The sequence below is a fragment of the Nilaparvata lugens genome, chromosome Y (assembly GCF_014356525.2).
Source record: "Nilaparvata lugens isolate BPH chromosome Y, ASM1435652v1, whole genome shotgun sequence".
In the NCBI taxonomy this organism is placed as follows: Eukaryota; Metazoa; Arthropoda; class Insecta; order Hemiptera; family Delphacidae; genus Nilaparvata; species Nilaparvata lugens.
In genome coordinates this window covers 4,175,106-4,319,284 of record NC_052519.1, presented here as the reverse complement: position 1 = coordinate 4,319,284, position 144,179 = coordinate 4,175,106, and the positions used below count along the sequence as shown (strand labels likewise).

Here is a 144,179-nt window from a genome sequence, read left to right as displayed (position 1 = left end):
ACGAATCAAAGCAATGTAAGTATCCGACTTGTGATAAATACAAAATTGATCTCATGAGAAGAAAATGATATCGGCTGAAACTAAAGTTAGTATACAGTTGTGTCTACTAACGTTGGGCTGGAACCATATAAGGGCAATAAAATGAAGTTATTTGGTAAATATTCGTATATGACTCAAGCTTGAATTCAACTTATCAATTTATGGATGAGGAGTTGTAACATTCTCGAGTCCTTCCATTGAGGCTATAATAAATATATTCACCTAAAAATCAGCTTCACATCACAAGAGTTGTTATATTGATAAGTCACACAATTAATTTTGGAAGAGAAAAGTTTTGGGCTATGCTATGCCTGTTGTTCTATCCCCATCATATTCATATGATTTGTGATTGTATCAACAAATGAATAAATATTGATAATGCGATTTACAATGATATCCATTGATACTTTTTTGATTGATATTTCATCGAACTATTCTATGCATTTTTTTCTGTCGTTGATACATTCTAAATCATTTCGTATTATTGCGTCATTCGTATAACTTATTGCGTATAATTGAATCAATAAATGGATCAGTCAGGTTCCAATCTCATCTTTCAGTAATAAATCAATTTACGAGTTGCACATACTCATTGATTATAGTTTCGAAGAGAAACTGTTGATCTGTTAATTTGCCTGTTTTTGATAATTCTATTCGAGAGCCGTATAGAAGGATGAGCTTGCTGTTGCAATCATTGATGTTATGAATAGCATGTAGGAAAATGATAGACTTGTATTCAAGAGCAATGGTCAAACATTCCATTCATAGTTTCTTAGGATAAGACAAATCGATTATATTCATATTCCAGGATGTTTGAAATGAAGTGATCTATCTAATAGTTTCAAGGATTAATATCATCAAAGAAATTCAAATAATTCTTCCTTATGATTCCAAATAATCATTCGACTTTCTCACGTTCTTCTGACATTCTATTCAATAGGCTCATTATTAAAATGTTGTATGTAAACTAGAATATTATGTTCTTGTACGTTCGTTATGTTTGTACCTTCACCACAAGGAGTAGCTCCATTTCTTTGTGAGAATGAACATTCTCTAAAGAATCCAGTTCATTTTTTCAGAGATCAATCTTTCAACTCTCTCTTTATTCTGTGCTCCAATTGAAATTTGATACCATGTTCTAGTCTCTTTGTCTCAGAGCTTCACAATCATTGAGTGAGCCATTCGAGACAAAATTCTTTCTAATTAAAACTTGTCACGAGTTCAACTGAAACTGAAGAGCTGATGAGACTCGTCTCAGGAATATAATATTCAAATTTATGGTCTTTGTAACACGATTCGCAGCCATTATATATATAGGAACTTCACAGATAAAACAGACGAGAGCAATTGGGACCAGTCTCGAGTGTGGGGGGCTGCACGTAATTTATCTCTCTGCAGAAAAAACAAATGATGAAAAATAAAGACAGAGAACCAACCCTGTCACTGGGGTGGCGTTTCATTCAGGGGTCGGGGAAGGGGGTGAATACACTATATTCTATTCATTGATTGATACTCAGATTATTGAACCTGTGGGGAATGGTAATAAGGACAAAGTTATAAGGATACTAATAAGGATACTGAGTTATATCTGAAAGGATAATTTTTTGTTCTTTTTCACTGATGTAAACAATAAGGCTTGATTTGATTTTGAATTAGAGCTCCTCACAGATCATAATGTAACCCAATATTGAGTGAACAATGTCGATGGAATATCGGCATCGGCTACATTATTGCATACATTTGTTGAACATCTTCAGGGCCGGCGAATGGCTCGTTAAATCAGACTACTGGGTCTCTTTCCACCTGAGATCCATTAAAGGCACAAACTTGGCAATTGCCTTTATCGTTCACTAAATCCGTTTTATGGCGAGTAAAAGGAGCATTAGTCTTTGCCTGCTTTCAGCACCAGCTCCAGCACCGTTCAGCTTCCAACTCCGATGGACTCTCACTGATAGGCTAGCAAACAGATGAATCCCAATCGTAACTAGGCTATTCTAGGATCAACATTCATTCTGCAAATACACGTGGAATATAAGAATTTCTGTGCAATTAAACATCATAAATCTTCTGATTAAATGTGAATAGGCTATTCTAGGATGAGTATTCTATGAATACACGTAGATTTGTCAAATTTCTGTCTCATCGAAACCATTGCCTATGAAAAATCGATTCGATTGAACGTAACTAGGCTATTGTATGATAAACATTCTGCAGATTTAATGTTTCACTTCACACGTGAAATTTTCTTTCTTTCTGTGCAATTGAACATGATAAATCTTTTGTTTAAATGTAAATTATTCTAGGATGAGTATTATATGAATACACGTAGATTTGTCAAATTTCTGTCTCATCGAAACCATTGCCTATGATAAATAGATTTGATTGAACGTAACTAGGCTATTCTAGGATAAACATTCTGCAGATGGAATGTTTCACTTTACACGAGGAATTTTCAAATTCCTGTTCAAATGGAACCATTACCATTGTCGATGGAAAATCATTAGATTGATTGTTAGGCTATTATAAGATAAACAGTAGCTATGAATTGTGGGTTTGAGGAAGCTTTTTTGCGCAATTACCCCCCCTCCCCCCTCCCCCACCCCCTGAGTTTGTGCAAATTCCCCCTCCCCCTCTCCCTCTCCCTCCCCCTCTCCTTCTCCTCTCCCTCTCCTTCTCCCTCTCCTTCTCCCTCTCAGATAAGAGATAGAATGTTAACGGCCTGACGCTATTCATTTCGGCTCCTGTTAGTTTCTCGAGTTTTGCAAGTTTTTGTTATAGTTGAGTTCTGATTTTTGGCTGACCTGTGCAGTGTGTGCTCATCTTCAATCACTACAAATTTCAAATTCTCATCTTGAGTGGTTGCTGTTATTTCAACAATTTATTTTGATCATGCCTAATTCTTCGCCAGCAGTGCTAAGGAGCAAGCTAACCAAGGTCGCAACCGGCAGCGATAAGGGTTCGGCATCAAGCGATCGCCCGTCGTCCGCATCATCCTCGTCATCAACCAAGGGGGAGGGGTGGCCGGCTGATAAAGGTATGCTTAAACAATTTGTAGCCGAACTCTTGTCAGATAACAAGTTCCTTGACAGTCTCGTTGACCGTGTTGTGATAAAACTAAATGATACTCTCGATGAACTGATTAAAGCACGTATCCAGAGCGAGTACGAACCGCGTTTGTCAGCGATGGAGAAAAGAATCGACTCATTAGAGGCGGAAATACAGGACATCAATAAAAAGGCAGCATCTCGATCCGATTCGTATGAGCGCAAGTTAGACGCTCAAGAACAGTATCAACGGCGTAATAATGTTCGAATATTTGGCCTGCCGGAGACTAAAGGAGAAAATATCACCGAAATTGTCACAAAACTATGTGGTGAAAAATTAAAAATTGCGGTGGATGCAGCGCAGATCGACCGCTGCCACAGAGTGGGACGTCTTCCGGGAACTGGAGTGACTCAGACGAGACCACGAGCTGTTATCGTCAAATTCGTGAGCTACCAGACCCGGCGCTCGGTGTTATCGGCGAGGAGGCAGCTCAAGGGTTCTGATGTCACCATAAGAGAGGACCTCACTAGACGAAGACATGCTCACTTCTGCGAGGTTGCCGCCAGAGTGGGTATCCGGAATGCGTGGACGGTCGACGGCAGAGTGATGTGGCGCGAGGGTGACAGAATCCATTCCAGTGAGTCGTGAGCAACAATATTGTATCTATTCTGTTTGCATTTTAGCTTGGACTAAAACTCTGAATTGAGAATTACCTAAAAGAACAATTTTTTATATAGGCTACATATATTTTTTTCCATTTATTATACAGTACATTTAATCATTTCACCCAATTGACAGTTCAATATTATTATTGCAGTTAATAATATTCAGTAAATTATTGCTTATTTCAGCTGATTATTACGGTTAATTCAGATCACTTCTATAATTCAATTTAACTGATAAGATTCATTCATCCACTTAATTTCATTCAATTAGTCATTAATTATTTTTATTTCATAGTTCTTTTAACTCTTTTAATTTCTCTTCATTGTCAGTCAGCTGGTTGGATGAAATCTGAGTCGGTATAGCATTTCTTATCAGCAAAACCTTCCATTCAGTCAAATCCATAGTATATAATTATTGTCTGGACGCTACTTTTCATTATCTGTATTTCTGTGTGTGAATGAAGAGTAGAATCTCACGTGTTCTTGTGATTGTGATCTGGTTGTCTTTCTCATCCCTTTATCGTGACTACGCCTCACTTATATGTTGCCTCCGTTCTCTGTTCTAATTCTTCCTAATTCGGTAGGGTTTATCACTTAGTCAACATAAAGTTACAAGATAACATTATCTTCTTTCCTATAATTATCGACTATTTACTCCTTTTATTATTATTTTTACTTATATATATATATATTTTTTTTTTTAATAATCTTCTCATTTTTCTGTCTCACAATGTAAATAAGTTATCGCTCATACCTATATTTATCAGCATGCAGTTCATTGCCTTATATATATATTTTTTTTTCTCTCTAATTCTCTACCTAATTACAGTATCTTGATTGAGTTATCAGCCTTCTGCTTCTTTTTTCTTCTATCAATATTCGTTATTCTTGTAGTAGTTATATTATATGCATTAACTGTATTAGTATGTTATAATTATCAATGGAGCCGAACCGCCTAGGCCATTTAATATAGCGTTATCTTATCGTTTCATAGCGCTTGACTTCTTCACTTGATTATTTCTTCTTCTATCTCTTATGATTCCTATATTTCTTCTATTATTTCCTACTTTGTGTGTGTGTTTCAGTATGAATGTGATAAGTGTATCTTTTTTAGCTTCTCATTGTTTCGCCGATTCACCCATCTCTTCTGCCTTGCAGCTTCGTCACAGCCACCTTGTCTATGCAGCAGGATGACGATGCGGCCGCGCTGAGTGTCGGCGATTCCCTCAAGCGGGCATTCTCTCCTTTCCCGGATCGACTTAAGATCGCTCATGTTAATGCGCAATCCCTTCTCTGTCATATAGATGAATTTAGGCACACTTTCGAGGGCAAAGATTGTGACGTCATTCTTATATCCGAGACCTGGTTGAAACCGACAATCCCTAATCGACTTGTTGCACTCCAGGATTATGTGCTCATTCGGAATGACCGGTTACACAAGAATGGGGGAGGGGTTGCTGCATTTGTCAAGCGTTCTCTGCTGCCTGTTCATAAGTTTTCCTCTGATACCTCCCGTGCAGCTAGACCTGAATACATGTTTATTGAGGTTAAGTGTAACGGAGTTAAAATGTTAATAGCAGTTTGCTACAGGCCGCCTCATATTGGGTACATGTCAGAATTTGAGGAAGCACTACTTGAGCTGATGGTGCCCTATGAACATGTGGCTATCATGGGTGACTTCAATACTGACTTACTTGGACCTGATACTCATGACAAAATACAACTGACCACTATGTTTTTTGCGAATGGTATGACCTTGCTGCCTCTCCAAGCTACGCACCATACATCCACTTCGGACACATTGCTTGATCTTATTGCAGTTGCCGATGTGAGAGCAGCTGTGTGCCATGGGCAGATCCCCTTTCCAGGCCTTTCTGCACATGATATGATATTCCTAGTTTATAATATTAAGAGGCCTAAACCTAAACCAAAAATAATCACTTACAGAGATTATAAAAAAATCAACTATCACAATTTGTTCAATGATGCAATTAACCTTGACTGGTTACAGATATTCCAAACTAACAATGTTAATGTTATGTTGGACATTCTTAACCACAATATAGTTTCTCTTTTTGAAAAACACGATCCTTTAAAAAATCGCAGAGTAACCAGAGATCCTGCTCCATGGCTCACAGATGAGATACGCCAGCTAATGAGGGATCGAGATTATTGGTGCAAAATTGCAAGAGCGTCAAAAAGCCCCAATGATTTCAACCATTATAAGCGTTTGAGAAACTCTTGCAAGCAAACAATTAGAAATGCGAAATCTACATTCTATCGTAACTTGATCTCCTCAAAGCGATCATCAACTTCATCTCTTTGGCGTGCTCTGAGGGAGATTGGGGCTGGCAAGGAGAGGCAGGTACCGACTGTTGCTCACTCGCTGGATGATCTCAATGACTTCTTCACTGACATCCCTGTAAGTTTGGACCAAGCTCGTGCTCACTTTGACTCTCTGCCTGATTTTCATCCCAATGAGGACTTCTACTTCTCCAATGTCACGGAGCAAGAGGTCTTCTTGGCTGTTCATCGAGTGAAGAGTAATGCTGTTGGTGCAGACGGTATCCCAATCAAGTTCATCAAAATTATCCTTCCTTTTATTCTCCCATTTCTCACCCATTTGATCAATACCTCACTTTTAACGTCCGTTTTTCCTAATGACTGGAAGCTATCCATAGTGATTCCCTTGAACAAGATCCCTAACCCTCTCTCTCCATCTGATTACAGGCCTATAAGCTTATTGTCCGTTTTGTCCAAGGTTCTGGAAATTATCGTTCACTCCCAATTAAGCTCATTTATCCATGGTTCTGGATTGATTGGTGACTTTCAATCGGGGTTCCGTAGTGGTCATAGCACCACCTCTGCACTCCTGAGAGTCACTGACGACATTCGTAGGGCTATGGATGGTAGAGAGTTAACAGTTCTAGTCCTAATAGATTTTAGTAAGGCATTCGATAGCATTTTCCATCCTACTTTACTTTATAAACTCAGAAACTTAGGTTTTTCCAACTCCACTGTGGCATGGGTGAGGTCCTATCTCCAAGGTCGGTGTCAGTGTGTGAGAGTTGGGGATGCCTCTTCACGGTGGCGTGAAGTGAACAGAGGAGTTCCTCAGGGTTCGGTATTGGGTCCTCTGCTGTTCAGCATCTACATAAGTGACGTGACAAGCACTCTACTTACGACCAGACATCACCTGTATGCCGACGACTTGCAAATATACCGGCACTGCAAGAAAAATGACTTCGACATCGCAGTTGATGAAGTTAATGCTGACTTGACTCGTTTGGTACGATGGACTGAGAATAATGGACTAAAAATTAACGAGACTAAATCAAAATCAATAGTGATAGGTTATTCAAGACTTTTAAACACACTTGACATAACTAATGGACCATTTATAAAATTGAATAACATACAATTGCAATACAGTTCTGACGTGAAAAATCTAGGACTTACAATGACAAGGACTCTAGACTGGACCAGCCACGTGACTGAGACTTGTAACAGGGTAATTGGGGGGATCATGACATTGAAGAGGATCTCTGACTTCATTCCCTTTTCAACGAAGGTTATGTTGGTCAAGACTCTGATCTTCCCGATCTTCAACTACTGTGACATTGTGACTCTTGACATGACAGTTCAACTTCTGCAGAGGATGCAGCGTGCACATAATTACTGTGTTCGCTTTATCTTTAACCTGAGACGTGACGACCATGTAACTGAATATTTTAACAGACTTGAACTCATGAAGCTGCGTGAGAGTAGATCACATCATGCTTTGTGCTTCCTCTTTAAGATATTGAAAACTAGAACCCCTAAGTATCTGGCAGTAGAGTACCGTTACTTGGGTGATTTTGGTCGTGGAGGAACGCGGCATGGATCCCATCTGCTGGCTGTCCCAACACATAGGACTGTTATGTACAACAAGTCGTTCCTTGTGACAGCCTGTAGTTTGTGGAATTCTCTGCCTGCTGAGCTAAGGCTTGTTGAGGGACATCGTCGGTTCGGCGCGGCTGTCTTGCGGTGGATCAGAGCTGGTGGACTCGGCTGGAATGTTCACTGAACCTTAACGTGTGTGTTGTGTGTGTGTGTGTGTGTGTGTGTGTGTTGTGTGTGTGTGTGTGGTGTGTGTGTGTGTGTATGTGTGTCCTTTCTTCCTTCTTTAATTTATTCCTCTCTTTCCTCTTTTCTACTTCTATCGAAATGATCTATGGATTTTGAACTGACGTTTCTTCCGTTTTCACTTTCCACTTTCTTCTTTCTTCTTATTGTATTCTTTTCACTGATTCAAATTAGAAAGAAATTTTAATTTTGTTTTCTTTCTTTCATTCGCTATTTGGAAGTTTTTTATTATTTTGTAAAATTAGTTTTTTTTTTATCTTATAAGCTTTTTTGTACAGTGTTTTAGTTTTACTTAGAATTGTATTGGAGGGTTAAGTGTAAGAGAGGGCCGGCTGCGCCCTAACTTCGCCCTCCTAGGTTTTTTAATAAAGGCAGTCAATCAATCAATCAATCAATCAATCAATCAATCATCGGAGGAAAAATTCCCTCTCTCTATAGTGACAGATTAAAGTGAATCCATATTTCTACATCTAATGCTATACTGACAGATTAAAGTGAATGCTAAATGAGGGAAAAAATTCTCTACTGTCAAATTAAAGTGAATCTGTTACATCTTTATACTGACAGATTAAAGTGAATCCATATTTCTACATCTAATGCTATACTGTCAAATTAAAGTGAATGCTAGATGAGGGAAAAAATAATTTCCCTTTGAGGGAAAAATTCTCTACTGTCAAATTAAAGTGAATCCATATTTCTACTGAGTGAATCTGTTACATCTTTATACTGTAAAATTATAAAGTGATTGCAAATTAATACATCTAATAACTTATACTGTATCTACTGTCAAATTAAAGTGAATCTGTTACATCTTTATACTGAGTGAATCTGTTACATCTTTATACTGTAAAATTATAAAGTGATTGCAAATTGAATAATTCGGAGGGTACGAGAGAGAGAGAGTGATACACCCATCGTTTCTCTGTCTCTCGCATAAGCTTAAAGATTGTGCAAACTACTAGGTGGAAAAAAACAGATGGCCCAAAAACAGATGGCCCCATGCGTTATCTCCTATTCTCGCTTACTTGCACCATATCTACTGCTTTTTCCTCTATTACGAAAGCCATGTGAAAGAGAAATCAGTCGTGAGTTCCTTTTTAATCCATCATTCGTATACTGCCAGTTAAAGTGAATCCATATTTCTACATCTTTATACTGAGTGAATCTGTTACATCTTTATACTGTAAAATTAAATTGATTGCAAATTAATACATCTAATAACTTATACTGTATCTACTGACAGATTAAAGTGAATGCTAGATGAGGGAAAAAATAATTTCCCTTTGAGGGAAAAATTCTCTACTGTCAAATTAAAGTGAATCTGTTACATCTTTATACTGTAAAATTAAATTGATTGCAAATTAATACAATTGGTTTGCTTTCCACCCGACAGTTAAGAAAAATTTCACAAATTTATATTGAAATTTTCTATGTGCTGTACAAACCGCAGGCGTTACTTTTTTTTTTTTTGGTAAGTGTGTTCTCCGAGAATATCTATAGTAAATTTAGTATGAACAAGCATTCCAAAAATGGCTATAGATATCCTCAGACCTATATCACTTGGTGTGGACGAATCATCATCATCAATATCGGTACAGTTCTCTTAGGAAAATTCTATTTCCACTGACATTTAGTTCCCACGACCGAGAAAGAAAACTTTTAAGCTTATGCTTGTTTAGTACTAGAGAACACTCATTCGGCAATTTGATAATTCAAATAGGAAACATAATAGAAAACAATGCTCATTTAACAAAAGAACAATTAAATAAACTTATCTGGAATTTTTTACGAGATTCTTCAGATGAAACAGGCTTAGAACAAGATTGACAAAGAAAGATCAAAATCAAGTATGTGTGCAATATTGTAAATAAATGAAATGCATCAACTTTGCTACTGGTTGGTTAAATATTAAAATGCCATATTGATGATAGAAAACACTGACAAGATAAGATTCATGTTTGAAAAATGAGCTCCTCTTACTTCCATGTTGAAGGATCTAACATGGAGAACAATATTGTCCTCGGAGAAGAGGAAAATTTAAGTAAAAATGAACTTACATGTGTTGATTTGACGAAATGAAATAATCGGATATGCTTCTCTCAGCTCCTCGACTCAGTTCAGGTATTGTTCCAGCTTAGCTCCTCGGCTATGATTTTCTCGATGCAGGTAAGTTTCCCTCACGAGAGCACAACTGCTTCTGAGACCGAGTTGTGAGGTCTATACCGCTATCTGAGGATAGACCGCTATCTACACCTGTAGCATAGGCCGCTATCTACACCTCTACACTCGAGGAGATTCACGCAGCATCAACCAGTACATGTAAGTACATTTTTACTTCGATTTTATCCTCTGAGGAGGAAAATTATGCTCCGAGGACAGTTTTTTTCTCCTCCGAGCACAGTTTTTCTCCTCCGAGGACAGTTCTTGTCCTCAGAGGAGAAAAAACCTTCTACAATATACTGCATGCATGCGATTTTACTTCATCTTTACGATACGGTATACCCGGAACATCCAAGCCCCGCTCTTCTTTCTCACACTCTTCATATAAACAAAACGGTAAATGTATTACTTTTTCAAATGGATTTTCGATAATATATTTGCAATAGACACATTGCAAATAGAATGGATTTTTATGTAAGAAATAACCATTTCTCGCAAAATACTCTGCTCTATTGCATAATGATTTACAAAAGTCGCAATGTAGATGATGATGCTTTTCAAAATACTCTCCTTGAACGGATGAATCTTCTACACAATTAAAAGTTGAATATCTTTCTTCATATTCTCGTAGAATATTATTATCGTAATTCTCCTCTTCAATTGTTATATTTCCTTTCCTTCTACAGTTCGGGCTGTACCTTGCATGTTCTATTGCTGGTATGTCACTTTCTTCCCATTTTCCCAAATAGATTGAACAAAATACACATCGCACAATGTCTGGTGCAGATGAGAATATAAATCCCTCTTTCGCCATGTTTTCCGCGGACAAATGCGGAGAAGATTTCAACCATCTTTTATCGAATGTTAATAATCTCAATCTTTCATGCAACATTATCTGTCCTTGTGATAACATCGTGAATGCTAATTCACAACTGATTGTGAATTGTAGTTGTACTCCTTTACACACACACACACTATTGCCTATGCCATCCTGATCATTATTCTTTTGTTTTTTCAGCATCATGTCGAGGGAACGCAGACTTTATGGCATCAATTCAAGCGCAGTCCGCCATCACATCACCCTTGATGACGAGGATATTGACATTGAGAATGTGCTTGAGAGGTCGAAAACTCGAGTTTTCGAGATAATTAGGGAGCATGCGGCACGGTATGATGGAAATGTAAGGTGGTACATAGTTTTAAACGTTTTATTGTATAAATTAGTGGTGCTGGATGACAAGGTTGATGAGTCTGTTTCATCTCTAATAAATCTACATAGTTACTCCAACATAGCGCTAAACGTGCTTGAGAACTATGATGATTTTAATGAGCATTTTTTCTTGGCTGTGAGAAAAATCCTCTCATCTTTCGAAAATTTCGTAAGACATGGGTCTGGATGGGTGCTAAAGAAAATTGAATCACTGGATGTAAATGTGATTAAATTTAATCCTATATACACATCCAGTTTCATTCAAACACCCCAGTTTTTGAAAAACAAAAATTGTATTATAAATGTCAAAAATCTCTCTGACGAAAAATGTTTTTTATGGTCAGTGCTCGCGTATTTCCATCAGAAGCCAAAGCACTCACACTTGACTGTAAAGTATTTGAGCAAGTTTGCTCACAGACTCAATATGCGAGGTGTAAATTTCCCGGTGATGACACGCGATATTAAGAAATTCGAAATACTCAATCCGGACATTGCAATTCACGTCATCGCGTATGACAACAAAAAGTTTTTCCCCTTCCGTACAAGCATTTTCCGCACTCGTAAACACCAAATTAATCTTTTAAAGTTGAAAGGCGATGCAGGAAAAACTCATTATTGTTTAGTAAATACCGCGAACGGGAAAAACGGTTTATCGCGTCTTTTCTGTCACCTTTCAAAACACAAGGGTCAAGTACATGTATGCAATTTCTGTTTCCACCGGTTCACATCAGACAAAACTCGAAATGTAGACGGTAAAGCCAATTTGTTGAAACATGTGGAACTTTGTTCCAAGTTTGAATCTCAGCGCATTTCATATCCTAAACGCGGAGAGACAATTAAATTCAAAAAACTAGGTGCAACGTTAAAGAAAAAGTACACCATTTACGCGGATTTAGAAACATACGTTGTGAATATTGATAATGATGATGATGATGATTCCGATTCCGATGAAGTTACTCGTAGTTACACAAAGAAAACGGCGCGGCATATTCCTTGCGGGTATTGTTTCGTTGTTATAGATGTAAACGGAGAAATCGCCTACGGACCTGTACTCCATAGATCGAGTAGTTTAGACGAAAAAATCATGGAGAAATTTCTTCAGGAAATTACAGATCTTGTCGAAATTTTGTATGAGGATATGAAACGTGAAATTCCGATGCAACATTTGTCCGAAAGTGAAGAGCGCGAATTTCAAAATTCAGTAAACTGCGGGCTTTGTGCTGAACCGTTCTCAGAAACCGATATTAAATGTCGTCACCATGCACATGAAACCGGTAATTACCTATGTGCAGCACATGTTTCTTGCAATTTAACAGCTCGTACTCCGGATTACATTTTGTGTTATTTTCATAATTTCTCCGGTTTTGATTCGCATTTTATTCTGAAATCGCTCGGTAAATGTAAAAAAGAAATCTCCTGCATCGCAAATACGTCAGAGAGATTTTTGACACTTTCAGTAGGCAAAATTAAATTTTTAGATTCCTACAAGTTTATGTCTGAATCCTTGGAAGTATTGATGCGTAATTTGGTAGAAAGTACAGACATGGAAAAGAAGTTCGAGCGATTATTTTCGGTGTTTCATGATCAACCTCGCGAACACAGACAGCTCTTGTTGAAAAAAGGAGTATATCCCTACTCGTACATGAGCTGTCCCGAAAAATTCGCGGAAACATCGCTCCCTCCCATTGAATGTTTTCATAACGACTTAACTGATACACCTCTGTCTCGCGAAGAATATGAGCATGCGCAAAGAGTGTTCTCAACATTCAAGCTGAAAAATCTGGGTGAATATCACGATTTTTATTTATGTTTGGACGTAATGCTATTAGCGGTAGTTTTTGAATCCATGAGGTCTACGCTTTTTAGCTCATACGGTCTTGATGTGACCCATTTTCTTTCTCTCGCGCACTTCACCTGGAATTGCATGCTGAAACACACTAAAGTCGAACTGCAATTACTTACAGATCCGGACATGCATCTTATGTTTGAGGAGGGGATGAGGGGTGGGGTGTCATTTATCGGTAAACGTTATTGCGAAGCAAATAACAAACATCTACCCGAAACATACGATCCTTCAAAACCGTCTAATTATCTGCTTTATATCGATGCAAACAGTTTATACTCGGAAGCTATGAGCAGACCCCTCCTTTTTGGGAATTTCAAATTCCTCACAGAGGAAGAAATTTCCAAACTTGATTTCGCGAATTTGGACAGCAATTCAGGAACTGGTTACGTAATTGAATGTGATCTCGAGTACCCGAAAGATTTACACGATAAGCATGCCAGCTTCCCTCTCGCGCCGCTACACTTAACTCCACCGCGGGAATTGCTGTCCGAGTATCAGACAAATGAGAACGGTCAGGGAGTGACCAGAAAACTCATGAACACACTTTTTAACCGTGAAAAGTACATTGTACACTATGTCAATTTAAAACTCTACCTTCAGCTCGGTTTGAAATTATTGAAAGTGCATCGCGTCATTAGTTTTTCCCAATCTCCCTGGCTGAAAAGCTACATCGACTTCAATATCCGGAATAGACAGAACGCGAAAAATAAATTTGAAATATCCTTCTTTAAGGCATGTTGTAACTTGATATTTGGTAAGACTATACAATCAGTTCGGAAACATATGAATGTTAAAATTATTACAGACGAAAAACGATTAGACAAGTACATTTCAAATCCGTTATGCAAACGCTGGCAAATAATTAGTCCGGACGTGATCGCGGTTTTCTCTCGCAAGTTGGAACTTAAAATGAACAAACCTGTCTATTCCGGCTTTTCCGTACTGGAGTTGAGTAAATTCCATATGTACAATTTTTTCTATTGCAAATTACAAAAAATCGTACCCTGGAACCGCGTAGAACTCTGTATGACCGATACCGACAGTTTTCTTCTAAACCTAAAAGTCGAAGATGTGTATCAGTTGATTAGAGAAAATTTGACCCTTTTCGATACTTCTAACTATCCACCTGCCCACCCTTGCTTTTCCATGGAGAGAAATAAAGTTGTAGGTAAGTTTAAGGATGAAACGGGCTCAAGGCCGATCTCTAAATTTATAGGTCTTAGATCGAAACTTTACAGCTTTTTAGTTTGTAATGAGAATGATGACGAGGTTGTAAATAAATGCGTAGCAAAAGGAGTAAAGTCATCGGTTAAATGTAGAAAACTTAATTTTAATTTGTATAAGAAATCATTGTTTGAATGTAGTGTACATGTAGAAAAATTTAGTATGTTAAGATCCTATAACCATAGTATGTTTCAGGTCGAATGTGCTAAGGTCTGTTTGAGTCCTTATGACGATAAAAGATACATTGAAGAAAATGGTCTGAATACTCTGCCTTTCGGTCATTATACCCTCAACACTTCAACTGATTGATCAGTATGTATCGTGACAATCATCCAACACCACTAATTTGATTTGTCTGTTGTAAATATCATGAATATTATTAGATCTAAGCTAGCTTTAGAGCTTCATAGCATGCCGCGTGTGAACTATCCCACTCGCAAGTATGAACTGAAAAGTGAAAAAGATCTCCTTCAAGCAGACCTTATTGAAATGATAAGTTTATCACGTTTTAATAAGGGTTATAAATATATCTTAGTTGTTATTAATTGTTTTACAAAATTGCATATTGTGTACCATTAAAAGACAAGACAAGTCAATCTGTATTTAACGCTCTCCAACCAATTATTTCTAAAAATAAGGGCATTAAGCTGTTTCAAACAGATCAGGGAACAGAATTCTTCAATTCAAAAGTTAAAGCATTATTAGATAAATATAGTATTAAACATTATCATGTTTTTACTGATAAGAAAGCCTCCATAGTTGAAAGGTTTAATAGAACACTTAAAGCAAAAATTTATAGATATTTAACTGAACATGGAACCAAAAACTGGTCATCACAACTAGACAGTTTAGTTCGAGATTATAATGCAACAATGCATTCATCCATTAGAATGAAACCTGAAGATGTGAGGAAAAAAGATCGTAATCATGTTTTAATGTCATTGAATTCTGCATTCAATAGACGATATAAATTGAAAAATTCAAAACCAAAATTTAAGCTAGGCGATATCGTGCGAATCTCGAAGAAACGATTATTTTTCGATAAATCTTATAACATAAACTGGAGCGCAGAGTATTTTGTGATTCACTCCATTTTCCCTTCCAAACCTATAACCTACTCACTGAGAGATCTAAACGGTGAAGTAATTAGTGGCCGGTTTTATGCAGAAGAAATTAAAAAAACACAATTAAACGAAACGGAGAGACAAGTGTATTTGATTGAAAAAATATTAAAACGTGATAAAAAAGGATTGTTAGTGAAATGGATTGGATTTTCTAAACCTAGCTATATTAGTAAAGATCAATTATTAGATGAAAAATAATCTTTTGTACTCAATTGTAAATAACATGTACATTTATTGTAAATAATCTATTGAACATTTATTGTAAATATCATGATGTACATTTGTAGAAAATATATTAGAAGTATTATTTGTCATCATCAAACATTGGTTCTCATTTCATAATATAAGAATCTTTTGAACATCCATAATCTGTCTGATGATGAGGAGGAGAGGAGGTGGAGAGTGTTGGCCTGCATTCCAATCTCTGGGAAACGCCTCTCTATACATGTAGCGTCATCATGCCCTTGGTCATTGTTCTAAATACCAGTGGCTTTGTTCTAACTATTGTAAAAATTTTCAGTACCTTATCAGATCACGTTCTGTACGTTTGTAATCATGAGCCAATTACCAATTGTTAACTTTGATAAATTAATTACAAATAAAGAAAAGCCTGCATTTTGTAAAAATGGAGATCTACTACCTCACAATGCACGAATGTTAATTATATCTCCAGTGCTGGGGGAAAAACAAATCTCTTATTTAATTTAGTATTTGCTGAAAATGGTTTAAAATTTAAGCACATTTACTTATTTAGCAAAAGTTTATATCAACCAAAATATGTTTTTTTAAATAAGGTATTTGCAGGTTTGAGAAATATCGGATTTCACATGAAAGATGATGTGAGCCAAATTCCCCATCCAAACCGTATCCCTGAATATAGCTTGGTAATTTTTGATGACTTGCAACTGAGTAATGTGCCACAGATAAGAGAATATTTTACTATGGGACAACATCGAAATATTGACACTGCATATTTAATTCAGAGTTATGGAGCTACACATAAACATTTCACTAGAGATAACGCAAATATGATAATAATTTTTAAGATGGATTTATTGAGTCTGAAATTAATTCACAGAGATCATGTTGGAGGAGATATGTCTTATAAAGATTTCAGTAAACTTTGTCATACAGTTTGGAATCGTAAACCGCATAATTTTCTTACAATTTTAAAAGAATGTAATATAAAGGAAGGAAAATATCGGGATTCACTGGACACGATTCTTTCCGTTCAGTAGAGATTAATTCTTTGTACAGTCATGTTGTCTAAAACACATATGAGGAGGAGGAAGAGGAGAGGAAATAGCATAGTAAATAACAAGAAGGAGAGTTTAATAGAAAAGATTAAGAAATTGAGAAAGGTGATCAGTGACAAGCATAAAAGCTTAGTCAATTTTGAAAAACGAACGGAGGAATTCAATAGGAAAACTCTTTCGCCATTAATAGAACCTATAATTGAATTGGGAAAAACCAAATCTAGTTTGCACTCTAATCATGATTTTACACCTAAAAAGGAAGAAGTAAAAGAGGAACAAGAGAGTATGGATATTGATGATAATGAGGAGGGGGATGAAGAGAGTTATGAGAGTTCAACAGACAATTTTTTAAGCTCGACTAAATTTGAAAACAGTTTACTTGGTTCTAGCAGAAACGATGATGTGCTGTCACAATATCTAAAAACGTTTCATGCGGAAAAAGTGAATAATTCAATCAGTTATGGAATTTCATATAATTCTAAAGATGACGTGTATTATATTGGAAATCAGCAAGTAATATTCGATAACGGTTATATAGATATTGATAGTGAAAGATTCCGTTTAACACATGGTCTACTTGAGTTATTATTCAGTGCGAGACCAAACTCAAATCTTTATAATCAGAGAGATCTGGATAAGTATAAAAAAATCTTAACACTTACAAGCATACATTTAGATCGAAGAGGCTATGTTAAACGAAATCAGGGAATTAAATCGCAAATGATTCAAAAGTTATTTCCCAGTAAAAAACTTAGTAAAAAGAAGGGTTGGGGTTATTGAAATTTGCAAAAAATAATTCTCATGATAGAATTTATCAATACTTTGATAATTTTGACGAATTAGTGGAAAGATTAAATTACTCTATTCCTCAAAAGCTAGTGGCAACACCGGGCATGATGTGGAGATCGCGTCTATAATTGAAGAGCTAAAAGAAGCAAAATTAATTGTTTAGTGTTACGATGACTCTACATCGATTCGGACGAATTGATACGCCTAGTGCTAGCGGACCTGTTGCTAATCTTACGTGTGATATTGACTCGATAACACAGAAGATAATCGAATCGATAAATCAACAAGGAATCAGCGAAGCTGTGAAATTTTATTTAGATTCGCAAATAACCAAACTCGTTTCGGAAAATACAAAGAATATTGGAGTGAGCATAATTGAAAGAGAACATATTCTAAGTACATTACAAAATTTCAGTGCTAATATCGATAAAGCTATTGCAGAGAGAACTCTAAATTTAGAATCCGCTCTAGGAGAAGTGAAAACTTTAACAGACAGCTTTTCATCTCAGTTGCTCAGTATTAACAACGATAAAGTTGATAAAGCTTATTTAGATGAGAAATTAAAAGCCATATCGGATAAAATTAAGAATTTGGAGGTGCTGGACAGAAACTATCTCAATACTAAATTGAAACAACTTAGTACAGAAATTTTTACTAAAGTAAATGAAACACATCCATCGGGAATTGATAAGCAATATTTAGAATCTACTTTGCAGAAATTGACTAGTTCTTCATTAACAAAGGAAGAGTTTGAAAAACGATTATCTGAAATGGCGAGTGCAATAAAAGCTAATATTATGGAGGGTATTGAACAATTCATTACAAAAGATGCTATTGCTATTCTAATTGAGCAAATTGCGGAAAAGTATGCAACTAAAAATGATATAGGAGATTTTATTAAGAAAAACGAGATGGCAGTCGCTGTGAAAAGCGTTCGTGATGAAATAGCTGAGGCAATTAAAAATTCGGAAGAGGGTGCTGTCATGAGACTGCAATGTTCACCCGCTTTCATAGATTATCTTAAATTATTCATTCACAAAATGGCCTATGATATTGTAAGGAATTACGCAAAAGTTAGTTTTAATATGAATTGGATAGAGGCTAAACAACATAATTTGACTGAGGAGCAAGTCGGAGATCTTATTACATCTAAGATGGGTCTTGGGCAATATGCTGGCTTTGTATTAGCCCCGAAAACATAAAATCTTGTAAACAGTTGTGTGAGAGAGAGTGAACGATATGTTGTTTCAGTCTAGACATTTTTGACTATGATTGATTGTGGTGTGAATTCATTTCCAACTCGATTGAAAATTAAACCAATTCAATTCAAGTTGATGTATTGATTAATTAACCTCAGTTAATGTTCAACCATTGAGTTGAAAGGTAATGAAAAATGGTATGTAGGAGAAAAAAGCAGAGTTCGAGGAAACGGGGTAGAGGAATCTTGAGTTCAGCGGCAAGAGTTTTTAAAGGTGTGTCAGGTTTGGCAGGTAATGTGACATCAACTATTTTAAATAAGGTAATTGATAACCTGGGAGAAGAATATCATATTCCGGGATACGAGTATTGCGGGCCGGGCACCAAGGTTAATGAAAGGTTAAAGAGAGGTGATCAAGGTATAAATTCATTAGATAGAGCTTGCAAGATACATGATATAGCCTATACTCAAAATAGCGATAATAAAACTCGAGCGGTAGCTGACAGAGCTCTAGCAAACGCTGCATGGGACATTTTCAAAAATCCTCAAACACCCCTTGCCGAGAAAGCACTTAGCTATCTTGTTACAAACGTTATGAAAGCTAAAGCGGCGTTTGGTGGGTCTTTGAGAAAGAAGAAGAAGAAGAATGAGAGGAGAAGTTATAGTAATGATATTAGACGCAAAGCTATAGCTCAGTTGAAACAACATATTGCAGGAAAAGGATATTATTTGAAGCCTTACCCACCGCTTAGTGGTGGCAGACTTCTACCCCCAGCCCCACCACCATCATATGGAGTGAGTTTATTCCCTCAAGTTAAGAAACGTAGAACAACAAAGAAGAGTAGGAAGAAGAAGAAGAAGAAGGCATGAATATTGAAGGAGAATTGAGTAATTATGATTTGATTGATTGGTCAAAATTATTACAGATTCAGCTAAGAGGAATATATATGCTAGATGCATTACCCAAAAAAATTCTAAAAAACGAAAATGCCATTGTGAATTTAGCAAGGGAAAGCGAGGATGGCACACATTGGGTAGCATATAAGAAAGTTGGCTCTAATGTATGGTATTTTGATCCAATTGGAAATTTACAACCGCCATACGAATTGGACAAATATTGGAAAAAAGAAAATGGAGTAAATATATTTTATAATGTGGAGCATATGCAGCCATTAAATAGCGATTTTTGTGGCCATCTTACATTATTGTTTCTTGCAAATCAGTTGTAATTAAGTGTTTGTGGTGAACACACAAGATGGTCGTTATTACCTTAAGATCAAAGTCAAGTAACCTCTATGAACATTTACAAGAAATTATAGAATTGGACAAAAATTGTGAATGGGAAATTGGACTGATTAATTTTTCTAGTTACAATAGTATTGCAAACATAAACAAAGGAACAAATTCTAGCTTCAAATATGGCGATAAGTTAATCATGTTGGATACCGGCGCATATGAACTTGAAGATATTATAAAATCTTTAAAGAATAAATTGAATATTGATGGGAAGAAGAATAAACTTATTATACGTGCAAATGCAAATACTATGAAGATTGAAATTTATTCTGATAAGCCTATTGATTTAACACGTTCTGATTCGATTGCTAAGATACTCGGTTTTGATAATGTTGTTTTGCAAGCAAATAAATGGTATTATTCCAAACATTTGGTTAACATAGCAAGCATTGACAGTATTCTTGTTGAGTGTAATTTAGCATGTGGCAGTTACTTTAACAAGAAAAACATATAATCTACGAATTTTTGCCAAAGGTTCCTAGCGGTTATTTAATAAACGAAGTACCCTCTCCAATTATTTATGTACCTTTGAATACACGTCGAATTCAAACTATTAATGTAAAGGTGACAGACCAGAACGGATCGTTTATTGATTTCCGCGGAGATACAATTACAATTAGACTGCACATACGTGAAAAACAAAAGTAATGGGATATCTTGTTTTTAATCCGCGTTCGAATAAGACCAATCAAGTCATTAGAGAAAGGAACGTGATAGCGTCAACATCTACTAAAAGCAATAGGGCGTTATCGGCTAAAAGTGCGAGAATATTGGAAAAATTAGGTTTTATAGTTGATTGGCGAAATGTCAGGCGCAGCAATTAGTGATATTCTGGATGTGGAGACAGAGCTTCAGTTTTATAATGACATAACCAAATTCCAATTTCATACTCATACAGTTTATTCGGGACAAGAAATAAAAAACTCTGATGAAGCTCGGATAGGAATAAATTCATTGGATGTGTACACTTTACCTTGCAAATCATTTATATTGATTGAGGGAACGGTTAGCTGCACAAAACCGGCAGCGCCTGCGATTACAGTAGCAGGGGAGGCAACTCAACCGGCTGGTGCGCCCATTGCGGCAGACTATAAATTAAGCAGTAACATAGTGGGCAACCTTTTTGATGAAATACGATACGAATTAGCAGGTCAACAAATTTCCAAATCAAGATTAATTGGTTTAACTTCTACAATTAAAGCTATTCTTGTGAAGAACGCATCTGATAAAAACACATATCATTTAGCTGGTTTTGACAGAGCAGGATATGAGCTAACAGATAATAAATTCACTTTCTGTGTGCCGTTGAAATTAATCCTTCCATTTTTTGAAGATTTTCAAAGAATAATTTTAAACTTGAAACAAGAGCTTGTATTATTGAGGTCGCCCTCAGACCTCAATTGCGTCGAGTCTGCAACCGGTACAGAGGTTAGTGTAAAAATTACTAAGCTCCAATGGCGGATGCCCTACATTACTTTAGAAGATCATGTGCGATTGAAATTTTTGAGACTGCTCGATGCCGACACTCCACTGAAATAAGTTTCTGCCATTGGGAAATTTGTGAATTACCAAATTTGCAAAATTCACTTGTTCATTCTTGGTCAGTACGCACGACATCGAATTTTGATACTCCAAAATATATTATAATTGCATTTCAAACTGATCGAAAGAATAAAATTAAAAAATCAATATCTAATTTTGACAGCTGTAATATTTACAATGTTAAAGTATATTTGAATAGTGAGTATTATCCATACGAAAATCTGCTAGGTAAGAAGGAAGTTTTATACCGGATGTTCCTGGATTTCGCACCCTCGTATTATAATCATTCAATCAATAGCGAACTCGGAACAGAAATCGATTTTAAAACGTTTTGTGAATCAACACCGCTGATTGTTGTAGATTGTTCACACCAACCAAGTCATTTGAAATCATCGACAGATGTTCGTATTGAAATGGAATTTAATAGTGCAGTACCTGCAAATACTTCCGCGTATTGCGTTTTAATTAGCGATCGTGTGATGGAGTACACGCCTCTCACGAGCATGGTGAAAGAAGTTCAGTAATTTGTTGATAGAGTGCATCACTGCATGCAATATTATATATAAGGTGTGTACTGCGCCAAATGTAAGCCATTATCAGTTTTACCTTTGAACAGGAATCATGTCCTATTCTTTGTGTTCTGATATTTTGGACAAGCCACAAACTCGCTCTATTGGTATCCAGTGTGATCTTGATTCTGATATTTTGGACAAAGCTCAAACTCAGTCGTCGGTACTTTACGATATTGAATCAACAAGTTTCTATTATGAACCAAGGAGAAGCAGTACACCAATCCAGAAGTCGGGAGAGGAGGAGGAGGAGGAGGAGGGGGCACCAGAGGTGGAGGAACAGAAACGTGAAGAGGAACAGAAAGGAGTGGACGACAAGCAGACACCTACGAAAATTGCTACGGTTGATCTTCACTGGTTTAAACAAACTTGTAATCAAATTATTGTGAAAGAACTTGCTATCGTTGACGAGTGCAATAATTATGCTGTATTCCATTTCAAATCACCATTTGCAAAGATGGAATTGAGCGCAAAATTGTATAACGATGTAACATGGCTGGAACGTAACTATCATAAAATAAAATGGGAAGATGGAGATTTAGAATACAGTGACTCATTAATACGTGATTACCTTGCAGGTTATGAGAAAATTTTCACAAAAGGAACTGAGAAAGCAAAGTTTTTGAGAAGATTGCATTCTAACGTACAATGCATACCGGAGGACTTTGTCAAGCCTGATTTCAGCTTTTTATGATGCATGTAAGATACATAAGTATAGACCCGATGGAAGGTGTGCTTTATTCTCTGCCCAACATTATAATTCTTTGCTGTTTAAAAATATGTATCAAACAAATTATTTCTTGTGCGAAAACAATCGAAATCAAAGTATGAAATTGGTACCGATGTATACGAATGCGCAGAAAAGAAACTTTGCACGTTATGGATTCTTCTACAACGGAAAGGAATTACAGTGTGTTTATTGCTTGCATGCACTGAGATTGCATAAAGCTCGCACGTGTTGTCTGTCTACAATTATTAATGAAGAAAGACCGTTTAATTACTCTATAATAGTGCCCGCCTACACATAGTTTACTCCATTCGCTCGACAACTATGGATCCGACAAAGTGGTTAGCTGCTGACAACGAATTGGAAGTGAGGTTAAAAAACTGCATAGACTGGTATGATGAGTGTGAAAGTGCAATTAGGAAATCAACTCCTGAAAATTATAGTTTGGCGAAACAATTGAAAGACATTTTTCTAAGCACAGTTAATTTGAACGATATAAAAGACTATTTGTGCTATTACCGTCCACACAATTTGTCTATAGATAAATTAGTAAAATTGAAGATGAAGTTATGTATTGTTGTAGTGAAATGTTGTAAACAAATTTTTAATTCAGATATTTCCTCGAACATTTTGGTTTAGTATCAGTGTAGACTTGATTGAGTGAGGACGCGAGATACGCCCCCCTCAGACACAACTGTTACAGCTAAGTGCACATTCCTACCTTATCAAGAGATACGCCCCCTCAGACACAACTGTTACAGCTAAGTGCACATTCCTACCTTATCAATTATAGTTCATAGCAATCAAGGTCATGCAGTGTTTTAGCTTTGCAAAATTCAAAAAATTAACTCGCCTCTTGATGTCAATTTCATTCAATGAATTTGATTCTATTGCAAAAAATATTAAATTTTCAACAGGATTCCAAGGCGATGATGTTGATCTAGCGTTAACAAAAACAGAAAATGTACATTTTCCAATTTTATCTGAGATTTTCGAACTGCTCGATATACTAGATACAGGTCATCTACATTATTGTAGTGCAAATGATTTCTCAACTATTGTTACAAATTCCGATGAACTTTGGAAATGCTTGTATGACATTGCAGATAAAAAATGTAAAAGATCAACTTAGATCATTGACCTCTCTCTGTTAAGACATCAATAGAGCTGATACCCCAAGTGATATAGGTCTGAGGATATCTATAGCCATTTTTGGAATGCTTGTTCATACTAAATTTACTATAGATATTCTCGGAGAAACACTTAAAAAATAACGCCTGCGGTTTGTACAGCACATAGAAAATTTCAATATAAATTTGTGAAATTTTTCTTAACTGTCGGGTGGAAAGCAAACCAATTGTATTAATTTGCAATCACTTTATAATTTTACAGTATAAAGATGTAACAGATTCACTCAGTATAAAGATGTAACAGATTCACTTTAATTTGACAGTAGAGAATTTTTCCCTCAAAGGGAAATTATTTTTTCCCTCGCTGAGAAAGGGAAATTATACAGATTCAATCAGTATAAAGATGTAGAAATATGGATTCACTTTAATTTGACAGTATAGCATTAGATGTAGAAATATGGATTCACTTTAATTCGACAGTAGAGAATTTTTTCCCTCATCTAGCATTCACTTTAATTTGACAGTATAGCATTAGATGTAGAAATATGGATTCACTTTAATCTGTCAGTATAAAGAGGGAATTTTTCCTCCAAAAAGGGAAATTTTTTTTCCCTCACCTTGGCAAGGGGAAGGGGAGAGATATATCTCTCTCTCTTTTCAACCCCCTTGTCCTCACTGGGAGAGGGGCGATAAGATAAGGAGATGGAGAGGGAGAGGGAGAGGGAGAGGGAGAAGGAGAGGGAGAAGGAGAAGGAGAAGGAGAGGGAGAGGGAGAGGGAGAGGGAGAGGGAGAAGGAGAGGGAGAAGGAGAGGGAGAGGGAGTAAGAGAGGGTGAAGGAGAGGGAGAAGGAGAGGAGAGGGAGAAGGAGAGGGAGAGGGAGAAGGAGAGGGAGAGGGAGAAGGAGAGGGGGAGGGAGAGGGAGAGGGGGAGGGGGAATTTGCACAAACTCAGGGGGGTGGGGGAGGGGGGAGGGGGGTAATTGCGCAAAAAAGCTTCCTCAAACCCACAATTCATAGCTACTATAAACATACTTCAAAAACACGTGCAAGTTTCAAATTTCTGTTTCATTGGCTATGAAAAATATTCGATTGGATTGAACGTAACCAGGCTATTCTAAAGGTGCATACAGATATACGCGCCACGAACATGAGCAATTCACTTTTAATCAGCTGATGCCAAGCTTTTTAAATCTATATCTTACCGTTTCTGTAAAAATAAAGATATAGTCAGCTGATTAAAAGTGAATTGCTCATGTTCGCGGCGCGTATATCTGAACGCACCTTTAGAATAGCCTAGTTACGTTCAATCTGAAGTTTTTTCATAGCCAATGGCACAGAAATTTGAAACTGCCACGTGTTTTTGAAGTACGCACCTTAAGATGAACATTCTGTAGATGGAATGTTTCAAGTTACACATGGAATTATTATCAAATTTCTGTGTCATTAAAACCATTTGCTTTGAAAAGTCATTCGATTGAATCATGCTACTATCTATCATTATTCGGAGGTAACTTGTGTCAAAGAAAAAGTTTTTGAACGTGACTAGGATATTCTAGGATAAACATACTTCAAATACACGTGAGATTTTCAAATATCTGTGACATTGGAACCATTGGCTATGGAAAATCATTCGATTAAACTAGGCTATTCTAGGATAAACATTCAGTGGATAAACTTCCCTTCCCCTCCATTCCAGGTCCCTCGCAGGAAGGTTCCACCTTGCCTGCTAAGTACATAATTTGAGCCATCAATGAACTGTCATACTTATGCCGGGAACGACAATTCAACGTGCTCATCTGATAACACGGGGGTGACCTGGTTGTAGATTGTTGGTGATAAGTAGGTTTGAACCCACTGCTGCTATGCAAGCACTCCTTCCACTAGACCATGGATCTTCTTTTTCTTGATATTTACGTTTTCCCCACTCTTGTGTTTCATTTCTCGTTGGATATTCGTTTTCACAAATTCTTCTTGAATCAACTATTTTCCAAGTATATTTCCAGAATAAATACAGTAGATGGGGGATCTATAATTAAAACGATGATTAGGAAACAAGATATTCACTTTATCATCATTCAGTTATCGATTGGTAATTTGGCATGTTGTGGTACCGTTCTCCCAAAATTTAAATCGTGATTAATTTCACGAGAGCCAATCAGATAAGCCTTCTTTTCGAAAAAGCTTTCTTTGATTGGATCTCGTGGAATTAGTCACGATTAAAATTTAACAGGATTTTGTGCAACCGGGCCCTTATCTTCATCAAATAAATGCTCATTCTTCAATAGGCTTACTTCCCCAGTAACTCTTCTACTCTCTTCCAATCTTATCTTGTTCTTTGTAACATATTAAAATCTGATGGGCAAACAAAATCCCAATTTGGGAGAATTTTATAGGTCTGAAGTGAAATAGCTAGTCTAGTATCGCCAAATGTGATAACAACTATTAAAAGATTAGATAATAACAGGTACCATTGCTAAAATTAGAACAGCTGAATAGAAAAAGAAAGTTATTTGCTACTTATATTATATTATATAAAGTATTGGAAAATTTGAGGTTAGGCTTAAAATACCTACTGATTGGCGACATAATGATCGATCAAGTCACATAACGTAAAATCTAGCCAGACACCTTGGCAAAACTTTATTGTAAACAAATGGTATGCAACTGGAGGACTTTGGAAAGCACATGGCTAATTGTTGTAGAGGAAGAAACAACTTATAAACCCTAAAAAAATCTATTATATGTAATAAATATACTTAAATCACCAAATAAACATAAATTAGAATATTAAGGAAGTAGGATGTTCCTAGGCACATGTATACAGCAGTGAATTTGCATGAACCAAATTGTAGTAATCGATGGGCGGCAATAGAGAGCCGATTCAAATGTATTTATAAATATTTCTATAAATGATAAGATTTTATAAATTGTTATTACTCAGTTTATGTATCAGATATGGTCCGAGAAAATATAAGGTATCATACCTGGGATATAAGGAATGGTTTAGTGGATTGGCATGGACTATTTGAACCTTTAAATGGCGTAGTAGCGAATTATTTAAATTTATATAAATTTGTAAGTCGGAAATGAAAACTGTAGAAATAAAAGTAGAACCTGCCCACTTGCCTGCCAGTCACCACTATGGAACGACACTAAAATTTGTAGAGCAAAAGACCCTTTATTACATTGTACTTTTTAAAGACTTAAAGTTTAAATTCATCAATTAATTTATTTTCATAAGATTTAGTGATGCTGCATTAAAGCGAAAGTCATTTAAATATTTATTTAATCCCTTGGAGAAGGCGACTTTGGCCACCAAAAATCCAGGACTACCAGGAAATTCGGATCGCCGCCAACAGCTTATAAAAATTCAGCACATGAGTGATATATCATCATAATATATAAAGTTAGGGCGCCCTCAGTGCTTCGAGTGAAACAAATACAAAAGCTAGCTCGTCGGAAAGGTTATAAATATTGAAAATTATTACAAAACTTGCGCAAGTCTTAAGAAGGTATAAGAAATATATTTTATTGAATAAGAGTATGTCAATTTACATATCCAAAGGTACACAAATTAAAGGAATATTAAATTTTAATCTTGTAATACAAACGCTCACTCAATAATTGATTCTATTTAATAATTTGTAATGATATAATTTATCTACTTCCATTAGAGGCCGAACATTGTGCCCTGATATATATATATATATATATATATTATATATATATATATATTATTGAGAGATATACTGAAGCTTATAGGAATTAATATATTTATAATCTATGATTTATCAATTTATTATTTTTTGATTTTTTGGAAAGAAGATATAAAGTGAGATTTTCTAAATCGACAAGCAACAGCAAGTCGATACCTGAGCTGCATACAAATAAATACATATTTATTATCAATGAATTGAAAAAGCACATGGTAACGTTTCGTGCTAAAGAGTAAAAAGTAGTGTACCAGTCTGTGATATTTTATTTTGATATATTTCTGTTCCTGAATTTACAGGGCCTGACAAACAAGATTGATGATCTTGCTCTTTTAACGACTCAATATAGTGTGAAAATTATTGCAGTAGCTGAGCATTGGCTCAGAGATAACTGAGATGAATTGTATATCAATTCCGGGATTTAGTCTTGTATCTTATTTTTGTCGATCTGATAAGAGCAGGGGAGGAGCTGCTTTATTTGTAAAAGAAAATATTGTCATCAACGATCTTACAGATTGTAACATATTAAATCTGGGCAGATAAAAAGCCCTAACAGAAACAGTAATAGGTCTGAAAATAAAGTAACTGGCTAATATCGCCAAATAGATAATAACTAAGATTAGATAGCATCAGCTTGTTCTGGCTAAATGGTACAAGAACCTAAAAAGGATTTGAAGGAAGTTTATTGCTCATAAATAGATTATTATATAAAATATTTGAAGATTGAGGTTATGTACATGTATTCACGGATCGGTGACCTAGAGATCGATCAAACCGAGGAACGTAGAATCTGACCAAAACCCCTTGGCAGAGCTTTATTGCAATCAGATGGTGTGCAATGTGAAAAAACACCTGTCCACGTGGCTAATTATTAGGTAGCATGGAATTAATATTAATGTATAGAATATTAACTAGCATGTAAAGAGCATAAATAAAAAACCAAATAAAAATAATTTAATGTATTCAGGAAATAAGAGTTACCAGGCGCATGAATACCGAATAAAATTTGCATGCACCAATAGTAAAACGGCAGTTAATAGGCGGCAACTGTAGGCCAGTTCAAAAATATTTCTATATATTTATATAAATGTACTAGATTTTGTGTTAAAACTTTGTATAATCTATGTTATCGATATGGCTCGAATGCAAAGAAATTATTAATCATACAATCTAAGCAATATTTTGGCATTTTTTGTAAGATCTATTTGAACCTAATGGCGGAGGACTAAGATATTTAAATTTTATGCTAATTTGAAAGTCGGAAAGAGGATCTGTAAAACTTGAAAAAGAAGAACCAGCACTCGCCAGCCAAATGCCACCATAAGAGGACCCCAAATATTTTAGAGCGTAGTACCTTACTAATGATTTTGTAAAAGTTAAAGTTAAAGTAAATTATTAAATTTCTTAAAAGACTTCGTGATGCTATTGTGAAGCAGAAGTCATTTTTATTCTTTAATTAAATTTATAACCCCTTGGAGGAGACGATTCCGGCTACCATATTCCCGGACCGCATGGAGTTGGATCGACATCGGCGGCTTACAAGAAGATTTTCGACACGTGAGTGATTAAATTTGAATTTAGTGATGGGCGCCCTAGTGCTTCGAATTAATCTGATGATCAAAGCTAGCTCGCCGAAAGGGTTTTATTATAAATTGAGAAATTAATAAGAGTAATACTTGCGCAAGTAAAATTAGTATTAAAGGTATTTATTTGAAAGAAAAATATAGATCAATATTTTAGAAATTTCTATTAAATCAAAGAAGTACAAAATCTAGGCTATTAAAACATATGCATATAATATTTAATTTCTTGCAATACAATTTGCGATAATTTATTATAGTTCTAATTCACTAGATGAATGGCTCTACCTATTCCGTCAGGTGCCAAATCTTGCACCCTGAGATAAAAATATATATTCGATACAAATAAATCTACTAAATACTAGAGATTTTAATATATATATATATATTTGGATTATTAGTGGCTAATTTATCAAGCTGATCTTAGAGCACATATTTTTGATTGAATTATCCAAGTCGACAAGTATTAGCAAGCGCATATCGCAGCTACATGCAACAGAATGCATATGATTTTAAGATAAAGGCACATGGTAATGATTCGTGCCATAAATCTAGAATATAAAGTTAGCCTGTGATATTTTATTGATTTCAATTATTGTTCTATTTTTATATTATATTTTTTATCGCTCTATATATTTTTTTTGCCTCGATTGATCTTTGCATTATTTATGTAATATATGTATGAAACTTTCATGGTGTGCAATTTATTTTTTATTCCTCAACTCTATAGTATAAGTATCATCTACATATATATTTATTATTTATTGAATTACAAGAGTTATAGGAGAAGCCCATATCTAGGCCTATCAAGATTTTTTAAGACTGAATACTATTAGAAAACCACGCCCTAATTATATTAAATCTCATGCTTTACCGACTGATGCCAAGCAGGAGGCTAATCGTTATTTAAATATAAATAATAACGTGACATAAAGACATGTCGCCCAACGTGATAGGCCACGGATACGACACAAAGACATGCCGTACCAACGTGGGACTGATGATGAGAGCCAAGCTCATTGAATAATTATTTGAAATTAAGTCAATAACCATATTGAAAATTATAGATAACTTATGCGAGTTGTGAGGAAAACTGGCGAAGAGAAATTTGTATTACTTTTTGGGGAATCAATAGCTTTAAATAAAGAGAAATTATATGTTTTAAAGAAAATTTTATATTATTAGTACTGTAGAAAATAGATTTTATAGAGAGAGCTATTATATTTTATGGGCCTAAACTGCTAGTCAGAAATCAATGAATAGTATTATTATATTATAAGAGCTTAAGTAATAAATAGGTTACCTGGCTTGTAATGTCCATAGGCCTATCCTCATTTGTGTCCTTATTAATGCCTTGTTGGCCAAAACTTTCACTTTTTTAACAAACACTTGACACTTAATCCATTTTTAAAATATGAGTCTCTTTTCGTCCACGCAAAGTAAGGTAGCAGACACACTGCAGACGGCGATAGTAGCGGAGATCGACGCTGAGGGGGGCGCGATGGAGTCCAACGCCCAGATCTCTTCAATCACCGCCAAGAATCCTGTGAACAGTAATAAACCGTTAAATGTCTCCCAAGAAGCAATAAGAAGGGTTATAGTAGAGGGGATGATCAAGTCATTTTCTAATAGTTTAGAAAAAACAATGACCATGGTAATGAAGGACTTGAAGGCGGAAATGAAGGAATGCGGGAATCATTGGAGGATACATCGGTAAGAACGGGTAAGGAAACTGCGGACACAATATCAGCATCTACCGCTGAAAATCAAGAACTAATTACAACCGATTTAACAGCAAAAATAGATACTGTCACTTGTGAGTTAAACGAAAGAATAGATAACCTAACCACACAAATCACTACACCCGTTCAGGATATAACAAATAACATTAAGGCCGATTGCCACCAAGAAATCCACAAACAATTACCGTTGCCAATCAAACCTTAACAACTACAGTTGACAAAAATATCAACATTATAAAGAAATACAAAATAAACAGATTAATACGTCCACAAAAATGAACCAACTGCAAGGTAGCATCAACCAAAATACAGAAACCTGTAAAGCTTTAACGGAACTCTACTAATTCAAAAATCCACTCTGACTCAATTAAATCAAGAAATAAACGCAAATAAAATTACACATAATAGTCAATGGCAGATAACACAGGAAAAAATAACAGCATTAGAAAATCATATTCAACAACGACCTCAAGGGATTCAAACAGACAACCTCAACGTACATAGTATATTACAAGGACTGGGAAAATTTGATAATACTGATCGCCATTTGCAACCTCAACCATTCATTGATCAGATAAAATTAGTACAAACTCTTGCACCTACCTCTTGGAATTTTTGGCGTCTTCGTTTGACTAGTTTATTGATTGGCGAACCCCTGATGTTCTTTCGGAGTAGAGCCCATGAATTTACATCATTGGATGAGTTTGTAGCTGTCTTCCTGGAACAGTATTGGAGCAGAAGTAAACAGTTGGACGTGCTAGCGGACATTATATCATGCGATTTCAACCCTAACTTAGACGGTGCATGTACCACTTTCGTCACTGCCCTACAGTTTAAAAATTCTCAATTGAGCGAGCCCATTAATGAATCGGCATTAGCAAGTATTATTTTAAAGAAGCTACCGTATCAAGTTAGAATGGCACTCGCCACACAACCCATTACTGATTGTAAGCAGCTGATAAATCATTTATATGGCATACAGTCTGCAATGGCAATATCAAACCACCGTTCAGACCAGAGATACGCACAAAATCAACATAACTCAAAATTTAATCAGTATAACAGCCAAAATTATGAACCGGTATCATATGATCGCTACCGATCTGCTCCTCAATTTGAACGCCGCTATGAGCACAGGCAAAATGGTAACTGGAATAATGAAAAATTTCAAAATCGCACAACCAACCACTATGCCCAGCAGAGCAATCGTAAGAATCACTATGATGGCCATGATCGATTAAACTCAAATAATAATCACACACAGAACAATTACAACAGAAATTATAAACCGCCACCTCAACAAGTAAGCACAAATTATACATTAGCGCATGCAATAGGATTGAATCAACAAAAAACCCGGAACCCAGCACCCAACAACCCGCCACCAGATACACAGAAAGCTACAGCTAATAAACCAGGACTATATGATACCCCCGATATAACACCTACAAGCTCCAATGAAACAAACCAAGAAAAGCAGGATATTTCAACGTCATACACCACATTCAGAAGTGATTTACCGAAAACATTATCAGAAGAACCGAAAATATTAGAAAAACAGATGCCAATACAAGACAGCCTACCACTAAAAAACGCCGCCCACCATGCAATTGAAACCAGCCGCAAACATCAACCTATTCTAAGTATATTGTTCCCCAACGAAGAGCAGCCCGCCCCCGAAGAATCATTACCGGCCACAACCCTACAACAAGAACCGATACATTATAATAATGCTGAAATCCCACCACTGCCAAAAATAAATAGTTACCAGGAGGAGACCGCCACCAAGCACCCGCGCACAGAATCTATGCACCCATATCATTGTACCCCACTGAAGCGGACCAAGGACCCCATGGAAGAACGAGAGGACGGACTACCGGACAAGAGGGGCGACCATCGCAAGGCCCGGAGACGGAGGCGCCCGAGGACACCCGACCGGCATCAGGACGAGGAGGACGGCATTCGGGAGAACATGCATCGCAAGGCCCGGAGGCGGAAGAAGCGACGAAGGAGGAACCACGCGCGCGCATACCGGCCGCATGCACGATTTAAACGCCCGAGGAGGATACCGGACCGGGACCAGGTTGGAGAACAGACCACCGACGTCATGCATCCGCGGCACATACGTTTTAAAGGCTATGATCAGCGATGTGACCGAAAAAAGGAATCAAATAATTGGAACAAAACCGGAGCTGCTTACGAAACTATTATGGATTCATGTTGGAATAAGAATGGAACTGATAGGAATACTATGGATTCGTGCATGGGCAACAAGGAAATGGAAGATAGACTAATGAAGAATGGGAAGTGGTTAAGAAGAGTGATGGAAACAAGGAATTATATTAATAAAATGGAAGTACCTGACTATTATATGATGAGAGATTATGCTATTAAAGAGATAATAAATGTTTTGTTATGGTGTTTAATGTTTGTAATAATGGCTGTGATAATATTGAAAAGTGATGCTATAATTAAGGCCATGTTATTGTTGAAAGAATTTATTAGTGTTGATTGGAAGTGTTATATTATTGAATTGTTTATTATGATGATGAAGCCTAATAATGAATTTAAGTGGAAAGTATCGGATGAAGATGATTGGAAGCTTTATATTATAAAGTCGTTTATTGGTGTAACTAGAATTATAAACAATGCCACTAAAGTGAAAATATTGAGACTCAACGGAATAAATAGGAATAACAAGGAAGAAAACAGAACCAGAGCAAGTATTTGTTTAAAACGATACACGAGATACAAGGGCTTTAAATTCATGAAGATAAATTATCAATTAGGACAGCCTCACCAACAATCAACAGCAGATAACCTAACTAGCCTACAGCAGTATAGCTACAAGCCGAAAGCCAAAAGATACGGGAAATCCACAACAATTCTACATGAAATATCACAGAATTTGAAATAAATATGATAAGAAATCAAGGAAAACATTATTATCAAACCGATTACTAACCTTCCTTAATAAATTTAATCTTGGCATAGGACCGCGTGGCAACAATCCAATGTTTTAATTCCTTCCAGCCGTTAGAAGCCTGCAATAAGAAAAAGAATAATTTTTAAATGTGTAATTAAATTAGCTACATCCACTAAAAAAGGACACAATCGGGGATAGTATGTTTAAAAATTTGTAAATTACCTTTAAAGAGAAAAAAATGCAGCAGTTAGGTTAATAATTATGAAATTCGACAGCAAATTCTGTAGAACCAGTGACCAGCTGAGCAAAGCCACCTAAATCAAATATGTGACGTCTGTTGAACATATGTTTATAAAAAGAAGTACTGTACCCAAAAAGTTATTTATTATTGTTATTTATTATATTTATTAATGTCGGTATATTTATTTATATGTTTTATATTTATTACTTTTAATTATGCCACGTTTGTTACCGGAAAAGAGTTAAAGTGAATACAAGCTACCAAAAACCAAAGAGCCATTAGCAAAAGAAAAGTATTGTACCTGATGTATAGAAAATTATTTATATTAAGACCTAAGAATACTCTAAGACATAAGCCCAGAAGTTTGTGAATCGAATTATTGTCTAAAAGGAATCATTTGTGAGAATTATGAAATGTGTGTAGTTAGGTTGGCGGCCTGCAAGCGGCGAATTTAAAAATTACTATGTTTTAAGTGTTGTCAGAAGGAGTACGTTTAGAAGTTTATATTTATGATATTTTATGTGTGTTGAGGAGGAGAATTTGTTATTATGTTTGATAAAGGTATAAAGGAGATGCAGCAAATATGTCTGCGAACTGTGATAGAAGTATGAGAGTATAATTTATAAATAAGTATAGTGTATATCGATGTATTGAAGGGTGGGTTTTCATTAAAAACATTGTGATTCTCAAATATTTTGAATTCAAACCCAGGGGCGCGTGTAACATATTAAATCTGGGCAGATAAAAAGCCCTAACAGAAACAGTAATAGGTCTGAAAATAAAGTAACTGGCTAATATCGCCAAATAGATAATAACTAAGATTAGATAGCATCAGCTTGTTCTGGCTAAATGGTACAAGAACCTAAAAAGGATTTGAAGGAAGTTTATTGCTCATAAATAGATTATTATATAAAATATTTGAAGATTGAGGTTATGTACATGTATTCACGGATCGGTGACCTAGAGATCGATCAAACCGAGGAACGTAGAATCTGACCAAAACCCCTTGGCAGAGCTTTATTGCAATCAGATGGTGTGCAATGTGAAAAAACACCTGTCCACGTGGCTAATTATTAGGTAGCATGGAATTAATATTAATGTATAGAATATTAACTAGCATGTAAAGAGCATAAATAAAAAACCAAATAAAAATAATTTAATGTATTCAGGAAATAAGAGTTACCAGGCGCATGAATACCGAATAAAATTTGCATGCACCAATAGTAAAACGGCAGTTAATAGGCGGCAACTGTAGGCCAGTTCAAAAATATTTCTATATATTTATATAAATGTACTAGATTTTGTGTTAAAACTTTGTATAATCTATGTTATCGATATGGCTCGAATGCAAAGAAATTATTAATCATACAATCTAAGCAATATTTTGGCATTTTTTGTAAGATCTATTTGAACCTAATGGCGGAGGACTAAGATATTTAAATTTTATGCTAATTTGAAAGTCGGAAAGAGGATCTGTAAAACTTGAAAAAGAAGAACCAGCACTCGCCAGCCAAATGCCACCATAAGAGGACCCCAAATATTTTAGAGCGTAGTACCTTACTAATGATTTTGTAAAAGTTAAAGTTAAAGTAAATTATTAAATTTCTTAAAAGACTTCGTGATGCTATTGTGAAGCAGAAGTCATTTTATTCTTTAATTAAATTTATAACCCCTTGGAGGAGACGATTCCGGCTACCATATTCCCGGACCGCATGGAGTTGGATCGACATCGGCGGCTTACAAGAAGATTTTCGACACGTGAGTGATTAAATTTGAATTTAGTGATGGGCGCCCTAGTGCTTCGAATTAATCTGATGATCAAAGCTAGCTCGCCGAAAGGGTTTTATTATAAATTGAGAATTAATAAGAGTAATACTTGCGCAAGTAAAATTAGTATTAAAGGTATTTATTTGAAAGAAAAATATAGATCAATATTTTAGAAATTTCTATTAAATCAAAGAAGTACAAAATCTAGGCTATTAAAACATATGCATATAATATTTAATTTCTTGCAATACAATTTGCGATAATTTATTATAGTTCTAATTCACTAGATGAATGGCTCTACCTATTCCGTCAGGTGCCAAATCTTGCACCCTGAGATAAAAATATATATTCGATACAAATAATCTACTAAATACTAGAGATTTTAATATATATATATATATATTTGGATTATTAGTGGCTAATTTATCAAGCTGATCTTAGAGCACATATTTTTTGATTGAATTATCCAAGTCGACAAGTATTAGCAAGCGCATATCGCAGCTACATGCAACAGAATGCATATGATTTTAAGATAAAGGCACATGGTAATGATTCGTGCCATAAATCTAGAATATAAAGTTAGCCTGTGATATTTTATTGATTTCAATTATTGTTCTATTTTTTATATTATATTTTTTATCGCTCTATATATATATTTTTTGCCTCGATTGATCTTTGCATTATTTATGTAATATATGTATGAAACTTTCATGGTGTGCAATTTATTTTTTATTCCTCAACTCTATAGTATAAGTATCATTTACATATATATTTATTATTTATTGAATTACAAGAGTTATAGGAGAAGCCCATATCTAGGCCTATCAAGATTTTTTAAGACTGAATACTATTAGAAAACCACGCCCTAATTATATTAAATCTCATGCTTTACCGACTGATGCCAAGCAGGAGGCTAATCGTTATTTAAATATAAATAATAACGTGACAAGATGTAAACAAATTATCCACTGAAATGGTATGTGAAGCTTGTGTCATTGAGATCCCAGAAAAAAAAGTAATAGCTGTTTCAATTTACCGGCCTTATAACAATGATTATGCTGTTTTCACTGCCTTCCTAAATTGTTTGTATGAGATTCTTCTGTTGATTTTTAAACGAGGTTTTTCGATAATTATTGGTGGTGATTTTAATGTAAATTTTGATCGTGAGTATAAAGAAAAAACACAACTATGCAGTATGCTCGATAGTTTTGGTTTGAGTCCTACCATAAATAGTATCACGAGACCAGGGATAGTAAATCCAGGATCTTGTATAGATAATGTATTAACAAATATACACGGTAGTAGATACAATGTAGATGTCATTCATACAGCTCTTTCAGACCATAATGCCTTACTTTTTGAAGCTGACATAACAGTTAAGCCTGCTCCTTTTTCTATGGATCAAAGATTAGATAAAATTAGGCTAATAAATTATTGTAATATAGCTCATTTCTTGGAGATTATTGGATCTGTTGTGTGGTTTGATGTTTATAAATCAGATAGGGATAAAAAATTCAAAAATTTTCTGGACACATACTTAAAAGCTGTTAACACTGCTTTCCCTTTAATTTTTCCCAAGAGAAGAAATGCAAGACCTGACACTAAATGGTACACAGGTGAACTAAAAACTCTTAAAGATGAATGTGATGAGTTGTATTATCTCTATCAAGTTTACAGATCTCAACATTTAAAAAATCTGTACAACTCCTCTAAAAATAAATATAAGAAGTCAGTTAGGAATGCAAGAAAAAAGTACTTCAGTCACATGATTCTCAGTTCTCAGAATGTGAGTAAAACTACTTGGAACATAGTTAGATCACTGTCTAATGTTAACACAAAATCTACCAATGTAAGGTGCTCAATAACTGCAGAAAAGTTCAATAATTTTTTCACAGGACACATAGCAAACCTTAGCAGTAGGATTCCAAAGAGCAACCTGCTCTCTTCTGATTATTTGGAGAGGGTTGAGAAGCCAAATAGTAATTTTTCTTTTAAGTCTGTCACTGTGGAGAAGGTCTATGCAATGATTCATAATCTAAGTAATAGTAAATGTCTAGATATTTATGGTGTCAGATTTCGCACTATGCATTGTGTTCTTGTCCCAACTTGTCGCGTTAGTGCACAAGTCACTTTGTCATCGGTCCACTTTCACTGTGTTTTCTGCAGTTCACGGATTACATCAGTTTTTTGTCATGCTACATTTGTACATTAATTTTATTGTACATTTTGGTATTATTTAATATTATTTTGGAGTATTTCCTACCGTGTCTAGACGTTTTTTACGCATATCTTTTTCTTCGGCGTGGCTATACGTAGTTTCTTACAACGCAATTCGTGCATGCACTTTCCTGTTTCCTTCTTCATTCAGCAATGGCGTAACAGTTCACATCAGCTTTTTTCCGTTCTTCAATTTTCGTCGCTTTCAATTCAAATTTTCAATTCTCAAGTTTTAAATTCATGTTTATTCAATGTAGATTGTTAGTAGAGAAGGATTGATACTTTGGACGGACTTTTTTGCTCGAGATCCCCCTCCCCCCTCTCCCCCCTCGTCCATCCCTCCTCCCCTTCCCCCCGCCTGTAGGGCGGGGGGGTGTTCTAAAAATAGATTTCCCCTTCCCCCTGTCCAGTGGTGGTGAGGGGGATAGAGAGAGAGGGAGATATATCTTTCTCTCTCTTTCTAAAAATAGATTTCCCCTTCCCCCTGTCCAGTGGAGGTGAGGGGGGTAAGATATCTCTCTCTCTCTCTCTCCAGGTGAGGGAAAAAAAAATTTCCCTTTTAGGAGGAAAAATTCCCTCTCTCTACTGTCAAATTGAAGTGAATCCATATTTCTACATCTAATGCTATGCTGACAGATTGAGGTGAATGATAGATGTGGGGAAAAAATCTCTTTGAGAGGGAAAAATTCCTTTGGTGTCAAATTAAAGTGAATTCATATTTCTACATCTAATGCTATACTGACAAATTGAAGTGAATCCATTTCGCTCTACTACGATGACAGGTTCAAGAGATAGGGATCTCCTTCTTTTACTCGTGCCATCTCTTTCCCGCACCCTTTCCGAAAGGAAAGGAGATAAGAATCAATTCTTTCTACATCTAATGCTATACTAACAAATTGAAGTGCATCTATTTCGCTCTACTACGATGACGGGCTCAATTGATCCTTATCTCTTTCCCACACCCTTCTCTAAGCCGAGTAAAGGAAGAATGTTATGCTAATGTTATACGCTGCCTTTGCTTCTCACAAGCAGCATTTCTTCTTTTACTCGTCACATCTCTTTCCCGCACCCTTCTTTATTACGAAAGCGAGTAAAGGAGACAAGAAGTAACTATCTTCCATTTTGATCGATCGTTCCTATAGTGTAGTAGTGAAACGATTCTCACCAGCATTACGAAAGGAAGGAATCTAGTATAAGTTTTATAATGGAAACATATCACCTCTTTAGAGTAAAGTGACACGTGCATTCGCTCGCCCGTGCCTCACATCTGCTCTGCTCCCTGTGAGGTCCCTTGATAACCCCAATAACTCCTGCATCGAAAACCGTTACATGAAAAAATCGATTTATGTGACAAGTGTTTGGTCGTTAAAGTTACTTCACTCAACCTTCTTCAAGATTTATCGATATAGTCAAAAATGACTAGGGTGAAAACTATAGGTGTTGAAGTTCACTCGTACAACCTTTTTCAAGATTTATTGATATGCTCAAAAATGTCAATCATGGTGGTCTAGACTGTAATTTGAAACTATAGGTGTTGTCTCATTCAACCTTTAAAAGATTTATTGATATACTCAAAAATGTCTAGACTGAAACGTTCACTCTCTCACACATGTGTTTATACAATCAATCACACTCGTCTAGACTGAAACGTTCACTCTCTCACACTCAACTCAAGATTTTATGTTTTCGGGGCCAATATAAAGTCTTTATATTTGACCAAATCCATTTTTTCTGTAATAATTTGTACTACCTGATGTTCGTTAAGCCCATGATCCTTTGCTTCAATCCAATTCATATGGAAAGAAACTTCGGCATATTTTGATACAATATCTAATGCGATTCTGTGGATAAATAAGCTTAGGTAGTCAATGAAGGGCGCCGAACATTGCAGTCTCATGACAGCACCCTCTTCCGAATTTTTAATTGCCTCAGCTATTTCATCACGTACGCTTTTCACAGCATCTCCCATCTCGTTTTTCTTAATAAAATCTCCAATATCATTTTTAGTTGCATACTTTTCTGCAATTTGATTAATCAGAATAGCAATAGCATCTTTTGTAATAAACTGCTCAATACCCTCCATAATATTAGCTTTTATTGCACTCGCCATTTCAGATAATCGTTTTCCAAACTCTTCCTTTGTTAATGAAGAACTAATCAATTTCTGCAAAGTAGATTCTAAATATTGCTTATCAATTCCCGATGGGTGTGTTTCATTTACTTTAGTAAAAATTTCTGTACTAAGTTGTTTCAATTTAGTATTGAGATAGTTTCTGTCCAGCACCTCCAAATTCTTAATTTTATCTGATACGGCTTTTAATTTTTCATCTAAATAAGCCTTATCAACTTTATCGTTGTTAATACTGAGCAGCTGAGATGAAAAGCTGTCTGTTAAAGTTTTCACTTCTCCTAAAGCACTCTCTAGAGTTTGAGTTCTCTCTCCAATAGCTTTATCGATATTAGCACTGAAATTTTGTAAGGTGCTTAGAATATGTTCTCTTTCAATTATGCTCACTCCAATATTCTTTGTATTTTCCGAAACGAGTTTGGTTATTTGCGAATCTAAATAAAATTTCACAGCTTCGCTGATTCCTTGCTGATTTATCGATTCGATTATCTTCTGTGTTATCGAGTCAATATCACACGTAAGACTAGCTCCGCTAGGTGTATCAATTCGTCCAAATCGATGTAGAGTCATCGTGACACTAAACAATTAATTTTGCTTCTTTTAGCTCTTCAATTATACTCGCGATTTCCACATCATGCCCACTGTTCCCACTAGCTTTTGAGGAATAGAGTAAATTTAATCTTTCCACTAATTCGTCAATATTATCAAAGTATTGATAAATTCTATCATGAGAATTATTTTTTGCAAATTTCAATAAACCCCAACCTTTCTTTTTACTAATTTTTTTACTGGGAAATAACTTTTGAATCATTTGCGATTTAATTCCCTGATTTCGTTTAACATAGCCTCTTCGATCTAAATGTATACCTGTAAGTGTTAAGATTTTTTTATACTTATCCAGATCTCTTTGATTATAAAGATTTGAGTTTGGTCTCGCACTGAATAATAACTCAAGTAGACCGTGTGTTAATCGAAATCTTCCACTATCAATATCTATATAACCATCAACAAATATTACTTGCTGATTACCAATATAATACACGTCATCTTTAGAATTATATGAAATTCCATAACTGATTGAATTATTCTGTTTTTCCGCATGAAACGTTTTTAGATATTGTGACAGCACATCATCGTTTCTGCTAGAACCAAGTAAACTGTTTTCAAATTTAGTCGAGCTTAAAAAATTGTCTGCTGAACTCTCATAACTCTGTTCATCTCCCTCCTCATTATCATCAATTTCCATACTCTCCTCTTTTACTTGTTCCTTTTTTGGTTTTACATCAGAGTGTGAGAATTTGTTTTTTCCCAGTTCAATTATGGGCTCTATTAACAAGGAGAGCGTTTTCCTATTATATTCCTCCGATCGCTTTTCAAAATTGACTAAGCTTTTATGCTTCTCTCTAATTACTTTTCTCAATTTCTTAATCTTTTCGATTAAACCAACCTCCTTTCTATTCAGCTTCCTGCTGTATGACAACATGACTGCACAAAGAATTAATCTCTACTGAACGGTAAGAAACGTATCGAGCGAATCTTGGTACTTCCCGCTATTAATTCCACACTCGGTCATAATAGTTAGAAAATTATGAGGTTTACGATTCCAAACTGTATGACAAAGTTTAACGAAATCTTTATAAGGAATATCTGCTCCAACATGATCTCTGTGAATTAATTTCAGACTCAATAAATCTACCTTGAAGATTATAATCATATTTGCATTGTCCCTAGTGAAATGTTTCTGTGTCGCCCCATAACTCTGAATTAAATATGCAGTGTCAATATTACGATGTCGACCCATGGTAAAATATTCTCTTATTTGAGGTACATGATTAAGTTGGAAGTCATCGAAAATGACAAGAGAAAATTGTTGTATTTTGTTGGGGTGAGCTATAGATTCCGAATTGCTGTTTATATGAAATTCAATACCCTTCATTTTTGAAAAGACTTTTCTCAAAAACAAGTACTTATCTTGATACTCGCTCTTCGTGTGCAAGTATATAGTTTTAAATCTCAACCCATTCTTTGAAAAAATTAAATTAAATAGTAAATTGGTCTTGCCACAACCTGAAGAGCCTATTATAAGGATCCTTGCATTATGTGGTAATAACTTACCATTTTTACACCATGTTGGCATTTCTTTCTCTCTTATAACATTGTCGAAATTTACTATCGGAATCATGTTAGTCACGTGTACAGCATGCGATCTGATAAGGAACTGATAAGTTATCAAGGAGGAAGAGATTGTGGGGTAGACACCACACACCATAGCTTATCACATCAGGATGCAAGCGCTCTCCCCTTTCAATGCACTGATAGAAGTTTCTCACCCGCACCCTCTTCACGAGAACGCTTGAGCCTTAGCAAATAAAACTTCAGATTAAAATGAAACTGAGAAGCATTTTTTGATAGAGACGTATTATATTTACACCAAATCTTTGTCATATTTTTACACTGAATGGAATGTATTTGCAATAGATTAACAATAGATTATTTACAATAAATGTACGTGATATTTACAATAGATTATTTACAATAAATTTACATTGGAATCTCTCTCAATGATTCTCTTCAAATTATTCACTCTCTTCAATGAATATGATAGGCTATTTATCACCAAAGCTCATCATTTTATGCAGGTGGAAATACAGGTGGTATAGACCATGGCAATTACAGACTGTATTGTAATAGGTCTATAGTTTCTTACATCACCTCGATCTCCAGATTTGTATATAGGTACCAAGAAACTGTTTTTGAAATCTCTGGGGAAGACACCAAGCTCCAGCAAGGCAGAGCCAGTATGGCTAGGTGAATGGCCAGAACAGAAAAACCTAATTACAGGAAGGGATATTTCATCAGGCCCAGTTCCTCTGCCAACATTCAGAGCTTCCAATCTGCGTTGAATATTGATTGGAGTAATGCAGCAGGATGGAACTAACTGGTTTCAACGAAAATCAAATGTCGGGACATTAACCGTGTCCTGCACAAAAATAGATGAAAAATAATCAGCAAAGAGTTCACACTACTTATCAACAGGAGTTGCAGCACTTCTTGTGTCCAGTCTCATAAAAGTAGGTCTGGCTGAGCCTTTTCTCAAACCATCCACATAAGTCCAGAAAGATTTAGAATTTGTCTAAACAAATTCCTCCAATTCAAGTAAATAGTTATTGTATAACACATTGTCAAAACACGACATTGATCCCTCAAATTGCAAAAAACTTCATAGAGCTGAATACTACCAATTGCCTTATACTTTCTATGAGCAGTTTTCTTGGCTACAATCAATCTTCCTAATTCAATGGAACCACAAGAGACATGAACCTTTCTCATGAGTGTGAACCTCTTGATGGTCAAGCTCATATACCTACAGAAATTACTGAAATGCTCCTCAGATCTAATGATTATCATCAAAATTTGCAACTGGGTAATTCATATTCTGAAACTCCAAAAATATGGAAGCTAAATCACACTTGTGAAAATCAGGTATTTGTTTTACATAGCAGGGTTGTGTCCACCTCCTGTTCCAGGAGTATGTGATGAGTGCCTTTGAGGATGCCTGCCAGGTCGATTGTCTCTATTTAGACCTCTCAAAGGCCTTCGACAGAGTTAACCACTCTCTCCTGGTTGCCAAACTGGAGAGTTATGAGGTGCATGTGTCATGCTCAAGTGGTTGAACAGCCATCTGAGGGACAGAACTCTGATGTTCAGAACTCTGAGGGTCATATGTCATCTCCTTTCCTGGCTCCCTCTGGAGTCCCTTAGGGATCCCATTTAGGCCCCCTCCTCTTCAATTCATTTATGAACGACATTAAAAGCTTCATATCATCCATGTTTCTAATGTATGCTGATGATGTCAAGTTATTCGACAGGGTATTGCAAGACTTAGGACATGAATCTCTGCAGAATTCTCTCAACAACCTTGATTTGTGATGCCTTGATAATGGTATGGCTCTGAATGTAACCAAGTGTGTTGTAATGTATTTCAAGCATGGAACAAGTATACTTGATTCTCAATACTCCTTGAGAGGCATTCCTTTGAAAAGAGTATGCAGTTTCAAGGACCTTGGAGTGACTATGACTCAGTCTCTTAGCCCACTGGATCACATAAGTGTGATCACTGGAGAGGCTAGATCTCTCCTTGGCTCTATATTTTGGTTCACCAGGGATTTCAGTTCTCCCGAGAGTGTCTTGGTTTTGTTTAGGGCTCTTGTTCTTCCAGTGTTGGAATATGGCTCTATTATCTGGGCACCATTCCATCTGTACCAGATTAACCTGCTGCAAAGTGTGGAGAGACGTTTCGTGAGGATGCTGAGCTGCAGGATGGGTTTCAAGTACTTTGAAGCTCCTGTGGAGGAGATTAAGGGACAGTCCATCTCCTCCCTTTGGTTCTGAGGTGGGAACACTATGACCTGGTCCTTCTTTTCAAGACTGTCAATGGATATCTGGACTGCCCTGAACTTCTGGCTAGTATTAACATCTGTGTTCCAAGAGGAATGTGCTCAAGGTTCCATTTTCCGCAGATGCTCTCACCTAACAGCCTATGCCTATAATAGTGGGCTTTCTAGAATACTTCGCTCTGGTTGTGAGGCTGCTGCAGCTGATGTTGATTTCTTTGGGGTGTCCTTGGGCTTTCTCAGGAGAACTATGAAGAGATACCTGCATGGTGTGATTTTGGTGTTCCCTTCCTTGTTTATGCCCCTTGTGGTAAACTTCCATGGGCCTTTTCACTTATATGTAATATTGTATGTTAACTATGATTCATTCTGTATTCTAATTTTTGTCTTTCAAACTATCCACATAGATGTTTTTTTATTGTTGTATATTATTATTTATCTATATATTCTTTGCTTGTATTTCTTCTTCTATGTTATTTTCATGTGAAATTCGTGTTGTACCGTTGGAAGTTGAATGAATAAATAAATAAATAAACTTTCTTCCAACTTACAATCATCAGCTTCCTTCAAGCATTTCTTTGCCAACTCACACAAAAAAAACTCCTCTGTTTTTCGTGATCATTGATCAGAATAAAACACAAACAGGAAGAAATACAGAAGCTAGTCTGATTATCTTGTTAAATCAAGACTTATGGGCTATAAAAGTTATGTTAAAATCAAGACTTATGGGCTATGAAAGTTATGTTAGCATTGATTTTGTGAGCTTTTTCGCGCTCAAAGTTACTGTCACACTAGCGTAAGTTGACACATAAGCTATTATGTAGGTCACTAACTACAGCGTAACTGAAGATAAGCTTTTGTGTCATTCAGTTTTGTTCAAGTCAAAGAAGCGTAACAGAACATATGCTTTTGTGTCATTTATTTCATCACTCGATTGTAGATACGTTATCCACTTATCTTTCCAATGGCTAATGCAATGAGATAAGCGTGTGTGTCACTAAATAGACCACGAAAAGTTATTTAGATAGGTCAGATAAGCTAAAAAACGGAATTTTGTAGATTCAACCTGGTACATGGTGTGATTATACGATCTTAACATATTAAATTTTTCTACATGTTCACTACGTTCAAACAATGATTTCATATTTAAATTAAAATTAAGCTTTCTACATTTTACTCCGCTCTGTACACCCTTTGCTATACATTTATTTACAAGTTCTTCATTCTCGTTACAAACTAAATATGAGTAAAGTTTGGATATAAGTCCGAGAAATCTATGGACAGGCTTTGACCCGGTCTCATCCTTGAACTTTCCTACAACTTTATTCCTCTCCATGGAAAAGCAAGGGTGGGAAGGTGGATAGTTAGAAGTATCGAAAAGGGACAAATTTTCTCTAATCAACTGATACACATCTTCGACTTTAAGGTTTAGAAGAAAACTGTCGGTGTCAGTCATGCACAATTCTATACGATCCCACGGTATAATTTTTTGTAATTTACAATAGAAAAAATCGTACATATGGAATTTACTCAACTCCAGTACACTGAAGCCGGAATAGACAGGCTTGTTCATTTTAAGTTCCAACTTACGAGAGAAAACCGCGATCACGTTCGGACTAATTATTTGCCAGCGTTTACATAGCGGGTTTGAAATGTACTTATCTAACCGTTTTTCATCTGTGATAATTTTAACATTCATTTGCTTACGACTACTCTGAATTGTCTTGCCAAAAATTAAGTTACAACAGGCCTTAAAGAAGGATATTTCAAATTTATTTTCCGCGTTCTGTCTATTCCGGATATTGAAGTCGATGTAGCTTTTCAGCCAGGGAGATTGGGAAAAGCTAATGACGCGATGCACTTTCAATAATTTCAAACCGAGCTGGAGGTAGAGCTTTAAATTGACATAGTGAACAATGTACTTTTCACGGTCGAAAAGTGTGTTCATGAGCTTTTTGGTTCCAGTTTGACCGTTCTCATTTGTTTGGTAGTTCGACAGCAATTCGCGCGGGGGCGTTTGGTGGAGAGGAGCGAGGGGGAAGCTCGCATGCTTATCATGCAACTCTTGGGGGTACTTGAGATCGCATTCTATTATATACCCGGTTTCTGAATTGCTGTCCAAATTCGCGAAATCAAGGCTGGAAATTTCTTCCTCTGAGAGGAATTTGAAATTTCCAACAGGCAAGCTTCGGCTCATAGCTTCCGAGTATAAACTGTTTGCATCGATATAAAGCAGATAATTAGACGGTTTTGAAGGATCGTATGTTTTGGGTAGATGTTTGTTATTCGCCTCACAATAATGTTTACCGATAAATGAGACCCCACCTCTCATTCCCGCCTCAAACATAAGATGCATGTCCGGATCTGTTAGTAATTCCAGTTCGACTTTAGTGTGTTTCAGCATGCAATTCCAGGTGAAGTGCGCAAGGGGAACAAAATGGGTCACATCGAGGCCATATGAGCTAAAAAGCGTAGACCTCATGGATTCAAAAACTACTGCTAATAGCATTACGTCCAAACATAAATAAAAATCGTGATATTCACCCAGATTTTTCAGCTTGAATGTTGAGAACACTCTTTGCGCATGCTCATATTCTTCGCGAGATAGAGGTGTATCAGTTAAGTCATTATGAAAACATTCGATGGGAGAAAGCGATGTTTCCGCGAATTTTTCGGGACAGCTCATGTACGAGTAGGGATATACTCCTTTTTTCAACAAGAGCTGTCTGTGTTTGCGAGGTGGATCATCAAACACCGAAAATAATCGTTCGAACTTCTTTTCCATATCTGTACTCTCTACCAAATTACGCACCAATACTTCCAAGGATTCAGACATAAACTTGTAGGAATCTAAAAATTTAATTTTGCCTACTGAAAGTGTCAAAAATCTCTCTGACGTATTTGCGATGCAGGAAATTTCTTTTTTACATTTACCGAGCGATTTCAGAATAAAATGCGAATCAAAACCGGAGAAATTATGAAAATAACACGAAATGTAATCCGGAGTACGAGCTGTTAAATTGCAAGAAACATGTGCTGCACATAGGTAATTACCGGTTTCATGTGCATGGTGACGACATTTAATATCGGTTTCTGAGAACGGTTCAGCACAAAGCCCGCAGTTTACTGAATTTTGAAATTCACGCTCTTGACTCTCGGATAAAGCTTGCATCGGAATTTCTCGTTTCATATCCTCATACAAAATGTCACCGAGATCTGTAATTTCCTGAAGAAATTTCTCCATGATTTTTTCGTCTAAACTACTCGATCTATGGAGTACAGGTCCGTGAGCGATTTCCCCGTTAACATCGATAACAACGAAACAATACCCGCAGGGAATATGACGCGCCATTTTCTTTGTGTAACTACGAGTAATTTCATCAGAATCGGAATCATCATCATCATCATTATCGATATTAACAAAGTATGTTTCTAAATCCGCGTAAATGGTGTACTTTTTCTTCAACGTCGTGCCTAGTTTCTTGAATTTAATTGTCTCTCCGCGTTTAGGATATGAAACGCGCTGAGATTCAAACTTGCAACAAAGTTCCACATGTTTCAACAAATTTGCTTTACCGTCTACATTTCGAGTTTTGTCTGATGTGAACCGGTGAAAACAGAAATTACAAACATGTACTTGACCCTTGTGTTTTGAAAGGTGGGAGAGAAGACGAGATAGCCCATTCTTCCCGTTCGCGGTATTTACTAAACAGAAATGAGTTTTTCCTGCATCGCCTTTTAGCATTAAAAGATTAATTTGGTGTTTACGAGTGCGGAAAATGCTTGTACGGAAGGGGAAAAACTTTTTGTTGTCATACGCGATGACGTGAATTGCAATGTCCGGATTGAGTATTTCAAATTTCTTAATATCGCGAGTCGTCACCGGGAAATTTACACCTCGCGTATTAAGTGTGTGAGCAAACTTGCTCAAATACTTTACACTTAAGTCCGAGTTCCTTGGCTTCTGATGGAAATACGCGAGCACTGACCATAAAAAGCATTTTTCGTCAGAGAGATTTTTCACATTTATAATACAATTTTTGTTTTTCAAAAACTGGGGTGTCTGAATGAAACTGGATGTGTATATAGGATTAAATTTAATCACGTTCACATCCAGTGATTCAATTTTCTTTAGCACCCATCCACTCCCGTGTCTTACAAAATTTTCAAAAGATGAGAGGATTTTTCTCACAGCTAACATGAAATGCTCATTAAATTCTTCATAGTTCTCAAGGACACTTAGTGCTATGTTGGAGTAACTATGTAGATTTATTAGAGATGAGACAGAGTCACCAACCTGCTTGTCATCCATCACCACTAATTTATACAGCAAAACGTTGAGGACGATGAACCATTTTACATTCCCATCATAGTGTGCGGCATGTTCCCTAATTATATCGAAAACTCGACGTTTCGAGCTCTCGAGCACACTAGTGATGTCAATATCCTCCTCATCGAGGCTGATGCGATGGCGGGCTGCTGCGGAATTGGTACCTCGTAGTCTGCGTTCCCTCAGCATGATTCTGAAAAAACAAAACGATCAGGATGAGATAGAGTACAACAACATGTTTAGTTGTGAATTGTCATTGGTAGAAGAAGGGTGTGTGAAAATTATATCTCAAGATCACATAATGTTGCATGAAAGATTAAGATTATTATCTTTTGATAAAAGATGGTTGAAATCTTCTCCGCATTTGTCCGCGGAAAACATGGCGAAAGAGGGATTTATATTCTCATCTCCACCAGACATTGTGTGATGTGTATTTTGTTCAATTTATTTGGGAAAATGGGAAGAAAGTGACATACCAGCAATAGAACATGCAAGGTACAGTCCAATCTGTAGAAGGAAAGATAATATAACAATTGAAGAGGAGAATTACGATAATAATATTCTACGAGAATATGAAGAAAGATATTCAACTTTTAATTGTGTAGAAGATTCATCCGTCCAAGGAGAGTACTTTGAAAAACTACCTCCACACCATCTACATTGTGACTTTTGTAAATCATTACGCAATAAAGCAGAGTATTTTGCGAGAAATGGTTATTTCTCACATAAAAATCCATTCTATCTGCAATGTGTCTATTGTAAATATATTATCGGTGAACCAACTGAAAAAGTAATTCATTTACCGTTTTGTTCATACGATGAGTGTGAGAAAGAAGAGCGGGGCTTGGATGTTCCGGATATAGCGTATTCTAAAGATAAATCGCATGCATGCAGTATATTGTAGAAGGTTTTTTCTCCTCCGAGGAGAAAACCTGTCCTCGGAGGAGAAAAATAGTCGTCGGAGGAGAAAACCTTTCCTCGGAGGAGAAAAAAGTCATCGGAGGAGAAAACCTCTCCTCGGAGGACTATTTTCCTCCTCAGAGGATAAAATCAAAGTAAAAATGTACTTACATGTAGTGCTTGATCCTGCGTGAATCTCCTCGAGTGTAGATAGCAGGATACAGGTGTAGATAGCGGGATACAGGTGTAGATGATTATGCTATGATTGATTCCTCTCAGGTGACCACCCTATGATTCCTCTCAGCTGTGTTGTCTCGACGAGAGCTCAACTGGTTATGAGGTTCGGAACTCGAGTTGAGAGGTGAGAAAATGCTGTGAAAACAATGAAATATTTAATAACTGAATCGAGAATGCTATTCCTCTATGTTGTGAAATATTTAATAACTGAATCGAGAATGCTATTTCCCTATGGTGTGAAATATTTATTAGAAATAGAGTGCTATAAAGTACAATAAATTATCGCTAGAGTGTGCTTTTCATAATAATAATAATAAGCTGGAGCAAGGTAATCTGTTAGTTGTGATCTTCTCTTTGCTGATACAACATCAAGCTAGTGTACTGAGATGGATAATGTGTTTGGTGTGGAGAACAAGTCTTCAGATTTGTTCGTTCAATTCATTATAGATAGACATTTTAATCAATTAAGTGAATACCATTCTGTTCCTTTAGAAAAAATGAGATATCAATATAAATTAAGTGAACTCTTGGACACGCACCTAGATATATTGGCACAGCTAGCAGAAAAAGGATGGACAAATCTACAATATTTAACTTTTGTGAGAGACTATGAAAAATTAGGAGTTTGGCATAGTGATAACTATAATCATATTCTTGTTTGTGATTTATACAGTTCATCATATGATAAATTCTGGGGCGATGGTGACTTCCCTGATTCGTGGAGATGTCCGTGCGCGCATCTTAAAGACTCTATCGATAAAATTAAAAAAGTATGAAACAGACACTGTATTCAAGAACGTAAATGACAATGGCCTAGACTAACTTTAAATGATAGATCAATAAGTCTGATATGATCAGATATATCATGATAAGATAAAAGTAAAACATAGGTCATAAGTCATAAAATGTGATCAAATTAAATACACAAACAAAAGGTTAATTGGAAATTGATCGATATTTAAATAAGTCAATATGAAAAATGTATAGTACAAATACTTGCAATACTTCCAAAAATATTGGTAAAAAGTTGTGTCTACAAATGGGAATCGCGACTTTAGAATAAATAATTCCAAGTACACCCTGAAAAGGTCAAATAATAATTAAACAAACAAGGCAATTGAACAAATAATGAAAAATGCTGATAATGATTCAAAATTGATACAGAATACTTATCAAATGCATGAAGAGCATGAGATCCAATCTTGAATTGGATGGGCAGTACATCGAGACCCCCTCGATGATACCGGACGATGGTGGAGACCTGGATGGACCCACGAAATGGAGCGGACCAGAGCGAGCTACCGGAGCTGGACTGGACGGCGAGCCATGAAGAGCGGCGACTTGGATGACCCGCAAGCAGGACAAGAATCAATCCGAGCGACAGACTCCGGACTGGAATGGTGACGAATCAGGATAGCCAACAGTGATGGCTCAGTGGTGACGACACAGGAACGGCGGCGACACAGCGATGAGTGGGTAATGTCAGGTTAACTATTGTCAGTGCAATACGGGCAAGACTGACACAATGACGGTGTGACACAGTTGAGCTATGCAACACATAAACTTGAAAGTAACGTAGCTGAAGATTCACTGAATTTGAATTGAATGACCGCCCAAAAGTTAGGCATGGTGAATGAAATGCAAAGTTAATTGAGTTGGCGACGGCCAAAATTCACAACACTGATGCTATAGTGAATGTCTGAATAGACAACCATCCAAATGCTTGGCATGGTGAATGAAATGTAACAAATGTTCGTAGATCACTAAAAGAACTGGTTGAAACTGATACACCATCTACGGGGTAGACATGAAAATTGCTAATACTGCGATCTAGCAATGAATGATTAGGTAGCTAGTTGACTAACCTAACAAAAACGGATACAGAGCAGAACGTCTGACTGCACCGTGAAATGATGAGAGTGTGATCTTGGAATGCAAGCAACACACCAGTAATAATGTCCCGCGAGACCAGAATTACTTCAATGAAACGAATGAATGCGAAATTGGGCCTCAAGCCCTACCACAAAATGCCTACCGCAAATGAATGTTCAGTTCAATCATATAACTTGTTGCTGAATGTTGAATGTTCTGGAAACTTGATTTTCATAATCAGTAATATAAAAATGATTTGAGTTCTCACACTGAGAAGTGAATAAATTTGGATTGAAGATAAAAATTCGAAATAATCGTGACGAATGAAACGTGCTCTGACATACCAAATACTGAGATTGAAGATATTTCACAAACTAACGAACCGAAAATACTGAAACTTTATCGAAGCACTGGAAGAAACATTCTACGTTGAATAAACATGAATTTAAAACTTGAGAATTGAAAATTTTGAATTGAAAGCAACGAAAATTGAAGAACAGAAAAAAGCTGATGTGAACTGTTACGCCATTGCTGAATGAAGAAGGAAACAGGAAAGTGCATGCACAAATTGCGTTGTAAGAAACTACGTATAGCCACTCCGAAGAAAAAGATATGCGTAAAAAACGTCTAGACACGGTAGGAAATACTCCAAAATAATATAAATAATACCAAAATGTACAATAAAATTAATGTACAAATGTAGCATGACAAAAAACTGATGTAATCCGTGAACTGCAGAAAACACAGTGAAAGTGGACCAATGACAAAGTGACTTGCGCACTAACGCGACAAGTTGGGACAAGAACACAATGCATACTGCGAAATCTGACATAAACCTGGCCCCCTTGAGGCCTGCAGGGTCTCAAAAGAGAGACATACGGGAGAACAAAAAAGAAACGGAGATTATGTCGGATGAGCAATGCTGAATTAATCAGAAAATTCCTCGTCGAGTGGAAGCGGTGCAATGCTAGAAATAGCCCGCTTGAAAGTGCCTGATGCGGTGCGAACGGTGACCTTGTTGTCCTTCCCTGGATGAACGGCCGTGATGCGCGCAAGTTTCCATACCGAAGGTGACGTACCCGTGTCCTTGAGAATAACCACAGCACCAATCTGCAGGTTTTCAGATTCAGAGCTCCACTTGCTCTTCCTTTGAAGTGTGACTAGAAACTCAGCATACCAACGATCCCAGAGTTCCTGAGTGATCAGTGCTAACTGACGCCAGCGTGAACGGTGATCGATGTGAGTGGTGGTTGGTGTGTGGAACGGCAGTGCGGTGAGCGGACGACCAACCAAAAATGCCCAGGAGACAAGTATGCTAAATCTTGAGGGTCCTCAGACAGAGGCACAAGAGGCCGGGAGTTGAGGATAGCTTCAATCTGTGCAGACAGCGTGGAAAGCTCTTCAAAATTCAAAATCTTATTCAAAGTGACCACTCTGAAAATTTGTTTAAAATTTTTTACAGCGTTTTCCCATAGGCCTCCAAAATGAGGAGCCCTGGGAGGGATGAAATGCCAACAAATGTTGAAAACGGCGGCAAAGTTGTGAATTTCAGACTGAATAGCAGAATCTGAAAGAAATGCATGTAACTCATTGAGTTCATTGTGAGCGCCAACAAACGTTGTAGCATTGTCTGAATGAATGGCAAAAGGGATGCCACGACGAGCAGAGAACCTGATGAGTGCGGCAATGAAGGCCTTTGTTGAAAGCTCGGAGACCACCTCTACGTGAACTGCACGCGTTACCATGCAAATAAACAAAGCAAGGTAAGCCTTGGAGAAATTGCACGACTTTGAGCCACCAAGACGAATTGAAAGAGGACCTGCATAGTCAACTCCACAATTATAAAATGGAAAATCCGGTTGAACACGAACTGCGGGAAGATGCCCCATGATTTGCTCGGAACGAAATGTAGAGAAACGAAAACACATTTTGCAACCCTTTATTACACTCTTGATGATGCGACGGGTGGATGGTATCCAAAAACGTTGTCGAATACTGGCCATAGTGACCTGAACGCCAGCATGTTGAAGACGTCTATGAAATGAGACAATGAGCGCACGCATGAACCTATGTTTAGCTGGCAATAAGATTTGATGTTTATAGTCGAATGGAATATCTGCCTCCCGAAGACGACCACCTACTCTCAGAAGATTGTCAGTATGAATAAATGGAGAGAGTGACTTGATAGAACTATTGGAGGGCAGCTCCTTACCCTGACGCAAAGATTTCAAATCGTCGGCAAAAACATCTGATTGAATGTCTTGAATGATGCGCAATTCAGCAGCTTGAATTTCCTGAACCGACAGTTCAACAGATTGCTGACATGCTGGTTCACGGCAATGCTTCAAATTATGAATGAAACGAAGAATGTAAGCAGCAATGCGAACTAATTTGTGATATGATGAAATTTTTGACGATAAATCTGAAAACAATGAAGTTGTTGAACAAGTGACAAGCGAGATTTTAGGCTGTGAAATGATTACATTCGATGAAATCTCCTTCCAGGTTGAGGGTGAATTTGCTAGCCATGATGGTCCATTCCACCAAAACTTACTACAAACCAAAATGTTAGGTGAGCAACCCCTAGATACCAGGTCGGCAGGATTGTCTGCTGTGCGTACATGATTCCAATGGAAATTAGAAGTGGTGTTTTGAATCTCTGAGATTCTGGTTGAAACGAAAATATCAGAACGATTTGGCATGACCTTCAGCCAATCACACACTATTTTTGAGTCGGTCCATAAATAGACTCCAGAAAAAACAAGTTTTGCAGCGCTGATTACTTTGTTGACTAGACGTGATGCTAATAGAGCGGCTTGTAATTCTAACCGTGGGATTGTTAAAACTCAGTTTGCCCACTCACATTCAGCTTGCTGATCCTGCTTTTCACCTTTCTCAGGGAATCGATCTTCTTTTGAGCGTTTCAGTCTATGCTTCCATATTGACATTCGGTCAAATTCAAATTTCATCTGACTGCATTTTGCAAGGCACCAAACTAGGTTGGGTGGTTTGGGGTGCTGTCTTGTCCACGCATTCATCTCAGATAGAACCTTCTGTTCATTCCAACTTCATTTCTACTTGTGAGATTTCCAATCAGATGGAAAAATTTTGGAAGCTTGAAGAAGTTCTTCCTAAGGACAATCTAACAGCTGAGCACCGAAAGATTGAACAGCATTATCTTGCCAATGTCGAGCGTGCCTCAGACGGCAGATTTTCTGTGGCTCTTCCCAAAAAAGAGTCATTTCACACTCTAGGTCAATCTCGTTTCCAAGCTCTTAACCGTTTCCATTCACTGGAAAAAAGATTGGCTGCTAATCCTGAATTGAAGGAGCAGTATACGGCATTCATGGATGAGTATCAATCATTGGGACACATGTCTCCAGTTCCACCCTCGCAACCATTTGACAAATGTTTCCACATTCCGCATCACCCAGTCTTCAAGCCTGATTCTACAACTACCAAACTTCGAGTAGTATTTGATGCGTTGGCAAAATCTAATACCGGCGTTTCTCTCAACGAAGTACTGCATATAGGTTATACAGTTCAACCTGAACTTTTTGACATTGTTTTGCGATTTCGTACGCATCGAATAGCATTTATTTCAGATGTGACTAAAATGTCCGAGGGTTTAGTGTGAAAAAGCCGTATCTCCAAAACCCATATTTTTCAAGAGAGCAAAAAGTATCCTGCTACTTCAAGAAATGTCTTCATAATTCTTAGTTGATTGCAATTCAAATGTTAAATGTAATTTTCTCACTCAGCCACACTCTTTCCAGAGATGTCTACATGGTGTATTCCAATGTAATATGAATATTACTTGAAAAAATACCGTTTTTCCATATCACTGCATGACTTACGGCTTTTTGTTACTAACAGACTGAGTACATACGTTTCAATCAATAATCTCCAAATAGTGTCAGGTCATACCAATAAGACAAAAAAACAAGCATTGATATAATTCAAAATCACTAATTATACTTGAAAAAACATTTACATAATAGAATAACAACAATATTGTAGATAAAAACTAAATTTAAACATTCTAACTGAAAAATATATTGGAAAGATTACCAGCCTAATGCATCCTTCAATCTTATTTCTAATCTTCATCTTCTTCACTCTCTTCTCTCGTTGAACTCCCTTTCAGATTGTGATAGAAGGAGTGATATTGTTGTTTAATAGTTCCATCAGTGCACATTCCAATGAGGTCATTTAGTTTATCCTGCTGGATAGATAGTGGCTCGGAGTATGCAGATTCCAATGTCAAGTTTGAAGCTCCGGGAAAGCTTCTTCGTCCTCTTCTTGTCAATTTGAAAGACTTGAAGTCTTCTTTCTGATCATACTTGAAGAATACTTCATCTGTTGACGTTTTGCGGAACTGTAGCCAACAAATGTCCAGCCACCTCACCACATTTCCATCAGTATCAATCTTCCTGTTGGTTATCAATTGCTTGGCCATTTTTTTGAAATCAAATATCTCCTCTTGGTCAATCTCAGTTACTGTGTATTTGTCACCTCTTACTGCACACCTTATGGCAGTATACCAAGCAGAAGGGTCGTAAATTTCAATCTTTGCAGTACTGGACTGAATGTGAGCATGCACACTGTCACATTCCATCTGACTATGGCCAGGCTCGAAAAAAATGTGATTGATAATGGGAATATCATTGAAAATATTGATCGAATACATAAACATGGCAACCACATTTACGTTTCGATTCTGCCCTCCACATGTGTCGGACATGAAGGTCCATTCCACATTGCCCTGCGAGATAAACTGCTTCAAATATTTAAAAATACATGAAGCAATTTCATTCGAACCACGTCCTCCAATCCCTTCATGCCACATAAAATTCTCGGCTTTGGTGGTGGCTACATTGTACATTGTTAGGTTGTAAACAGCCAACCTTCTTTTATAATAAAATTTTTTTGTATTGAGATTTGCTGGACAATACCTAACTGCTTCCAAATCGAACTGAATGAAGTAGCATTCTCCTCTTTGAGCCTTCTCTTTGAAGCTGTCTCTTAGTGAGCGAGCTTGATTTTTCCTCTCAAGATGATTGCTGTGCTTCTCTCTATTTTCCTCTTGATCCTCTGCACTTAATCTTTCAAAAACGTAGCATTTATCACATTGATCCTTTCTTGGAACATGGAAGCCTATGTTGAATTCTTTAGTTAGAATATTCCTGTAGAAAGACTCTTTCTCTGGAATTATATTGTTTGATTTACAATTTTCTAAATACATCTGATACATTTTAGATATATTTAGATCACTTGTAAGATATTCTTTCTTCGAATCCTTCCTACAATAATGTGATGGTACTCGAGGGAAACTATTAATGTGTTCTATTACAGATTTTCTAATATCGTCTGATTTCTTGATTGCTGGACTCTGCTTCCCTCTCATGTCTGGTTGTACAATATTACAATCACTCCTCTTCTTCAAAATTGTTTTTATTACAGAATCTGAAATTCCAAAAGTAGTCAAGAAAAATTTCTGACAGACTTGAATTTTGTGCCCCTTTTTGTGAAGATAGAATGCTCTAGTTTTGTTTCTTCTTGAAACATTAGACAATGTTCTTTTGACAGTTTTCTCCCTCTCACAAATAAGCCCATTGAGATACTGGCGTTGAATATTATAGTCACTTAATGCCCAATATTCAGAATGAATTCTTAGTCTTAAATCATGATCAAATTGTTCATTGCACTTATGATGACACTTACAATCACATGGTTTTACCATTTTTTTTCTCACAATTTTTCCACTTCTTGTGGTATGTTGCTCACCAGACTGCACTTTCTTCTTCAGAACATTCTGCTTCCAATTCTCTGGTTTGGGATACTTGCTTCGTTTTCTTCCACAAACTGGGGGTTGTTGGACATCAGCCATCATCAGGGGGTTGTTGTTTCCCAAGCCAGCTTCATTCTCGGTCAGTTGCTGGAAAAAAATGTCATCAATTAATAAAACATTCTCAATAAATTCCAAGCTCAATACATCTGACACACTGCTGCCCGGTCTAGGACAAGACTAGAGATTATGTAGGGCTACTTAACTTAATGGACCTATTTAACCTATATTGTAGCTATATGTTAAGTAGGTCCATTGAGTTGAGTGTGTGTCATTAACTTAAGTCTAGTCTTAACTAGTTAACTTATTAACTAGTCTGAACAACCGGGCATAATATTGATCTAAAAGTATTTGTTCAACTTGAAACTGTACAGTAGAATAGTAGGAAATGAAACACTCACAGCCTATAGCCAGTGAAGGAAAATCATGTACTGTAACAAATACTGGAAAGGGAAATCCACTATTCAAAACATGAAATCAATCTAACAACTAACTGTGGCTTAATATCATAAAATGATGTAATCTGAGATTCACATTAATGTAGCATGTATCGTCAGATTTTGCTGCATCCTGATGATCGTGACTTCCAACGTATTTTTTGGCGAGCAGACATCAACCAACCTATTCAGGAATTCGTTCTGAATACTGTCAGCTATGGAACTGCACCTGCTGCCTTTTTAGCAACACGTACACTCAATCATCTTGCTGATATAGACTGTCAACCAGATTCACCAGTTTCCATCACTATCAAAAATGGCTTTTACGTTGATGATCTTATTTCAGGGTGTTCATCTCTTGAAGAAGCTATTCCTCTGGTTCAACAGCTGATTGCTACACTGCAGGGAGGTGGTTTTGAGCTTAGAAAGTGGCTTTCTAATTCTAGTGAATTATTATCTACTATTCCGTCACATTTGATTGAGACAGTTTCGTCAAAACCTCTATCCGATTCTAATGATAGCATTGTCAAGGCTCTAGGCCTCATTTGGAATGCCACTTCGGATGTTCTCCTCATTTCATCTAGTGTTTCAGAAGTTTTACCCAAAAAATCATTCACAAAAAGGGAATTTCTCTCTTGCATATCCAGCATTTTTGATCCGCTTGGTCTAATCTCTCCGGTTGTCATCCTACCAAAAATTTTATTTCAAAAACTCTGGTTATTAAAAATTGACTGGGATCAGAAACTCCCTCAGGATTTATTGGAGGAATGGTTAGCAATTCTACATCAATTACCAAGTATTTCCAACATTTCAATTCCACGCTGTGTCTTACCTCATGACGTTGATGCCTCTTTGGAATTACATGCGTTCTGCGATGCCAGTATCGCCGCATATGGTGCTTGTCTATACATACGCAGTGAATCACCAACTGGAGTCAAGACTCAATTACTCACCTCAAAATCGAAGTTGGCGTCTCTCAACCCATTGTTAACAATCCCACGGTTAGAATTACAAGCCGCTCTATTAGCATCACGTCTAGTCAACAAAGTAATCAGCGCTGCAAAACTTGTTTTTTCTGGAGTCTATTTATGGACCGACTCAAAAATAGTGTGTGATTGGCTGAAGGTCATGCCAAATCGTTCTGATATTTTCGTTTCAACCAGAATCTCAGAGATTCAAAACACCACTTCTAATTTCCATTGGAATCATGTACGCACAGCAGACAATCCTGCCGACCTGGTATCTAGGGGTTGCTCACCTAACATTTTGGTTTGTAGTAAGTTTTGGTGGAATGGACCATCATGGCTAGCAAATTCACCCTCAACCTGGAAGGAGATTTCATCGAATGTAATCATTTCACAGCCTAAAATCTCGCTTGTCACTTGTTCAACAACTTCATTGTTTTCAGATTTATCGTCAAAAATTTCATCATATCACAAATTAGTTCGCATTGCTGCTTACATTCTTCGTTTCATTCATAATTTGAAGCATTGCCGTGAACCAGCATGTCAGCAATCTGTTGAACTGTCGGTTCAGGAAATTCAAGCTGCTGAATTGCGCATCATTCAAGACATTCAATCAGATGTTTTTGCCGACGATTTGAAATCTTTGCGTCAGGGTAAGGAGCTGCCCTCCAATAGTTCTATCAAGTCACTCTCTCCATTTATTCATACTGACAATCTTCTGAGAGTAGGTGGTCGTCTTCGGGAGGCAGATATTCCATTCGACTATAAACATCAAATCTTATTGCCAGCTAAACATAGGTTCATGCGTGCGCTCATTGTCTCATTTCATAGACGTCTTCAACATGCTGGCGTTCAGGTCACTATGGCCAGTATTCGACAACGTTTTTGGATACCATCCACCCGTCGCATCATCAAGAGTGTAATAAAGGGTTGCAAAATGTGTTTTCGTTTCTCTACATTTCGTTCCGAGCAAATCATGGGGCATCTTCCCGCAGTTCGTGTTCAACCGGATTTTCCATTTTATAATTGTGGAGTTGACTACGCAGGTCCTCTTTCAATTCGTCTTGGTGGCTCAAAGTCACGCAATTTCTCCAAGGCTTACCTTGCTTTGTTTATTTGCATGGTAACGCGTGCAGTTCACGTAGAGGTGGTCTCCGAGCTTTCAACAAAGGCCTTCATTGCCGCACTCATCAGGTTCTCTGCTCGTCGTGGCATCCCTTTTGCCATTCATTCAGACAATGCTACAACGTTTGTTGGCGCTCACAATGAACTCAATGAGTTACATGCATTTCTTTCAGATTCTGCTATTCAGTCTGAAATTCACAACTTTGCCGCCGTTTTCAACATTTGTTGGCATTTCATCCCTCCCAGGGCTCCTCATTTTGGAGGTCTATGGGAAAACGCTGTAAAAAATTTTAAACAAATTTTCAGAGTGGTCACTTTGAATAAGATTTTGAATTTTGAAGAGCTTTCCACGCTGTCTGCACAGATTGAAGCTATCCTCAACTCCCGGCCTCTTGTGCCTCTGTCTGAGGACCCTCAAGATTTAGCATACTTGTCTCCTGGGCATTTTTTGGTTGGTCGTCCGCTCACCGCACTGCCGTTCCACACACCAACCACCACTCACATCGATCACCGTTCACGCTGGCGTCAGTTAGCACTGATCACTCAGGAACTCTGGGATCGTTGGTATGCTGAGTTTCTAGTCACACTTCAAAGGAAGAGCAAGTGGAGCTCTGAATCTGAAAACCTGCAGATTGGTGCTGTGGTTATTCTCAAGGACACGGGTACGTCACCTTCGGTATGGAAACTTGCGCGCATCACGGCCGTTCATCCAGGGAAGGACAACAAGGTCACCGTTCGCACCGCATCAGGCACTTTCAAGCGGGCTATTTCTAGCATTGCACCGCTTCCACTCGACGAGGAATTTTCTGATTAATTCAGCATTGCTCATCCGACATAATCTCCGTTTCTTTTTTGTTCTCCCGTATGTCTCTCTTTTGAGACCCTGCAGGCCTCAAGGGGGCCAGGTTTATGTCAGATTTCGCAGTATGCATTGTGTTCTTGTCCCAACTTGTCGCGTTAGTGCGCAAGTCACTTTGTCATTGGTCCACTTTCACTGTGTTTTCTGCAGTTCACGGATTACATCAGTTTTTTGTCATGCTACATTTGTACATTAATTTTATTGTACATTTTGGTATTATTTAATATTATTTTGGAGTATTTCCTACCGTGTCTAGACGTTTTTTACGCATATCTTTTTCTTCGGAGTGGCTATACGTAGTTTCTTACAACGCAATTTGTGCATGCACTTTCCTGTTTCCTTCTTCATTCAGCAATGGCGTAACAGTTCACATCAGCTTTTTTCTGTTCTTCAATTTTCGTTGCTTTCAATTCAAAATTTTCAATTCTCAAGTTTTAAATTCATGTTTATTCAACGTAGAATGTTTCTTCCAGTGCTTCGATAAAGTTTCAGTATTTTCGGTTCGTTAGTTTGTGAAATATCTTCAATCTCAGTATTTGGTATGTCAGAGCACGTTTCATTCGTCACGATTATTTCGAATTTTTATCTTCAATCCAAATTTATTCACTTCTCAGTGTGAGAACTCAAATCATTTTTATATTACTGATTATGAAAATCAAGTTTCCAGAACATTCAACATTCAGCAACAAGTTATATGATTGAACTGAACATTCATTTGCGGTAGGCATTTTGTGGTAGGGCTTGAGGCCCAATTTCGCATTCATTCGTTTCATTGAAGTAATTCTGGTCTCGCGGGACATTATTACTGGTGTGTTGCTTGCATTCCAAGATCACACTCTCATCATTTCACGGTGCAGTCAGACGTTCTGCTCTGTATCCGTTTTTGTTAGGTTAGTCAACTAGCTACCTAATCATTCATTGCTAGATCGCAGTATTAGCAATTTTCATGTCTACCCCGTAGATGGTGTATCAGTTTCAACCAGTTCTTTTAGTGATCTACGAACATTTGTTACATTTCATTCACCATGCCAAGCATTTGGATGGTTGTCTATTCAGACATTCACTATAGCATCAGTGTTGTGAATTTTGGCCGTCGCCAACTCAATTAACTTTGCATTTCATTCACCATGCCTAACTTTTGGGCGGTCATTCAATTCAAATTCAGTGAATCTTCAGCTACGTTACTTTCAAGTTTATGTGTTGCATAGCTCAACTGTGTCACACCGTCATTGTGTCAGTCTTGCCCGTATTGCACTGACAATAGTTAACCTGACATTACCCACTCATCGCTGTGTCGCCGCCGTTCCTGTGTCGTCACCACTGAGCCATCACTGTTGGCTATCCTGATTCGTCACCATTCCAGTCCGGAGTCTGTCGCTCGGATTGATTCTTGTCCTGCTTGCGGGTCATCCAAGTCGCCGCTCTTCATGGCTCGCCGTCCAGTCCAGCTCCGGTAGCTCGCTCTGGTCCGCTCCATTTCGTGGGTCCATCCAGGTCTCCACCATCGTCCGGTATCATCGAGGGGGTCTCGATGTACTGCCCATCCAATTCAAGATTGGATCTCATGCTCTTCATGCATTTGATAAGTATTCTGTATCAATTTTGAATCATTATCAGCATTTTTCATTATTTGTTCAATTGCCTTGTTTGTTTAATTATTATTTGACCTTTTCAGGGTGTACTTGGAATTATTTATTCTAAAGTCGTGATTCCCATTTGTAGACACAACTTTTTACCAATATTTTTGGAAGTATTGCAAGTATTTGTACTATACATTTTTCATATTGACTTATTTAAATATCGATCAATTTCCAATTAACCTTTTGTTTGTGTATTTAATTTGATCACATTTTATGACTTATGACCTATGTTTTACTTTTATCTTATCATGATATATCTGATCATATCAGACTTATTGATCTATCATTTAAAGTTAGTCTAGGCCATTGTCATTTACGTTCTTGAATACAGTGTCTGTTTCATTTCACTGTATTACCTATTTTATATTGTCTTTAAAATTATTAATTACATTGAATATATGCTTTTCAATTGACGTTCAACTCATGATTATTTAGTGTATCTAATAAAACCTATCCAGAACTACAAAGGTTTTAATATGTCCTGAAAGCGTTTGTTTATTACTCAACATTTTGTATTTATATTTAATTGTTCTTTATTGTCAAACTACATTTACCTTTTGTATTTTTTGCGATTACTCATTGACCTGACTTTTCTCTATTACTTATTGTCATTTAGAGGTTTATTTTCTCTTTGAATTTATGCACTAGCTCATTACGGAGCATTACATATAGTAGGTTTATACTTATTCATTAGTCACAAATTGTTTTTTAATTTGAATGACGAACGATCTCAATGCTAAAATTATAACATTCAAGTCCCAGAATTTATTACTGTAGGCACTTTATTCATAAATGTATGTTTGCTATATATAATATATAAGTTTTTTCAGTTATACATTTTCAGTATTTCAGTACTTGCATCATGGGTTGTAATGTATCAATCAATTTCACTAGGAATTTGCGCTTGTACCTAAATTAAATTTTCCTGTTATCAAGTCAGCATTTATCAATTGACAATCTCAATTTTTACTTTTTCAATTTTTTACTATGTCATTTTTTATTTCTCGTCAGTCAACTGCCCTGTGTGGCATTTCCTAAATTTAAGACAATATGTCACGTTTCTCAGAGTATATAATAAATCTATTGAATTGTTTTACTTAAACCTTATTTTTTTTATTTGGCGTCTTTCCCAACTACCAGTTTTATTATAAATTATCATTCATTTTTTGGCATGTTGGATTTGTGCAGTAGTACAATAAATATACAATTCATACATCTTAACAATTTTTATTTACAAAAGCATTTCTTACAGTCCACTATTATTTCATTCAGTGGCACAGATCACACATATGGCTTAAATTCTCTTTTATTGAAAATCTCTGCGAAGTATATATGCGAAGTATTAGCCTACCTATTCAATCAATATGTTGTTAACTGTTCTGATTTTCCTCCTGAGTTGAGGAAAATAAAAGTAATACCTATTCATAAAAGAGGCTCCAAAGATGATCCATCAAACTTTAGACCAATATCAATAGTGCCTACATTTTCTAAATTATTTGAGATAATGCAGGAGCAACTCTCTGAGTATTTCGAAAAAAATAAATTATTGTCAGATAGGCAATTTGGCTTCAGAAAACAGTGTAGCACAAGTAAGGCTGTGCAGAAATTAACAAATCAAGTTGTAATGGATCTTGAGAGTAGGTTTCTTGTTACTTTCAGATCATTTGATATGAGTCGTGCGTTCGATACAGTCCACCATGATCTGTTATTAAGAAAATTGGAATATTATGGTTTGGAAATTCAGTCAGTTAGAGTGATTAAATCTTACTTAGAGGGGAGGAGTCAGTTTGTGTTTCAATCTGGATTTCTGTCCAGTGGCAATGATGTACTGTATGGTGTTCCTCAGGGATCCATACTAGGACCACTATTATTCATAGTTTATATAAATGACTTACCTTCAAATGTTGATTGTGCTACCAGAGAGGGTTTCTTGTTTGCAGATGACATGGGTTTAAAAATAAAAGCTAATACCACATTAGAGTTAGATCACCTACTTGTAAATAGTACAAATATTGTGACTGATTGGTGCTCAGCAAATCATCTTACACTCATATAGATAAAACCTGTGATATTAGTTTTAGTTATAATATTTATTTATTTATTTATTTATTTATTTATTTATTTATTTATTTTTTATTTATTTATTTATCACATTGTGTACAAATACTTGAGATGAGGAAAGGCACAACAGGCTCATACCCAAAACTGTCCCATTTCCAATTTATACTATACTGTCCAAATCAAAATGTTGGTTATGTCACTTTCACTTTTCAAAATAAAATTTATGCTCTTCAATACTCAGACTTCAAACGAGCAAATTTTGAACCAAATAGATACTATAGATAATAGATAATAATAGGTTACCAAGCAGTATTGAATCACTAAAGTTCCTAGGTATATATATTGATAACAGACTGAATTGGTTCTCGCACGTGGAGTCCCTAAGTAAGAAATTATCTAAAGGCCTTTATATGTTAAGAAGATTGCGTGGAGTTGTTGATGTTGACGTTTTGTTAAATGTTTATTATGCTCAGATATTCTCATTGTTGTCTTATGGAATCATTGTATGGGGAAATTGCAGTAGGTCCATTGAGATTTTTAGGCTTCAGACAAGGGCAGTAAGAATAATAATGAATGAAAACCAAAGATCTCATTGTAGGCCTCTTTTCAAAAAACTTAAGCTGTTGACTCTGCCATCCGTCTATGTTATGAGCCTGCTTCTCTATATACATACGTATAAAGTATAAAGGGGATTTGGCTACTGGCACTGAAGTCCATAATCATAATACGAGGCACAGAAATAACATAAGAACTGAATACCTCAGGTATTCTCGATCACAAAAAAGCTGGCTGTTTATTGGAGTAAAATTGTACAATTTCTTGCCACTATCTATTAGAAGCCTTTCTTGTATGAGTTTCAAAAAAAACTGTTAAATTTATCCTGCAACAAGAATGCATTTATACAGTGGCTGATTTTTATGAAATTGATTTTCGTATGCATGAATTGTGAAAATGGGTTTGTAAATTACTTTGTACTGTAGAATCGTATTGTTTCTGTGCTTTGAATTTTTTGTTTAATATTATATGTACTGTATGTGTATATGTATATATCTTTATATGTATATATTCTAGTTCTATTTCTATTTTATATTTATTCTTGTATTTATTTGTGTGTTTGTTGCTCTATATATTTCCATATTTATCTGACTTTTAATATCTATTCGTATAATATAATATGTATCAAATTTTTTATGGTGTATCTTTTATTTTATTCCCCAATACCATGCATGACAAATCTCATATCTATTTATCAAATTATCGGTATTGAATTACTAAGAAAGTTACCATCCGTAAAATCGGATTACCATCCGAAATTTAATAGAATAAGCTGGTTTACACAGCAATATATTGCATTGTTAATTAAATCTCTGGAAATAATACCTTCCAAAGATTTCCATAAATTGTCCAAGAGCAATAAATTGCAAGAGCTCCTGAGCGAGCCTATAAGGATTTTATCGAAGTTGTATTCTAAAAACCACAACCAGATTTGTATATTTTTACACTCATGCTTCACCGATTGCAGCCAAGCCAGGCAAATCGTTATCCATTAAAAAAAATAACGTCAGAAATATTATACGGATAGGCTACATAACTCAAACATAACTAAAACGCATGATGTAAAATGAATGATAAAGCTTCTGCATCCTGAATTTTTTTTATTATATTTCGTGATTTATAAATGAGAAAATTATCAGGCTTTTCGATAAGTAGGCCTTTTCATTGATGGTATAATTTTAATATTATCAATCCTGTACTGTAAGATTGTATTGAAATCCTGTACAATAATCATACAGTACATTGAATATGGTTACCGCTTTTCTATGGCTACCCTATATAATAATGGAGAACCTTCTCAGCTAGGGAGATTCTCGATTTTCACATCGAGAATTTCGGAGGGTGTTGCCATGGCAACAAGGACCCAGAAGCTCGATTGGACCAAACATGCGAAGCCATCTTCAAAAAGATGATCCTGCCGAGATGTTGCCATGGCAACGCAGCGGCCATCTTGGATTGATGAACTGTTGCCATGACAACGGAAGCTGAGGGTCGCTCCCGGCAACCAGAGCTATAAAAACGTGGTAATAAGGATTGCACAGGATAACAGGAAACAGGAGTTAGGGGAACGTCTCCTGTTAAGAAAATGGTGGCTCCTTTCTCCGGTGTTGCTGAAATGAGAATTTTATTAGCATCATATTTCTTCGAGGGACCAGTAACGTTTGAGTTTCCTCTCCACTCTCTCAGCTACATGTAGGTGGACGAATAGAAGTTTTCGCCCCACTTGGATGTAATGAGCTGGTTTTCGTGCGTCATATGGAGGCCGAAAATGATTGTTTTCTGACCAGGCCGGTAAAAGTTTTATGGCCCTAGGGCTGTAAAATAACCTTGAAGTCAGCTGATTGTGATTTTATGTGAACGTGTTTACAAAATGGTTTATGAAACGGAATCAGTTTATGCTTCTAGAATTGAATAAAATATTCTGCAATAAGATACTTTCATTTTATTTGGATGAATGAAATACAAATAAGATATTATAAACTATTCAGATTCGATTTTCAGAGTAGGATAGGACTTCTAACCTCAACTTCCACAGTCGACGATAACAAGCATTGTTGACATCCAGATTGTCCAAATTTCAAGTGCGCTAAAACAGCTGATCAAAAAACTTTTCATTTTGTTTTCATTATTCAAGAAACAAAACATTCATAATAATATCATCTTATTGTCATTTGAAAGAATAAAAAGTATAAACTCAACCTCCCACATAATTGAACATAATCTTTTAGGTTATTTAAACAAATCAGAATAAAAAAAAAAATACTTGGACAATTTCCTGATATTCAGATTACCTCGGGTTTGCTAGAGCTATGACATCCCACTTTTGCTTTCGGAAGTGGTTAATAAACAATTATTCTCATATATTATATTGTATATTTTTTGTGTGGCGAAAAATAGCGTTCGCACCACGGGCAAAAATGTTTTTCCAGCTCTCAATCTTATCGAAAACCGATTTCGAGCCGGAAATGTCTCATTTTCGGTCCTAGGTGCGAAGTATACTATTACAAGTCTATTTTACAGTACAGTATTACGTGTATGCTATGTGTTAGCAGTCAGGCAGCGTCTTTCAACAGTACCTAATGGCCGAGAGCTTAAAGGCGTGATACATCAGTACTCAAAGTTCGGTGAATAACAAACATGATCTAGGTTCGAATCTCGGTCAATGACGTTTTTTTTGTCGATGAATTTCGACTTGTATTAGTTATTTTGTATATTAGTTACCGTAATTTAAATTTTTCAATCAATTTTTTAGATATATTTTGAGACAAAACTGTGAAATATGCAATTATATTATTTTTTTCATCACATTATTTGAAAATAGTAATGAAAATTCTATTCATCCATCTATCCATGAGATATTGCACCGGGCGCAAAGCGCGAGCTATAAAAATTCAAACAATTATTCGAAATATTAATAGTATAAAAATATAGTCACTATTGTAAATTATTAATTAGTAATATTGAAATTAATTGACAGTAAAAGTTGTCATAACCAAGATTCAAACTATCAAAATAGGCTGTTTGAATTTTATTTATTTTTCAATTTCTATTTAACCTACCATTTTTCAAAAATAATATGGTCTAAAATGAAAATATTTGAATGTGAGAGCTCTGTCTGCAACAAATTTTGAAGGTAATTTACTATATAGGGTCTTTTGTATTGGTATGCCTATAGCCTACTAACTTTTGGTCTCAATTTCAGAAATGGTGAAGATGAGTGAGTCGATGAAGAGAAGGGCGAATGAAATTACGGAAGACCTATTACCAACCAAATCGAGGAAAAGATATGACGATGCTTACGAAAAATTTGTTCAATGGCTGAATGAAGAGAAAATTGTGCCTACAGAAGTGTGTGATGAAATTTTATTAGTGTATTTGTCCAATTTATCCAAAGTATGTAAAGCTAGTACAGTTTGGTCCAAGTTTTCGATGATTAAGAGTTGTCTCAATGTGAAGCACAACATTGACCCAAAATCATTTACACGATGCACTACATTTCTGAAAAAGCTCAATGTCAACTACGAACCTAAAAAATCAAACGTTCTGACAGGTAAAGAAGTAGTGAAGTTCATGAAAGAAGCTCCAGACAGCGAATGGCTTCTAACAAAGGCTATTATGGCTTTGGGTATTTTTGGAGCTTGCCGAAGAGATGATCTTTTACAACTAAATGTCGATGATATTAAAGACAATGGTAGTTTTATTGTAGTTTTCCTTGAAGAAGGAAAAACTCATTCGAAGAGAAGCTTCACAATAACTGATGAAGATTGTCCTTTCAGCCCTTGTGAATTGATTCGCAAATACATATCACTTCGTCCATCAACTATGATAAGTAAAAGATTATTTATAAAGTACAACCAGGGAAAGTGTTCATCTCAGCATGTAGGTAAAAATACTATAGCTGCTGTGCCAAAGAAAGTAGCTCAGTACCTTGGACTTGATAAGCCTGAAAGTTATACCGGCCATGCACTACGACGAACATCAGCTTCAATGTTAGTTGAAGTGGGGGCGATTTGCTCACTTTAAAACGACATGGAGGCTGGAAATCTTCTTCAGTTGCCGAGGGCTATATTGAAGATTCAATTGCAAGGAAGGTTGAAGTGTCAAAAAAGCTCTTCAATAGTATTGACCGACACACTACCAGTTCGACTATAACATCGAATTCCGAGGCACGTGCCCTAGACGAAGACGTCAATATTGTCGATGAGAACAAAAATGAAGAGAATGAGGAAGAAAACGGAGACAGTTTTTTTACTCTGGATAATATTTTTGGAAACAAAAATCAAAGCACAAGTAGTACCGGTACAGCTGAGACTGTAAATACAAACAATTTGAATTTACATGTGACATCTCAGAGAAAAGTAGTAGAATCTGCTAGAGGATTCATGTTCTCAAATAATCGCAACTGTACATTCAACTTTTATTTAAATAATAAAGAATAAAATAATAGAAATTTGTTGTGTAAAAAGTATAATGATTATTTAATTTATTTTTCCTACAGTTACCCGAAAAAGTGCTCATTCCCGCATCATTTATAGTACGCAAAAAACCTTATTCCCACACCCAGTGCGGGAATGTAGATTTGAGTGCGGCAAAGTACTTTGCCGCACTCCAAATTTGCAACATAACAACACAAAATAGTTAACACGCTTTATGACGGTAGAGTGCGGCAAAGTAAAAGAAATGTTGGTAAATCTGAATATGTTGCTTGCTGAAAATTTTTGTAAACCAGCTGATTATTACCGCGAGATAGATATTGGATAATGAACAGTAAATGAACAAGAAGTTTTGATAGTATTCAATATCAGTATTTTATTTCTATTCAAGTTATCATGAACGATTTTTTATGTGTGAGATGCCTATATTTTTAACTGGAATACATTGGAAACATTTATCGACCATTTTTATGATCAAGGAACTTTTATATCTCTATTTACTTTTGTGGTTAGGTTACTCGTGTCATGTTAGTGATACTAAAGCTGTGATTGTTATATTTTCAAAACAATAATGAATCTATTAGGTTTGAAACATAAATATATACTCTTCAAAAAAGTTATTCAGTTTTCAACTCCCCGAAAAATCTCTACTTACATTCTCGTAGAACAACTATAATGAATGCCGTCGATGAATTAGAAAAAGAAAAGGCTACAGAATAGATGTTATTAAATACTGTAAACAAAAACACTGGATTTACAATATACTGTTTACTCAACAGTGACTTGAATGATTGAAGTTCAGCATTTCAGGTAAATGTAATGTCTATATAATATAATTTAATCACGTTTTAAATAATGCAGTATAACCTTAATTATATGTTTCATGCGGCTACTTGTCGCTTGGCCAGAAAAGCACAAAGGCCAAATTGACACGTTTACTAAAGATTTACACAAACAAACATTTTATTTGGTATAGGACATGATCACCGTCTATTACTGACTTTTCACATTCTATGGTAACTGTAGGAAAAATTTAATGTGCAAAACGTGCGCAAAGTTTCTTTGCTGCACTCAAGAAACCATCATTCCGCACTCGCCTACGGCTCGTGCGTAAACGTTTCTTTCGGTGCAGCAAAGTGGCACTTTGCGCACTAGTTGCACAAATAACTATTACGTGAAAAACAAAGAATTGACTGTCAATAATGCTTATTTTTATAATTTAATATGTATTTATGTGTCTAGTTTAATTAAATACGTTTTTAAACTGTCAATAAATGATCATTTCTATAAGATGATATGAATTATTTTGTAGTTTTGATACCGATCAATAGAATACAATGATACTATCATAACCTCAATAACATTGTATGATTTATAGTAGCATAACCTTAAAATTTTGCTTTCAAATTTCCAAATTAACATTATTATTTTTTTTTTTTGGTGTGGCGAAAAATAGCGTTCGCAACACGGGCAAAAATGTTTTTCCGGCTCTCAATCTTTTCTAGTCCTCGGCCTACGGCCTCGGACTTGAAAACCGATTTCGAGCCGGAAAAGTCTCATTTTCGGCCCTAGGTGCGAAATATACTATTAAACAACAAACAGGGAGTGTTGAGAAGTTCAAACATGCTTGCGCGTTTGTAGAAAGTATGATATGGAGATTTGATGAGATGGAGCAACACGTAGTCTGCTAGATTTCAAATAAAAATTCAATGATCAAAGATTTATCAGGCCTTTTGCAATCTATTGAAGTAATTTTTATCCTCAGACCAAGTGTACAGTATAGTGTACAATATCGGGGACCGAGTTTCGCTCTGAAGTACAAAAGTATAAGAAATTTATTACGAAAGAAGAAATTATAACAACATTCATACATAAATGTTCTATCCAATCACAGTAAATTGAGAGATTAATTCGCAGAGGAATTCAAAAATTTCCCTCACAGAGGTCCAGTTGCACAAAATCCGGTTAAATTTTAATCCTGATTAACTTCACGTGAACCAAATCAGAGAAAACCATTCCAAAAAGATGGATCTACAGGAATTAATCAGGATTGAAAATAACCCGGCTTTTTTGCAACCGTCACTATGTACCTGATTGAATGATTACAAAAGTTCAACAGCTGAGTCATATTTTTGGTACTACAGTCCCACACACATGAACTCGCTCACCCACTCACTTCCATCACCAACAGACGACGGAATAATTATTATCAGCTGTTTTTCCAAGGATGAATAATAATTATCCTTTTAATGTCCTTCAGCGAGTTTACACAGGGATGAGACCTAGTGCAATCGAATCTTTATATTATAAACCTACTATGTTCTGAATTTCGTGAGAATCTTTAGAACCGTTTTCGAGATCCGGTGAAATTCAATCATATAGACATCTAAACATCTATACATCCAAACATATAAACAGAAGTTGCTCGTTTAATAGTATAGGATATTATGGATTTCATTCCATTCAAACCTAACCTCTCACTCAGAATACAACTTTTCCAAGAACTCCACAGTTGAACAGTGGCCACTGCTACCTGTATAGTGTTGTTGTTATGAATGATAGCTGACAATGTACACTTCAGTGTACAAGTCATCTTAACCGAGAAAGTGGAAATCCACTTCATCATAACCACTATCAGCTAAGAAATCAAATGTACAGTACAGTGTACAAATCAACCCAAGTATACATGAGTAAGTGGAAGAAGCCAGTTCTGACGAGGCAAGAATAAATATATATTAAATAAGAATGATAATAAATATTCTAAATAAGGCATATTTTATCGAAGGCATTCATCCTAGGCATTAAAATCAAATCAAATTAATTTTATTGTTCACATCATTTATAACATAAGAATAAGAATCATCAGTAAAAGAACTTTTCATCAGTAGGCTAATAAAATTTGATGTAAAATACAGATGACTTCCACCATGAAAAATTAGTTATAACTTAAAAAGGCATTCTTTAGCGACAGAAAATCCATCTAAACAGAGGACTGTTTAGAACTCTTTTACTTTATTGTGCCCAAAGTTAATTGAGAGTTTGTCAACTTCTTTGATTAGGTACCTACCTACAGAGTTTTTACTGCTTGAATTCATCAAGTAAGCAAATAAGTACTGTGAGCTCTTCTGCTGTCTCACTCTGTGGAATGTAGTCTACTTGAGCCACACATTGGGTTGTTGCCTCAACCCTCAATTCTCCAAGAAATGTGTAAGTATGGTATAGATTTCTCACATTATATGATTCTGTACAATTTTTTCAGAAGGGATCTAGGAACTATAACTAGAGTTTTGAAGAATAAGAATCGTCCATCTTTCTTCTTCGTTATAAATGTATAAAAGTACAGTACAAAAATTCACTACCCATTATTGTATAGGTTGGGTGGAAATTCTTGAATTGGCTTCATACTTCTTATACAAAGATTATTTTAAGGTAGGTGGCAGTAGTTATTGTTCTAAAATTGAGTAGAACTCTCAGTTTTAATACAATCCCAATGTCACATATTTCCAAATTACCTTTGTATAAGAAATATCAAGGCATTTCCAAACTTCATTTTTTATTTGTGTTGAAATACAGATATCAAAAGAGACTGTGTTTTTTCATTTATATTATTCTTACATTGATACTAGCTTTAAAGACGAAGTGAACTGTATTATTTTATCACTTATTCACAGTACAATATTGGAATTTTTCTCACGAGCAACCATTTATCAATAGGGCTCTATTGCATAACTTTTTAAGATCAATCATTCATGTGCTTTATGAACTACTGAACATAAAGTTCACTTTGTAAGTGTTTTATATACATCAATAATTGAATATCCTACTCTTTCATATTGTTTCAGATTACTCATCTAAAGGGTCTGGGGAGCAGTAGTGCACTTGAATCAACTTTGAGGGTGCTAAGAAAAGTATTTACAAATGAATTGGCAAATAAGTACAGCCTCCTTGGGAGGAAGAAGAGAAATTTCGAAAATTTGGCAATTTGCAAAATTTATTGTTTTTGGTAAGTAGATTGATTTTCAATACTATTAAAGACTTGAAATAAATACCTTAAATTATAAGAAAAAATATATTTATGCATGAATTGAATAACTAATAAATTTTTTATGTAACGTTCTCGCCCGAGATATAGTCTACTATTTTATAAATATTAAAACGAAATTTTACTGTAACGGAATCCTGGGTGGTTGGGAGCTTTGTTCAATTCGTTCATCCAAATGCTTGGAATTAATTAAATTTAATGCATTTATATTTTAATTTGGATACCTATCTTAGCAACTAGTAACTATGAGCCAGGAACTTTAATAAAACTAATATTTTTTAATAATTCCTACTTTGATCTATTGTACTCTAATCTAAATAAAACAATTGAATAGAAAATTATCGAATCAGAACAAGAAAAAATCCTGAGAAAGAAAAACAGATTCATTCGAAATCAAAAAAAAATCCTGAGAAAGAAAAACAGATTCATTCGAAATCAAATCATAAGCCCAGTTTATTATTATCAGAATATTCTGACATAGCTGAGCATTTCTAACAGGCATTTTTCAACTGCCAAATTACAAAATCACTGCCATATACTTATTAATTTTTTTTTTAAATTATCTTAATTGAATACAATTATAATTAAAATAATCTTATTAAAACAAGCAAGTCAAGTAAAACAACAGCAAGGAAGCATTTTGCAATTCAAGCAATTGAATAAAAACTTTGCCACACAATTTCTCCAATTGAAACATATTGAATGTTCCAGATACGGTGAAACATCATGTTGCATCAGTAACAGAGAAGGAGGTGGACTCAATAATTATTGCTTGTTGGCTGGTGCAAGCTAAGGGGCGCATGTCAAGGATGGAGAAAAAGTGAGTAGATGCTCCAGAAAATACTCTAGTGTTATACTCTAGTGGATGTACAAAAATTAGCAATGAAAATTTTAACAGTTCAACTTGATTAAGCCTATAGTTCAAAGCAATTTCTTGAGTGCAATTCAATCAATCAATTTTATTTGAAATAAATTATTACAGTTTTTGGTCCTGCTAAACTCGTGAGTTTTTCAGCAGGTGTCATTTCAATACAAAAATTATTCACAACGTTAAACTAAAGTATAAATAAAATATAATCAGCTTATTAGTTGTAATCTATAAACAATCTTAACAAAAATAAAATTAGGAAAAGAATTATTTTATTACTGTATTGAGAAAGGAAAAATTAAGGAACATGATGAATAAGAATCAATTAAAATAGAGTTTAATATAACTTTATAATAGTTATTACCTATAATACTGTATAGTTCAATGAAGTATAATATTTTTAAAAGTGGCAACAAGTACTGTAAAGTAAAAGATACAAGCAGTTAGCCTGTTTTGTGGGCACGAGCCCGCAAGGTGTAAAATTATTTTACTGACTTTTTATTTCTATACTGGCCAAAACTTTTGACTTGGAAGTGGATGGTAGTGGACGGCCAACTGCCGAACGGCAAAATTTTGTCCCACAAGAACAATGTAATTATTATCAATCTCTTGGAGCAGATAGCACTGTTATTTATAGAAAGAATTTCACGTCATTGGAAAGAGAATTCAATTCTCCAGGCGGTTGACTTTTTAATTTTTTGATTTTAAGTTTACTTTAATAATCATATTTCAATACTTTCATGGCTAATTAATTATACAATAATTTTTTTAATAAACTTTGAATCAAAAAAGTAGAAAGTCAACCCCCTGGGAAATTGAATTCTCTTTCAAATGACATAAAGAACGTGAAATTCTGTCCATAAATAACAGCGCTTTCTGCTCCAAGACATTGTTCTTATAGGACATAATTTTGCTGTTTGACTGTCGGTCGACTTCTTCCACCCACGACTCACCCTTAAACGATTAACTTGAAAACATGATCGTTTTTATTTTTTTGGTCTATTTTTCCAGGACTGGAGGCAATGAACCTTCCATTAGGGTGGAAGATAAGGAGGGCGAAATCTAGCGAATTTTTTGGTACCGCAAACCGCAGATTTGGCGCCACCAATCCACCCACTCACATATATAATAATCTTTAATCTCTTCTCAACGTGTGTTACCAGTTGTATATATATAGTGTATTTAATATTCGTATGTATCGCATAAAAATAATATGCAGTATTTTATTATGGACCTTTCAGCTGAATTATGTTCTGTATAGCCTAACATATTTTATCTTCTTGTTATTTTAATAAAGATTTTAGTGAAGATTATTCTAGTAAAGAATATATTCATGAAAATTTTACTTCACATTACATTTTATTACTTGTTACTTCACATTACTACTTACAGAGTTACTTTAATAAGAGTTACCATACATTATTACTTAAAGTGTATTCACATTTCACTTAAATGTATTATTAATTAGCCTAATCTCATTTCATTAAATTAGATCGCATTTTTATTTATTTTTGATATGTTTAATTATGTTCTTTGTATGGTAAATAAAATTTGAATGAATTTTATGAATAAAGGTGAATTTGGTGAATGACTGTATGAAGTTTTCATGGGTAGATTTTTCCAAAAATTTTAGCTGAATAGTAGAGTTATTCTTTTAACTTCTATTTATGCTCATCCAATACATCCTCATTATAGAAAGAATGTCCATGGAAACATTTTCATGAAAGTCATGAGCCATCTGCCTTCCTAAATAAACCTACTCACAGTAAGATTGCCTTGAACATGTATAGCTATACACCTAGGTGATCCATGTAACATGATACAGGTAACATGTATCATCAATACCTAAACTATATTTTTGTTAGTTACATATTTTCATATCAGATATATATTTGAGACATGGGAGTGATACATATTGGGCATGTCTCATCGATATCTAAATTATATTTTTGTTAGGTACTTATTTACATATCAGATATGTATTTGAGACATGGGGATGATACATATCAGATACATAAAATGAATACCTAAATGATATGTATCCAAAAAGCGGACATTTTCACATATCAAATATGTATCATAGGTATTGGATACGTTTTCAAACATATCCAGTACATATCGTAAGTATCAGTATCAGTTCGAACGTCGAACGTAAAGGTTGATAATTTCGGAGCTCTGTTATCGTGTTGTGTTTCGTGTCTGCCATTGTGACTGTGATGGATTTTTTCTGTTTCTCTTTCTGAGACTGTGAATTTTTTGTTTGTGCCGAAAATATGCTGGTATTTTTGCTTGTTGAAATGCAATGTTGAAGTGCTTCTGTTGTAATACTCCCGTTGATTTGGCCGAGCTTATAAAGTGTTCAATCTGCCGAAACGCTTTTCATTTTAAATGTGTAGGAATCTCCGAAGCTAACTTTAAAAAACTGTCTAAAGCTAACTTGGCCAAGTGGAAGTGTTCATCGTGTAAAGTTAATAAACTATCTCCTGTTACTCAAAAGCAAAACAAAATGGAACTAAATCCTGAATGCAAGAAAGAAATATTGAATGAAATAAAAGGTATAATCTCTACGGAACTTGCGTTTTTTAGGGATGAATTAAAGAAGACGAACGAAAATGTACTCGAATTGCGTAAATCAGTGGAGTTGTTCTCAGCTAAAATTGATGACTACAAGTTGATAATAGATGATTTTAAGACTGAACAATTTGTTATAAAAAAGGAAAATGAAAAACTGTCCAAGAAGGTTCACGAGATGGAATTACAAGTCATCGAGCTGCAGCAATACAGCAGGATTAACAACCTCGAAATTCACGGAATACCGCAAACGCCAAACGAAGATGTTTATGCTATAATCGAAGATATTTCAAAAACTCTCAAATTGAAAAATGATGCATTGAAGATCGATATTGCTCATAGACTCCCAACTACGAATAAACATGCTATTCCACCGATACTAATAAAATTCAATAATAGAATTGCGAAGAACAACTTGTTTTCTCAATATAAAAAAATACAGAGTGAGCTGAAAAAATTGGAACCACCAGGACAGTTAAGAACCACATCAATAAATAGAAATCTACAAGACGGGCCAGTATACATCAACGAAAATTTGTCTACTTACTACCGAGGTCTGCTGAAAGGTGCTAAACTATTTGCGAAGGAAAACGGCTATAAATTTGTGTGGGTCATGAATGGTAAAATATATGTTAGAAAGCACGAAGACTCAAGACCCATCCGACTGGCAAGCCACGCTGATCTAGATCGTCTCAGGTGTGATGACCCAATTTCTTCTCAAATGCGCTCCAACAGTGGTGGAGAATAAAGATACGGCTTCCCTGATTTTTACTTTAATGAACTCTGAACTGTAATGATAGCAATAGAGGAAATCTACAATTTACTTAATAAGGAGTTAAAATTAACAAATGTACTTGACAACTACTGTGAATACTTACCGTCCCCAGGAAATAGACATAAATTTTTCAATATATTTCACATGAATATTAGGAGTATTGGCAAGAACTTTGATGAACTAATTTTATTTTTGAGTGATCTACGTTTTGAATTCGACATAATTGTTCTGACAGAGACCTGGTCTTGTGAAGGTAATCCATACGAACATAAGATCAATGGATATAAAACAATAAATAAATTCTCAAAGTTGAATAAATGTGATGGTATTTGTGTGTTTGTTAGAGACTGTTTTGACTTTGTAATCCATTCAGTAGATATTGATGAAGCTAACTCGCTGAGCTTGGTTGTTGAGATAGATAGTGGTATCAGGTTACTGATAATTGCAGTTTATCGCTCACCTAGCGGTAATCTAACTGCATTTTTGGATAGCCTTGAAAATAATCTTCAACAGCTAGGTGATAGAAACAGCTGTATTTTTATGGGAGATTTAAACATTGACTTGAATACTAGTAATACAGTGACCGATGAATACATACACACTTTAAATAAATATGGCTTCGAGTCTTTTATCAATTGTAACACGCGAGTAACGGAGACCACACACTCATGCATTGATCATATTTTTCTCAAGAATAGTATTAAAATAAATGAACATTCTATCGGTAATGTTTTCAAAACATCAATCACAGACCATTTCTCGACTGCTCTACACATGCACATGAAAGATAATAATAATAATAATAATAAAAATAATAATATTAAAAGCTTAAAAAAGAGTATTCACGTAATTGATTATGATATTCTCTTAAAAAGACTTGAAGTAGAAGACTGGGGATTCTTGTATTCAGATAACGTCATCGATGTTGACCTATTGACGGAATTATTCGTTGAGAGAATTCAATGTCTAATAGAAGGAGCAACTAAAACCAGAAATGTTACACACAGGAACCGAGCATTAAAACCATGGATCACATCCGGTCTCATTAAATCAATTAATGTTAGGGATAGAATGAAATCGCAAACTATAAAGGAGCCGTATAATATAACACTAAAAAACAGATTCAGGGAATACAGAAATAGATTAAAAGAATTAATAAATATCACCAAAACAAACTATTATAGAAATAAATTAGATGAATACAAGAATGACAGTAAGAATTTGTGGAAAGTTATGAAAGAGATCATAGGAAATGACTCTAGTGAAATAAACGATGTTAAAATAGAGCCTGACAAACTAAATAAGTTTTTTTCAGAAGTTGGTAAAGAATATGCATGTAAGATTCCAACTGTGTCCACAAATCTTAATGAATTATACAAAGCCCCTTTACCGTCAATATGTCAATCTCTATTCCTCAGACCTGTCACAGTGGAGGAAATAAGAAATATTATTAAAACATTGAAGAATTCAGCAAGTCCTGGGATGGACCAAATCCATAATGTTTTAATAAAAAGAATATCCTGTTGGATCGAAACCCCTTTATGCTATATTATAAACAAATGCTTTCAAACTGGTAAATTTCCAAAATGTTTCAAGATAGCCAGAGTCAAGCCTCTATTTAAATCCGGTAACCACAAACTTCCTGAAAACTATAGACCCATAAGTTTGTTTAGCAACCTGGCTAAAATAATGGAGAAAACTATAAAGATTAGACTAATGGATTTTATTGATAAGCATGATATAATTGATAAAGATCAATACGGGTTCCAAAGCAACAAAAATACTGAGGATGCCAATTTTGCAAATGAAGTATCTGATAGTATGTCCTCTGATAAAAATAAGTGCCTTGCCATATTCATTGACCTTGCTAAGGCCTTTGATACTATTCCCCATAATAACTTACTCAATAAATTAAAAAGCTACGGGATTAGAGGTCTCTCATTTGAATTAATCAAAAGTTACCTAAATGATCGATCACAACTGATTTCTGAGAATGACCATTATACATCAGATATTGTAGAGCTGAATGATTTCGGATTGCCGCAAGGTACCGTCTTATCACCGATTCTATTCCTACTCTATATGAACGATATATTCAAAGTAAAAATTGAAGATTCAAGAATAATTTCCTTTGCTGATGACACAGCCTTAATAGTTAAAGATAAGTCATGGACCCAAACGTCTTTAAAAGCAGAAAAAGTTATGTCAAATATTAAAAAGTGGCTTGATCTGAATACATTGAGTATGAATACTACTAAGACTAAATATGTTGCTTTTTCTCCCACTGTGATTGGACAACCACCAGAGGAAATTGTAATTAAAATACACACGAATTGTGAATCGGAGACGTGGGGAGAATGTGCTTGCCCGAAACTAAAACAGGAAAAAGCGGTCAAGTATTTGGGGATTATGGTAGACTGTCATCTCAAGTGGGACATGCATATAGAATTCATTTGTAAAAGGCTAAAATTTATATCTTATATATTTTACAAAATCCGTAAATTATTAAATATACAGGAGTTAAAACTAATTTATCATGGATACGTTCAGTCAATTCTGCAATATGCGTTAGGAGTATGGGGGGGAACTTATGATTACATAATAAATAGGATTTTTGTCATTCAAAAAATGATAATAAAGACTATTCTGAATAGACCAAGAATTCATCCAAGCAGGGACACATTTGATGAATTCAAGGTAATGACCATACGCCAACTATATATTAAAAAAATTCTCTACTACATAAGAAAAAATAAAGATAAATTTACAATAAGGAATAATCTAGCCACATATAATTTCAGGTTAAATTTTCATAATTTATTCAATTTATAATTTTTGTTTTGATTGTAAGCTATGTTTTATTTTTATTTCTATGAATTTCTTGAATAATTTTTTGTAAATTGTATTGATGGCAAATAAAAAGAATTGAATTGAAAAAATTGAATTGAATATCGGTGGAACATATCTAATACATATCTGATATGTTCATGTGCTATGTGGGTAATTGAATTCATGGATTTTACTCCCTTCCGTCGGCGTCGGCGGAGGTGAAGGTGCAAAGCTGGGTATCGTCGGGCCCACATTGTAGTTGGGAGACACCTTGCGCTCTTTCAATGGTACATTGGTGTAGATCTGCTTTAGCATGTCTTCTGGTGGCCTGAACAACAAAACAACAACAAATTTATGCTTGAAATTCATTGAGTGAAAAGTATTTTACGAAATTAAAAATACGTAGAATAAAATAGTATCTTACGTCACAAGGACGGGAAGTGGCATTTTGCAGGCGAGAATGATGTTTCTAGTTGAGGCGTCAGCCGAGACTAGAATTTCACTCGAGCCCTGCAAGAGACCATTCACGTCCAAGTAACGTACACTATTTTTTGTCATAATAATCTAAAGAAGAATAATTGGGAAATAGAAAACATTACCCGCTTGTGCTGAACAGCTTACCCCTAAGGGTACATTCCCTTACAAGGGTAAGCATTCCTGACCGGCAATTAGCAGGTACCGGGTTCGATTCCCGGGCTGACAAATACTTTTTGAATAGTAGCGCTCATCGAATTTCCATCTAGCTGTTTACCCTGTTGTCAATATTTGCAGTAGCAGAAGAATTCGGAGTGAATTACAGCATTTAATTTGGATTTTCGTTTAATAATAAATTATTCTTTTCTCTATAATATAATATAGATTATTCTTCAACATAATTGCCGTGATGGTTGAAGCATTTGTCGTAGCAGTGGACCAGCCTACCAAACCCCTCTTCATAAAATGCTGCCGCCAAATGAGTTCAAGTGAGCTATTTTGTTGTATTTATTGAATCATTTATTTATTTATTGAATCATTCAGAATTATTATACAACAATACAATTATAGTATTGGAGCTCCTTGTTAGTTTGTAAGCTCTGCCTCAAAATAATGTCTTGAGTTTGGTGAAAAGGTATAAGTTAGTAATGGCAAAGTCAGGTTTGTATGGTGGGTATTTGAAATTATAACATTCCATTTACTGGACCATTTGATTGCGCCTGTACTGTGTGGCCAAGTTAAATGAGTAGTGAAGAATTATGGCCAATCGGAGGTTGAGAAAGAGTACCTTGTATTTGTACAGACAAACACTTTACAATTCGTATCGGATTGCTAACATACCTGGGCAGATGTGTGGTGTGCGCAGGCCAGTGTGTGTGCGTGGGAGCGCTGGTGCCGTTGGCGGTGGAGGAGGGGGAGTGAGCGGGGGCGAGTGAGAGGGCGATATGGCGGCCGGCAGACTGGCCGTGGAGCGAGACAGAGACAGCGAAAGTGTGGAGCCGCGTAGCAGTGAGGCGGGGAGTCCGGCATCTGTCTCGTTCGAGTACTTGATGTTCGAGTACTCTCTGCCTATCTGCAGGCTTTTCTGTCAAACAATACAACAAAATATTCAATATTGAGAAGCAATGAAATGATATTGATACAGAATGATAGAATACACAGAGCTAGCATGTGCTACTGAGATACTTTTGTGTCCTGATGATTGAATTCAAGTTTTGAGCACCACCTGCCTATCTGCAGCTGCAGGCTTTACTGCCAAACAAAAAAAAAGCGGACGACGCAAACACAAGCGGTGCCCCCTACGTGCATATTATTTTAGCGCTTCCGTGAGATATAAAAACAAAGTAAGGCTACAAAAGCGAATCAGCTGATGAAAAATCATTGAAATACGTGAGCATTTGCTCCTGAGTTTAGGAGCATAAGGTAAGAGTAAAAGGTAAAGCTTATTCATATAAAAATGTGCAAATGCTTTTTACTTTCCTTGCCCTATTACCATAGGTAAGGAAAGTATTGCTTTCCAAAAAAAATTAAGGTACCCTAATTTCAAGTTTTCTATACGTTTCAAGGTCCCCTGAGTCCAAAAACATGATTTTTGGGTGTTGGTCTGTGTGTGTGTATGTGTGTATGTGTGTGTGTGTGTATGTCTGTGAACACGATAACTCCATTCCTAATTAACCGATCGACTTGAAATTTTAAACTTAAGGTCCCTATACCATGAGGACCCGACAATAAGAAATTCAATAAAATTCAATTCAAGATGGCGGAAAAAATGGCGGATAATTACTAAAAAACCATGTTTTTCACGTTTTTCTCGAAAATGGCTCTAACGATTTTCTTCAAATTTATATCATGGATAGCTATTTATAAGCCCTATCAACTAGCATAAGTCTCATTTCTGGGAAAATTTCAGGAGCTCCGTAATATTCTTGAGAAAAATGGCGGAAAATGACTAAAAAACCATGTTTTTCACGGTTTTCTCGAAAACGGCTCCAACGATTTTCTTCAAATTTATACCATGGATAGCTATTTTTAAGCCCTATCAACTGGCATAAGTTTCATTTCTGGGAAAATTTCAGGAGCTCCGTAATATTCTTGAGAAAAATGGCGGATAATGACTAAAAATCCATGTTTTTCACCGTTTTCTCGAAAACTGCTCTAACGATTTACTTCAAATTCATACCATGGATAGATATTCATAAGCACTATCAACTGGCATGAGTCTCATTTCTGGGAAAATTCCATGAGCTCCGTAATATTCTTGAGAAAAATGGCGGATAATGACCAAAAACCAGGTTTTTCACGGTTTTCTCGAAAACGGCTCTAACGATTTTCTTCAAATTCAAGCCATGGGTAGCTATTCATAAGTCCTATCAAATGACATGAGTTTTTTCCTTGGAAAATTGCAGGAGCTCCGTAATATTCTTGAGAAAAATGGCGGATAATTACTAAAAAACCATGTTTTTCACGATTTTTTCAAAATAACTTGACCGATTTTTTTCAAATTCATACTCTGTATAGTTATTTATCAGCTCTATTAACTGGCATGAGTCTCCTTTCTGGGAAACTAATGGGGGGTCCACCCCATCCTTGAGAAATGGACTTTGTAACCTCCTTCTCGTGCATGAGGTAGGTAAGTAGAGCAGTTCATAAAAAGAACACATAGTCGAGATATTTCATCTGTAGAACAGCTGTTTTGACGACTTTAAAAAAATGACGACTAAAAAAATCATTGTATTTCACAATTTACACAAAGGAAAAAGTACTCTGAAAACAATTATATATACACATATACAAAAGTCTGATCGTAGTTCAAGTGAGCAAGGAATATGTGCAAGGAAAGCTGTGTGAGTGTACCACACCAGATTTTTCTTCTACCTTTTGCTCATGAGTATTGTTTCTATATAAGTATGAGTTGAAACTGACATATTATTTATAAGTTTTCAAATATTATATTTTCACAATTTAAAAATTTATCTAGTCTTACTTTGTAAATGAGTGTTAAAATTCCAGTTTTCCGAGTTCGGGATTTAGCTGAGTCCTAGAATTTAAACAGCTGGAGTCAGAATAATTTTGGCTTTCCAAACGGGGCGTAGTCGCAGTTTTTATAACTGTAGTCAGTTTTTATTTTCTCATTTCTATAATTATTGGAAACGTTTTTGCTTGACTAAATTAAACATTCCTAAATAATTCAAAATAGCTGAAACTTAACACTATTTTCTCTTTATTTTATTTTGTGACCAATTTTCTAGTCTATCAAAATCTAATTCAAACACGACTATAACAATGACTATGTGGCGAATCATCTGATTGCCACCTGTGATGTTTTCAACTAGCATAGTTTGTTTATCACTTGTAAAAGTTTTATTCACATATTTATCAAAAATTCAATGTTGTCATTCCAACATTAAAATTAATTCATCATTCATTTAGTTCCATTTAATCAATTTCAACATAGGAATCATCAAATTAAATTCCTATAACTACGACTACTCCCCGTTTCGGAAAGCCAATTTTCTGACTCCAGCTGTTTAATGTCTAGAACTTAGCCAAATCCCGAGCTCGGAAACCGGCCCTTAGTGTACAACTATTGAGTAACTGAACCAATAAACTATAGTGAGGTCCAAGTTATAATGGCAGTATTCAATTAGCAATTGTATTGCTATCCTTGTCTATCATTCAACAAAGCGGATATCGCTATCTCTTACTCGCTTTGCTCTGTTACCAGATTGTTTTTCAACAATGTAGAGATAATTAACAAAATATTCAACCTTGATTAAGAAAATTCATTATTGGAATCATTGAAAAATATAATTTCTTGCTTGATAAGATATAATTGATTATTTCAAACGAGAATGAACAGTTAATATTACATCAATAAACCGGTATCAATTACCCTCCATAGAAGGCATCGACAAGACAGAGGATCGGCAACGTTGTTCTCCCACCTTTCTCCACTGTCATTTCATTATAACGTGGACCTCAATATAGGAAAAATATAAATGAAACATACTAATTCATTTTTAATTTTCTACAGTATTTTTAACGAACGAGGTTTGGAGACATTACTGAGTGCCAGTTGCACAAAAGCCGGTTAAATTTTAATCGTGAATAATTTCACGAGAACCAATCAGAAAAGCTTGAAATGAAATTTGATTAATTATTTGAGATTGTAATGTATGCAAGATTTGTGATTTGTTGGAGCTAACCTAACTCACCTTGATAATATAATATATTAATCTTAATATAAATAATTGGTTTAATAATATTACTTAGAAGGCTACATGTAAAAATAATTAAGGACTGACAATTTTGTGGAGTGAACAACTACAAGACAACCTATTTCGGACTATGAGTAACCTTAACTAAAGGAATTCTACATTGTTAAAAGACGATCTGGCAAGAGAGCAAAGTGAGAAAGAGATAGCGCTATCCGCTTTGTTGAATGATAGACTAGGATAGCAATTGAATTGAATTTTATTGTTTCCGAGAAATACAATGGAATAGCCGCCGGCAAAAAGGTTGAATTCCACAAAATGTGAATTTTTCAGGAACAGCAAAAACGTTACAACCTTTATGCACAATCAAGTGTGGAGGTTAAATTTTAAAACCGAAATCAGCTGTTGATAATCAGGTTGACCAATATAAGATATTGTAGAAGTAGAACCGACTACTTTTACAACCTTTTTGCATGGAAACATCACTTTGCCAAAAGTTGTGGTTTGCCATTATGGCAGTGTTTGATTAGCAATGGTATTTTATTTTTTAAGTTTGTTATTTTAAGTTTGTGTAAATGTGTTTTTTACATTTGTATGCTACATAAATTAATAATTTAAATACATAAATTAATAACACATGTACACAAACTTAAAATAACAAACTTAAAAAATAAAATACCATTGCTAATCAAACACTGCCATTATAACGTGGACCTCACTAAAGGCATACATCAGATTGTACTAACCTTTTCCTTGTTGGCTTCACACAATTTTTTAATATTATGCAGCACCATCAAGTTTTTTTGTTTTGCATATTGAAAGAATTGCATTAAGTGTGTGCGCTGCTCAGAAATCGACCTATCATCGTTTCGGGATGCCTGTTTCTTGATGCCCACGTTCTGGGATGACTCTGACGAAGAGATCTGCTCATACAATTCTCGAGACAAACGTTGTGGAAGTCTGCTACCACGTTTGGACGGAACCTTCAGACGCCTATTAGGCTTCTTTTTATGGATATTCTTCAAAATCTCTTCTCCATAACAGCTTCGAGCATTCACTTCCTTCTCTCTCTCCATCTTTGTTGGATATGTTCTCCTCGCGTCTCCTCCTTCGATGACTTCTCCTCCTCCTTCGCTGACTTCTTCACCGCCTCCTTGATTCTTAACCAATGACGCAGATCTGCAGGATACACAGAAACAATTAATGTCTCCATTAGTCCTAAAATGATACAATAAACTTACACTTCTAGCCACATTCCAGTCACAGCATGCAAAGCTATGTTAAATTCACCTTTTCACATGCAGGGTTCTTCCAATTGTCCGGTTTATAAGTTCAAAGTTCATAGTCATTCAACTGTGTTAAATGATATAGATCATTTTTTACAAAGTTGCCAAACAGTTTGGAAGATAATAGGGGTATTTTCATAATGTTGGAGTTAGCTGGCTAAGTCGAGCTACTCGTTAACTCCTGCTATTTGCTAAGTCTGTGTTAACTCAATGCTATAGTAGTACGTTAGAAAAAAATTAGCAGACGAGATAGCAGATAGCGCAGGTTTGAGTCCGCTAACTCTATTAAAACGGCGGCCATATTTGTTTTGATCATATTTGGTAGCAAACGTTATAATCTTTGAGTTACACAAATTATCCGCTTGGAACGATATTGAAGTAAGCTCAAAGCAGTTGGTTTTAGATGAGGCGTTCACAATCTAGAGTTATCAAATGGCACTTTAGCTGGCTAGAACAACATTGTGAATACCCCTATTAAAGGTTTTAGAATTATATTGAAGGAATATTTGGTATCTCTGTATTTGTCACAGGAGTATAGTCACACTATAGTCACACTGTATTTGTCACAGGATAATAATTGATGTGTATGACATTTGTTTGTTATTAGTATTTAGGCTACATACAATTTCATGACACTTCGTATGTATTTTTATATGTTTAATGAATAAAGATATTTTCAATTCAATTCAGTTCTCCGATTCAAAGGTTAAAACTTTAAAACATCTTATCATTAATCTTAAACTTTTCCGATACAACAGTTGAAAGCTCTTTAAATTCAAAAGTGAAAACATCTACTACGTACGTAGAGTTTATTCATTTAATGAACCGTTTAGGAATTAAAATAAGAATCCATGTAGCTTAGAACCCATGTGAGGGTTTGAAATATAATCGACTCATAATTTTTGAAATATTATAATATGATGGTTAAAAATGTTTAAAATTATTTATCAATTGCTAACCTCAATTTCTGGGGTTGATTGATGTAATATTCTTTATTCTTTATTGATTCATACAATAAGTACATCATCAAAATGATAGGGACAGAAAAAATAAGGTAAACTTGTGCTATTCCTCTCCCAAATTTAGATAAGGTTACACATATGGGTTAAATGAGTTAAGTTTGTAGTTGTTCACTTCACAAAATTTTCAGTTCTAAATTTTTTTCACAAACTAGATTTTTAAATTTAGATGCTTCAAAACCAAATGTAACATTAAATTGATTGAACTGTGATATCCATCAATTGTAATAAATGATTGGTGACCTGTTTGTAAAGTAAAAAGGGGGCGATCCACCAGTTCCCAGTAACACTGTAAATTGTTGTTGCATAGCATTTGATGGTAGAGCAAAAGCAGTTAGTTTTTTTTTTAATATTATCAACTGGATGTTCTTTGGAATTTGAAAGGAAAACATTTTTATTAGGAGTTAGATTTATTTTATTGAAATGGAGAAATTAATGTGAGATTTAAATGTGAATTTCAACATATTTTGGTTTTATAAAATTAGTTATGCTACCCACCTTTTTGAGAGAGAAATACGTGAACTATCGGCTTGTGATAACATTAAAAGTTGCGACATAAACGCTCTATACCATGGGATATCTACTCAAGCTATTGTTCCTCTACGGCACAGATGAAATGACCACCATTCATAGATACTATTTTTTGTTCAAAGTTAAACTATTTCGGTTTTATTGCAACTTAGTGGAGGCTGCATCAAAGTTACATATTAATGATAATATAAAAACAGTAGCAGTGCTAAAATCTATCAAATTTTATGACGCTATAAAATGAAATAATGCAGTGCTTGTATGAATTTGAATCACAAATTATTAGTTTAATTTTAAATTTGATATTATATTCTCAAGCTCATGCCGGAGCTTCACTCTCGCCGAGTGTCTACTTCCAAGCTAATGCCGGCGTATTTTAAAGAATTTTTTCCTTTTTTAAAGAAACTTTTGACGTGACAACGTCTTATAAATTGGTTTGCCGGATGACACTTCAAGAAACTGCGTTACGTTCTCACGTTATGCGCTCACAATGTGAGCGAGTGAGAGCGTTCGTTTCGGTTCACGGTCGTCTGGAAAGAGCACGAATAGGAGCAGTGACGAGCAATGCCGCACCAACCCGAAGGCATTCACCTGGAGAGAGAGTGAAACGGAGCAGTCAACCTGCGCAGGCGCCGCAAGCAATCTTCTGCGACTGCGCCTGCTTAGGTGAATAAGTGAATAGGCTATGTTGTAGTAAATAATCACAATAATGCATAATCACATAATCATGCATAAGTGAATAGGTTATGTTGTAGTAATCACAATGTTGTGGTTCAGTGCGAGATTCTTTGTATGAATTAATGTTTTAAATATAATTCTTTGTATAAATAAATGTTTCAAATTGTTACTATTATTTCATCCTTCTTCCTACTATACGAATGAATATTCACATTAAAATTATTTTACCACTCAAAGTCGTTGTCACGTAAAACTTTCGCCCGTATACCGACTTTACAGGCAACCAAGCAATTTTTTTAAAGAATTTTGACTGTAACGAGATCTATCGGCAGGTCAGCAACCTCCATGGACCTGCCGAAAGATCTCGTTGTCACAGATCACTACACAGTAAGTGAATATATTAATTTTTTCAAGAAATTTGACTGCTAATCGTTCTATGTAATAACAAAGCCATAGTGCATTCGTGTGACGTCAGCAAAGGTAGGGTTCCTACACCAATAAAGATTCGTTGATTTCAGCTGATCTATATCAGCTAGGGTTTTTATTGGTGTAGGAGCCCTACCTGTGCAGACGTCACACGAATACACTATGACTTTGTTTACGGAGGTAGTGCTTCACTCCGCTCGGCTCGACTTTGCTCAGATTTTTTCTAGGGGAGACGAAGGAAGGCAAGTAGCTCTTTACCACTGACGTCTTCTGGTCAAATTGAAGTGCGTACAGACTTATGCGCCACAGACACTCGCATTTCACTATTTATCAGCTGATGCTATCTATGCTCATTGTATCTGCATGTTACTGTTTCTGTACAAATACAGAAATAGTAAGAAAACATCAGCTGATGAAAGTAAAGTAAAAAAAGCACATTAAGTTCGTGGCGCCTAAGTCTACACGCATCTTTGCAGTGTGGATCACGAACTGCTCATGTTGGCCATTCGGCGAGGCGAGCGACTCTGCATAACATAATTTTCAAGTATAAATTTAAATCCAGAAGACACATGAGATTTTAATAGATATCATCAAAGTGACACCTAAAGTTTTCACCATTAGGATTTCTAGTTTTTACAACTAAAGTCCAAAACTCACCTTATTTTAATATGGAATTGAGAAATGTCCACAGTTATAAGCTTCGTTTCAACTCTCAAAACACGTCTGATTACTTCCAACAAGAGCTTCACTGCCGTATTGCCTATAAAACGACAATAAAAACACACTTAATCATCTACTAAAAATACTGAATAAGGTATTACATCGAACACAAAACTAACATCCGAAAAGTTCAGATAAAGAAAAAGATAGTTAGAAACATATAAGAATACTGAATAAAGTTCTTCAATGTTGTTTTCCATCACAAACTTCTTACTATTATATCACTTTTTTGTTATTAAATTAAATACTAGCAGTCAAATTTATTCAAAAAAGTAATATATTCACTCACTGTGATCTGTGACAAAGAGATATTTCGGCAGGTCCTTGGAGGTTGCGGACCTGCCGAAAGATCTCGTTGTCACAGATCACAGTAAGTGAATATATTATTTTTTTAAAGAAATTTCACTGCTAATCGTTCTATGTAATAACAAAAGGTGACTAAATGAAGTATTAAACTACAGTACATTTATCGAGTATCAAAAGCCAAAAAATTCAGATAGATAAGATATTTACATATTATTGAGAATATAAAAGCAGTGCAAGTGCTAAAAATGATCATCGTTTATTTTCATTTCATTTTTTTTTTCATCCCACTGACCACCTATGAAAGGTGTATAAGGATTTGTCAATTATAATCTAAGTCGTCAATCTTTGCATTCTATAATGCAAAAAGAATTCCTCACTGGAATAAGGACAAACCTGCAACAACTCCTCCCTCACCTTAATTCTGAACTTTTTACCTGTAAGAGCTTTTATGCGTGTTGGCAATGAATTATAAAGCCGAATGCCTGCACTCTTTACCCCCCTCTCATACATACCAGTTCGATGAATGTCGTCTCTGAGGTTTTGTCTATATCTGGTATTGTATGAGTGGAACAACTCTCCTGTATTGAACCCATCTTTATTCCTATCAATAAAACAAAGAGCCTCTAAAATATATACACCTGGTAGTGGGAGAATCTTTAACTCTTTGAAATAATCTCTACAACTTGCTCTAATAGATTCACCCACCATCACTCTAACTGCCCACTTTTGAATCCTAAATATATGTATTGCATGAGTTGAATTGCCCCAAAATGTATGAAAGAAGAGAATGGAACACAGCAAAATAAACACTTCTAAGCGTTCCTGCATCCAGCAATTTCTTCACGGTTCTTAGAACAAATACTGCTGAGTTTAGTTTGCTTTTTAGCTGGTATAAATGAGGTCGCCAGGAGAGTTCAGAGTCCAGTACTACTCCAAGTACCTTTAATATTATCAACTAGATGTTCTTTGGAATTTGAAAGGAAAACATTTTTATTAGGAGTCAGATTTATTTTATTGAAATGAAGAAATTAATGTGAGATTTAAATGTGAATTTCAACATATTTTGGTTTTATAAAATTAGTTATGCTACAACTATTCTAATACAGAACAATTAAGGAAGGTTATGAAATTTTGAGCATTTAATCAATTTTAAAAATTTAAAATAAACTTTGTTGCCAATGATTTTACAAAACGTTAGACAGAAATGTGTTGGACAGATTATTGTGTTTTTTATTTAAACAAGTTATATGACAGTTTAAAAAGCATTATTCATTTATAATTAATTTCAGCTCGGTCTGTCTCAGGAGGTAGGCGATGAAAAAGTGTGTGAAATTATTCAGAAGAAAAGTGGAAAGCTTTTTCCACTAGCTGGCTGGAGGGGAGACTAGAATGCTAGCCCCACTTCTACCTGTTCAGCGTTTGTAGTCTGTCAGCCAAAACTGTTTGATCAGCTTTTAGTTTTTAAAGTTGAAAAAAAATTATTTCTCTTCTTAGGGAAGAAATTGATGTTAGGGGGTTTGTCAAACCTTCTGGTTCATGACAATAGCTATAGGAATACTTTATTATTAGATTATACTGATTATTTTTAAACGAAAATCCAAATTAGATTCTGTAATTCACCCCGAAGACTTCTGCTACTGCAAATATTGACAAGAGTAATGCAATGTATTAAAAATGTGAATAACGCTTTAACAAAAAGGCTCATAGATTTGGAGGATAGGAGTAGAAGGAATAATCTCATTTTCAAGGGACTGCATTTTGAAACAAATGAAACAAATTTCGTGGCAGTGGTGAGACGATTCTGTTTGGACTATCTACGATGTAATGATAACGTGTTTGTTAATCGTGCACATATATTAGGGAAGCCGAAAAAGAACAGTTTAATTATAGCCCATTTCCCCTGTGACGATGACATTAACTTCATAATATCAAATTCAAAAAAGCTGAAAGGAACAAACTTTTTCGTATTCAAAGACTATTCGTATGAGACTCGGAAAGGAAGAGGAAAGCTACTAGCCTTGCGGAAAGCTATTGTAAACAAAAAACCGGAGGCGAAGGTGCGGGTCGTCCACAATCGTCTACTTATCGGGGAGATGTCATTCACATGGGATATGGTGAACGACTGGCTGCAGTTCGGTGACCATAAGGGAGAAGACAAACTCAAGGAAGTACTAGGGGCTGGCACAGAAGAAATTCTAAAATCTTTCATGGATGGGAAAGGAAAATACAAACAAGGAATGGATACTGAATGAGGTGGGGCCGTCAGTCGCATAGGTAGGCCTATTCTAAATAAATGGGAGTCTGATTTTTTAGTTTATAATGTATGTGGCATAAAAGTAAAGATTATTTTCAATTTTTTGGTTTTCTAAAAAAGTTTAATTGTTTCATTTTGTTAGAGACACACGTAGATGAAGGGCAAGAAACGGAGTATAACTTTTATTTACAGGAATATACATTGGTCTGGGATTATGCTGTGAGGAGTAGTCGTTTTGGTCGAGCAAGAGGGGGAATAGTGATGGGATATAAAACGTCATTTTCACCACATTTTTCTTTCAATGATTGTCATGGTAGAACGCACATTGTAATTAAGATAAATAATGAAAGAATACGTATTTTGCCAATTATCTAAATGGTGGCTCGGATGGGGTGTGGCAAAAGGATTTTGATGCACTATGGGATTTTCTCTCAACCTCTGATTCTATGTCGAGTACTATAGTAATATATTAGTCGGGGATTGGAATGCTAGAGTAGGTTCCTTACAGAACATTCCAATCGAAGTCACAGTTGATAATAATGACTTGTCACGTATCAGAATATCAAAAGACGTTGTAACTAATTCAAGAGGAGAAAAGATCTTAAATCTCTGTGAAGTATTTAATTATATAATACTAAATGGTAGAATTAAAGGAGATAGAAACGGAGAATTTACTTTTTTAAATCAACGAGGTGCGTCTGTTATCGATTATTGTTGTATTTCATTAGATAATATTGCTTGTATAAATAGTTTTTCTGTTCTTCAAGAGCATTTCTCAGACCATTTTCCAATATGTTTTAGTTTGTATTTTGTAAAGGATGGAGTGAATGATGGAATGAATGTTATTGATGATAAAGTAGTATTACCGCTTTTACCCAAGCTAAGTTTTAGTGAATTAGATGAAGTAAATTATACCCGTAAATTGTTAGAGAAATGTAGAGATGTTGAAATATCGGATGATCCGGAGGTGGCAACTAATTATCTGAAAGATTTGATATATTCATCTGCCAGTAACAGACAGCTCACATGTAATCGGAATAAAAAGGCTATTAAACAGCAGGCATGGTTCGACCGAGACTGTGAAAGAGCTAGAAGTAAAATGTTTAGCTTACTAAAATTATTTAGAAAATTTAATAATAGCTCAATTAAAAATGATTATTCGAACTCAACAAGGGAGTATAAAAGACTGTGTAAAGAGAAGAAGAAGTCCTATTACGTGAATATTAATGATAAATTACGTGAAGTGAACAATTCTAAAGATTTCTGGAAGCTTGTAGGGAGCTTGAAGAGAAGCCGTATTAATCAAATTGTCTCTATAAAACCAGAAGAGTGGGTCGAATATTTTTCAGAATTATTTACACCTGTTAGTTTAAGTGAGCCAATCTCATATGCGCCGCCCAGTGTTGAAATAGCATCTCTAGACAAGGAGTTGGATATGAGTGAATTGAATGCCGTTCTTGCGAAAATGAAGTGTAATAAAGCGCCCGGTAAAGATAGAATTACAGCAGAATTCTATAAAAAAGCTCCCGAGATCTTTAAAACACTGTTACTAAAAGCACTTAATGATATTTACTCATGTGGCTATGTTCCGGAATCTTTTAAAAAATCTATTATTTTCCCTCTCCATAAAAAAGGTGATCCTTCCTGTGTCTCAAATTTCAGGGGAATTACATGTATGGATATAATGACAAAGATTTTCATGGGAATAATGTGCGATAGATTAGTCAAGTGGGAGCAGGAAAGGGGTATTATATAAGAGAAAATCAAGCAGGCTTCCGTCCCGGGTATTCTACTGTGGATAATATTTTTGTTCTCCATAGTGTCGTCAATTACTACTTACAAGTAAAAAAAAGAAAATTATATGCTTTCTTTATCGATTTCAAAGGAGCTTTCGATAATATAGATAGAAATGCGCTTTTCTACAGGCTCTATGAAATAGGTTTATCGAGCAAATTTATAGGAATTTTAAAACAAATGTATAGCGATGATAAGTGTGAGGTATGGTGCAACGGTTATGGAGGTCTGTCGACTGAGTTTTCAGTAAATAGCGGCGTGAAACAAGGTTGCTTGGCCTCTCCGATGCTATTTTCCTTGTTTATACATGACCTGTGTGAGCATATTGGGGGAGGTGTGTCAGTTGGAAACTTAAGACATAAATGGACTTATGTATGCAGACGATGTAGTGATTCTGGCAGATACCCCGATTTCACTGCAACAAATGATAAATAGACTTCGAGCTTTTTGCACTCAATGGAACCTGATTGTAAACATGAATAAATCTAAAGTTGTTGTTTTTAGAAAAGGGGGAAAGTTGAGGAAAAGTGAAAAATGGTTTTACGGAGAAGAGGAGGTGGAGGTTGTAAGTGAGTACAAATACATAAATAAATGAAAGCCAGCAATAGCACAGATGTATATGATATAAGTCCAAAAATGCTGAAAATGGGTTGTGATTATATTATAGATCCTTTGATAAATTTAGTGAATAGTTCAATTATTGATGGTGTTTTTCCACAGACTTTAAAATTGAGTAAAGTCTTACCTGTCCATAAAAAAGGTTGCAAATCCGACTTAAATAACTTCAGGCCGATAAATATAACCACCACTGTGTCCAAAGTTCTTGAAAGTGTTTTGAATATGCAAATAGTAAACTATTTTGAGATTAATGGTCTTTTTAGTAACTCTCAGTTTGGGTACAGAGTGGGGAGAAACACAATTAGAGCTGCTGAGGATCTCTATAAGGATTGCTTGGACTCCTTGGAGAATAAGTGCTCCACTCAGGCTAAGTTATTTGATTTGTCGAAAGCTTTTGACACGGTTTCTCACAAACTCCTACTAGATAAACTCTTATTCTATGGGTTTCAGTCCAGATCCATAAGGATGATTGAATCATATCTCAGCAATCGTTTTCAGAAAGTTGCATTCAATGGATCAGAATCTCAGTACTTGCCTGTCTCTCATGGGGTTTCTCAGGGGTCAATATTAGGTCCAATACTATTCCTAATCTACATTAATGACCTCCCAACTATAGTTGACCCTCCAGCTAAGAGTTATCTTTTTGCTGATGATCTTTGTGTGCTTCTGAGCACGCCAACAGAAGCTTCCCTGAATGCTGCTGCACAAGAGGTGACTCAGTCAATTGAGAGGTGGTGCAACTCAAACTTGCTGTGCGTGAACTCCAACAAGGTTCAAGATTTGAGATTCACTTATAATAGGAGACTGCTGGTGGTAGATGCGGAAAAGGAAGCCAAATTTCTGGGATTCACTCTGGACAACTGTTTGAATTGGTCCAGGCACATTGATAAAACCGCTGGAAAGCTTAATAGAGGAATATTTATATTAAGAAAGTTAAGGACTTGTGTCAGTGTTGATGTTCTAAAGGTAGTTTACTTTGCTCACATTCAGTCACACCTGTCTTATGGTGCTGTACTGTGGGGGTCAAAGGCATATAGCTCAAAACTATTTCGTATTCAAAGAAAGGCAATCAGGCTTATTTGTGGTCTGCCAAAACGTGCTCAATGCAAAGAGAGCTTCAAAGAATTAGAAATACTGACATTTCCCTCTATTTTTGTTCTTCAGTGTCTGACCTATGTGAGGGAGAATTTGAATGGTTTTGTTGAGCAGGGAGTATCCCATGAGCATCAGACTAGAGGCAGGAATAATTTGATCACCAGCCGCTACGAGTATTCTAGCACGCAAAAAACATTTCTATTCATTGGTGTGAAGCTTTTTAATATGCTCTCTGAACAATTTAGAGGTTTGCCAAATCTAGTTTTCAAGCAGAGGCTGAAGATATTCCTAATCAGTAACCCCATTTACACTTTCCAGGAGTTCTATGAACTGGCTAGGACTTTGTAAAATTATTAATATTATGTTGAGGTACCTACATTAAGTAAATACTGTATCAACTACTGCTACTTTTCATTTCTGTTTGTTCGTTTTTATTTGTGTGACTGCATTATATTTCAAGACCAGAATATCTTATATTTGAATATATATATATATATTTTAATATCTTTCTTTGTTTGGACATGATATTAATATATCATGATATTGTAGTTCTTTTAGAATAGTATATTTCCAATTATTGTATTGTATGTGTGATATTTGCTGTACATTGTGACGGAGGTAATGCTTCTGAAGACCTCAGAAGCGGTTACATTAAAACTTATTCTATTCTATTCTATTCTATTCTATTCTACTTGGGAGTTATTTTCGCTTCATCCTTGTCAATGAAAAAACACTTTGAGGATAGGGTAGCGACAGCAATGTTTGGTATAAACAGTGTTTGGAGGAGCTTGATTCTCAATGACTCAGCGCCGCTCTCTATCAAATGGCAGGTCTTCAATGCAGCTTCCAGATCCACCGTAACTTACGCAGCTCAAGTGTGGGGCTATATTGAGAGTGATCGAGTGGAGAAATTTCATAAAGCGATTATTCGGTCTTCCAAAAAATACTCCTGATTATGTTATCTATTTAGAATGTGAGGTTGAGCTGATGTGGATTCATCCTTTTAGACTTCACTCAGGTTACTTGATTAGAGTGCTTAGTCTGCCGGCAGAGAGATTTCCATACAAAATTGCTTATGAATTTATTGTCAAGAAGTGCGGATGGTACAAAGTATGGATTGACCTCTGTCAGCGTTATGGTATAGAATGGAGTGACAGTGTTGCCCACATGGATAGATGGGAGAGTTCTATCAACGAATTGCTGCAGAGAGTGAGTCAGAACATGTATGCGACGTGGAGAGAGCGTGCTGAACGGTCAGAGTATCATAGACTATACGCCTCTTTGCTGTTATCACTTGCAGAATCGAGCCTATCTGAATGATAACTTCAAGAGAAGTTTTATAAATATTATTTTTAGGGCCAGAGCATGTATGTTACCACTCAACTTCAGGCCAGGGAGAGAAGAGAGTAGGTTTGAGTGCAGCTTATGTAACAGTAGGGAGTTGGAAGATGTAGTTCACTTCATGGGCAGGTGCAAGATATTGCGAGGAATAAGAAAGGCATGGTTTGGCAGCTCACAAGTTAATGAAAGCACAATAATACATTATTTAAATGGGAGAGATTGGAACAGACTCGTCGGCTTTCTTAGTTCTTATATCATATTTCCATAAACGCTTCATTGTGTATATAGACTATTCGGCGACTAACCAACCCCTATAACGTAGAGCATTAGATAATATTCGATTTTTTATGAAAAGTTTTTTTTATGAAAGTAGCATATCTAAATGACTAGTACTAAATAACTTATACCGAAAGACTAGTAGATTATGCCATTAAGCCTGGGAGGAAGCTCGAACAGAAGTAGATGATCGATCTCCTATGATTCCTGCCCAAATGTTTACTGAAAACTGATGTTGTTGAAGATTAGGCATGAAGATGGCATGAGGATTCTCAGCTGCCCAAAAATGTTTGTTGTGGACGTTAACGATAGCTGTTCTTGTAAAGTGTGCCTCGTCGGTAAATAAAACGGTTGTTCAAAAATTTGGGTAAACAAGTTTTACTAAAAACCATCGGCAAATACCAGCACGGGGAATACAGTCTCGTGGCAATAGAGTATGAAATTTCTGGAGGTGGTATGGATGTAATTTTTGCTCTTATAGTATCCTCCAAATAATAGACTGATTGACATTAAACTGCACTGACAATTCTCTTGTGCTCTTCTCTGGATGTTCATAAATTTCATTAAGAACTTGTTCTTCTAACTCAACAGTCATAGTAGACCGGGGTCTGCCTGCATAAATGTGCTCTTTGGATATCAAAGAATCTGTTTCAGACTGATGTTGATGAATAGTGGCAAAAAACTTTGAAATTGGACATACTCGGTTCGGAAAGTTCTCTTGATACAAACGTCTTGCTTCAGTACTATTACAGTAGTGTCCCATTCTATTCATTAAATGCATGTCAGCTAATTCGGAGTATGAATAATGTCTAAAATTACCTGCCATTTTTTAAAAAGTTAACACTCAACACAAAAACAAAGTGAAATGGTTACAAATAACTGGTTAATAGATTAAACAAAAAACACAGCGCGGTTACAGTAGGCCTAACTTACAGTTTGTTTTTTTGTTCAACAGTGAGATAAAATATTTCTGAAAATAATTTTCAGCTGATAATTTCTTTCAAATATTTTCTTATTTAAAACAAAATAAATAGCTGTTTTGGAACAGCTGTGATTGAAATCCATGTTTTATTTGCAATCAGCTTCAACCTATGAGTTATTAATTCTCTCCTCATAAAACAGCAAATTTTTGTGGTGTAATGTACTACATAAAAATACATTTTATTCAACTTCTATTTAAATTTAGTTTACACAGCTTACATAATTCTTTTCAGGATTAAATTCTCTACAATTTTCATTGCAAAAAATTATTTGTTTACTGGTCATTAAAGAAAGTTATTGGGCATCAAACGTAGAAGTCTGTGCTTTTCTACTTAGATTATTTGCATATTTCAACTTTTTTCTCAAAAACTACTCAAACTACAGCTTCCAGACTAGTTTTATTCAATTTTTCAGATATTTTCCCATATGAATCCAGCATAAGGTTTTCAAAAACTAGTCCCCAAACAATTCAGCATCGGTGTATTCCACCAGAGGAACTGAATTCCGGGCGAAATCTTTCACTCTGTATAGCTCGCTAATGAAGCGTTTATGGATATATGTTTATAAGAACTTTTTTTCTTATTTTACCTCTACTATCACGTATCAAATTATTTTACCATAATTATGAATCACCCTATATATATATATATATATATATATTATATATATATATATATATATATATATATAATGATCTTACTTCGCACATATTACTTGAAATGAATAATTGACGAAAGATTTTCATTTACTTTAGAAAATCGATTTTAATGTCAATTATAATATAAACCTCAATAAATCTTAAACTGTACAAATATGAACATTCAATCATTCTCTCATCAGCTCTGCCATTAGTTTGATAAACAACATTAGTAAATTATTAACAAGTCATATGGTTCATATGATTAGAAAGAAGAAGCGTGAATGTAGAGCAACCAGCTTCTTACATCTCCCCCCCATTGAACGAGAAACTTCCTCGAAGGTGTCAATTTGCTTGAGTGACAGATGATTGGTTCACTCCCATTGATTCCGCAGGCCACTTCATACATTGAGTTTGATATTGATTCTTCTTATAATGGGGAACGGTCCACTTCTAACTTCATCTAATTTATTTCTATTCAACTTGTTCCCTTTTTCTATATACACTAGTTCTTTTTCCTTGAAACAATATATTCTTCTGTTCTTATCACATCTCAGTTTGTTCCGTTTGTGGTTTAAATTGGAATTTTTTATTGCTTCTTCTCTGTCTATTTGTAAGTTTCGTTTTTTTCTCAGTTGTGATGGTATTATTTCCAAATCCTCTCCCAATAGCAGATATCTTGGTGTAAATTTAGTAGTGCTATGGATTGTCTTGTTGTATTCTGATGTGCAACTTTCCGCTATTTTCGACCACGTCTGCGTTCTTCCTTCTGGACTATTCACTTTGCATCTAATACGATTCACCAATGTCTGGTTTAGCCGCTCATTAAGACCATTTGATTGTGGGCAATCTACCGATGTGAACACCATTGTAACACCTTTTTCGAGTAGGTAATCTCTAAACTTTTTTGATTTGATAGACGCATATTGATCAGCTAATAGGATCTTGACAGAATGGTTTTGTAAGATAGGATCTAGCAAACGAATGTATTCTTTAGTAGTTTGACCGCTAGAGCTTGAAGTGAATGCATATCTAGAGAAGTGATCGACCAATATGTGTAGGTATCGTTTTGTTGAGTTGTTTCCACCAAACCCTCCAACAGTATCTATCGACATGATCTCATATGGTTCACTAGCTGGACCCAATTGTGAAAGTAATCCTATTGAACGACCTCTTCTTGTTTTATTCTTCTTACATATATGACACGAATCACCATTTCATCCATGTTGGAAAAGTAGTAATGTGGACGTATGTGTAATAGTGTGTGGTGAGTTCCGATATGTCCTAGTTGAAAATGAATTTTCTCAATCAATTCTTTACCCTTTTCTTGAGAAAGGAAGATTCTTTTGTTTCCTTTCATACATTTGTAGAATATTTCCTCTTTATATTCAACATTCCTATTATTCATTATTGCTTCTTTGTTTTTTTCTTGATCGTCTTTTATTTCTTGTATAGATATCAAATTCACAACTGTTAAAATGTCTTCATTTCCTTCAAAGTGCTCTAAAACTGGATTTCTTGATAAAGTATCTGCTTCAACATTTCCTTTTCCTGGGCTATATATCAATGTGAAATCATATTGCGATAGGTAGTATACAAGATCTCCCAATTCTTCATCGGTTCGTGCTTTCACTCTGAGATTCTCCAATGGTTTGTGGTCTGTGATCACTGTAAACTTCCGTCCTATCAACCAATATTGCCAATACATAATTGTCTCTTTTATAGCCATACATTCCAGATAAATAGCTTTTTTCTTCTTTTGAGCAGGGCTCATTTTTTTTGAAAAATATGCTACTGGATGAAGCTCATTATTTTCTTTTGGTTGTTTCAGTACAGCTCCAAATCCCTCTCCACTGGCATCGGTGAAAATGAATACTGGTTTTTCATAATCATAAATTTGTAATACGGGACTAGAACATAAGTATTTCTTCACGTTTTGGAAAGCTTTATCACATGTCTCTGACCAGATAAAAGGTATGTCCTTCCTCAGTAAATTGTGTAAAGGTTCTAGAACTTTCACTGCATTCTCTATGTATTTATAATAGAAATTTATTTTCCCCAAAAACTGGCGTACATTCTTCTTGGTTTTCGGTTGTTTGTCTCTTTTCAATTGCTTTGAGATTGTCAGTGAGTGGACGGACTGAGTTATTTTCAATTATGTGTCCCAAATATTTAATTGAACTCCTTGCAAAGTTACATTTTTCCAATTTCAGCTTGAACCCTTCTTTATAAACCGCATCAAGTACGAGGTTTATATGTTTCAAGTGTTCCTCAAATGTCTTTGAAAATATTAAAATATCATCAATGTAGCAAGTACAAAAATCAGTCAACTTATTTTTTTGTAAAGTGTTACCCAATATTCTTTGAAAAATTGCAGGCGCGGTCTTCAAACCAAATGGTATCCGTAACCATTGATAATGGCCTTCGTGGGTCACAAATGCAGTTTTCATTCTGTCTTCTTTTTTTATTGGTATTGTCCAGAATGCTGAATTAACATCAAGTACTGTGTACCATTTACAATTACCAGCCTTCACTGTTATATCTTCTATTCTTGGGAATGGTTGTGGCTCTGGTATTACAATTTTGTTCAGTTCCCGGAAGTCAATACATAGCCGTGATTTTTTTTTCTTCTCGTTTGAAGGCAAGTGTAACAGGAGATGCAAATGGTGAAGTTGAATATTCAATCAATCCTGCCTCTAAAAGTTTTGAAATTTGTTGTTCTATTTCTTTTTTATCTGGGATACACGTTCTGTATGGCTTCTTAAAAATATATCTATCTTCTGAAAGTTTGATTTCTGCCTCTGCATGTTTTACCTCACCTACATCATATTTGTGTTTTGCAAATAGTGATTCATAACCTTCAATCAGCCTTGTTATTGTTTGTCTCTTTTCAGTATCAAGATAATTCAGATTGCTTTCCATATTTACAGAGAAGACAGATGACTCATAATTCAATCTTTCAACATCTGTTTTGTCATCAACCTTCTGTAAAATTTCTAAATTTTCATTCTGTATCAATTTGAACTTTTTTATTGCATCCAATCCAAGAAGTAAGTCATAAGAGAAATTATTGTTCTTCACAACATATACATCTAATATTTCTTCGATTTTATTGATTTTCATTGGAATTTTGGCCCGGCGATTTGTAAAATTCACACCACTAATAGTTCGAAAAAGGTTATGGTCGTTCATAAGTTTTGTCTTCAGCTCATCAACAATTTTCTGATTTATTAGAGTGATATTTGAGCCACTGTCATAAACCCCTTTTACAATCTTCTTTTTATCAACTAGTACATTAACTGTAATCAATGGAATGAACTTACACGCCGGCTTATTCAGTTTTTTGAGTTATCAACATCGACTGTATTTTCCTCACAGGTTGTGAAATTCACTGTTTTATTTCTATTCCTACAGATCTCTGCAGGATGAAAGCGATTTGGTTTTCCCAAGGCTGTACATACAGAACAAGGAGTCTTCTTTCTTCTTATCTCTTCCATCTTTGTTGAGTCTTTTTTCTGGCTATTTATATGACTATGTCCGTTTGAGTTTGTGAATGAATCATATTTTTGAATCTCATTCATCAGATCTTCTGTGGTCTCGATATTTTCCTTATCTAATCTATTCTGAATATGAACTGGTAGTCCCACAACAATATGTGAGATTCTAGATTCATCTGTCATAGTTCTCTCACATTCAAGCAATAATCGTTCCTTCTTCAAAGCATAATCAAGCATAGATCCAAAATTTTCAATTTATTTGAATGAATATGCATATCTCACATTTGACCAGCCTTTATAAGAAAAAGTTTGAAAAATGTTTTTGACCACAAATTCCAATTTTTCAATCCTAATTTATATTTGTTGGAAGTATACCAATCTTCAGAACTCCCTTCTAAAAATAGTCTTAAACATGTTATTTTTTCTTCATCGTTGTGGATATTGTAACGGATACATTCTTTCTCAAAATCTTCCAGCCAGAATTTTGCATTTTGTCCAATTTTCCCCGAGAATTTTTCCAAAACAAATTTCCTATCAATATCAATATCAATTGAAAATTCACTCTTACCTTTTTTCGGCATGTTGAACAAGAAAATCGATTTATAATGATCTTACTTCGCACATATTACTTGAAATGAATAATTGACGAAAGATTTTCATTTACTTTGGAAAATCGATTTTAATGTCAATTATAATATAAACCTCAATAAATCTTAAACTGTACAAATATGAACATTCAATCATTCTCTCATCAGCTCTGCTATTAGTTTGATAAACAACATTAGTAAATTATTAACAAGTCATATGGTTCATATGATTAGAAAGAAGAAGCGTGAATGTAGAGCAACCAGCTTCTTACATATATATATATATATATATATATATATATATTATATATATATATATATATATATATATATATATATATAGACTGTTATTATATAGACTGTTATATGATATATAGTATATTGTACAGTTTGATATACTTACAAATAAGGGTTCTTTCCTCCACCCCTTCTCTCTAACTCAGTCGTTCTTTTTTCTTTTTTTCTAATTTATTTTTTGTTTATTTATTAATTAATTTATTCATTATACTACATCAGGAATGAATGGATGAATGAATGAGTTGAGAGTCCAGTTGTTTTTACACTAGTAATAGTGTGCTTAGTTTGGGTGAAACTGTTTTTCACTAAACTGATAGATAAGATTAATCTACTTATTCACGGTTGGTGTATTATCACGGTAGCCTGATCAAACTGAAGTTATCAATTATTGTAGGAAGCTTTAGAACAGAAAGATAAAAGTGGGCAGCTGCAATTATTACTATCAACTCGACTGACGGCCTCGGCCATGTCTATGATGATTGTTTTTCAAATTATTAAGATTCTTTCGAGCAATGTCAACATACTATATTTTTTCTCATTCTTTGTACATGTTTTTATTACTTTCCTTGCCCTATTACCATAGGTAAGGAAAGTATTGCTTTCCAAAAAAATCTGGTGTGGTACACTCACACTACTTTCCTTGCTCATTGATCTATAAGCCTCATTCTTAAACGAGGATAATCTAGGGGAATAACATCATGCCGATTGGCGGCATAATAATTTTATTAAAACTACGATTATACTATTGTTATCGTTTTCAGAGTACATTTTCCTTTGTTTGAATTATGAAATTTAAGGATTTTTTAAAAGTTGTCAAAACAGCTGTTCTACAAATAAAATATCGACGTGTGTTCTTTTGAATAAACTGCTCTACCCACCTACCTCAAGCACGAGAAGGAGGTTACAAAGTAAATTTCTCAAGAATGGGGTGGACCCCCTGTTAGTTTCTCAGGAAGGAAACTCATGCTAGTTTATAGAGCTGATATATAACTATACAGGGTATGAATTTGAAAAAAATTGGTCAAGTCATTTTTGAGAAAATCATGTTTTTATTCTGCGATTATCCGCCATTTTTCTCAAGAATATTACGGAGCTCCTGCAATTTTCCAAGAAATGAGACTCATGTCAGTTGATAGGGCTTATAGATAGCTATCCATGGTATAAATTTGAAGAAAATCGTTAGAGCCGTTTTCGAGAAAACCGTGAAAAACATGGTTTTTTAGTAATTATCCGCCATTTTTTCCGCCATCTTGAATTGAATTTTATTGAATTTCTTATTGTCGGGTCCTCATGGTATAAGGACGTTAAGTTTAAAATTTCAAGTCAATCGGTTGATTAGGAATGGAGTTATCGTGTTCACAGACATACACACATACACACACACACACACATACACAGACATACACGCACACACACACATACACACACACACACACACACACACACACACACACACACACACACACACACACACACACACAGACCAACACTCAAAAATCATGTTTTTGGACTCAGGGGACCTTGAAACGTATAGAAAACTTGAAATTTGGGTACCTTAATTTTTCTTGGAAAGCAATACTTTCCTTACCTATGGTAGTAGGGCAAGGAAAGTAAAAAATTAAGGTACCCTAATTTCATGTTTTCTATACGATTCAAGATCCCCTGAGTCCAAAAACATGATTTTTGGATGTTGGTCTGTGTGTGTGTGTGTGGTGTGTGTGTGTGTGTGGTGTGTGTGTGTGTGTGTGTGTGTGTTTATGTGTGTGTGTGTGTGTGTGTGTGTGTGTGTGTGTGTGTGTGTGTGTGTGTGTGTATGTGTGTATGTCTGTGAACACGATAACTCCATTCCTAATTAACCGATTAAGTTGAAATTTTAAACTTAAGGTCCTTATACCATGAGGATCCGACATTAATAAATTCAATAAAATTCAATTCAAGATGGCTGAAAAATGGCGGATAATAACTAAAAAACCATGTTTTTCACGTTTTTCTCGAAAACGGCTCTAACGATTTTCTTCAAATTCAAACCATGGATAGCTATTTATAAACCCCATCACATATCCCGCTAGACCTTTCCAGTTTTTACCATTTAAATACTCTTGGACCATTTCATCCGTTATCACCGAGCTTCCAAACCATTTTACTCGGTACTCTGATAGCACCTTACATTTTCCTATAAAATGATAAATGTCTTCAATTTCTTGACTATTACATAGTGAACAAATATAGCTGTTTTCCCCCCCATCTACTCTAAAATTCAAGGGTAATAATTATCCTCTCGCTCTGAAAATTATGCTAATCATCCTTCTTTTATTTGAGTCGTTTAAATAATCTTTCATAACTGCGTTATTGGTTCTTAACGTATAATATATTTGATGAAACTGAGAATTTGAAGCTTTCTCCCACCAAGTTCCCAGTACATTACGGCGAATTTTATCAATTATATTGTCGCACGTCATCCCCCACCGATCTGGCTGAGTTGTAGGGTCACCCATCCCTCATTAAATTGATTAAATAATTGTTTCCATTCACTACACCAGCCACTATTACTCTGTACCACTAAGCTTGTTAATATTTTAGGGTATCTATGGTCAGGTAATGCAAGTGCTTTTAATATGTATTTGAAATGCATTTTTAGGGTCTGTAGCCACATAATATCCCTCCCGCTTTCTAAATATAGAATATAGTTGGGCGTATTCTGCGGTAACCCGAACATTCGTTTCATGAAAAATCTATTGAAACATTCTACATCCTCCCTACGTTAATACCCCTACACCTGACCAGCATACGTGATAGTTGTTCTACTCACTGTCTCAAAAACTTGCCATTTAGTGGATAACGGTACATCTTCGCTGCCTATAAACTTCCGCCATAAACTATTAATACCGTATCTTGCTGATGTTAGCTTACTTGAAAAATCTTTGCTGAGGGACAAAGTGGGAGTGAACGTAACCCCTAGATATTTATACTCATTTACAATTTGAATGGGATCCTCACCATAATACCATTTTTCATTTCGACTTAATCTACCTCCTTTCCTAAAAACCATAATCTTAGATTTATCTTTGTTTAATACTGAGTTCCATCGAAAACAGTACTGTTGCAGACTATTTATCATACTTTGTAACTCCCTTATATTATCAGAAAATATCACTAAATCATCTGCATAAAGAAGGGAATTGATTTTAGAGTTCCCCACCCTCAATCCTCCACCTACACATTCACAAATATCATGCGTGAAAATCGAGAACAAAATTGGAGAGAGTAGGCAGCCCTGTTTTAATCCGCTCTCAAATCTAATACTCCTTGTTAACCCGTTTTCACACCATACAGAGGAGGACGCGTTTCTATATAAAGATCTAATCATTCCTACGAATTTACTGGAGATTCCTATCTCAAGAAGTCTATAGAACAGTGCTTCTCTGTCTATAAAGTCATAAGCAGCTTGGAAGTCAATGAAAAAACAGTATATTTTTTTTACGCTGTACAGTAGTGAAATATTTTATCAAGCTATGCAGGACAAAAATGTTATCTACGGCAGAATACCCTACTCTAAAACCCGCCTGATTCTCGGAGATAATTTTTCTCATTCTAACCCAATCCTCCAATCTTTTTAATAGTATTCCTACAAATACTTTATAAACGGAATTTGTGAACGATATGTCTCTATAGTCATTAGGATTCTTGGTGTCGCCTTCTTTATGTAAGGGAAATATTATTGATTTATTAAAAGACTCAGGGGACGTACACTCATCATAAGTTCTGTTGAAAAATACATACATCCTTGAATAAATACATATATACTTGAATTCTAATGGTGCTTTTTTGTAAAATTCAGGAGGGATCCTATCCTCTCCTGGCGCTTTTCCGTTTTTAAGCCTTTTCAGGGATATATCTATCTCATCATAACTAGTTATCCTATCAAGCGCATCACTATTGGTAAGTGGTTCAGCATACATTATTGGTCCACTTGATCTTTCAGGTGTGTATAACCGTTTAAAATGATACATTCACTCATCTGCACTAATATTAGGATTTTTTTTGACTGAATTCCTTTCAGTTTGCGTACTATCTCCCAAAACATTTTAGAATCTTTAACAGTAGCATAGTCTATGTAGGAAATGGAAGCAAATAATATATTATGCATTTGATCAAAAAATGACAAAATATATTCTTTTTGAATTTATTTCTGAACTACAAAAATCGGACTTCAAAGTTGTTAGTGTAGTGAATGACATGGGCGGAGGGAACCAAAGTCTATGGAATTCATTGAATGTGACAATTGCAAAATCATTCTTCAATCACCCATCAATCACCTCTCATCATATATTGGTATTTAATGATGTTTTACATCTCCTGAAATTGCTCAGGAACAACTTCCTTGATCATGGAATAAAATTTCCCAAAGGTCAAGTGTTGGAGAAAAATAATATCAAGAGCATCAATTACATATCTCGCAACATATTTCAGGGCTTCTTCTTCTTGTGTGTTCAACAAGGTACCTTCATAATTTTATTCAAAACTGCAGCTTAAATGTTTGCCTTCATCGTATCTAGTTTCTTCTTCTGCTTCTTGGAAAGGAATTTTTAAAGCATTGTACTAGTCAGAAAATTTTATCCATCTTCTTCTACATCACTTCCAGTGGAAATATGATATTATTTTTCTCCAACACTTGACCTTTGGGAAAATTTATTCCATGATCAAGGAAGTTGTTCCTGAGCAATTTCAGGAGATGTAAAACATCATTAAATACCAATATATGATGAGAGGTGATTGATGGGTGATTGAAGAATGATTTTGCAATTGTCACATTCAATGAATTCCATAGACTTTGGTTCCCTCCGCCCATGTCATTCACTACACTAACAACTTTGAAGTCCGATTTTTGTAGTTCAGAAATAAATTCAATTGATTGGTGACGAATGATATTGTATTTAATTTGATATTATTTTGTATTGTTTTTTGAAGTGAAAAATAAATTCTTTATCTATCTATCTATCCTACATAGACTCCTTGCCATCACAACCTGAACTTTTGAGTGTGGTTAAAGAATTTGGTCTTCTCTTTTGTCATACACTACACGTGAATCTATACTCATCTCATCAAAGCTCAAGATAGTCAATTTCTCGATTGTCTCCTTAGCTTTCAATTTTGCTGTCATGAATGTGAGAACTTCATTTAGAAGTCCTGGAAGACATTTAATATTCCTTGTCAACATTGATAAAGTTGACAATCCTGGTAATGGTAAGTTCATTTTTAATTTTAGAAAATTGTATGCTCTCCTAGATAAAGAACAAAGAGTTAATGCTGGAACAATATCACTCACAAGTCAGTATCAGAAGTCAGTATCTGTTGGAAAAAAACGGGATTGTGTTCCTTGTATGTTATTAAACAAAGCATATAACTTAGGTAATTCATTTTCAAACGCAGCACCGATGATAAATTGATGTAAGGTATGTAGAAGTATGATAAATCAGGCACCAGAATACTCAGTGTAATTCATGGAAACGTACGTAAAATTATTTATTTATTTATTTATTTATACGTGGATACAATAACAAATCATATAAATATGATTGGGAAGGAACAACAGGCTTGGCCCAAAACTATTCCATTCCCAAATTTTGATTACATGTCCAAAAAATAGGTTATGTTTCTTCTGTAAGAAGTTCAAGCTCAACTTTCGTCCAAAAATAAATATGAGATGCAAATTTTAAATTTAGAAAAATTAAAACATCAAATTATAGTTAAATATTACACTTAATTATCACTGCACATTGTATTAATTAAGTTATTTTATGAATTTTGAAGCCAAAAATACACACAAATTCTCACTAAGAACAGCATTAAACCATGAAGACATATATTTTCTTCTTCTTCTTCTTCTTCTTCTTGTAAGTGTGTGCCAAGTTTTTTCGTGATCGGATATGGCATGTAAAATCTAGGGGCGCAGCTCATACATTCATGCCGGCTCAACTCAACAAATTCTGAGCGCAATCGGTAGAACCGGTTTTTCTATTTCCTTCTCCAGTTTCTCACTCGGCTATCGGTATGATGGGATTCGATCATTTGCGACAAAATTCAAAACTTTTCTACCAAATGGGATTCGTCTTTTTGCAACAAACTACAAAACTTTTCGACCTAATAGGATTCGACCATTTGCGACGAACAGCAACATTTTTCTATCAAATGGGATTCGACTGTATGCGAATCGGTCAGATGGGAAAATCAAATTTTCGACCTTTTGCGACAGTTGAGATTTTCGGCCAAATGAGATTACTATTAAAACTTTTCGATCATTTGGGATTCGACCATTTGGGAAAGTACAAGTTTCAACTCTACCATTTGGGATTCTTCAATTTTCGATCTTTTACAACAAAATAATAATTTCGGCCAAATGGGAATCAGTCATTTGACTTGCCACTAAACTTGAACTTTCCCAAATGGTCGAATCCCAAATGATCGAAAAGTTTTAATAGTAATCTCATTTGGCCGAAAATCTCAACTGTCGCAAAAGGTCGAAGATTTCATTTTCCCATCTGACCGATTCTCAAATAGTCGAATCCCATTTGATAGAAAAATGTTGTAGTTCGTCGCAAATGATCGAATCTCATCGGCTAGATGGGATTCGACCATATGGGAAAGTATACTTTCGACCTTTTGGGATTCGACTATTTGCGACAAAATACAAAACTCTTCTACCTAATAGGATTCGACCATTTGCGACGAACTACAACATTTTTCTATCAAATGGGATTTGACTGTTTGAGAATCGGTCAGATGGGAAAATCAAATTTTCGACCTTTTGCGACAGTTGAGATTTTCGGCCAAATGAGATTACTATTAAAACTTTTCGATCATTTGGGATTCGACCATTTGGGAAAGTACAAGTTTCAATTCTACCATTTGGGATTGTTCAATTTTCGATCTTTTGCGACAAAATAATAATTTCGGCCAAATGGGAATCGGTCATTTGGCATGCCACCGTATTTTTTTATTATGGACTTTTTGTTATTTTTCGAATATTGAAGTCATTAGCCGACTTAGAGGAAAAGGCTCCCAATAAACGTTGTAGGCCGTTTCTTCCTGAATCCAATGATATATAAATAGTTTGAGGGTTACGATCATAGATGCGGTGGTGGGAGGGGGATAAGTAGCGCTGTTGGTGGCATGCCAAATGACCGATTCCCATTTGGCCGAAATTATTATTTTGTCGCAAAAGATCGAAAATTGAAGAATCCCAAATGGTAGAATTGAAACTTGTACTTTCCCAAATGGTCGAATCCCAAATGATCGAAAAGTTTTAATAGTAATCTCATTTGGCCGAAAATCTCAACTGTCGCAAAAGGTCGAAAATTTGATTTTCCCATCTGACCGATTCTCAAACAGTCAAATCCCAAAAAATAACAAAAAGTCCATAATAAAAAAATACATTTTTCGAGATATTTTATTTTTTTACGGACAAACTATGCGGTTTATCGCAAAAATGTAGAGGACCACATTGAAAGCCAGTTATGTGTACATAATATTGAGAAAAAATTAAAGCTGTACTATGAATAGTAACTGCAGGACAGGCGATTTTATAAGCGCGCGTTTTTTACAACTTACCCCCCTCCCCACCAAGCTGTCGACCACCCTGGGACGTGACGACATCGAGTTTCTTATACACTAAAGACCCCCGAACAATAATCCGAAGTCAAATTCTCTGCCTCTCTCATGTATGCTCAATGTAAGCCAGCGCCTGGACTAGTAGGCCATGCCTTACATATTCCAAATTATTATGGTAGTGGAAAAATAGAATAAAAACTTTGCCGATTATCTGCCTTCTAAAGAGGATAGCTGATACCAGTATATCTGAATCAATTTAAACTGTTTGAAATAATCAAATTATATATTTTATCAGTCATTAAAAATACGCTTCAATGATCAATTCCTGTATCCAAGAAGAAAGCTAGGGTAACAGCGTTGCCGATTATTTGCCTTCCCACTGCCCGGTATGGAGGATAGTTCTGAAATTAATTCATGTTCCCTGCCTGTATCGATGAACCATCATAGTGTTCCTGATTATAAAAACATGAAGCTATAGTTAGGTCCACGTTATAATGGCAGTGGAGAAAGAAAGAAGAGCATCGTGCCGATTATCTGCCTTGTCACTGCCCTCTATGGCTGTACTGGTAAATCTGATGTGTTAAATCAGATGTGGAAAATTTTAAAAATTTAAATTTCGTGAATAATTGAAGAGCTACAAGACTCAACCTATTCCGGACTATGTGTTATCTAAATTAGGGAGAGGAATAGCACAAGGTTACCTTATTTTTCCTCTCCATATCATTCTGATGATGCACTTATTTTAAAAATGAATACAGAATAAATGAGTGAAAAATAAAGATGTGTTTCTGACAACAGGACAATCACATAGATACGACCACCCCGTCTTTCGGAGGAGACGATAAGCCGTCGGTCGCGATTAAAAAGTAGTAGTCATCTCTCATCATCATCCCTTTCACTCATCACCCACGTACAAGCCTGAGAACTTATGTGGGCATCGCCCTCAGTATTATTATTTTTATATTACTATTAACTGTTCATTCTTGTTCAAGATAATCAAATATATTTTAATCGTCGGAAATAGTTATTTGTATATCTAGAGTGAAAAGTACGACTTTTTCTCCCTGTGGGAAAAAGTTTGAAGCCCGAGGCGAAGCCGAGGGCAGCAATTTTCCTGAGCGAGAAAAATTATTTTTCGCTTGTAATGTACACAACATTTTTCCTCCATATACATTTTTTTTATAGAAACTGCAAATAAAATCATTCTAATAACTTACGTATTGGTGACAATGATTCCTAACAACATAACCTAAATCTAAAACCTAAAACCGGTCGTCTGATTGGCACTACCGATTGCGCTATCTATCGGCGAAAGTTGTAACAATAATATCAGCTGAGCAGCTACCAAAAATGGCTGACTTCAGATCACGCGGTTCACATTTGAATTGCAGATCAAAAATATTTGTTGGCTGGTATTTTGAATAGAATAAAATATTTTTAAAATTGTATAAATTTTTATCGTCTACTAATATTAAGAATATAATAATTATCATACAAACATATAATTATTTCATGAGTAAATCAAATTTCTGGTTGTGGTATTGAATTCAGTTGACTCAATGAGAGACACCTCTATTATGCTTTCTCATCTGAGCTTAGACCTTCTAACCTATTACAATGTAAGTTTCAAAAAAAAGATGATCCCCATGTTATTTAAATGGAGTCACTTTTACTCCCTAGTGAGTTTTTCTGTTTTTTACTACCGAGAGCGAAAAAGTGACACTTTAGTATTAGGTTTCAGGGAGTAAAGTACTTTAGACAGTAGGTGGAGGAAAATATATTTTTCAATGATTGAATTACAAATTAGAGGATGGCTGATCCCGGAATATTTGATGTAATATTAACTGTTCATTCTTGTTGAAAATAATCAGAAAATATAATTGTTGGATTTTGAGTGAATCCTCCACTCTCAACCTAATCAGCCTACTAGTAGTTCTGTGAACAGTAGACCTCACGCAGTATTCTCATCCACAAGTACCTGATTGAAACTATAGAACTTATGGAAATACAGCAATAGACTTGGCTTCTCCACACATCTGTGTAATCACTTGAGATATCATGTTTTGCCATCTGCCAAATGTTTCAAATCACAATGTAACAGTATAGGAAATATCTTAAAAATCGATTATTTAGAAATTTGAATATATTTTTTAACAATTAATTGATATTATTTACAAGTATTGATCAAGTTAAACAAACTTGAACTGTTTGCAAAGTTGTATGGGTTATGTAGTTCTCAATAGAGGTTATTGATTTTCAGATTTTATAATAGCCTACCAGTACATACACTTATCAAATTTTGCCATCTTTTGATAATAGAGGTATAGAGAATATATAATAGAGAATATATTTTACTCGTAGGCGAAATGAGCTGATTAACTTTGCTTACAATGTAGGTGACTGTCAGCTGCCTCGTAACCTGGAAGTTAAGGATCTGGGAGTTTATTTTCATTCTTCCTTGAAATTCAATTTCCATGTCGAAAAAATTGTCAACAAGGCTAGTCAAAGTCTGGGCTTTGTAATAAGAACCTGCAGGGACTTTAGAGGTGAAGAGACTCTTTTGTGCCTGTATAAGTCACTTGTCAGAAGTGTGCTGGAGTATGGAGCTCCTATTTGGAATCCATACTCTGGGGGTCTAATTCAGGACTTGGAGAGGGTACAGAAGAGATTTTTGAGACACTTGTTCTATAAGAGATTTAGTGTCCCGTGTCCTGTTGGTTTTCCTAGCAGAGAGCTATACATAATCTTCAATATTGATCCTCTCTGTGTAAGACGTTCTGTGATTGATCTGGTGTTCTTGCACAAGCTGTTGAATGGTTCAGTTGATATACCCGAGCTGTTGGCCCAGATCAATATCTATGTATCTCCAATAGCACGGAGATCTACATTCTCATTCAGAGTAAATTATAGCAGATCATTGAGTGGTTTTTTTGCTCCAATGAATCGGCTGCCCAGGCTGTTCAATACGGTTGCGGACAGAATTGACTTATTTCACCTTTCTGGGAGTCGGTTTCGTCGTGAAGTTAGAGAGGCCCTACTGGATGGAAGGGAGTATGGGAGAGTTGATCCATAGAGTCTGGGAGAATTGATCTTATTTCCAAGTATTATTTCATTTCACTCATTTTTCATTTTAGTATTTGGTGCAGAACTTAAGATTGTATAATCACTTGATGTAATTGCATTTTATATTAATGTATTTATAATCATCATCATAGATGCTTCTACATTTAATTTCTTATTTCCAATATTAATTTGTTTAGTTGTACTTCAAATTTCCTTTAATTATATTTAATTTCTTATTTCCAATATTAATTTGTTTAGTTGTACTTCAAATTTTCTTTAATTATTTAAGTATTTTTTCATTTCACTCATTTTTCATTTCAGTATTTGGTGCAGAACTTAAGATTGTATAATCACTTGATGTAATTGCATTTTATATTAATGTATTTATAATCATCATCATAAATGTTTCTACATTTAATTTCTTATTTCCAATATTAATTTGTTTAGTTGTACTTCAAATTTTCTTTGTTTTTCAAACGATTAATGTAATGGAAGCAAAATGGATCATTGATCTGTTGCTTCCACATATTCTTGTTTTCAATAAATAAATAAATAAATAAATAATAAATTGGATTATAATACAAACCGGTAGAAGAGTGTTGAGATGTACTTATCAATATTTGTCAACTTGGGGTTTGGAAGAAAATGCTCTATCAGGCTTGAGCAAGGCCTATATCTCAGCTATTTAAAGAGATACATCATGTTTAGCTACTAGCAGGTAACCCGTGCTTCGCAAGGGTCTTTCTTAAAACTTGATGTAATGAAATCTAGAAGAATTCAAAATAGGCCTATGTACAGTGAGTCTGTCATTCTATCAGGGCTCGAATAATTATGAAATTTTAATTAAATAAAACTGGAAGAATATAATTTCTTTATGTAAATAACAACACCTCCATTGAAAGACATATTAACTGCATGCGTTTTCATATTGCCTATACAGCATTGATGAAATTGTAGACGTTTATTTAGCATTTGTCTCAAAAATTGTTGTAGCTGAAAAATTAATAATCCATGTCACGTGTAGGCCTAAACATTGCATCAGGAAAACGAAGTTTCAAAACTATGTTTTTCTAGGAAGAAAGCAATATAGAAACAGAAGTACCTTTTTTAATTTCGACCATATGATTTGGTGATTTTTTAATGAAATCGAATGTAGCCTACCATTAATGAAATTCAAACATTAATTCTGAAAAATCTAAAAGGAAAATTAATTTTGGGCTTCCAGGTGCACGAGATTAATATTTTTAGAATCTATGTGCAAAATTTGGAAATCTAAATCATTCCCGTTTTTCCGGTATGCAATCCACAAGTTGACATGTTTTGATGCGAACAAACGAACACACAAACAAACACAACCCTACTCTCTCTTATTATATAGATACCATCTTATAGATCTAATTTTTCTGAACACATCCATATGCATAACTCAATATGTTCAAAAATGTGACTTATCAACTTGTGTCATCTACCCACAGAGTTGTTCTGGTAACTAAATTAAAAATTTTGTCAGATTGGCATTAAGTTGAGTTGACTTTGTTAGGATGGCACCAAGTTGAAGATTGAAATGCATTTATCCAGGACCTCCTAAATACCAATTTATCCAGTACCTCCTAAATACCAATTTATCCAGTACCTCCTAAATAGGTATTTAGGAGGTCCTGATTTATCGCGGAAAAATTGATTGGGTACTGCTATTTCAATCAGAGCTATTCCTGGGAGTATTATATTACTACTAGCCGTCAGGCTTGCTTCGCTCGCCATATCCGTCTAGCCAGGGGGCTCCGCTCCCTGGACCCCCGACTGGATTGTCCAAGAATGAGATCAGCAGGCTCGCTTCGCTCGCCTGTATTTTTCATTTGAGCATTTTTATCATATGTTAGGACGATCCAGTTGGGGGTAAACGGATATGGCGAGCGAAGCGAGCCTGACGACCAGTATTATATAGATACAGTAAGTGCTGAAGGCTGTTAATAATAAAATGGTTCATGCATAGACAAATAGAAATCATGATTCTTTATTCTTGAGATTTAAATATATTTATTTTGATTCTAGATAGGAATTAATTTTTCCAGTAATAATATTGTTTGTAGTACATGATCAAATATTTTATTGTATTTATTTGTATTATCAGGGAAAATCACAAACAAAAAATGATTCCAATAATATAATAAATCAAATCAAATCAAATTGGTTTTTATTATCCATGATGACATGAAACAGCTGTTATATAGCTAAGGTGAACGTTATATTTGCGAGCTCAAAATTCAAGTGGTTTTATTCTTTATTTTGTGAATTTAACGTTTTTTTATGTTTTTACAAAAGTTTTACTATCAATCTATCAAAATTTAAAATTGTTTGTTTTATTCTAATCTATAGCCTACTCTCAGATCGTGATTTGGTGTAGAAAATTGAAATGGACATTACCTATGTATAATATTTGCACAATTTGAAACTGAATTAGGAAATTGAAAAAGTTTTGGGCAATAACTTGTTTTTTCTTTCCCGATCATTATATTGTTTGTGCTAATCTAATAAATAAATAAATAAATAATTAACAGAGCACAAAAATTCAAATCATACAACAACGCTAAATATTATAACGCTACAATGATTCATAAGCATAGTTTTATTCAGAAGCAAAGTACTTGTGACTGTATTAGCACACGATTCAGAACTGGGCTAATATACGGTAGCAAATATTACGAGAAGTACCTAATTCCTGATTCACCAAAACAAGTGCAGATCACCATGTACAACGGCCTGTAAACAACTGAACAATGGACAGTTGATAACTGTCTATTTTTCTATTTTATAAACAATCGAATTCATTTCTGGTCAATTATGAATTTAATAGAATCTACCGCGAAGGCGCCAGCAGGCGCCTAAACCCAAAAAAGTTATGATTCATATAAGCATAATTTTATTCAGAAGCAAAACATTCCAAACAAGAAGATTGTCAGTCGTTACAATATTGACCCTATTGGAAACCCCCCTCACTACAATGACAAGGACGCAGTCTGCGCAATCTCCCCCCCCCCACCAACATTACCGCTCCTGGACAATGACAATGTACAGTGTCATACTGTACATTAGTTTTTGTATTTCACCTTTCTTCCAATTGAGTACTTGTACCCTATTATCACTTCAAAGAAAGTAAATAATGTAAATGAAAAAAAAAGTGAACAGAGAATTCGCTTATCTTGGAAATCTTACAGTATACTAAAAGTATTTTTTTATTGCAGAAATTCTCGTTGAAGCATGAACTATTTATTCATTCATATTATCCAATAACTCACTTTTTCTCGAGAATTTAGGAATGATTGGTTGTTTTCTAATTACAGTATAAGAAAAAACATGTAAAACTTGATCTCTCCAAAACTAAATTTTTCCCGGGTAGTATCATGTAAAGTTCTTGGGTTGAATTTGAATTGCCATGCATGGCCCAACATGGATAATAAAGAATTCGATGAGAGAAGAATGAACCATGTCTCCAAAATAGCTGTACAAATAGAATATAGTACAGATTTCATGTGATATTGAAATGAAATGGGAATAAATAATAATATGGATGTCAAACCACTGTATAAGCATATAGAATAATAGAGCATATATAGTATATAACATAAAACACAATAGCACAGACAAGAAGACTGGCAATATCTCATTGAGCAAAAACAATCAATTGTTTCGACAAACGAAAACCAGTTTTCCTGTTCAACGGTGTGAGTGTGTGTACCCACAATCATAGCAGTTGGGACTGTGTTAGTGTGGTCGAACCCACACTTTTTCGAAAGGCTAGTAGGGAACTGAAGCTTTCTCGATTGAGAGTTCTTTGCAGGTACTTCGTTATAGCGTGTTTCGGACGCTATATTCCAACCAATAATCATGAAAATGGTACCAAATTGTTCAGAAAGATTTGGACATCTGGCGCCGTACCGCCAAATTTTGATATCACTTATCAATTTTTTCCTATTGAACGTCAAACTTTGCCAAATTTCTCCAAGTTCATCGAATTTTAAAGTCATTTTATAGTTGGAAAATTGGAATTTGTCGGTACGGCGCCATATGTCCAAATCTTTCTGAACAATTTGGTACCATTTTCATGATTATCGGTTGGAAAATAGCGTCCGAAACACGCTAGAACGAAGTGCCTGTTTCAGCCCTTTTTCCGAATTATAACATTGCTCTTAATTGGATGCCTCATTGAATGCAATTTTTATGTACTATTAAATGAAATATTGATTGCTTGCAATAACGCATGCAATTAATAACTAAAATAACAAAGTATTGTCTCTCGAACTTTCTCTGCTTTGAACTCGGGCTGTCCTGTTGCCAGTATGTCTTGAAGGAGATGAGCTTTTTGATGTTAGCATTTTTGATACACCAACCCAAACAGCCATTAGCCGTTTTCACACCGATATCTCGCCGACACGACATACAGACAGGATTTACTCTGATGGACAGTATAAGAGGAGGCTGCGGCTTATAACTGCGCGAGGTCTACTGTTCACAGAACTACTAGTTTCAAAGAATCAAGATAAAATTCAAACGGCATTATCAAATTGTGAATGGCATTTCAATCCACCTCATGCTCCAAATTTCATGATATACCGAGTTATGACGACACGATAATAAAGAGATTGAATTTACAACATGAAATGCCTTGTACAAAATATGGCCAACATCAAACAACTGAATTGAACACTACAAAAAACTTTGAAATCATTCACTTTTCCCTCCTTCTATCAATGTAAGGGAGGTAAATGGAACTTTGAGTTGAATAACTTATTAAATGAAAAAGACTAAGGAATTTTCAAAAAACCACAGATTTATTGATATTTAGAAACTAAGTTAATAGTTTTAAACTATGATTTTTCTATACTGGTTCATATCCTGGCTCGTGTGGAACAAGCTGTTGGATTTTGAGGGATTACGGGGGACCGCGATTTTACAAGTAAGTTCCAGAAAGTAGAATTAACTGTGGCAAGCAGCCATTAATAACCTGCGATTTAGACGGCATTTTGCGACACTGTTCCCGCAGAAGTTGTAGGCAGACTGGAAGAGGTGGTTCCTGATAGCTGATGGCTTGCTAAGGGGAGAGCGTGAGGGGATGCACTATCAAAATATTATCTCTTTTGAAAATTTTTATCAGAGTCAGTTCGATTCTCAACAATTATACAGAGTGATTCTTAATTATGATAAAATAATTTAATACGTGATAGTAGAGGTGAAAATAAGAAAAAAAAATCTTATAAACATATAATATCCATAAACGCTTCATTAGCGAGCTATACAGAGTGAAAGATTTCGCCTGGAATTCAGTTCCTCTGGTGAAATACACCGATGCTGAATTGTTTGGGCACTGGTTTTTGAAAAACGTATGGTGGATTCATATCGAAAAATATCTGAGAAATTGAATAAAACTAGTCTGGAAGCTGTAGTGTGAGTAGTTTTTGAGAAAAAAGTTGAAATATGCAAAAAATCTAAGTGGAAAAACACAGACTTCTAAGTTTAATGCCCAATAACTTTCTTTAATGACCAGTGAATAAATAATTTTTCGCAATAAAAATAGTAGAGAATTTGATTTTGAAAAGAATTATGTAAGATGTGTAAACTAAATTTAAATAAAATGAATTCTTATGTAGTACATTACACCACAAAAAATTGCTGTTTTATGAGGAGAGACCTAATAACTCACAGGCTGTAGCTGATTGCAAATAAAATATTCTTTATTTTATGAAAAGTTTTATTTTCATAAGAAAGTAAAATATCTAAATGACATTTAACTTATATCAAAATCCACCATAGTTTTTTCAATAACTAGTCCCCAAACAATAATTCAGCATCGGTGTATTTCACCAGAGAAACTGAATACCGGGCGAAATCTTTTACTCTGTATAGCTCGCTAATAAAGCGTTCATGGATATATGTTTATAATAATTTTTTTCTTATTTCTACCTCTACTATCACGCATAAAATCATTTATCATAATTAAAAATCACCCTGTATTTCATTCAGCAAGGAAATATATGGGGAGATATAGTACAGGCTCAGCCTAGTTTTTCCTCCAATGTCATAATTGTATTATGATTATAGTATTTTATACAATGGATGAATAAATATGCATCAATGATGAAAAAATAAATTTTCAAAACTGAGATTGGATATTTTGTTGATTAATTATATTTCTGCATTGAGGGAATATGTTCTGGCAACGTTGTGGAGCTAGAAGAGGATAGTGCTACCTGCTTTGTGGAATGATAGACAAGGATAGCAACACCAATGTTAATCAAATACCGCCATTATAACGTGGACCTCACTATGGAAATACTCTCAACAAAGGTCCAGACCACTGGTTCCAATTCTGTAAGGGGGGTTTGGGGAGAGGGTGATCGCCTCAGGGCATCAAATCAAAACCTGAGAGACGGGAAATTCCTGGGGGTTTTTAAAGTTTGTGATAAGAGCCTGTAATAACGTAACGATAACAGCAACTTTGAAAATATTAAGATATTGACATTTTTGAAAACGGTATGATAATCTACTGGCCTTCCCGATCAACAAGCAGTTTGAATTTTTCTTCTATCATGAAAATTAAGTTTTCATGAATAATTTGTGATAAGAGCCTGTGATAAAATTTTTGTGAAAATTCAGATATTTGAATTCTTGAAACTGTATGTTAGTCTACTGGCCTTCCCGATCATGGAACAGTTCGCATTTTTCTTCTATCATGAAAATTTCCTAATCAGCCTACTAGTAGCTCTGTGAACAGTAGACCTCACGCAGTATTCTCATCCACAAGTACCTGATGGGATGTTGGCAGAACTGAGCTGCCTTGTTATTGCTTAAATTTGTTAGTGCGTATTTTTCATTAATTTCCAGTGGTTAAGGTTGTAATTAAGTTGCTAGTTGTATTTAAGTGATTTATGAAGTTCTAGTGTACCTGCTGATAATATCCATGAGTCACCAACTGTAAGTAGAATACACTAATAACTAAGTGAAGCTCACAGACTTTTCACACCGTCTTAGCGATTTTCGGCCATTTCTAGCTACCGGTATTTACCTGAGATCAGTGCTATCAGTAAACAGCTACTGAATCGAACTGTCATCTCTCAACACAAGGACTGAGTAGTGACGTCGATTAGAAGATAACGAGAATAACGAGGAAGTTTGATAGTGTTATCTCTATTATAACTGACAAAAGACCGCCACTCTACAGCTGTTCAACTGTTGCTTGTTTACCTGTTACCATGGTAATCTACTGACTTGGATTTCGATCTCAAAATTGCGTTTTATCTGGCGGGCTTTTTGAATTGAAAAGATTGAATGAATCCTTACATATCCTGACTCAGGGGCTTCCTTCTCCGCTTTTGTCTTGATTGCCCTCTTGACGCTCCCTTATCCTTTTCCTTACATATATTTTATTCCTAATAACACTGACTTCATCTTTATAATGTCTTTGAATAGAGTGATGCGTACCAGAGCTAGTCGAAATAATCAGATTCAAGGAATGGACGAAGAGATTGATAGTTTGAGAGAGGGCCTCATTAACCAAGAAGTAATTGACATTGCGATTGATCTACATGCAACTCTAGTTGAAATTTGTAATAAATTCTCCAACGAAGCAGTTATAGATTTTATTCCCATAATCACATCACTTTTAAATAACTATGACGCCTCATTGAAGGTCAATTCCGATCTGAAAAATATACTGAACGACGTGAATTTTGAAAATGAGTCCTTAATGGGAAAGTTGAAAATGGAGAGAGAAACAAGAACTCTGATAGTCGAAGATTCATTGACTAATGAGAAGCAGGCTGAGAGTGAGATTTGTGCTTCGAAGTTGAAAATCAAGGATTTGGAGGAAGCACTTCACACATTACAATTGGAGTTAGCTTCAAAGGATGAAATAATAAAATTATTAGAAAAAGAGTCCGAAAGAATTTCATCAATGTTCAATGACGAAGAAATTAATTTTCAGCAAAATTCTATTGGAGTTGGAGATTTTATCACGCCTAGAAATACTGTTAAGATTAGAAAAAATCTCACTAGAGAGATTAATGCTATTGAGATTGAAAACAGATTTTCGGTGCTTTCTTCAAACGAGTCATCACCTCTGATTCCACACAGAATACAAGTAGAGGCTCAGGTTCACCGATTCTCTACTCAAACTGATCCCACTGAGACTCATCATTACAAGCGCCGTAAGATGGTTACCTCCAAAAAGAAACGGAGAGTTACTATTTTAGCGGATAGCCATGGGAAACTGCTTAGTAATTATATGAACGACCTGAGGGAGGAGTTTGAAGTTTTAGTTTGTTCTAAACCAGGTGCAAAGCTGAAGCACGTTATCCAGGATGGTCTTGGCTTAGTCAAGGATTTCACAGAAAATGATTGTGTTATCATATTGGCGGGGACAAATGACCTACATCGTGATGAACCCTTCCAGTTGACTTTGGATCAAGGAATGAGATGTCTTACTGAGGTTGATTTGAGGACCAATGTCCTGGTTTGCGGTGTGCCCTACAGACATGATTATCCTGTTCTTAATGATAATATTTGCTATGCCAACTCCTACTTATCAAGAGCGGTGGAAGGATATACAGGGAGTCTCAGCATCCACTATAAGGATATCAACAAGTTCCTGGGTAGATCTCATTTTACAAGGCACGGTCTTCACCTTGGTCGGCGAGGGAAACGAATTCTGGGCAACCACCTGGCAGGATATGTGAGAGACTTTGTTGGAGATGATCATGCATCCTTAAGTACTGAAGTGACAGTGAAGGAAGCTAATTCCTGCGTGATCAGTTCTCCTATCATACAACCCCATCCTGCTGTGCCCCTTACATCATCCAAGAGGACGCCGGTTCACATTTCAATCGATGACCAACCTGTACATAATGAACTTCCAGTTGATTCTATTACCGTGGACAATCCTCTTGTCGCTCTCAATTCTCCGATTACTGATAATTTAAACTATTAGCTTTTGACAAAGATAATTCCTCTGCTGAAAATTTACGACTCAGGGATAAATTTCAAAACTATTCTATTGACAGGGTGCCTGATACTGGTGTGGTTGTGGATTGTCAAACATTTGAATCACCGTGTGAAAATGGCTTCAACAATGATTTTAGCAAAGACAAACTTAATTGCTTATTTTGGAATATTCAGGGTATGTGTAAAAAATTTGATTATCTAGCCTTAATTTGCAAAAAATACAATATCAATGTACTTACAGTTGCTGAGCATTGGATAAAGGATACAGATTTGGAATTCACTTATCTGCCAGGCTTTAAAACTGCCTCGGTTTTTTGCCGAGTAAATCAGTCTAGGGGTGGTGCAGCTATTTTTGTTGCTGATCATTTGGAATTCAGGGAACTTATCAAAGTCATGTCAATTGAAATGGTATGTGAAATTTCAGCAGTAGAAATTATTAGGGATAAAATTATAATCTTGTCTGTCTATAGACCATATAATAGAAATATTAATTATTTTAAAAACTTTTTATCTTGTCTTTATAATGTGTTGAGTTCAGTGTTTAAAAATGGATACAATCTAGTCATATGTGGTGATTTTAATGTGAATTTTATTGGTAACGATTATTTTAAAAAAGATTTATTGAATTTATTTGAATGTTTCGGATTAGATATGACTGTGAAGGGTATTACTAGACCTGGTCTGGATGGCATTTCTGATGGAACTTGTATAGATAATATTTTGACTGATGTCCACAATAGTGTATGGACTTCTGAGATAATTCATATGCTTTTATCTGATCATGACGCTGTATTTTTGAGATTTAATTTTATCAACAAGTATGGTAGAAGTACCAATAGTATTGTTAATAGGACTAAGTTTAGGTTAATCAGTGATGATAACGTAAGAGTTTTTCATGGTCATTTGAATTCCATTAACTGGATTGACGTTTACTCTATAATAGATATTAAGGATACATATAGAAAATTTTTTGAATTATTCATGGGGGCTGTAAATGGTGCGTTCCAATTAAAAAATGTACGTTCCCACAAAGTCAAGCCAAATAACGAGTGGTATAATGACAATCTTAAAAAATTAAAAGTTAAATGTGATGGGCTGTATCATTTATATAAAACTTACAGAACACCAGAAATTCTCACCACATATAAAGAGGCTAGAAAATCATACAGGATAGAAACTAAAAAGACAAGAATTGAATATCATAATAAAATCATAAGTAGATCCACCAATAAGAATAAAACAGTGTGGAGAATTGTTAATGGTCTCACCGGCAGTGCTAATAATGCGGCCAGATCCCAGACTCCTGTTGATGTCACTTCTGATGAATTCAATGACTTTTTTGTGGATTCTGTTTCTCTGATAAGCAGAGATATACCTGTCAGTATTAATGATACAACTTTCTATTTTAGCAAATTGCAACAGCCTAGTGTACATTTTTCATTTAAGCCTGTAACTGTAGAGAAAGTATTTGACACTATTTTAAAATTGAGTAATAGTAAGTGTCTGGATATTTATGGTTTGAATGCTTTAATCTTGAAAATAGCAGCTGTTAATATATGTGAAGTGTTGGCATACTTGTTCAATGAATGTGTTGTTGCTACTGGCACTTATCCTGAGGAGCTAAAAAATGTTAAAGTTTTACCTCTTCATAAGAAGGGATCAAGGAAAGAGAAAGGTAATTTCAGACCGATTGCTATTGTTCCTGTATTTTCAAAGGTATTTGAGACTCTAATGTATGAACAAATGTCAATCTATTTTGAGTCCAACAACATTTTCTCTGAAAAACAATTTGGTTTCCGGTCTGGAAGAAGTACTAATGATCCCATACTTAATGTGGTTAGTGGTGTAATTAGCAACCTAGAGAGTGGTGATTCTGTTGGTCTAAGGTCATACGATTTTTCCAAAGCCTTTGATACTGTGCAGCACAAGATTTTAGGTGACAAACTAAATTTTTATGGTTTTACTCGAAGTGCAGTTCAACTTGTATTGTCCTATTTAAGTAGCAGGAATCAATTTGTTTACAAAGATGGCGTCCTGTCCAATGGTAGACTAGTTGATTACGGCGTGCCTCAAGGCTCTATCTTAGGACCCATTCTATTTAATATTTATATAAATGATTTGCCAATAAATATGGATAGCAATAGTAAAGATGGGTACCTATTTGCAGATGATTTTGGCTTAAAAATAAATTGCCCCTCTAAGCATGATCTTGAAAGTGAGAGGAATCAAAGTTATTTGGTTCTAAAAGATTGGTGTGCAGCAAATAATCTTTCTCTCAATGATAGTAAAACCGCTGACATTAACTTTGCATTCAGAAAGGTTAAGGGTGAGACTCCATTGAAGTTTTTAGGTGTTTTTATTGACCCTTGTCTGTCGTGGGATGCACACATTGACTATTTATCAGGTAGGATGGCTAAAGGATTGTATATGTTACGGAGACTATGTGTCACTGTGGATGTGTCTGTACTAGTGAATATTTACTATGCACACATCCAGAGTCTCCTTTCTTACGGAATAATGCTTTGGGCAAACAGTGTAAACGCCAAATCAATTTTTGTTCTTCAAAAGAAAGCAATAAGAATAATATGCAAGCTACCATATAATGCACATTGTAGACCTTATTTCATTCACCTAGGTATCCTGACGTTGCCGTCGTTATATGTCTTAAAAATATTATGTTATGTACGAGGCAATTTGAATAAGTATGATTCTAATAGCTTCCATAGTTTAAATACAAGAAATAGACACAAACTTAGAATTCCATTGTACAGTCACACTAAATCACAAAGAAACTGGCACTTCACATCTATCAAATTATATAACTCCACACCTGACCACTTGAAGGAACTCACATGCACACAATTTAAAAAAGTATTGAAAGCAGTGTTAATTGATGAATGTTTGTACACCGTACATGACTATTTTAGAATAGATTGGAATCGTTTTATGTGATTCTTGTGTTATTTTATTGTTCTGATACTGACTGATCTTAGTGTTTTTGTGTTTGTTTTGACTTACTTTAGTGTTAAAAAATTGACGAAGTCCATGTATTCATGTGAATATTTTATGACCAATAAAATTCTATTCTATTCTATTCTATTCTATTGAAACTATAGAAGTTATGGAAATACAGCAATAGACTGGCTTCTCCACACATCTGTGTAATCACTTGTCAGCTGATTTATGATGAATAATTCTATAGTCTGATTAGTTTAGTATAGTCTAATTTAGTTTTTGTGGAAAATTCATGATAAGAAACATTGATACGCAGGGCGATAACAAAATCTTTGAAAATACAGATATTTGAATTATTGAAAACTATACGATAGTCTACTGGCCTTCCCGTTGTTTTCCTAACCAATCATGAAACAGTTCGAATTCTTCTTCTATCATAAAAATTAGGTTTTCGAGAATAATTTGCTATAAGAGCCTGTGATAACGAAGCGATAACAGCGTATTTGAAAATTCAGATATTTACTTTTTTAAATCGGTATGATAGTGTACTCACCTTCCCGATCTCGAACAAGTTTGAATTTATGCTGATTACAATGTATACTGGCTAGAGGTATTTACTGGCAATATATACTGGAGAAAGAGTGAGGAAGTGAAATAGAGTGAATGAGAGAGTGGGGCAGACAAAAAAACGCCAAGTATAGATTGGAAGAATCATCCAAATAATAGATTGGAATGGGTGAGGAGGAACGATAATAAAGTTTCCAGTTTGAAACATCTTGAGTTTGTACTTTGAGACATTACCTATACAAAGAGTGAGAGGGGCGAGGGAAAGAGAGATAGAGAGAGAAAGAGAGCGAAGGATAGGGAAGAGAGAGAGAGAGCGTGTGTGTGAGAGGTGAAGTGAGAAAGAATAAGTACAGTACGCGCCTAAATGATTTCAATTGAAATGATGACTATGGAAGAATATTATGACCGTTGGCGGGAACACAGAGTTGGCGGGAACACAGCGAAAATCAACCGATTCTCAACAACACAGTCTACACTGAACCATATTTTTCTGTTTGAGCTTGTCCGTGCTTTGAAATCGAATGTTGAAGTGAGGTCCAAGTTATAAAGGCAGTGGAGAAAGATAGGAAACAACGTTGCCGATCCTCTGTCTTGTTAATACGTTATTCTATAGACAGTAGCTGATAGACATGCGGTTAATCGCCGACAAAATTTCCATGAAGAATTTTTAAAGTTTTCAATACGGAAAAGTTCCTTATCGTCTTATAACGGATTGCCGGATTAAGGAAGTGATAGAACGATATAGGAGAAGATAATGATAATACAGTGCCATAGAATTATAAAATGTGAGAGGATACATAATTTAGTCTCAATATATTATGCGATATATAACTTGAATAGAAGCTTAAAAATCAACTTGGTTGGATATAGAAGATGTAAGTTAGTTGCAGAGAAGATATTCTCAAATCTCTTAACAGCATATAAATAGAAAAAAAAACAAGTTTTGTTGTTTGTGAAGTAATCGATGTGAATGAATGTTGATTACGAGTTTTGATCAATTGTGGTGAAATTAAGAAACGCATTAATTGATTTATGTGTATCATGAACACAATAATCGAGAGTGATGTTATGAATTTGAAGAACCAATTCAAATGCATGAACATTTAAAACAAGAAGTAATCATCGGACTAATAAATAGCTTCCTAAATATCAAATTTGATACCATAAAATTGATAATGGAAGAAAAATTCAAATCGTTCAATCGTCATCTTGTTCAAAACGGGTTGATCCCAATAATTACTGAGACATTGCTGCTCCACAGTTCGATAAATTATCCGACCTTAACAGGAGAGTAGCTCTATTATTGTTGAGCAATGCACCTCTCCAAGTGCTGGATCCTCTATATTATTTGTGTTCAAGTACTTCAAGAGTATTATAGAGCCTGAATAGTAAGATTAATGATAATCTTAATTTATCATCAAGTTTATCAAATTAATATGCAATTATTTGTTGATTGGATACTTCTCTTCGAAAAGGAATAGTAGTTTCATATTCAATGTATTCTAGCAAATCACCGGTATTGATTGTCATGTCTTGGAGAGACCTACATGTTAGATGATCAGATTAAAATGTTAAGTCAAACTGATTGAGTAAGTCATCACCTTGGACTGATGTTGTCGACTTTCCGAAACCTGAATTGTACTAGTCCACTAGTGAGAAAACTTACAATCTTTTTTTAACATTGGATTAGAATACAAATTTCTATATTAAACTGAGGAAAATGTCTATCTTTCTCATTCAATTCTGAATTTGAATGAGAAATTACAATTCTGACCCCAATAAGCCGTGCTAAATATTCTTTTACATTGTACTTCATTCTATAATATAAAATAGGCAAAGAAGACAAATGCCCCAAAAAATAATATTATAACAACAAATAGAATCCTTAATTAGGTATGGCAACGAGGCTTGGGGATGTGCTGCAAACTACCTATTAGACAGGGTAGAGCGTATCCAATTCAGAACCCTCAAATGTATAATGTCCGTATCTAACCGATCAAATTTCACAATTCATGATAAACAATCCGTTCAACGATTTTTTCACACACTCACTCCAAAAAAATTCTATCTATATAAGTTAGTATTGATGTACAGAAATAATTATTCTTACCGACAATTTGCACCTATACCTCAATATAATCTTAGAGCATTCAGTGTGTATTCAATTCCTAGATATAATAATTTGTACGGAAAAAGATCATTGAAATACACTATTCCAAAACTGTTCAATTTGCTCCCTATCATCATCCGAGATTACTCAAAGGAAGATATTTCCCAACGTATCATTGTGAATGATTTTAATTTGTGACACTACTAATCCAACACTTTAATGTCTACTATATAGTGAAAAATCATCAATCTTTTGCTTTTTTATAATTACAAAATATTAGTTTGCTGGTAAAATGAATTTTAGTATCTGTGAAACACCGCCGCCTTAGAGTGACTATCTAATTTTTCATAATATATATTAATATATCATTTAATTTTCATATACTATATGGATGGTAATTAACGTTTGAGACTCCCGATCACTTATTGTATTTTTTATTTAGTATTATCCTTAATTCTGAATAAGATTAATATCTTTTGATGTTTACTTAATATTGAGTATCAAGTTTATTTTATTTTAAATGTAATTTAGTTTTATGATTTGGAGGTTTTTAGTTTTCCATTTTTTTCCAATTCCCATTAACCCTATACCACCCTATTAATCATCCTTAGTTCATCTAATACCCCATACTCCTTTTTAAATTCCTAAACTCACAGTTTCATGAAAAAATTTTTTCCTTAGTTTATTTTTCAAGTTAGCATTCATTCTATTTATGTATTTTATTATTTGTAGGCACCTGCTGTAAAATCTTTTAGGTTTAGCGGGACCAATTTTGTAAAGCATTTTACTGAATAAAATGATTGATTGATTGATTGATAGGAAAACTCGAGTTTCTACCATCCATCATAATCATTAGGAACATTTTTAAGATTAGACTTTGCTGGACGTCAAAAGGGCAAGAGGTTGTAGCGACCACACTTGAAAAAGATGTCAAAACATTTGTTAAAAATAAACAAAGCAACATCCCCGCAAATCTTCAAATCACCTCATGCAAATCTTAAGAATGTAGAGAAGACAATAAATAACAACCAACAAAAATAATTTAGGAAAGATCGTGTAATCAAATGGAAAATTCATTGACGACATTGCTGGATCACAATGATTTGAAATGTGTTTCAAGTTTCGAAACAATAAAAAAGTGATCAAAAATGATCTAAAAGAAATATAGATTTAACAAATGCTCAGTCTCACCTTGTTAGCCGCCCCATTTTGCGCCCTTACTCGAACCTTACTATAGTGTGTTAGAATGCGAACTGAATTATTCAGTTTCCTGCTGGCTCCTGCTTTCTCCACTGAAATCTCCCTTTTCCTACCACTAAAATTCCCTTTTACTGTCAGAATTTCCCCGTACCGTCACAGAGTAGTGAGTCTAGTAGTGGGGGGAGGGCGTGACTACAGCACTCAGCACTGCGCCACAGAATAGATACAGAATGGAAACTTGTAATCAAACGCCTATCCAACCAATGCTTTTTACATGACCCCAATACTAAACACGTCACGTGACCTTGGGAAGTTCCAATCCTGGTCTTCTGATTGGCTCGTGGCGGTGAACGAGATCAATTGATCCGGATCATTAAAGTGATCCGAACCTACCATCAATACTATTACAATGCGGCGCTTTCTAACAAGATGGCGGATTTTTGCGTCAGGTATAGCCAAGTTTCCTTACTGTATGTATACTGTGACTGCGCTACCTCTTCGAATGGGCCTTCGAATCGCCTGCCATGTATTCAGAACAGTACTCTGACCATTCTCTGACCCATACTCTGACCATACTCTGACCCGTTCTCTGACCATTACGGCAAATAACTATTTTTAAGTTTATGTTCACCAATTTTGATGTGAGGTTAACTTCGATAAAACAAGAATAACGCATCACTTAAATCAAATCGTAACTAAGTTCTGGACGGTACTTGTGGCCGAAGAGACAGTACTGCCTCTTTTTCTGGTGGCCATATACAGTAGAGAAATCTATTTTTCTTGAAAAAAAAATATATAGAGTTGTGACGCTCTGACTTTAAAAACCACTAAAACCGGTGCAAGCCTGCAAGGAACCTTGGAACCAACGCTTATTGCTATTTTACCAACAGCTTTTGCGACTAAAGGGTTCCGACTATGGAATAAACAACAATCTATAGGTTTATTTTGTATAAGTTTATTATTTATGTAATTTATGCACAAGTTTTCTCTAGTTCCGACATAAGAAAGGAGGCCTTTCTCAGATAAAATCAGGTGCTCCCTACCCTACAGGTGGTGGGACATTGTTTAACAAGGCGTTGATCACATAGAATTAGCAATTCAGTTGAAGGCTGAATCGTTTATCTTTTCAATATACTCTTTATAATTCTATTTAGATTATGAGGTTGAATGATTACTTCTGCAACTTCCATCAGGAGAATATGAAGTTTTAGTTTTTAGAGAAGAGAAACTTTCTGAAAAATTTTTTGGTGGAAATGTGAAAAAGTATTGATAGCTTGAAGATATGATCCACAAAAGAATATAGCACAAAATAAACTACGTTTGTAATAAAAATAGATTGTTGACCTACTCAGTACGGTACTCAGAACTATTATTCTGGAAATAATGAATCTATGGCTTCCATAGGTTCATCGATGTAATATTATAATATTCTGAATTGATCTGGCAACATAGCAAAGCGAGAAAGAGATAGATTTGTTGAATGATAGACAAGAATAGCAATACAATACATATCAAACACTAACATTATAATGTGGACTTGACTGTAGACCTTGAACAACATTTCCAGTGTTGGAAAAATATCGTCGCCAGTTGGTAATTATTTCATAGAACGGCTTGCCGTTCAATGCACTCGTTTCTCAGAAAAACAAGCAGCTGCTAACACAAGTGCGCCGTGCAGTCGCGCGCTTATTTAATTACCAATAATTGGACCACACACTATGACAGTTGACAAATGAAATCAATAATATTCACCGAGAACCAACGACAATGCTCTAAAAATTCTATTTTACGATTGATTTATTGAAGTTTAAGATAATGAATTATTTGAAGTTTAAAATTCCACTGGATTACTACACTGCTGAGTAGAAAATGAATTTGATTGGTTCTTATGAAGGTATTCATACATTACCAGGTTGCCAATATGTGAAAATTTCTAATCATAATGAAATAAAAACACACTTATATTGTCAAATTCTAGAGTTTTATTTGGTAGTTTAGTGTGTATTGACAATGACTCAGTCGAATTTTTACTTCTAAGTAAAATTATTTCTAATTTATGAATCTATTTTTTTTTCATTTACTCCACTCATTTTTTCCACACTTGCTTTGATTTCCTTTTCTTCAAATTTTTAGTTTTCTTTAGTATCTCCTTCATACTAACTCCCTTCTCTTTTTCCATTTTAAATTCTTCTCCATCACCAATTTCTCAAATTTCATCTTTTTATTCCCTTTTTCATTCACTTTTACGTCTCCTTCTCCCCCGACTTTCCCTCCTCCACCTCCTCTCATCTTCTTCCCCTTTATACTTTCTCACCCCTTCCTCACCTTTCTCTTACTCTTTTATCTCCTATGAGTAATTCCTATACCTACCCACATTTCCTCCACGCAAATTAATCAAAGTTCATTATTTTATCCGCTGGCTACAACCGGTATAACATGCACTAAAAATCTCCCGTGAAACTTCCCTCTAATCACCTACCGTTTTCAAAGTTTATACCAACTTAAAAAACAAATGAAGTCATTACTCTTTCCTGTATAGGGCTACTTGTAATATAAATATAAAGAAAATAATTGAAAATCTCAGTACCCTTTTTTAAAAATATTTTATCACGACATGTTTCGGTCAATTATGCCATTTTCAAGTGATATGAATTAAATAAATAAATAATAATGGAAGACTCTTATTTTGATCATATGTTAGTGTATTCATATGTTTTTATGAACTAGGACTGTAAATTTTGGGTTTAAATTCGCATGATTCTATCAAAAATGGGGTTATTGGTGTCTAATTGGATCAAGTTTATTATTTTATCTCTGTTTAATTTTGCTGCTTTATAAATATGAAATTCTTCTTTGACATTCAGTTTTTGACTTTTATTACCATAATTAAGTATTTTCATATTGGAATTTATATCTGTAAAATTATGGCCTGAATCTATCAAGTGTTCAGCAAATGCCGACTTTTGTGTATAATTTTTAGATTTTAGTGCTTGGATATGTTCTCGAAACCTGATATGGAAATTTCTACCCGTTTGCCCGATATAGAATTTGTCGCAATCACTTCACGATTTGAAGTCATTACTGCTTAGTTCCATGATACCATACTACACTTTTCTCGCTATAATACTCACAGCAACTAGCACACCTACAAATTGAACAAATACACCCACACTTTACACAAATACACTCGCAAATTACACTAATTTCCATGAATACACCCATTTATCCTTCAACAATGCTTCCTTTTGTGTTAAGCCGCGTTTACACCGGAGTTGGCAATAAAAAATTGCCAATTTCGATTGCAGACGCTAGTTGCCGATGGAAGTCTGCAACTTGTACTTGCAACCTGGGCACATAGTTTGTTTTTAGGTCTGCAACCTGCAACTTGCAACTAAACTTTACAGTATGTAGAAAATCAGACAGTATGTAGAATGTCGAGTGCTGAAGGCAGCGTGTGTTATTTTATCAAAATGTAGAAAACCGAGAAGATACAGGGTTCGACCTTCATTGCAGGCAAGAGCAAAGTATAGCGGCAGCGATCTTTTAAATGATTTAAATCGAGATGATACAGATCCTTTGACGGGGGAATTGAGATGCGATGGCAGTGTAAATAACTTTTAAGAATGTCAAGTGACGATTTTGAAAGTTTAATTGTTGGTATTGGACACATAATTAGTAAACAGGATACTAACTACAGGAAAGAAATTCCAGTGCGAGAAAGATTGGCTATTACATTGCGCTTTTTGGCGAGTGGCAACTCTCATACTAGTCTCAGTTATTTGTTTAAAGTTTCCAAAAGTGCGATATCTATTTTAGTGCCAGAGGTTTGTGAGGCTGTTATAGGTTTCCTGAAGGATAACATACAGGTGAGCAAAGAAAGAAAATTACTAAATATTGTTATTTTTAGATACCTTTTATTTGTTTACGTTGTGCACTGAGTTAAATAAATCTAGACAAAAGTTAATTGTTAATAAATCTAGTTAATAATCTAGACAAAAAAGTTGCAACCTGGTAGTGACTTGCTAATAAAATATGAACACAAAGTTAAGTTAATGTTCCAAAGTAACACAATTCATAAAATTAGAAATAATGTATACATCAAAAAAACTCCAAATCAAACAAAGAAACTCTATAGCTTAAGAAATATAGGCTATAGCTTAGCTTGAGTAATGTATAGCGCTTACATTATAGCTAGCGACCACGTGGAGCCAACAGGCGGGAGGGGTAGCGGGGTAGTTGCAGATTCAAGTTGCAACTGAAGTTAGCGCTGCAACTCGCATTGCCAACCGGGGTTGGCAACCGCCTTGATCTTTACCGACTCCGGTCGGAAAACCAAATTTCGATTGCCAACTCGCAAAATTCTATTTTACGATTGATTTATTGAAGTTTAAGATAATGAATTATTTGAAGTTTAAAATTCCACTGGATTACTACACTGCTGAGTAGAAAATGAATTTGATTGGTTCTTATGAAGGTATTCATACATTACCAGGTTGCCAATATGTGAAAATTTCTAATCATAATGAAATAAAAACACACTTATATTGTCAAATTCTAGAGTTTTATTTGGTAGTTTAGTGTGTATTGACAATGACTCAGTCGAATTTTTACTTCTAAGTAAAATTATTTCTAATTTATGAATCTATTTTTTTTTCATTTACTCCACTCATTTTTTCCACACTTGCTTTGATTTCCTTTTCTTCAAATTTTTAGTTTTCTTTAGTATCTCCTTCATACTAACTCCCTTCTCTTTTTCCATTTTAAATTCTTCTCCATCACCAATTTCTCAAATTTCATCTTTTTATTCCCTTTTTCATTCACTTTTACGTCTCCTTCTCCCCCGACTTTCCCTCCTCCACCTCCTCTCATCTTCTTCCCCTTTATACTTTCTCACCCCTTCCTCACCTTTCTCTTACTCTTTTATCTCCTATGAGTAATTCCTATACCTACCCACATTTCCTCCACGCAAATTAATCAAAGTTCATTATTTTATCCGCTGGCTACAACCGGTATAACATGCACTAAAAATCTCCCGTGAAACTTCCCTCTAATCACCTACCGTTTTCAAAGTTTATACCAACTTAAAAAACAAATGAAGTCATTACTGCTTAGTTCCATGATACCATACTACACTTTTCTCGCTATAATACTCACAGCAACTAGCACACCTACAAATTGAACAAATACACCCACACTTTACACAAATACACTCGCAAATTACACTAATTTCCATGAATACACCCATTTATCCTTCAACAATGCTTCCTTTTGTGTTATACTGATGCAAACAAATTATAAACCTCTAAACTGACTCCCATACCTTTCTACTCTATTTCATATACATGTATTGTACATAAATACAAACTCTGGTAATTGTTTAAATCGGTGTGTGTGTGTGTGGGTGTGTGTGATTGATTGATTGATTGAGTACTTTATTTATGTGGATTACAATATATACTGGCTTATACACTTATATACAATAGCTTACAATACAGCAAAATTATAGATGAATTTACATAATATAGACTAAGAAAATAATTATTGAACTGTATATGATATGAAAAAGCAGTTTGTAATATAATAAATATAGATAATAATCATATTGTTATGCATCTACATAAATTGGCGGAGCTTTGGACATATCAATGTCCATTCTTCAGAAAGAATATTAAAAATATCCTCCCCACCAACTCTCTACCAAAAGAGAGAGAGAGAGAGAGAGAGAGAGAGAGAGAGAGAGAGAGAGAGAGAGAGAGTGATATGGAGAGTGTGATATTGAGATTTAAGAGAGTGAGAGTGAGAGAGAGAGAGTGAGTGATATGGAGAGTGTGATATTGAGATTTAAGAGTGAGAGAGAGAGAGAGAGAGTGAGTGATATGGAGAGTGTGATATTGAGATTTAAGAGAGTGAGAGTGAGAGAGAGAGAGAGAGAGAGAGAGAGAGAGAGAGAGAGAGAGAGAGAGAGAGAGTGAGTGATATGCAGAGAGAGTGTGATAATAATATTGAGATTTAAGAGTGAGAGAGAGAGAGAGATGAGAACGAGAGAAAATGGAAGAGCGTCAGAGAGTAAAAGTTGAAGAGAGACTAGTACAGTATATATACATTGTTTTAAAGAAGTTGAGAGAGCGATAGAGAGAGTAAATTTGAGGATTAGTAGAGTTTAATAACGTGGTACGCTCATAAAACCGCGCTCAGGTCTACATACAGTTCTAAAGTGATTAGCGTAAGGAAATGAAGTAATAGTGGGGTGTTTTAGAGGTAGGAGGGGGGACGGTAAGGGTTGGCCAAGTCATTACTAACACTTGCATCCCTCTAATGAAGTATACATACATATTTTCCATGTATGTAATTTTGGCTGTTCTTCTTAATGGAAGACTAGTTGATACTCGTAGATTTAACAGAAAGGAATTATCCAAGGATAAAAGAAAGGTATTGCTCAAAACCTTTTTCTTTTCTAAATTGTTATATATAATGGATGAATTTTATAAACTTTTAGTTTTATTAGTCGTCCATGACATCGGTATTGCTTAAAACCTTTTTCTTTTTCAAATGTTTATATAACATAATGAATGAATTTTATAGAAGTTTTGTTTTATTAGTCCTCCATGACATCGGTTAAAAAAAAAGTTCAAAATTTTTTCAAATAAAAAAATAATTAATCGTCTAGACCCGGTTTCTAGATAATTTGTACCAACCTATAGATCGAATGTACCCTATAGATCGAATAATGATTCAACGGTCCATTGGATTCCATATCCTAAAGAATAATCAATAAATGGATATCCCATTTCTAGGTATCCTAGAAATCGGGCCTCAATATGAAAACTTGAATTAATCTGAATCTAATGGTAGTCCTTTTGATGGTGCTAATGATATTGTACATTGGTTTTCAATTTCCAATAGGAAAAATCAAATCAATCTGAATCTAATGAACTAAATATAGTGATCCTATTGATGGAGCTACTCCATGCTCTTGTACACCAAATAACCAAATAACTTTGGAGGAAACACCTTTGAGAATTGATTACACAGGCGCCCAATCAATAATGATACATACACCACACAAAAGAGATAATACACATCCCATATTCTGGGGAAACCAATGAGATTGTCTCCTATATTAATGATGTTGTTAGTGTTGAAAATCATGACGATGACAATGATGCTGTAGATGACTGTTAAGATAGAAACCTAACACACCATTAGCCCTATCAGACTATTAACAGAGTAGTTCCAGGTACTGCTAACAATTTATGTAGTTGATATACCTGTGTTTATAGTGTACATGATATATAAATACATTGAAAATCTTCATTAATTTATATCGATATTTGACCGACAGCAGTGAGGTCTATGTTTTAAATCTGATTTTCTTTCGTATGTATGTAAAACATTTACGGCCAAACACGTTCATAGAATTCTATGAGATTTGGCAGGAATATTCCTTTTTCAACTGCGCGTCGAGGTAATTTTGAATTTCATGAATAATAAATGAAAGGAGAAGAAATTTCCTCCATACTCCAATATCACTATATATCGCTGCCCCAGTTCTTTGAAGGTGTTTTCATTTTCACTTTCTTATGTTATAATATTTTAAACATTAGTGGAAAAACATTTTTAATATGACTTATGGGTAATGAAATTATTCAGAATTCAAAGATGAACCCCAATTTGACATTGGTTTTCAATAGAATCAAAAGAATAGCGAGTTAATAGCTTAATCCCGAACTTAAACCTGCCTCCTAGCAGGTCTAAGTTGGAGTCTAAAATCATCATTTTTGCTCCTGAGATTATCTCATTTTAGCCTGATTCCGATCTCAGCAATCCACCGAGATTATCTTTTAAACTCGAGTTGATCTACGCTTGAACTCAGCAATCCACCGAGATTAATTTTTAGCCTAGACTGGATCTCAGCAAACCGATTTTTAGACCGCCGGTTTTTCCCTGCGATAATTGCCGGTCGGCTAACTTTTGCGCTCGAGTGTGGTTAATCCCGATCTCAGCAAACCGATTTTTGATCTGCGGCGCAAAAACCGGTTTTTAGCCGAGCGCAAGAGATAATCCCGATCTCAGCAATCGCCCCTAAGAGAAATGCCAAACCGTCGACTTGAATCTTAGACCTCACTTCGCTCGGTCAATTAGAGCAGATGGAGATTGATTTTTTCTAATTTAAATTGATTTGTGTTTGATTCAGAATTGAATTGCATTTGAGCTAATGGAGTAGAATTGTGTTAAATTTGATCAGATTGAGATAAAATTAAGATGAATCCGAGCAGATAAAATAATAATATCTGAGCAGATGAAATTGAAATAAAATATAATTTGGGTAGAGTTGGATTGAGTTTAAATATCTGAGTAGATGATGTAGTTTATGTTGAATTTGGAAAAGATTTAGAATTGATTCAAATCAAAAGAGGAGTAAAATTGTGTTCATTTAGAGCCGATAAAGTTGAAGTTAAGTTGAATTTGTACATTAGTAGTTGAAATGTGACCACTTTCGGTAGAGTCGAATAAAATTGAGTTTAAATTCGATTTAATGGATTTGAATTGTGTTAAACTTGACACCAACTATTTGATGAGTACAAAATATCGAATTTCCATAGCATAATATTGTTCAGTTCAAATAGAAAAACAACCATGAAATTTAGTGAAATGTATGAATTTTATGTCACAAAACATTTTGTTCTGCACTATCCCCACAACTCAATCTTACAACCCAACCAATCCTGTTAATTAGTTTATGTTATGTATATTGAGCAATCGTAAAAAAAAAATTATACGTGTTAGATAACTAATTAGATATACGTAGTTCCTGTATAAAATTAATATTGGATAATACCATAGACTAGCCTACTAAACACGTTAGATCTGTGATAATACGTGGAACCGTAGCTGAATTTTGAGAAACCAAGCCTCTTACGGTTCTATTCACACCGACACAATGTCGCAATGCGATTGATTCACGTGTAATCCAATATGGCCGTTCACACAGTAACTGCGCTCTGAATAGAGGTGCTTTGGCCTCACGCCTCAGTACATGAAAGTGTGACCAATCATTTGGCGATTGCGTTCCAGTAGCAACAAAAGAGCAAGAAAATTCTAATTCCCGACGGACTAACCGAGACGCTACGTTAACCATTGTTGGCAAATGCAGGAAAAAATTGAGACCAATTTGAGTGTGACCGTTAGGGGGGCACCCAAACTATCCAAAAGTTCTTATCTACTTATCTCCGCTTCTTATCTACATATTTCATATTATTTGATCACTCCTTGTATATTTTTATACTAATGGATTTCAAATAATTGATAAGAGGACTCACCAACTAGCTTGAAGTATGAGGAAAATCTCCGATAATAGCTTGACATACCTGCAAGAAAACGTAACATATTAGTTTGATATATAGGCAGTTGAAAAAACAAAATTTGTTTAGAGGTTATCTTTATTATTCTTTAGGGCACTTTTGAACATTAAAAGAAATTTTAAATTGATAATGGCATCATATAGCCGAAACATGTTGAGATTGATTAAATTTAACTAAATTATTTTAAAAAGGTATTTGGATTTCTATTTTTATTTACAAATATAGGTTATATTTGTAAGAAGCTGGTTGCTCTACATTCACGCTTCTTCTTTCTAATCATATGAACCATATGACTTGTTAATAATTTACTAATGTTGTTTATCAAACTATCATTGAATGTTCATATTTGTACAGTTTAAGTTATTGAGATTATTTATATTATAATTGACATTAAAAATCGATTTTCTAAAGTAAATGAAAATCTTTCGTCAATTATTCATTAATGTGCGAAGTAAGATCATTATAAATCGATTTTTTGTTCAACATGCCGAAAAAAGGTAAGAGTGAATTTTCAATTGATATTGATAGGAAATTTGTTTTGGAAAAATTCTCGGGGAAAATTGGACAAAATGCAAAATTCTGCCTGGAAGATTTTGAGAAAGAATGTATCCGTTACAATATCCACAACGATGAAGAAAAAATAACATGTTTAAGACTATTTTTAGAAGGGAGTTCTGAAGATTGTTATACTTCCTACAAATATAAATTAGGATTGAAAAATTGGAATTTGTGGTCAAAAACATTTCTCCAAACTTTTTCTAATAAAGGCTGGTCAAATGTGAGATATGCATATTCATTCAAATACATTGAAAATTTTGGATCTATGCTTGATTATGCTTTGAAGAAGGAACGATTATTGCTTGAATGTGAGAGAACTATGACAGATGAATCTAGAATCTCACATATTGTTGTGGGACTACCAGTTCATATTCAGAATAGATTAGATAAGGAAAATATCGAGACCACAGAAGATCTGATGAATGAGATTCAAAAATATGATTCATTCACAAACTCAAACGGACATAGTCATATAAATAGCCAGAAAAAAGACTCAACAAAGATGGAAGAGATAAGAAGAAAGAAGACTCCTTGTTCTGTATGTACAGCCTTGGGAAAACCAAATCGCTTTCATCCTGCAGAGATCTGTAGGAATAGAAATAAAACAGTGAATTTCACAACCTGTGAGGAAAATACAGTCGATGTTGATAACTCAAAAAACTGAATAAGCCGGCGTGTAAGTTCATTCCATTGATTACAGTTAATGTACTAGTTGATAAAAAGAAGATTGTAAAAGGGGTTTATGACAGTGGCTCAAATATCACTCTAATAAATCAGAAAATTGTTGATGAGCTGAAGACAAAACTTATGAACGACCATAACCTTTTTCGAACTATTAGTGGTGTGAATTTTACAAATCGCCGGGCCAAAATTCCAATGAAAATCAATAAAATCGAAGAAATATTAGATGTATATGTTGTGAAGAACAATAATTTCTCTTATGACTTACTTCTTGGATTGGATGCAATAAAAAAGTTCAAATTGATACAGAATGAAAATTTAGAAATTTTACAGAAGGTTGATGACAAAACAGATGTTGAAAGATTGAATTATGAGTCATCTGTCTTCTCTGTAAATATGGAAAGCAATCTGAATTATCTTGATACTGAAAAGAGACAAACAATAACAAGGCTGATTGAAGGTTATGAATCACTATTTGCAAAACACAAATATGATGTAGGTGAGGTAAAACATGCAGAGGCAGAAATCAAACTTTCAGAAGATAGATATATTATTAAGAAGCCATACAGAACGTGTATCCCAGATAAAAAAGAAATAGAACAACAAATTTCAAAACTTTTAGAGGCAGGATTGATTGAATATTCAACTTCACCATTTGCATCTCCTGTTACACTTGCCTTCAAACGAGAAGAAAAAAAAAATCACGGCTATGTATTGACTTCCGGGAACTGAACAAAATTGTAATACCAGAGCCACAACCATTCCCAAGAATAGAAGATATAACAGTGAAGGCTGGTAATTGTAAATGGTACACAGTACTTGATGTTAATTCAGCATTCTGGACAATACCAATAAAAAAAGAAGACAGAATGAAAACTGCATTTGTGACCCACGAAGGCCATTATCAATGGTTACGGATACCATTTGGTTTGAAGACCGCGCCTGCAATTTTTCAAAGAATATTGGGTAACACTTTACAAAAAAATAAGTTGACTGATTTTTGTACTTGCTACATTGATGATATTTTAATATTTTCAAAGACATTTGAGGAACACTTGAAACATATAAACCTCGTACTTGATGCAGTTTATAAAGAAGGGTTCAAGCTGAAATTGGAAAAATGTAACTTTGCAAGGAGTTCAATTAAATATTTGGGACACATAATTGAAAATAACTCAGTCCGTCCACTCACTGACAATCTCAAAGCAATTGAAAAGAGACAAACAACCGAAAACCAAGAAGAATGTACGCCAGTTTTTGGGGAAAATAAATTTCTATTATAAATACATAGAGAATGCAGTGAAAGTTCTAGAACCTTTACACAATCTACTGAGGAAGGACATACCTTTTATCTGGTCAGAGACATGTGATAAAGCTTTCCAAAACGTGAAGAAATACTTATGTTCTAGTCCCGTATTACAAATTTATGATTATGAAAAACCAGTATTCATTTTCACCGATGCCAGTGGAGAGGGATTTGGAGCTGTACTGAAACAACCAAAAGAAAATAATGAGCTTCATCCAGTAGCATATTTTTCAAAAAAAATGAGCCCTGCTCAAAAGAAGAAAAAAGCTATTTATCTGGAATGTATGGCTATAAAAGAGACAATTATGTATTGGCAATATTGGTTGATAGGACGGAAGTTTACAGTGATCACAGACCACAAACCATTGGAGAATCTCAGAGTGAAAGCACGAACCGATGAAGAATTGGGAGATCTTGTATACTACCTACCGCAATATGATTTCACATTGATATATAGCCCAGGAAAAGGAAATGTTGAAGCAGATACTTTATCAAGAAATCCAGTTTTAGAGCACTTTGAAGGAAATGAAGACATTTTAACAGTTGTGAATTTGATATCTATACGAGAAATAAAAGACGATCAAGAAAAAAACAAAGAAGCAATAATGAATAATAGGAATGTTGAATATGAAGAGGAAATATTCTACAAATGTATGAAAGGAAACAAAAGAATCTTCCTTTCTCAAGAAAAGGGTAAAGAATTGATTGAGAAAATTCATTTTCAACTAGGACATATCGGAACTCACCACACACTATTACACATACGTCCACATTACTACTTATCCAACATGGATGAAATAGTCAAGCGCTATTGTGATTCGTGTCATATATGTAAGAAGAATAAAACAAGAAGAGGTCGCTCAATAGGATTACTTTCACAATTGGGTCCAGCTAGTGAACCGTATGAGATCATGTCGATAGATACTGTTGGAGGGTTTGGTGGAAACAACTCAACAAAACGATACCTACACATATTGGTCGATCACTTCTCTAGATATGCATTCACTTCAAGCTCTAGCGGTCAAACTACTAAAGAATACATTCGTTTGCTAGATCCTATCTTACAAAACCATTCTGTCAAGATCCTATTAGCTGATCAATATGCGTCTATCAAATCAAAAAAGTTTAGAGATTACCTACTCGAAAAAGGTGTTACAATGGTGTTCACATCGGTAGATTGCCCACAATCAAATGGTCTTAATGAGCGGCTAAACCAGACATTGGTGAATCGTATTAGATGCAAAGTGAATAGTCCAGAAGGAAGAACGCAGACGTGGTCGAAAATAGCGGAAAGTTGCACATCAGAATACAACAAGACAATCCATAGCACTACTAAATTTACACCAAGATATCTGCTATTGGGAGAGGATTTGGAAATAATACCATCACAACTGAGAAAAAAACGAAACTTACAAATAGACAGAGAAGAAGCAATAAAAAATTCCAATTTAAACCACAAACGGAACAAACTGAGATGTGATAAGAACAGAAGAATATATGGTTTCAAGGAAAAAGAACTAGTGTATATAGAAAAAGGGAACAAGTTGAATAGAAATAAATTAGATGAAGTTAGAAGTGGACCGTTCCCCATTATAAGAAGAATATCAAACTCAATGTATGAAGTGGCCTGCGGAATCAATGGGAGTGAACCAATCATCTGTCACTCAAGCAAATTGACACCTTCGAGGAAGTTTCTCGTTCAAGGGGGGGAGATGTGAGAAGCTGGTTGCTCTACATTCACGCTTCT

At 35.2% G+C, this 144,179-nt stretch overlaps 4 protein-coding genes across 7 annotated transcripts; 2 read left to right on the top strand and 2 right to left on the bottom strand.

The window, feature by feature from the left end:
* The first annotated feature begins 2,769 nt into the window (after positions 1-2,769).
* On the top strand, positions 2,770-5,696 carry LOC120355240. Its single transcript, XM_039443586.1, has 2 exons — positions 2,770-3,721; positions 4,908-5,696. Exons 1-2 carry the CDS (start codon positions 2,929-2,931, stop codon positions 4,958-4,960), a joined length of 846 nt encoding a protein of 281 aa, XP_039299520.1. The 5' UTR covers positions 2,770-2,928; the 3' UTR covers positions 4,961-5,696.
* A 49,923-nt stretch (positions 5,697-55,619) lies between these two features.
* On the bottom strand, positions 55,620-56,922 carry LOC120355242. Its single transcript, XM_039443588.1, has 2 exons — positions 56,811-56,922; positions 55,620-56,731 (listed from the first exon to the last, which is right to left on the bottom strand). Exon 2 carries the CDS (start codon positions 56,686-56,688, stop codon positions 56,092-56,094), a length of 597 nt encoding a protein of 198 aa, XP_039299522.1. The 5' UTR covers positions 56,689-56,731; positions 56,811-56,922; the 3' UTR covers positions 55,620-56,091.
* Positions 56,923-72,970: 16,048 nt separating this feature from the next.
* On the top strand, positions 72,971-78,952 carry LOC120355238. 4 transcript variants are annotated; one of them, XM_039443582.1, is made up of 4 exons: positions 72,971-73,122; positions 73,758-73,918; positions 74,669-74,777; positions 75,837-78,952. In XM_039443582.1, exon 4 carries the CDS (start codon positions 77,128-77,130, stop codon positions 78,142-78,144), a length of 1,017 nt encoding a protein of 338 aa, XP_039299516.1. In that variant the 5' UTR covers positions 72,971-73,122; positions 73,758-73,918; positions 74,669-74,777; positions 75,837-77,127; the 3' UTR covers positions 78,145-78,952. The 4 variants fall into 4 exon arrangements, with proteins under 4 accessions (XP_039299516.1, XP_039299517.1, XP_039299514.1 ...); XM_039443583.1 differs by having other exon boundaries at positions 72,980-73,122; positions 75,837-76,421; XM_039443580.1 differs by lacking the exon at positions 72,971-73,122 and adding an exon at positions 73,146-73,344 and having other exon boundaries at positions 75,837-78,255.
* A 2,026-nt stretch (positions 78,953-80,978) lies between these two features.
* Positions 80,979-139,927, bottom strand: LOC120355239. The gene is made up of 5 exons (XM_039443585.1): positions 139,846-139,927; positions 90,283-90,385; positions 86,435-86,867; positions 82,315-82,558; positions 80,979-81,328 (listed from the first exon to the last, which is right to left on the bottom strand). Exons 1-5 carry the CDS (start codon positions 139,910-139,912, stop codon positions 81,309-81,311), a joined length of 867 nt encoding a protein of 288 aa, XP_039299519.1. The 5' UTR covers positions 139,913-139,927; the 3' UTR covers positions 80,979-81,308.
* Between the last annotated feature and the right edge of the window lie 4,252 nt (positions 139,928-144,179).

Coding starts and splice junctions, on each gene's coding strand:
- LOC120355239 (XM_039443585.1), bottom strand. CDS start 139,912: ATGTTACGTTTTCTTGCAGGTATGTCAAGCTATTATCGGAGATTTTCC. Junction 90,386..139,845: donor CTCATACTTCAAGCTAGTTG/GTGAGTCCTCTT, acceptor GTCGTTTTATAG/GCAATACGGCAGTGAAGCTC. Junction 81,329..82,314: donor CACACCACACATCTGCCCAG/GTATGTTAGCAA, acceptor TTTGTTGTTCAG/GCCACCAGAAGACATGCTAA.
- LOC120355238 (XM_039443582.1), top strand. CDS start 77,128: ATGTTGAAGTGCTTCTGTTGTAATACTCCCGTTGATTTGGCCGAGCTT.
- LOC120355242 (XM_039443588.1), bottom strand. CDS start 56,688: ATGTTTATGTATTCGATCAATATTTTCAATGATATTCCCATTATCAAT.
- LOC120355240 (XM_039443586.1), top strand. CDS start 2,929: ATGCCTAATTCTTCGCCAGCAGTGCTAAGGAGCAAGCTAACCAAGGTC. Junction 3,722..4,907: donor GGGTGACAGAATCCATTCCA/GTGAGTCGTGAG, acceptor TCTGCCTTGCAG/CTTCGTCACAGCCACCTTGT.